General features: G+C 37.1%; 1 protein-coding gene across 1 annotated transcript; it reads left to right on the plus strand.

Annotated features, from left to right (window-relative positions):
• Positions 1-1,091: 1,091 nt before the first annotated feature.
• Proc (Proctolin) lies at positions 1,092-105,925 on the plus strand. The gene is made up of 3 exons (XM_071583486.1): positions 1,092-1,292; positions 74,621-74,765; positions 104,441-105,925. Exons 1-3 carry the CDS (start codon positions 1,099-1,101, stop codon positions 104,600-104,602), a joined length of 501 nt encoding a protein of 166 aa, XP_071439587.1. The 5' UTR covers positions 1,092-1,098; the 3' UTR covers positions 104,603-105,925.
• Positions 105,926-144,179: the final 38,254 nt, after the last annotated feature.

The following is a 144,179-nucleotide window of genomic DNA, read 5'->3' on the forward strand; positions in this document are numbered from 1 at the left end:
CAATCCGTCTTCATCTGAAGATATCATATTTTCAGATGAAGACGGATTGATATCAAGAAATAACGTGTGAGTGTTCTTCTTTTTTTGTGTTTCTATATTGTGTGTTACTGTGTATTATATATATATATATATATATATATATATATATATATATATATATATATATATATATATATATATATATATATATATACACACATATACATGCATATATGTTTCTCATAATATTTAACTTAAAACAAATTAATCTCTTCCGAATAGTTGTGGTTATTAGGTGAGGCGACCGACAGTTAAGGTTAATTGCGTACCTCTTTTAACTAGAAATAATTATTTGGTTCTAGAATTCCACAAAAACTGAGGACAAATTAATGGCAGACGTAAGAGAGGATGGGAGGACAAAGAGATAGCATTTCCAACTCGCATGGACGAAAAGCAGATTGACAAATTAAGAGGGAAAAGAAAAAATAAGTATAACAGGCCGCGAAGTGGTTTCAGGCATTATTTAATTAAACGAATTGGCGTGCGGAGAAGGAGGAGTGAGGGGTTTGAAGGTAAACATGTGAGATCGATAGAGTATCGTGTACAATGAAAAGCGCGAGAAAACTCACAAAGGAAAGGGAAAGAGAGAGAACGAGAGAAAGGGAAGACGATCAGCAAAGGGGGTTGTTGGCGTGGGCGAGGGGTGGAAAAAATATAGGGTGGCGGTGATGTGATGAAGGCATCTGGTTGGGGAGTAGGAGTGGAGAGATAAGAGTGGGGAGGGTGGGGCGACGTAGTGACTGTATATCGGCGCTCGCGGTGGTGGGGAGGAAAGAGGAATCAGGGCGTTAGGGGAGGAGAGGAACTGCAGGGGACTGCCGTGGGAATGGGAAGGGAAGGAGCGGAGGGATGAGGGCGCGAAAAGGAGTGGTGTGAGTGGGGGAAGGGGATGCAGCGGAGGGGAGGATGAGGGCGGGGAGGGTGGAGGGGAGGGGTCCAGGGGTGCGCGCCTGAGCGTTGGCCGCGGAGGAGAGGAGGGGCGGGAGGAAAGGGGGGAGGGAGTAGGGATAGGCGGGAAACGGGCGCAACTTTTCGGCGTGCTATATAAGCGGGTCTGGTATGCGAGGTGCGGTGTCCTACAGCGAACTCGTCAGCAACGTCTGCCCTCTTACTCCTTCTGCACTCCACGACCGAGCTCACACCATCCAGACCTCGTCGTCAGCCCTGACCACCTCCCAGCGAAGCCCTAAGACGACCGCGAGAGCCCTCGCCAGTTCCAACACCAGAGCCCTTACACTCCAAAAGGTGAAAAGGTAAGCGGCGTGACCCCTTGAGGACCTCGGTTGGCCTCCACGCGTCAACACGGGGAGGGAGGAAGGGAAAATTTCGTCGTCGAGGTTTGAGGAGTGATTTTCATTGTGCTTACGTCCCCTCACCCTTTCGCTCCGTCGAGTTCTCTCTTTCTTATTACTTTCGATATTCTTTAAAATTTCATCTGCGAATTGTAATTTCCGACACACTTCAGTTATTCCCGAACGAGTTTTTTAAGAGGTTCTCATTAACTTATATTGGATTGATTCAAAATGTAAATGTATCTGGAAAACGGAGAAACCGCCCCGCCTGGAATAGATAGGGTGTTACTTAGCAGCTCCAAGGTTGATTGGTTTTTTTTCACCTCCATTATTGTATAAATTAAGTCAATGTTTCATTCATTTCTTTCGTTATTCCTTAAGTTTTGGTCACTTTTTTCCACTTTCTCCTAATCGCGAAGAAAGAATAAACCGCTCGAGTGTATGATTTGACTATTTTATTTTCCAAAGCTCTGATTCGTTTCGGAAATTCTTGAGTAAAATACTTTGCGAACGCGAAGAATAACCTTCCCGAGGTCACATGAATATATTTTATCTCATTAACTTTATGATTGAATTCCCGGTTGGTTCCATGTTCTCGATATGATTAGTTCCATTCAAGTGCTCAATGTCATTTTTACCAATTACAAAGTTAATCGCAATTGTTTTAGCAAAATGTGACTGTCATAAATCTAATAATTTTTCCATTTTCGGTCACATTAACTGCGGTAATAAATAATGGCACAAAGGCCGGAATTTCATCACGAAAGAAGCGCCTTCACAGCAATGATGGGAAATGCATTCTTAAAACTTTATTAATAGCCTTTTGACAAAGAAATTCAGGTGTCCATGGTTCGAGAGAACGTTGAGTGTGCAAACTAAAATTAGGTTAAAAATCTCTTGTCATTTTGAGTTTTTTTTATACTTTGCGCCTTTATATTAATATTTTCCTACTATTAACAATTTATAACTTTAAGGAGGTTATACTCACTTTTAATGCTCACATGCTACGTAATTGGCATTAAATTTGGTTTCCTTATTGAGAAAAATTCAATTTAATACCGTCCATATCGTTAAATAGCGTAAAAATCGAAAAATACTAGGTAGGTAGGATGGAGGAACGGAAAAACAGTTTTTACGACGGAATGACGATATGTAGAAGGCATGACGAAATGAAGAAAGAAATATGTAGGCCAACAAAGATTATGTCCAAGAGTTACCTAGTAACGTTAGACGTTGCTTAGTCACGTATAATATTAATAACTGCTCTAAACATCCAACCCTCACCTTTGATAGGCTTTTTACCAGTGATGATGACAGCATTAAATACTGATTTCCGCATTATGTGAAATAATGAAACGCACTAGTGAAATAATTTTTCGAATCAAAAGGGGCCCATTATATTTTTCATTTTTTCTCCCCTTCAGGGAAAATGTGCCTCAAAAGTATGTTACTACCCGAGTAATTAGCACGTGAAATGTCATTCTTAAATGAGACTATTAGTGCCACGTTTAAGCTTCTCGGGGGACACTTGTCCCAACAGCTAGTTATCCTTTATGTGACTTCGGTATCTCATCTCCGAGTCGAAAGCCTCATGGCAAGGACACCTAATTGGGAGCCACTCAATAGGTGATCATGGAAGCGAACTTCATTTGCACGCTCCGAATGTTATTCCTGTTGGTAATTAGAACATTAACCACGAATGAGAGTTTTTTAAAGAGAAACTCGCCATGACAAATTTGTACGGTAGAACACGAAAGGATTCAAACTGAAGTGACTTTTCTTTTCGACAAAAATTCGTGAAAATTTAGTTAATTTTATTGAGACGATATTTCATGAAACTAAGATTTCCATTTCAAAAGATAAAATTAAAAAAAACAGCAATTAATTCGTGCTAAAAGACTATGCCTTGCTGAAAGCAAAATACGCACCGAAGCAGGTTTTAAAACGAGTGGCCTGTCTGCTGGCAGGGCTTGGAACCTCATACGAGCTCGAGGAGAAAATTTCAGCTTGCGACAAAGGTTTACATCAGGCAAGACCCTCTCTCAGCTAATAAAATTTATTTATGGATCAATAAGCGACTACAACTGCCTCCAAAAGATTAATCTTATAAGCAATTTAATTCGTAATAATCGACCAAACCCCGTGAGAACATGCATTTTCGGAGACCAAATTATAGGCAGTGTTTCTTTTGTTTCACGAAACCTGAAGCAGTTTGAAATAATTGAGTACCATGATAAAAATTCATTGAGACCATGACCGAAGGAAAGAGGACGCATAAAAAGATGAAAAGACAGAAAATATAAAAGGATGCCGGAGGCTTTTATAGAGGGAAGTAACAAAAACTGTCGTTGTAACGAAAAATCATTTTAGAAAAATAAATAATAATACTTTAACATGCGTATTTATTTGACAAATTTATTTCAGAAAAATTTTCGCTTATTTAAGATTAATTTTTCTTTCAATTGTTTACAAATATTTTCATGAGGCACAATTTGAAATAATTCACTATGCATCAAAAGGAAAACTGCATGAGAAATGCCTCCGATACCGGAACCTTCGTATTTATTCTCCATACATATAACTTAATTATATACTACTTTGTTGGAAAAAATTACCAAAACTCAATCATTAATTATTTTTCCACAGCGTCACATCCGCTGCTCTTTCATTCATTTGACTCAAACAACGTCAAGTTTAACTTACGAAGGTGTCCCATAGATAAATTACATCGAGTGTTATTGAGTAAATTCAGTGCACTACCCACTCTGGAAAATACTTATACAATTACAGTTAGCCGAAGTTGAAATAAAGAATTATCAACGTCGAAAATGGGACAGATGTACCAATACATCAACATGAAGAAATGCCAATCACCAATTTTCACAATCCAGTTCCTCGGAGCCCCTGCCAGTAAGAACGCGAAGGGGTCTTGTTGCAGTTCAAGGCCTCGATTTCCACATTTGCGGATAGAATATGGGATGGGAAAAACGCTAGCTGTCTCGAGGATATGATGTCCGCCTCGCTTCTCTTTGCCCCGCAGCAGCCACGGTGACTATCCGTGGTGCTCAAGAGAGCGAACGGCAATCATCTCCACGGAGAGAGCCGATGTAATCAATCGTCTAGTCACTGGCTTGACAATAGACCGACTGTAAATCATTGCGCGGCATCGACAGTAACCATTTCTTCATAATTTATTGATCGCGCATAGGGAAGTAATTCGTCACCTGATGCTTACAGTTTCGTCTTGTACAACAACTACTATAACATGACATCCAGTCTCTCACGCTGAAAAAATGAGAAAACGTATTTACACGGCATCAGTTGTGAATTGAAAATAACTCTAATTTAACACTTTTCATCAATACGGCAGAGAATGGAAATCATGGAAAATAAAATGCCGCGCAAACATATGTTGCGACGAGATCACTAGAATTGTACATACCATTAAGGGCAGGTAATTGGTCTTGCAACATGAACCTTACTATGAAACTCTCTCACAATGAACTATCAAAAGGTGTCCCATTAGGAACACACGTATATCAATGATTTTTCGTCCGCTGCGACAGTTTTAATAATTGAGCGAAATTTGATAAAACATTATCTCCTCTTTTAATTAAAATAAAAACCACTCAATGCAATACGATTTAATGTGGAAAAAAATAAATCGTGAAAATTCATTTCGAATAAACTTTCACCCGTGTTGGAATCAGGAAAATTTAATGTGCTATTAACGTTAGATGCGGGAATAATTTGCTCTGAAGATAAAAGGGTAAAGAAGAGTAAAGATTCACGAGTGAAAAAAGTCCGTCGACTAAAACTGGATTTAAATTTCTAATTTCCAATAAAAGGGGAATGCGGATTTAGTTCATGTCCATTCACCTTCACTCGATGCTTTGCAGTTAATTGTAGGAAAATTCATCCTATTATTATTAATCACGTAAGAAGACAAAAACTACATGCATAGCCCATTTGCATTGAATTGGTATACACCTCTCTCTCATCTAATAGATCGCCGAAGCTAATAAAAATTGGGAAATGGTCAATTTTTTATGAATGTTAAAAAGTTGTTATTTATGCATTGCATCATCATCATATTTCAAAAAAAGGATCTGAAAAATAATTATAATTGACCACAAAACGTGATTACCGATGAACCACAATGAAATCTGATTCCATGAGGAATTTAGGAACTGAGCTCAGCACAATTTGCATTTTTACGACCTTAGAGAGGAATTCAATGTTAACCAATGGTGAAACATTCTCAGGCAGTTTTATTTCATCGGACCAGTTCGGATAAACTTTTTCCCTCTTTGCGGGATAAAGTGGGGAATTACGAGAGCGAATCATGTGAAAGTTTTGGTCATTTAATAGACACGCCCGGAGGGAGCAATCATCCCTTCTGCTAACCCCTCGAACAACGCCTTGTTTCAGGTAAACCTTAAACTGGTCCTGCGAGGTGAACTCAAGAATGAGCTCCTTTTGTCGCATAACTGAGTTCGAGTTATAAGAGACAATCTACCCGTATTTTTGAATGTTTTGATTCATTTATTTTTGCTCACATTCATGCTCAAATTAAATTAATTATTTAAAGTGATTACACGGAAAACCACACACAAAAAAGATAACTTTTACACGGGTGTTTCAGTGTTAATGGGTGCGGGTTATTTTATTGAGGAGTCATTCGACAATATTTTTAATCAAATGAAAATATGCATTTAAAACGATTAAAATTTAAAGCGTTCAGCTTTCATAGTTTGGTTGTATGTGCCAAGAGGTTACTGACAAATTCTGCCTCTAATTAAGTATTAGCTCATCGGAAATTATTCTGTGTCAGGCCACCTATCGTTTCAGCCGATTTCAGCAATTATCTCATCGTTGTACTTATTGATTTATTTCAATGAAGCTCCCAATATTTTAACATGTCAGTCACAGATGTTACAAAATTCTTTCCCTGGAGGTGTACCTAACAAACATCATTACGTGAAGTACTTTTTTCAAAACAAAGCACCACTATTCTCTTACAGAAATTAAGTCACCTGTGCTAAACGCACTCACTGACTAGTACTACTAATCCCATCATAACCAACCTATGAACGTATAGGGCTTATGAAATTCACGGACTTTGTTTTTTTTCATAATATCCCAAGAAATGTAGTTCACTCCCCAGTAATCTAGGTTTTTATTAGCAAATGCCGAAAACCAGAAGTTTAAACGGGGCGATTCCCTTAGGGAAACCGATGATTACATTTACTGCTTGCATGATCCCATATGATAATCTTTCGTTAATAATAATATAATACCTTGGGCGCCGGAAGGTTGAAATCCCCAATCTGGATCCGGACAAATGAAGTATTCTTATTTATTATTAGGTTTATTTTCTCTAGAAACCTTTAACAGGGTTTTTAGCTTCAAGCTGATATTATTGTTAGGTTTAAATGGTTTAAATAATAATATCAAACCATATGCAAAATTTCTGAAAGCATAAAAAATACAAGGGGGGTTGGGAATTATGTACATTAAACTACTGTCACCCACGAATAAATATTACGTATATATAGGCTTATAATATATATATATATATAAGATGATTAAATGACAAATTTTTTCATTGCGTGAATCAAGATTTTCATTAATGATCTTATTTAGTTTAACATAATGAGAGATGACACTTGAATAAGGCAAAGATCTTACATCTATGATATAAGGAATAGGATCTCACGCATCCAAAATTCGGGCAGGAGAATGGCAGTGCAAAGGCTGTCAAATAGCGAAAATACGGCAAATTTGTTTGGACAGGCCATGTGGGAGGTGAGCATTGACGCTCGAACGAGCGTTATTCAGGAGCAAAACAACAATCTACTTCAACTCAAAGGAAATGAATATTTGAGCTAGGAAAGATGAATATGCGGATCGGCGCCTCTTTTGGGGAGATTTTACAGAGAAGATGATGAATACAGTCCTTCGGGAGAATGCCCTCTAAAGATATCACGGAAAGCATTTCATTTTAAGTTGATATTTTAAAAGTCAAAAATGAGTAAGAAGGAAAAGAAATCTCTATAAACACTGTGAAAAATAATTCCATTTCTAAAGACAGTTATGAGATACAGAACCATTCGCCTCAACAAAAGCTATGCATTAAAATAATTAAAATCGAAGGCACCAATTTTAGATTACTATTGTCTTCTTACTTCCATTTTCCGGATTTATTTTTTCTTCGAAATTGAAATAATCAGCTCGCACACAGAGCACGAACTCGCTAATTGAAGCATCGCGTCGATCAACGAGGTTTTACGAGCGCGGTCAAGGCGGTCGGAGTCCGAGGTTAATGGCGGGATTATCTCCGCGTAGCACCAGAATCGGTAGCCGGGATGTCGGGGATGACTCGCTGCTCTTCGCTCACACAAGCGCATGAAGTATGAATGCAGCGCAGTCAATTGGGTTGCCATTTCATGTCAGGGTAAGAGGAAAAAAGTGAGATACAATAGGAAATAGGGAATTGAGTTTTTTTTCCTCGCATGACTTAAAACTCAATGTAGAGGTGCCAATCGTGTTGGTATGCGAGAACAGTTTTTCGGTATGTATGCCATTGTAATTAATTTAATATATTCAGCGTAACAATTGTGTAACATCTTCAAGAAAATATCGGGAATAACAAGTACTCAAAATCTTTTATGTGTCTCTATGGAAACGTTACCTATAAACAATTTTAAACGTACCACGAAGGATCACTTGATAAAATATCATGATTAAAAGAAAGCTAATATTGTTTTAATGATGTCTCATATCACTTATATATATATATATATATATATATATATATATATGTGTGTGTATATATATATATATATATATATGTATATATATATATATATATATATATATATATATATATATATATATATGTGTGTGTGTGTGTGTGTGTATTCCTTTATTATCTTCCTTGAGAAAGATGGCTTGTGCCACCGATAGTTCCTAAACGCGTGAGTTTCTTATCATTTAACTATATTTTTGTTTCTGTTCGCTAGTGTTAACTTCACATGCATTATGATTCACATCCGTAAGACTGTCAAACAATTATGTGTATGTGGATATATATATATATATATATATATATATATATATATATATATATATATAATCACAGAGGGGACATCAAAGAGGATTAAAATGTTGGTATTTTAGTCAAACATGTACGAGATATAATAAAATATATTGTCTCATCATTAAATAGCCAAGGAAAATCTCAATATTATAAAATATGATGATAATTTTTAGAAAAATATTAAGAAAAATTGTAGAAAAAAGAGACATAAAGTAGCAGCTAGGAAAATGAAGTCTATGAAATAGTGACTCTAATGAGTAAATGTACTCAGAAATATCAACTCTAATCTACATAGCGTCCGCTGCTTGTCCATCGCGGCGGATTATCTTCCTCGGCGAATGCCAAGCTACAGTCCCGAGAGAGTCGTTTTGGAAGCGCCTCAAAAACCTCGAGTAGGCGAAGTGTTCCGTCTCTGATGACCATTGGTGAGGAAACTGCAACATTTCACCAAATTCGCAACTGGGTCATTTTTCTTTGCACGTTTCTTAGTTTTACGTAAGTATTGCCACCCGCAGAGAAACTTGGCATCCCAAACAAAATAAGTGACCGTATTTGAAACACAAAAAGATTATACATTATTTCCTCCAATTCCACTTATGGCAGGCCAACATGTGCAAGACGCAGTGTCGGACGGCGACCAGATTACAGAAGCTAATGGACACGTTGAACACACTTCTACAAATCTTCAGCGAATGGAACAAGGCAACGCTCTTGTCCCTAATGTCCACACCGTATAGAACCTCAATTGACGTCAGTCTTAGGTCAGCATAGCCTACTATCACTAACATGATGGAATCTAAACTAAGATTCACCTAGCTCCAGCATGTAACGTGGGTTGTTGCAGTGATGCAACCTGAATAGCATTAGCGCAATGCCAGGCTGCGTACAACGCAGGAGCTATATAATTGAACTACAAGTGAGGCGAGCTAAAATCGTCTTTGGTAAGATTAATGCAGTATTGGAATGAGTACGTTAATGGTATTATTTCATGTTTATAAGCGATTCGTTGTCAATACAGCATAAGAAATTTCCAAGGGAGTTTAAAAATTGTCACTCAAAACGGGTGATATGGCTGTGTATCGAGATTCCGTCGGAACAAATTCTTATTTCCACTACGAACAAAACCCCATGGGTAAAACACACATAGAGTGTGCAGAATAAAATTTGCTTTTAAAAATTATTGATTTTACTGTGATTTCAATCCCGAGGCATTTAAAACTTTCCTTGTTAAAGATACAAACGCTCGCTCACGTACAAACAATGTGTTAACTTCTCTAAATGGTACTCATTCGATCCTCGAAATTTCCATATTTTCTGTTCACCATTATGAAGGCATACATAATATTAAGTGTATGTTTCTGCTTCTAATTTGATTCTCCCTATACCCATGTTATAAAAATCTCTCCATCGCACAACAAAGGGCAAGCAATATCTGCATAATATAATGGATATGAGGGAAATAAAGTTCTATTTAAAAGCTTCTACAAGTGTCCTTTTCCAGCCATCTCCGCTAATTCTCTCAAAATGCTGGATTTCAGAGATCTCGTAGTATGTCCACTGGAATCCATTTAGCATTTTTACCACCATGTAAGACGATAAAATACATTGAATTTTTTATGTGAAAATATTTCCGACTAGCTGATCGACGTTGCAGCAAAAATATGATAATTTCATATCAAACAATATAGATAAGCTGAGATAAATCTTTACAGTGACTTTTTGACACGCTACAATAACGCAGAGTTATTTAAAACAAGTGATTACTTTTTCATTCGGAAATTTTAACGTAAATTTCCAAAAGTTTATCGCGATAAAAAACTCGATCCTAGAAAAAACTACCAATTTAACCTGGTGGAAGATACTCACTCACTCTGCCCGTTTTCACCGTTTTATTTTGTTTCATTTATCTGAGGATTTAATAGATTGTAGTGAATGGTCATTTAAATTGCATAAAAACTATAAAATTGATCAAACCCTGCTGTAACAAACCTGAAAATCCATTATGCACCGGAAATTTCTCCGAAACATTTTTACGCCAAAATGAAAACTCGATCAGGGAATGTACTTATTTTCGCCGGAGAGCAACCGGGAAAAACAAATTGGGAAGACTAGAGAGCATTTAGAGGAAATTCATTTGGAGGCGATTACAATGATGTAATGAAAACCAATCTAGGAAAAGAAAGGATTATTTAAACGAATCAATAACGAAACAACGCATAAACCTTTGAATCCTCTTTTTCACGGATCCAGAATAGGCAAGGTTCGGAATTAACTGTCGCCGGTTTTTATTAACACTATTTTATTAATAAAAACAAAACGGAAATTGGGCCTCATTTCAGCCCATCGCTCCATGATGGTGGTGATGTGGCAGATTGCACAACAGCATACACCTAAACCCAGGATGGATTTGCAGGGTATGACGGAGGGGAAAATAATGTACTACGTTACCCACAGCACTGACTGAATGCGGACAAAGGAACAGTACACGTCACGCTCTGCTCCCGCAACCTGCAGCCCGACGACACATAATGACCCCTGGGTCCATTCTCCAACATATGTACATCCCCCAGTAGGCCTCCCAGCATAGGAGAAGTGAAAGGGATGACGAGGTTCTAACGCACGGCCGAGCCTTGAGTTGACCCGAGTCAGAACTCCCTTCAGGATATGTATATTTGTCGATGATTTTACGGCCATCTGAGTCAGCCATGGTCTCAGTCATGCAATATAGAATAGCAGGATTGCCTTTGACTAACTGGCATATCAGTAAAATAGGTTTGCCAAGGTTCTGCCACCGCAGTCAGAATTCAGCGGGAAAGTATTCTGTCAAAATATGGGTCAATTTTTCATATTTCCACCAAACTGGAGGTGAAACATTATTTATATGCTGAATAAATACGTTCAAAATAACAACAGATAAAATGTGAAAATTAAAACTAATTCTTTTTTCACGTACACCTGATTTCTGACTTTTCTGAGGAAATCTCAGGGAATTTTTTAGCACCACACCATGGAGTCTACATTTACTTAAGGATTTAGAGAGCTATTGATTTTAACTGACCGTTGAGGAAACGCAATTTTCTTTGCTCAGCCAAAGCCACCAGCCAGATGACTTTCAACGAATCCTCCCACGTCCGGCTATGGAGCACGAATTCCAATTTTGTTAAGAAAAAAACATAACTAAAGCAAAATTAATTTTCCATGTTTTCGAGAATTGGCTGCTGAAGAGAGAGGATAAGGGTAGACTAGAAGCTTTTGAGGAGTGGGTGTGAGTTAGAACAGAGAAAATTAAATGGCAAAAAGGAAAACCAACGAGGAAATGCTAGGCACTTTACGGGAAGTGATACCGTTATTCAGAGATATTCAATATAAGGTATTACAAGTGGATACAAAAGACATTGGGAGACTATCGAAGATTGAAGATGTCAAAATAGGAGAGGATGTTGGTTTTGGTAAGGAATACACTGAAATATAATAATATCGTAATTTTGGATGGAACGGAAATTAGAATTATATAAATTTGAAAAACATTAATAGTAATGAAATATATTGAGATTTTGTTGGTTTAGCCATGGCTTAGGACTTTAATAGACTTCATTTTTTGAGATGCTCAAAATTATGTAACAGTTATCCAGTGTTCATCAAAATACACTTTTGAATCGCAGAATAACAATAATAATAAGCAGATGCAAGCGATATATAGCATGCAAATTAGAGACCCATTTACGAATTGGGCTTAAATGTCACTTCAATGGAAATACTCGGTCGGAAGAGATGTTAAAGGAAAAAAACGAGTATTTGGAGCTGGACGGGGTTTTTATAACATCAATAATCGACCAATAATAGAGCTACTCAGTTGGAAAACATGATATTTCGTAATATTACACCCAGAAATTCTCGATCTAAGGGAAAACAAAAGAATCCGGGGGCGGTTGAATCGTTTTGCACCCTGAATATTCTTTGAATGCTTTACAGTGGTGCACTCATCGATGCGGAGGAATGAGTTATACTTGGCGCTTTGATGGCAATCGTGGCGCCTTTATTCGCAGACGGACCTCGAATTTATCGTTTTCGCAGCACTTCTACCGTGGTCCCACCCCCTTTAAAAGTTCAATTTTTTAGATGGCAAAAAGACTACGATGTGAATGAAAATAAAGTAAATTTGGCCTTCTTTAAAAAAATAATGTGATGACATAATTTAACCATTCATTATTCTGCCATGTTAGGGTGGCCTTATGGTATTTGGTTTTTGATAAGAGGTTTGATTCCCGTTAACTGATTCCTCCCCCATTAAATCAAACGGACATTAATAAGCTTACGTGCGCAAATAGTTAAGCGTTTTCCCTAAGGCATAGTATAATATTGAAGATATCGATAGACACCGTGTTAGCTGAAATTTTGATTTCTATCACGGAGTGCTTATCTACCGTGAAATTCACAACAGAAGTAGTAAGTTACTAACAAGTACTACCCAATCGTAGTGCATCGGTGAATGGGATATTCGTATCGCTGTACTCAGCACAAATACTCCTGCGACGCACACAGCTTTGACGCATAATTCTTTATCTTCTTGCCCATTGTATATCACATCTCAAGCCACTTGTTAAAAAATTGATAGAATTCACATTAATGCATCAATAAATAAAAAACATAAGTCATTTTCCCTTCTTGTTTGTCTACTCTATGTATATTTTTCTTTAAAATAAGATAAATTCTGCAACATTAAAGGTTTTACTGATCATTTTCAGGTTGATCCATAATTTTTTTCAAGGTTTTTCCCTTGCCAGTTTTCACCGATTGAAGGGCGGCTGGCTACCCTGAATATCAACGGTTTTCGTGAAACTATTGAAAGATGCAGACTACGTCCAGCCAATATTTCTCAGTATCTCGACCGAAATTCACTCCATCATTCTTTCTACCGTAGATTCCCGTCACAAGGACGGTTGGATGCATAAAGGTCGAGTTAAGGCCCTCGACATGAGAAATTCACCCATTAATGGTCATTCCCCTTCTCTTTGCTACTTATGGTTTTCAGAATGTTCTCGTATCCAGAAAACCACACAACTTGGATACAGCTACCTCCATACAGGAGTCCTTCTATGTTTCAACATTCAATCATACACATCTAACACGAAATGTTAATTCAGGTTTACAGTGAAAATGGAATTTTGCCTTCTCATAAATAAAATAAATGACCTTACATAGAACGAGAAAATTTTTTCTAAGAATAAATTTCCAAATTTAAAATGCTATTAATGAAATAATAAGACTTTTATTGAAGCTGGAAGAAAACGAAGTATCAGAAAATAGAAAAACTTTGGAAGAAATTTGCCGGGTGTGTAAGTTCTCTCACATTACCAGGATATATGTACATTTTCCTGTTGACAACTCAAACTACGAAACAATCTTAAGTTAATAATTATGAGTTATATCAAATACATTAATTAAAATGAACGAGGAACCAAGCGTGCAGAAATAAAAATACATAAATATCCCTACTAACTAAATAAGTTGGATACACATCGCGAATCTGAAATAGTTGCGAGACGTAATTTCAATGAAACCATTGTTGTTTGAATAACACGATTAAATTTATCCGAAAATGCCAAAATTTTCTATACGACATTATCAATATGAAAATTTTATATCATCTAAACAACTAAGACAAAGTAAATATGTAGCAAACGAATGAAAATGGAGCGACTTTGGAAAACCATAATATACGATTATAGAGAATTGGAATAGCCCAGAACAAAGATACATCAAGGCAACTTTACTGCTACTGCGTTATGGCTTCTTCGGCGAGAATTGAATAAAGCAATGGGACACTAAAGAGGCGGTTTTCATAGAAATGATTCAAAATAATGACTTTCAGGTGACTACCCCACGCCATTGGGCAGGCTCCCTCCTGGGTAAAAGACGAAACCGAAACAGGGGTCAATAATAGACAGAGGAGAAGAAATACGATACAACGAGCTGGAGTACCGTGATCGCAGGGTCAGTAAAGCCTTGAGGGGCCACCGCACGGAAAATACGCAGCTATTACACATCGAACGAATGGGAGGCAAAATTGGAGTAGAAAGCTCCTCGAGTCGTAATAAGAGTTGAGGATAAATCGCTCACAGGGATAAGTATACTAGAATTCCCTGGATCAATGATAATGACGCATTGGACAGCATACGAAGCTCCCGGGGAATCTCGGCTGATGGAAAGGGGATTCCCAACCGTGAAAAGCAAGCGCTTACGGCCGCGGAGTGATGCACAATGGTAATGCAGAGATGAAAATGTGCTCCTCTACTCTCTCATCCTCTTCATGCCCTTTCACTCCCAAGCGCATCCATTTACAGACAAAAGGATGCAAGGAATCCGAGCAAAAGAATAGGGGAGGTAAAGAATGAGTGGTTGTCACCAAGGGTGCATCAAGGGTGCACTGGACGATTTTCATATTCCTTTCTCAACCCCCCCACGCCCGCCAAGACATTTATTTGCCCCGACTTTCCTCAAATATTAATATTTACATAAAAAGGAAAAAATGTCCATGCGTGCATGAACATCAAACGAAATTTTGACGGATATTTACTTATCTTGCCAATAATTTATATTTCAGAGGTTCTGTTTGCCTAGTCGTCCGCTATCACGTCCATGAATCGCGTAATGTATTTTTATCATTTCTCGGGGTAGCCAACCGTGCTCTGCTAAGCGTAACTAGTCTGCCATCTTATGAATGTTCATTTGGCCCACTCAATGGGGAGAAATTCCTACAATATTAAATAATAAATTAGAAAAAATATATTCTCAGTAAACTTTTTTTAAAAGTTGTTGGCTTTCTTGCGGGAAGAAAAGTCGTCTTTGATGCAACAATATTTAACTCTAATGTATCATGAAAATAATTATTATGGAAAAAAGAACTTGAATATTATTGATGCTTCTATTTACTAGCCACATACCTTGTAAAAAGTGCATACTGATATTAAAATAATGCAAAAACCTACATATGAACAAGAGAAGAAGATTAAATTGAATTGCCTTAATTTTCCATAAAAATTCTCTCTGTGAAATAGAAAAATGATCATTAATTCTAGGGTTAACTTCAAGATATGATCATATCTTCAAATTAAATTGACGCATACTTTTTTATCTCTTGCAATAGAAATGAAAAAATAAAAATCCGGTGAATATAATTCAATCAAGTACACTATGCTTCGATTATGAAGTCCTTAAATCACTTAATACAACTTACCATGTTTCAAGAGAACTTTCAAAGGGTCAGTTTCGAATTCTGTTAAAATATTAATGTAAAATTAGATCCGTAATATTATTTCTTGAAAGAATTAGAGAAAATAGTATCCACATTTTTGGCATATTTTAATGAAAGTAAATGCTATGTTTTTACTCAGAGTTTTCATGTATTTCCCGCTGAAATGTCCGTGGTCTTTTATTTATTTCATTTAAATCATGACACTTCCCTGATGCAATCCTTCTTTGCTCTCGGCGTGTTCCCTTTTAATCACACTCCCCATTGGAGTTCCTGCTTGTCGTGAAATTAACCAGATTTTTGAAGCTCGTCAAGAGAATTTCTTACAGAAAATTTTTTCTGTGAGGGGTAAAACTTCCATCGCCGACAGTTAGTTTGTTTTTAAAATAACAATATACTCCAGTTATTTTTCTCTGGATAAATTTTTCTTGTTAGTTATGACTTAGTCCTTGAGGATATTATCTTTACCGTATTATTACAAGCGTACTTTTCCTCATCATTAAAACTGAAATCACTTCAATATAATTAAAAGTTAAAATAAAAACAAAACTGATTCAACCTGTGAGAATGCAGATAGTTATATAGAAAGTTTGAAATTAGTTCATCTTGCCAAATAATAGAGTAGCTAATTACAATTATAAATATAGACTTATATTTCTGGTTACTGAAGGGTTTTGAGACTTTTAGCTAGGGTACTGTGTAAAATTCTGGCTTCTGGCCCGGAGAAATCCGATGACGGACAAAATTCAGCGTTATTGGTGCTTCCTGAAGGCAAAAATAATGATCAAATGTCATATCATACGCTTGGAGAGAACCAATAAAAAAGAAATTCGAGAATCGGAAGAATTAGCTTATGGCCTGCTTATATCACAGTATAAAATTTCATTCGAGTTTGTTTTACTATCAACCACAAATAAGGGGGAAGCCGGATGGATCAAATATGAAAAGTTCGAAATGTATTCATAGAAACACGGAATTTAAAACGCCATTACAAGTATCGCGTTCATCTGACGGAAGAAAAGGAAATTTTTGACTTCCATCGCTATACCTCGTTTACCCCGTTATTAAATATCATCCCACGCTGTTTTCTACTCCAAGAGCTCTCCATTCTCCTCCACCTCTCATACAAGTGATGGCCATTCACCCCTCTTCCCTGTGCTTCCTTCACCTAACCTTGTCCTGTGTTACCCACAACTCCAATCTTTTCATTTCTTTCACTTATTTTTCATCTCGAGCATCCCTTCGACCCTATTATACCATTCATTACAGCCTTCCCTCGCCTCTCCGTACTTTTCTTAGATATGCTCCCTTACCCTACCCTAACCTCATATGCTTTTAAAAGCTTCCCATTAACTTTGGGTATTTTACTCAGCTTTCTTTCCGTGAAAACTGAACTAATTCGTCTCGACAAACAAAAAGAGCATTATAATAGCAATGGTGAATATTTAGAAATTACCGACATCTCAATACCTCGACGAAGAAAGTGGGGCTTTGAAGAGGCAATATTTCGTAGCAGCAGTGACTAGGGTCTCCTAATGTAAGTGATTAACATCGCCCATTATTAGATTATTAAGTAAGGAGGAGTGAATTCCTTATTGACTGAAGTTTGGTTATCAATTATTAAAATTATCATTGAACGACATCCTAATCAACAGCACAGGCGTCATAGTTTCTCACAGCAAATTGAAAATTCTGATATATTTTCGAAGAATACCGATCAGTACATACGTTTGCGTTTGCCATTTCCAAATTACACACAATTTTCTCCCGGATAAGACATGGGTCGTTAATTACTCATCCAATTATACCAACACGCGCCCACATTTTGGTGCAAAATTCATTAAGCTATTGAATTTATTTCGATAACGAAGATGTTCCCCTTCCAACAACTACTAAAACGGTTGTCCCACGCTGCAAAGAGTCAAATATTTCACGATTTCCGAAGAGAACTAATTTTTGGCTGATTAAACAAGATATAACTCGAAAGATTCTCTAAAAAAAAGGACCGTTGCAACATACATACCAGTCCATCTCAGTTTATGTCCAGCGGAAAATATCACACCATCACAAAGTCAGCAAGGTAAAACATACGCCATGCAACGGAACATCTTCGAAAGTATTTTTAAACACTTAATTACATAATTATAGAGCATCAAAATTATTTAGATATCCTTATTTTAGAGGTTTGCTAAACACCGATGGACGAGAAAAATATATTTTGCATGTAACATGCTAAAATTAAATCTCGACCGCTTATGAAATAACCTCAAATAAAATTAATTCTCAATCTTGTCCAAGTTGGATAATTTATAAATTGCATTAAGGGGTTTACTGAGATTACCATCGTAGGAATATTGCTATTCAGTATTCTAGAGAAAGCAAAAGGTTTTTAACAGAATCACTTCAATGAACGAGTAAAAAAGTCGTTAAAATTAGCCTGATTTTCAATTACGGTAATAAGATAGAAGGATCGTTGTCATAATGTTAACAATAATGCAATATTAACGCATCTGGTGAACTAGTAATCACATCTAATGATATCTCTTAACGTCCAAGTTCAATTAAAATGGATAGTAAAATATTTTAAATATAATCAGTAACAAGCATTTCTTTGAACCATATTTTGAAGAGAAGGAAGTTTCACTTTTGATTTTCTTATACTAGAGAATTTTCGGAACTGAGAAGAGTCAAACGAAATAACACCTCATTGATGAACAACTTTAACGACAAATTAAAAGCATAGGAATTTTTTTACAAGAACGGGAATAATTGAAATCCATTAGAAAACGTCTGTCGTATATGTCCATCACAATGTAATTGTAAGTTTTTGAAGGAAATTTAGAATGTAATTTCACGCAATTCAATTTAGCAAAGGCATTTTGTTAATCTGTATTGTTTGAAAAATTTGAGATTAATCTTAAATAATTCAATTCACATCTTAAATTGGAAACTTAAGAAAGGCTTTGGAAATATTTTAAAATGTATTTATGCAAAAATACGTCTACACACTGGCATTTATATCCTAAATTATAAAATAGTCTTTACTAAATTACTCTTTGGTTCAATACCTTGCTTTTGGTATTGAACTTTTATTTTTACAGCAAAATATTAAATTTTATTGCAAAATAAGGTTTTGGTGCTAAACATTAATTTAAAGAGTAAGCAAATATTTATACTATTTTATACTTTTTTTATAATAGCCAAAACATTTGTTGTTCACACCTCCCGATTTTATGTTGTCTTAAATGCCATCAGCCTTTCCTATTCCTTTCTATTTAAACAAAATGCTGTGAATTTGCTTCGTTAAACTTTCTGAATGAGCGAAGCGAGTTACAATTTTTTACTCGTTTTAGGACCAAAAATCTGATATTTTTATGCCATCACTAATAATCCATTTAAATATTAATTAAATAACTATTAATCCATTATAAAACGTTCTCGTATGGAGGCCCAAGAAAAACTATCAATAATTTCTGATAATTCTTATGCAAATATTATATATAAACACTAGGGATCCTTTGTCTTATATTTTTATGGACTCTATTTTGGTATAAAATATTTTAAAATCAGCATTTAACTAAAAACCCTAAAAAGACTTTAGATTTAGCATTAGAATTAGCACTATTTCAAGTATTAACTCATAGATAGTAGTCACCTCTAATGTGAAACCCTTCGTCCTAACAAGTAGTTGTCTGTTATAAGGGAAGTTATATTTGCTCTTTCTTTAATTAAATAATATTGATTTCAATCTATTACATTAATTGCGCACAAATACCAGTTTACTTGATCATTTTCCTGCCTTCATGTATCAGGATTGAAGCTCGTCTTACATAAACTCCCACTACAATTGGTAAGGGTGTACGCGAAGCTCACCCCGTTCCATAAGAGTCTCCTAAGCATTGACTTCAAGCCTTTCTCAATTTATTACCTTTTCCTAATTGCGAAACGCTGTAAAATCAAACAACCCGTGCGGCATCTATAAAGAGGCATTTGACTTTAGAGGAACCCGCCATATTCTTTATCTCTGGTCAATGAAAACTCTGTTTAATTAACTTCAAGGAGGCGGAGAAAATTGTGCCGTGCGTAAATAATTTGGGGTGGGACTTAAGAAATTTTAACAGGAAACAGCGTTTTCATTTAAACTCTAGACTTTCCTGCAAAACTCATTATGACTACAATTTATCACTTCAGATTGGCCCGCGAAACATTTTATTTTGAAACTATCTCTGCCTATTATACTTCGGAGGCGATGAACTCCGGGAATGATATGAGGGCACAATAAATGAGAGGGATGGTTCATTTGGAAGGAGAATACCCCAGAATCAAATAGACCCTCAGTTATGTTTTGCATAGATTGACATCCACTCCCGAGAGAATTTAATAGCAAGTGAAAAAAACAATTGACAATGCACAACTGATGATTCACTGTGCTCGCGGTTAAAGACTTCGCAAGTCAACTGTTCAGTTTGGTTTTATATTTTATTTTTTTCAATCGCTGAATGATAGTACTAAAATGTAAAAAGGGAAATTTCCTCATTTCTATTCTCCTTCTACGAAGGTTTTTGCTTTCAAAGAAACTACTTTTTCTAACGTCATTAGATAAAAAAATAGTTTCAATTCAGAGCGACGAGAAGGGATTGGAGTAGGGATAAAATATACACGTCTCTTTAATCAAAAGTGACTACTTGTAAGAGACGTTATATAGACCTAAGGTGTCCAAATAGAAAGCAACCGAATTTGTAAGAAGTCAGCCTAAACTAATATAATACACCGTACATCCCCATTTAGAGGGGCTGCTAGAATACCGCGGCCTCAAGATCAAAAGAAATGGGAGTTAGTACCCTACCGCCTTACTCCAACTATCAATCTATTCTCTTTTCAAATAACATCGTTTTAATGGTGAATTTCCTTAAGTTCTTAATACACTTTAAATGTAATCTCGATTATCAATAAAAAATAACTTGCTGAAGCATATGACATAGCTTCCTAAAATTAGGAACGCTTGTTGTTTTTAGAAATATGGATGGCCACTTATAAAAGTTACCTATTCCAATATAAAGAGAAGTTTCCCGAAAGATTAATTTAGCTTACTTCGCAATATATTCTCAATTGAACCACAGGAAAGAAAGCTGAGCACGTAATAATACAAAGAACTGCCCGATCAGGGTTAACTTGGTGTCAACTTCTCTTAGCTCAAAGAATATCAGCATCACCCGTCTACAAATTACGGGAGGTAAAAATTACTGTTATACACCACCTTCCAAGGCATTTACTAGGAAGGGATATTGATGGGCCTTTTATATAGACATAAATACAGGATGGACGACCGTTTCACAGGGCAGAAAACTTGGATAAACAGTTTCCTCGGGTACTCTCCCGAATTCACCTTGCCAACTTTTCACACCAATCACGACATCTTCTCAAACTTCTAATCTGCACAAGTTCAATTCAAGAATTGGTTTCCCATCTCCCAATATAAGACCGCCTCATATTTTCTCCCTTCCTAACACCCACTGACACTACTATGACTGGTCCAACATCTTCTTGAAAGTAAGGTGGAGGATCGACTTCTTCCCTAGACATTTCACTTTGACCATTCGTTTCAGCTCTCTTTCATGACTAGATCCGTGAAAACGAACCCGTTTTCGGTAGAATAAACAAAAGCGTCTTTCAAAGTTCATCCCATACTACTAAGGTCCATGGACCGGAAAGAAGATAGTCAATAGAATTCTGTTCATTTCCTCCTCCTTTGAAAATGACACAATATAAATGCCTGGCATGCTTGTTACATAACGTTTTAGGCCCCATCCTAGATAAAACTTAGAACTAAAAAAGCCCTATCAGAATTACTTCAACATTTCATATGATGTCGATAATGGCCTCCCCCTCTGTTGGTGAGCTACAAGAGTGAATTGAAAGTAGTATGATTAGGGTTTAAGAGTTCTGTGCCCAACCTGATTTTTTGTTATTGGTAATGTAAGTGTGTGGTCATACAAAAGATAAAATGTGTTTCAATGTGCTGGAATATAATTGCAGAGTGAATAGAAAATGAATGTAAAACTGCATAGGTAATGTCATGTGGAATCCCGCCAAGAACTAAACCTCATTATTGACCTTGACTTTTCTAGAACAGGTTAGAAAATGACTACTCAATTTTATAACGACTGTAATCAGAATTGATTGTAGAATATGATGCCAGGGTTAGAATATTTTACGAAATTAGAATACTAAGTACACAATTGACGCATTCCGGAAAGACCGAACGATAATTTTCAGCCCGCCAGAGATCATAATATCATATTTAATCTTAATTAGATTCGTAGTGTAAGAAAACAGTTGCTCACTGCACCCCGGCGTTCAAGCCGAGTTGCCTACCAGAAGCATACGAGTAATGCACATAGTCCTCGAAAGAATGTAATTAACGCTTTCGGGAAAATTAATTGACCCCCTGAACAGTGAAAGTTACGACGGTAATTTGATAATTTGCCTACTGACTTGCGTCAAAGGCTGTCACCCGTGAAGGACCATCCAGCAACTTGATTTCGGGCCCGCTTGCTAACATACAGGGAGAGGTTAAATATTAAAATTGTTTCAGACAAAAAGTATGGCTCCATTCCAAAAACGCGCCATTATTTAAGGAATTGATTTGTACCTATTTTTATTGAAACGAGAGCCATGATAACTCCATGATTTGGTTTAACTAATTTAACACTATGTCCAATTTTTAGGTTGAACCACACTCGAGACATAAGGATAATTATACGGGTCACGCTTAGACGGCCCAGCGGAGTTTTAACATTTAAAATTTTGAAGGAGACATGGGATAAAACTAGATCATGTTAGAGCAATAAAGATATTAATAGTAATCTCTGGCTAAAGCACAATGAAACAGTATTACTTCCGTGAGTATTCCTCCGTAATCAGCCACGTTAATTAATGGTCTCAATTAATCTTAATTCCAGGACAAAAATAAAAACAAGTGAGAGAATGCAAAATGGTGCATTGCCAAAACTATATTCGACGATTTATCCTCTCCATGAGTTTCAGTCACAATTCCGTTGGCAGAAAAAATCAATTAAGCGTGCCTCTAATAGCATTCTTGTGCGTAAAAGAGGCTAAAGGTTCTTTTTAAAACTTACTTCCGTGAAATATAGATACAAAATTGAGTATGCAAGTACATTTTTCTAAGTACTTCGCGTTTTAATATAGTTTTATTAATCATCGTTCAATAACTATGACAGTTTGTGATAATACTCTTAGTCATCACGCGGTTTCTCCTTTCGTCCTCTGAAAACCATCGAAGCAAAGTCATCAACTTCTTCATCACTTCTTGCATTAAACAGAATGCTGTAAAAAGAATTTTTATATTCGATTCTTGGGACGAAGGGAGGCAAAGCTCTAGTTTTATCGTTGCGACAAGGATGCTCTTCTCCTTCGAATAAATAGCCTTTCAAGCAGAGGCTCTTCCCTTCTTGACACCTTGCTGCACAGAGTTTTACCGTCGCAATATTCCACGCAAGTCACTTAGATCTCTTGCATAATTTACTGCAGGTGGATCAACTCCCGGGGCAGAAAACTAGAAGGTAGAACCTTCCGGTGTGGCTTGCGAGCGGAAAACAGAGCAGCCAGAAACCTTGGGACCAGAAATGGTTAGAGTGTAGACAGCGATACTGCGGTGACTGCGGCGACCGGAGACTGAAACGTTGACCGCCTGCGGGGGGAGTGAGGTAGGGGAGTAAAAATCCCCTTCCGCTTCTCTATCTCATTCATTCTTCTCGGCGTCACGAGCCTTTTTTTTCTTCCACGCGTGGATCAGCAACACTCTCGAGCGATGTAAAAATAGATGCATCGCTCCCGGCTTCAAAGGGGTTTAAATTCTTAATAATACGGGTCGCGTGGTGGAAAATAAGTAGAGTATTGAGGAAGAGGGAGAAGTTATATGGAAAAAGCCGTAAAAAGGGATGGTAAGTGCGCACGGAGACAAAGAGTGATAAAGAATCGGAGTCAAGGAAAATAAGGACTTAGGGGGAGTGAAAGTTCGGTCATTTGGACAAAGAGCGCACCATGCGTCAAGTTTCTTCAAAGGTTTCTAAGCCTGGGGACGCTCCTTTCAGCCGGTGAGCAAAAGCGCAAAATTCTGTCGACTCCTTATCAAACTGAGCCCTTATATTCATTCCAATTTGGCATTAATTATGCTATACATTTTTCGAGGATTTCAACTTCTTAGGACAGTGAAATAATTAGATTTCTATGCCATGAGAATACTTGCTTGAGATACTTATCGAAGTATTTACGACACATTTCTACTCCCTGAAATTCCATTGTACATTCAAACGAAATCCTGAAGGAAGAGATAACTATCAGCTATGTAAATGTCGTGAAACTCTAAAAAACAGTTAGTTTTTTTGCAATAATTTACAATAAAATAAGATACGCTTGGAGTTCGCCACATTACGATACATTAAAATAGCTTAGCGATAAATAGTTAAAACTCTGATCAAGTAAGTAAGCAAATTAATCATCAAATACGCGCACGCTCATTCTTAAGTCACCAGTGTATCACGATCTCTCAAAGAGATCTGGTGACACACCTCCACTCACCATTGAGATTCTCAATCGACTGTCCAACTCGTCTTCGTCCCATCTATATATCTTTACAGCCATCGGCAAATCAGTGGCCAATATGGCGTAGGGAGGTAGGGCGGTCCGGGAAGGACGATCGGCCGGATTCTCGTAGTACCGCCAGGTCACACTTTGTTACAATTCTTATTTTAGCATAATGTACAATTTATAAATGTTTTGTAAATACATTAGTAATCCTTTGCCTTTTGAAAGAGCGTGCACAACGGATTGATTATCACAATTTCCATTTATATTGTTGGATTCTGGCAGAGAAGACATTGATAGCATGGTGTGCGGCCATGAGAGCTGCTGTGGCCTCGTTCATCGGGAGCGTTTCCCGAACTGCCACATTTCTGTAGCGTCCAACGCGGGGATGACCCATGCAGCTTGGAAAGGAGTCGCATCTGAGAACACGTCTACTGTTAAGATATGTGGCGAAAACCAACGCTCTTCATGCCATACTCCGGCTGCCCAAAGATTCTCCACCCACCTTGTGTCACGTCTAGCGAGACGTGTGACGTCTAGCGTCATAAGGAAATAGGGCAGGCGGAGTATATACACGCACCATGAGATATATCCAATCGCTTTGGGGATATCTATTTCTCTAATCTGCCGGATTACATCAATTACATAACGAATTCTTTGCAAAGCCCCCACTGTTAGTCTTAATGTCATATTGTCACCGTCGATATTCACACCAAGATACTTGATTCTTCGCACAGGCATCAGAACACTCTTCTTCTCGTTGATTGTTATACCCCGGTCAGTTCTCAAAGATGACACTATTTCACCGAAACAAATGTCTTCCTCTCTCGGGAATAAAAACACCCAGTCGTCGAGGTAGGCGATCATCTGAACATGAAATCGTCAATAGATGTCATGTGCTACCACCCTTGCCCACCGCTGCACAATTGCAGGCGCTAAAGCATGTCCCATTGGTAGTCGGTTCCATTGGTAATGCTCGCTGTTAACGAATAAACCGTAGAATGGCCGTTGGGAATGGATAATTGGTATTTGCCAAAACGCGTCCGTGAGATCTAACTTTGCTAGGAAGGAGCCCAGTGGGATTGTTTCAAGTGCCTTACCGGCGTCCTTGAGAGTGAATTCGGGCTTGTTATTAAAATTGGTTCAATCGGGCAGATCCTGAATAATTCTAACTTCTCCTGAAGCCTTTGGTATCGCCACCAGGGTAAAAGGGAAGGCCTGGCCATCTCCAACTTGCTTTTGTGCTAATGTATTAACCCATTGCAATATCTCGGGTGTTGCCCGAAGCGGTTTAAACAAAGGGTGCCTTTGTTGGCTTAGCAAGATTGGCTCCTTCTATGAAAGTTAACACGACGGATTCGGTTTGGCATGGGATGGCGGTCGGGAAAACGGACACTGCTACGGTCTTATACGGCTACGGGCTCCTGACTAGGTGCACAAGGCGAAGGTACCCCAGGCGCTAGCTGTACGGGTGTCCCCGGACCAGGCTTAAACCGTGTTAGCAATTCCGACAAATCTAGTTCACTATTAGTGTCACTTTCACTTATCACTGACACTGAAGACAAGACTGAATCCATTTCACTCCTTACCTCACGTTATACATCTCGATTCTTAAATATGCTAACTTCTAACTTAATCTTATATAAAAAATTCAATGGATTACGTTAAATGTGATTTTTTCACAAACGGCAAACATATTAAAAATTAAACTAATTTTGGTACCTTAACTATGCTGAAAAAAGGCGATGTGCAGAAGGTAACCACTGCTATGGTTTTAATTATAAATAGGCTACTAAATACAACAGAACTCGTTTCATAATTAAAAGGGGAGGAATGGGAGAATATGAGAATTGCATTGAAAACTATATAATATATTTAGTTTTTCATTAACAATTAGGTTTGTTGACCACTGATGCCATTTAACATTTCTAGAAGGAAATTTATATTCACCGATAGCTTATTCTCGCTGTTTATTTGCATAAAGTTCTACATAATCAATTCAAGGACGATAAATGCTTAAGAATACATGTCCTTGAGGGCAAACAGGTACAAATATTATCCGATTACGTAGTTTCCCATTTAAATTTCACTCACTTCAAATCCCAGATGACTAGAACTACATTGAGAGATACACAAGTTTTCAAATACCTCACAATAAAAGGTCTCTAATTTTTTTTAAAGCAATCCTTTCCTTTTTATTTCTCACGTTACATCCAATCTTCGCTTAAACGTCCCAAAAAACCACTTCATTTCCCTCCCACTCCTCTTTCACCTTTTTGTCCCCCGACGAATCTCACTAATGGACTACCTCTCGTAAGTATCCCGTATCTCTCCCTCCCACCTCTCCCAAGGTTCGCCCACACATCCCGTCATTCTCTCCTTGTCCCTCCCCTGCGCACAAACCACCTTCCGTCCCACACCCTTCCCCCATCACCCTCTCCCGCGGCTCTCAGCCCGCAAATATCTTTCCTGTTGAGCAAGTAAGTAACCTGCTGCCTCCGTAAACGCCCCTCTCCATTCCGGATAAAACGCACTCCTTCACCGAATCCTACTCCACTCCTTCCTCAACCGGATGGATGCATCCTCGGCGAATCCTAGCCTCTCTACCCGTTAGCCTCCTCCGCCCGTCCCCCCCTAAAACCTACCACGCGTTCCCGCCATCCCACCCCGACGTATCCCATTCCCCTTTAACACACCTCCGCCCTAATCACCTTCCGCCATCTTCCTTCTTTTCCTTCTATCTCCGAGAGTATCCCCCCGATCCCTCCTTCCCCTCCCTGTTCCTTCTCTCATGTCCTTCCTTCCACCTATCGCGTCCCTAGACTTCCGATCTCTACTTCGCGTTTACCCTCAACGCCTCCTTTTCGCCTTCCTTCGTCGCTATACGCATACACACGCGTTTTCTCTCTCTCCCTTCTATTTTATTTTCCTTTCCCGAGGGAATGGAACCGAGGCTGCTTTAATTGACTTTCCACATGCGACACTCGGAGGCCCGAGTTCGATTTCCAGGAAAGCTTGGATTTATCCTAAAAACCCGGAGAACGATGTGCGTGTGGTGAGTGGTGATGAGAGAGGACTCTCATTCCGGCACTTGAAGCGCCCAGGATCAGCCATCGTGCGGAGGTTGGAGGGGAGTGGTGGTGGGGGAGCTAAAACTGTGTGGCCCATCGGCGCTTTTCATTAAGAACAGTCCAACGCCGACGACGATTTTCCCTTCGCCCAACTTCTCCATCATCCTCACTGCCCGCCTACTCTTGAACGTGCGAATGAATTCAGTCGTCGAGCGCACTAAACCCATTCATATCCAATTTTATCCTCTTCTGCGTATCCCCTCCCTTCATTACGCCCCGAGCAGACTTCCTCATACCCTACTCTCCTTGAATGATTTTAATGCCTTATCAGTACACTGTCTCTCACTCTAACTCTTTCATTTAGTCGCGATTTCATTTCTTGTGCGTGCAATCTTGGCACCGCCGCTGTTCCTTTTTTTACCACCACCTCCTATCAAAGAAAATACGTCTCCATCAGCGCCTTCAAAGGGAACACCATTTAATTTTCAAGCGGGATCTTTTTATCCTTATCCGAGATTGTATGATAGACTTAAATAAAATGTAAAGTTATTCTCATAAGTCGCAAAATATTTATTTCGTCAGGTGCAATAACCAAACTTTTTATCTCAATTCGCATCATTATCACGTCTGATCGTACACTTTGCAATTTCATTATTTGGGCGATACGGCCAACTGGAAAAAAAGACGTCTAAAGGACGCAGCAGTACATTTGAAACCTCTTGCGGAAATGAAGATATTTATCCATCTTTCATCCCCTTCTCTTTCTCACATTCTACCGAATCTTCCTCGCCCCTTTTAGCTCTCTACCCCTTTTTACATCCCTAAGGGTTCGTTTGGGAGAGGTGACTTAATAGTCTCAATCTCCCCACGAATTAATGAAGGCATTTATCTTTCTATCTCTCTCTCTCTCATTCTCACCCGCCGTCCAGATTATACTATTGGTTTCTCTACTCCAGGGCTCTCAGAGCACTCGGAAGTCAAGAGGTAAAAGCCAATTTAGGTCGCGGCGTAACGTGTAAATGTGACGCGGCACCTCATATTAATCTCGAAAACATACGTGCAAACAAACGCTACTTATTAATGAGCACGAAATGGTTTTTTTTCATTCACGATACCCTTATGCAATCAAACCTGCGCAATTAGGGGTTTGGTTATAAAACACATCATGTTACTCAAATAAATCACATTGGTAGAAACATTAGCGAATTTCAATCATCTGGAGTCTTATTTCAGCAAATGGACAGTGACTCATAAACTCAACCATCATGGGTGCTACTTGGTGGAAGTAACTTCGAAGAAATGGATGTGTGTATCCCTTTAAAACAGATATTAGTGAACAATAAATTAAATGTTATTTGCAAAACCTTTTTTATTCACAATTTCCAACCTCGTTTTTTGCAACCTATTTCCCCAAGCGAGTTGTATTTTTCAAGTAATGGAGGAGTAAAATTTGAAAATAGTTCAACTTGAACTAATCTAGGGGAATTTTATCATATTTAAGCCCAGTAATGAGGATATGCAATTGTATGATGAAAACAGTATTAGTGGGGGGAATTCGATATGGAGGAAGGAAAAGAATAGACATTTTGGTAATAATTAAGGGAGGAAGAACGTATTTACAGGTGAAGAATAGGTTATTGTAAAATAAAGTATATCATTTAAAAATTTACGTCATGCTCTTCAGGGTTTACCAATTATGTAGTATGTAATGCCAGAGTCCATCAAAAACCTACCATAAGCTAGGAAATTACTGCCAATTATAATAATTATCAAACTTTAGAAAAAATATTAAATAAATTAATTTAAACATGTTTATGGAGTTTCATAATCAAATGTACAAATAAAACATGAAGATTTAATATCGATATAACTAGAAATAGAGAAAGATGGGAATTGGAACTATAGTTTGCACGAATAATTCGGTAAAATGTGCATTATTACATGCAGTGATAAAGAGAGAACATAGTAGATGACAAGAAACTAGGGAAAACTAATAAAATTCCATTAGAACTAATGATAAAATTCAAGTAGATGCATCAAAAACCACCCAAATGAGAGCGCTTGGAAATATGATGAAAACGCTGCCTTGGTACATACTAATATATACTATGCAATACATCACTAAAGACTTTTTGCAGTATTCAAATTTTAGCAAAGTAATCATGCTACTTCCGTTTAAGAGCCTATCCCTGTTCCCTGCAAATGAGATGTGAAGCTTATGTTGCGTCGAGAGTAATGGATATTGCAAGATACAATACTCAAAATCTCTTGTAGCATGTAAACTCTAAGAAGCAGAAAAATCATGCCGCTTCCTCTTAAAAGCTTATCATGATTCCTTGCGAATTCGTCGCCCACACTCTTAGATCTGGAGAGTACGAGCAGAGAATATCTTGCACCTAAAACTACGTCATCCTCCAAAAAGCGGAAGGGAACCTAAGTTTTGTTACACCATGGAGGATAACAGAAACAAAATCCGATGAAACTTTCAGCCGCGAGGCACGAGAGGGTAACTCCAGCACTTGGAGTGCTTCCACTTCCCTCACTCCGGTCGGTTCTTCTCCCTAATTACCATCACGGCCTTAAGTTGGAGCAAGAACTGGTCGCGGAACTCTTTATAAGGGGGTCGTTACCTGAAACCTGCATAACATCCCTCCGCGCCATCTGGGATCGCTCGTCCCCGCACACCCCCAGTGCCAGTACGGGTGGCACGAAGTTCAAGGAAAACCGGGAGACTTGAAAAACTCTTTGAATCCCACCCGTTTTATGAAACTTCTGAGACTTAAAATCTCCGCTTTGGAGGTGATGGGGAGTGATACAGAGATAGAGAGGAGGAAATGGGGAGGATTGGCGTCCCAGACGCCTCGCATTAATGCCCCCCCCCAATCTCAACGTGAGGATGCCATGTAACTTTTGACTATATATGATACATCACGTCAAGAAACGTTTTTCGGATTAGCTCCTGACGTGTCTGGGGAGAAAACATATATTTCAGCCAATGCCTACCCGAAGTCGGTGGAATACGTTTTTCTCCGATTCCTCGTCGACGGTATATCGTGTCGAGCATATTTTCAGTGTCGGGATATCTCCGAGATGAAATGAAAAAATTACAAAGCCACCGGACCGGGAGTTAATCTAGGCAATTTAGAATTTTTCTCTGTTCGAGCGCGTGAGAGGATGTGGGCAAAAAATATACCACAGCGTACGTAATTGGGATTTATCCCATGGGTGATAGCGTAGAAGTCATTATCGGCAATTAAATGGTAATGGTTCCCGCGAGTCGCCCTCTGGTGCCGTCACCGATTCGTCCGCCCCGAGGGCATCTCTCATTCTGTACTTCAATCCCCTCCCACGCCACCCGGGACCGCGTCATCACCCCCGGACAGGTGTATTTCATTCCAAACAGGCATGTGTCTTAATCCCGAGATGATCACCACTGTCGCTTCCCATATAAAACAAGAGGGATAAGCTCGTGGAAAAGCTCAATCGTAATACGAGGCCGAGGGATGCTACTAGCTTTCAGGACATTAGCATATTGCTGGTGGCGAGTGTGTTGAAGACAGCCATGTGTTCGGGCATTTCAAATTAAACCCGACTTTGTTGTGATTAAATAGGGTATGAGTTGAAAAGCAGTTTATTTCATAGAAGGGTATAATTTTACTTTTACTCAAGGAGTTATTTCATTCACTCAACGATATTTTTATATTTTAGCTGTAATAATAGAATTAATTCTTAGGATTGGTTGAAGAAATGGCTATTCAGTCAATTCACAGAACTAAGGCGTTTTTCCTTCATGTAAAACTGAAGTTGATCTATGTGCAGATGTGTGTAAAAATAAAATGATTTTCTGAATACAATGAGAACTATATTTTCATAAATGAGCACTGTGAAGCAATTGCAATTCTCCCCTGTTCAATTCCAAGTGATGCCTGTTCTCGCAAACAGATAATCATTATGTTGTCCGATTTCATGATTAAGTTCATTTTGAAGGAAGGTTTTCGCCGCCTATCTTCGAATACATGAATTTCACTCACCGTTGGGCTTAGTATGTGATGAGCTCTAACCCCAACTATCACGAAAAATCTGAGGGTGAGTAATTATGGTGGTGTAGATCGAATAGTACTACGCAATAAAAGCTAAATCTTCGAAAAAGTATCTGTAAATATAAAGGCATTATCGCAAAGAGTAGGTAAGCTTATCTCAAGGACAATTAAGGATTAGGTTAGATATTAGTTCGCATACAACTTACATGCATTTGTATTTACAGAAGCCTTGTTTTTTTTACAATTAAATCTAAGAGTTTAAAGGTAGGTTGCTTAGCTCTGGACGGGAAAATATAAAACCCAATAAGGCAATACATATACATGAATTTAAATAAATATATGTATATATATACATAGTACATATAGACCAGTATATATCGATTTTAGAGTATAGAATTTTCATTTTCCCCTGAAACGATTCAAATCTTCACTTAATGCAATATGTATTTCAAAATACGGAAATATTTAAAAAAATGCTGTTATTTAAATCTAGATGAGGACAAAAAAATGACCAAAGCGGTGTGTATTAAGCCATCTTACTCGATGAACAGTAGAACGTGTTATAAGATTTGTTATTTCAACAACGAAAAATGCATCGACGTTCACAATTAAACCAGTTGATGCAGTCCTATCAACGTATCGCTCCTTTTTCTTAATGCACATGCCTCTAAAATTGATGGCACAGTCTAGATGTTAATTTGCTTCAACAATTTTTTTTTTAACTGCGGGAGATGCCGCAACAGTAACTTTTAACGGAGTCATCCGCTAATGTGCATTTCAATGCAACAATTTCAGAGTGTAAAAATCATTCGCCTTAACTGGGATTCGAACCCAGATCCCTCAATCTCCGGTCGAGTGCTTTAGCCACCTAAGCTACCGAGGCGTCCTCTTGAACTCCGTACATTGTATGTACGGTATTTCGTCACAACATCTTGTTCCTTTAAAAGCCCCAAAATTTCAGAGTTTAAGAGGACGCCTCGGTAGCTTAAGTGACTAAAGCACCCGACCGGATATTGAGGGATCTGGGTTCGAATCCCAGTCAAGGCGAATGATTTTTACACTCTGAAATTGTTGCATTAATTTGCTTCTTTGTACGCCTGAAGTGCCATAAATTCTTTCACTCAGACTTGTTGCTAACTAACAAGCACGACCAACCTAGCTAATCAAATCTACCTAGCCAAAACGTTTGAACCCTTAACTTTAAACTTAACTGTGTTTCTTTCTCTGCGCCAATCTTTTATACTGTGCCAGCCATAGTAATCTTTCGAAATTCTGCGAGACAGGTAACTAATTTCAGTCCTTGCTTCTGTGACACAGCCAAGTCGAAGTATATATAAATTGCTGGTTGGTTCTATATTTCTTTGTATGTTTAAGGACTTCTTTCCCTTTCTAAGTGATCATAAACAAACTCAAATCAAGAAAAAACGGAATACATGAAGCACTGTATTCCTAATTTGGGTAGGAGAGGAATAAACTGCTTAGCAAGAAATAATTGGATTACATAACTTGAGAGCCAGTGCTCTTGTTGAATTTATTTCTCGCTTTGTAAAATAATAAGTGGGCTTTTTGCTCACATAAATTCTCTCTAAATCATTCTTTATTCTCTTTGGTGCACTCCTTGCCTTGGCTTTTTACCATCCATCCTCCGTACGAATTTCCGGCAACTATAGGATAGAGGGGCAGATGCTAGGTGGTGAATCGTAAAGGTTTCATGATACTTCATTGTTTAAAATTTCACAATTACTTTATTAAATATATTAATAAAATTCCGTTTATAGTTAAAATTTTGAAATAAACTTTTCCACGCTCTGGTTTGTATTTTGAGATTTCTAGACTTACCTTTTTCTTGAGTGAATATTTCTATAAAAGAAACATTTTAAGATTGCCAGATATTTTTATCGGAATTACTTTAAAATCACTATTTAGGTAACAGAAATACAGCTTTCACACTTAACAACAAATTATAATGCTTAAAACAACGCTGATACGCTTCGAAAACCACGAGAAACAAGAGTTAAAATGGTACGGTATTTCCGAAAACCTGTTACATGACATAAAACCTTTTTTAGCCGTAGAGGGATAAAAGTAAATGGGTAAAGAGGTTCGGATATCTATATACAAGGACCTGAAATGGAACCGAAATCTCATCAAATATAAATATTCAGTCCCCTTCCCGGGGGTGAACATCTTTCCGTCGTCCCTACCCACCCCTCTCGCGCTCTGCTATCCCATGAACTTCCTTCTAACCTCCTCTTTCCCACCCTCATCAGCGTCCGTCCTTTCATCGCTTCCTTTCCCCACAGAGCTCATAGGCTCCCTCCTTTTCCCTCCTTTCCACCCCGGCACTCGCTTCCGCTCTCCCCTGGACTCTGACGCTTCCTCTTCTCCCCCGTCCCCACTTCCCCCCCTCTCTGCTCACTCCCGCGAAAATATCAACCCGCCCGCCCAGTGGCTCTGTTTCCCTTCCCTTTCGGAAGGCCACATAAATCTTCCGAAACTCCTCCCTCCCCGCCCGAGTCCTTTACTTTCCTCACACCCTCCTTTCCGTTGTCTTTCAGCCTCCTCGCTTCCTCTCCCTCACCCTCTTTCGCGTCCATCCGCGGAAGCATCTCTTCGCCTTAAATTCGCCCCTGCCGGCGCTCGCCCGGCGCAGTTCATCTCCTTCTTGTAGGAAAAAAAGCACCTCTCTCTCTCTCTCACGGTCCCATTTCCGAGCGGTCTTACTCCTCCTCATGGTTACGTGTCACCTGAGAACCCTGAAGCACTCATTTTGGTCGTGCAATACACGCTCTAATTGCCAGGGACGGCCAACCTCGTCATCTCCCAACCTCCACGCCTTATTTTGAACCCTCCCGTTCCCCACCCACTCCCACCCGACAATGGATGCTCCGGCTTCTAAGAGGATCTCATCGCCCACCTCAAATTATTCCGCAATTAGTGAGGTCTCAGCGCGAGAATTGCGTTCACACTCAAAGGACTTGGCTTCGTAAACCACGCTACGCGGAAACTTGTGCCGTCTTTTCGACGCCTGACAATTAATGAAAATATTACCAACCTGCTCGAATATGAAATGTATACCGCTAAGCTGCGGGAATTCAAATAATTCCTTATACGTATTTTTATTCAAATAATTTCATGACTTACAACGTTCGTATTTTGTTAAACTCAGTCGAGCGTGCTCAATTTTAAAATTAAATTGAAGTCGTAATTCATAAAATAAGATCAAATTGAGTAGCTTCAGGCGTGATGTGGTGGACGTCGAAAACCATGAATAACTGATCGTATCACTTTTCCACCTGATGAAAAAGTGCTACGAACAGTTATTCATAAAATAAGATCTTGAAAAATCGCTGATAATAGTACATACACTCAATTTTTTTATAATCTACAGAATTAACGGAAACTATATTTACAAAAGAGCAATGACTAATATGAATTCCAAATAAGGAATGCTCGCATCCCGTTTATCGTTTGTCAGGACAGCGAAGTCAGCATTTAATCCATGGATTTGCATAATGAAGTGATTCACAGAACAAATGAAAGGTTGATTCCAGCATAAAATGAGAATTCCTCGTTTAAAATTATTTTACAGCATGCACATGTCATGGAAAAAGTTGTTTCGAATTTTAAATTAGCATCTACGAAAAGTTTCACATCATAGCACACAGTTGAGGCATTTGGAGACCAGGAACCAAGCGAGAACATCAATTATCATAAATATGGTAATACCAATAATAACCATCAAGCCTGTGAAAGAGTTCACCACTTTTAAAATGTACCACTAATGATCACTGGTTCCATTAATCGTTGGTAAATTTATTCAACTCTATGATTTTATTTATGAATTTATGAAATTAAATGATGTTGGTGCGCAGTGGCTGTATCAAATGGACTAAGGATGCATTCCTTAGATGGTACCATTTTACATACTTTGGAAGTGGAGTAGACATTGTTATTGAATACTATCAGAGACTATTCAAAATGAGATGGTACAACCCTTTTAATAACAATATAAGAACACAAAAAAGCAATCACGCGTAATTCCTCTTTATTTCACTCACACGATTGTTCCTATATTGTTTGTTGCTGTCCAAGTATTTTATTCTACACTTCCGTGTCACTTCGACGATACATATATTTATTTATTGATTCATATACTACCTTGATCAAAAATTTCCCCGAATTTATTCAGAAAATTAAAAATACAAGTTTATTCATCTAAATCTATATTGTCCCCTTCAAAGTAATCCCCATCGACTGCAACACACTTATGCCAGCGCTTGATCCAATCCTCGAAACATTTTTTATATTCGGTTTTCGGTATGTCCATCAGTGCTTCCTGCGATTTTTCCATTACTTCCTCTCGGCTGCTAAAACGCGTTCCCCGTAATGGTTTTTTAACTCGATTGAACAGAAAGAAGTCACAGGGAGCCAAATCAGGTGAATTCGGTGGCTGTTGGATGGTATTTGTTGCATTTTTCGTCAAAAAATTACGAATAATGATAGCACTGTGCGACGGTGCGTTATCATGGTGCAAAATCCACGGGTTTTCTGCCCACATTTCTGGTCTCTTTCGGCGAATTGCTTCACGCAAACGTCTCATAACGCCCAAATAATACTCTTTGTTTACTGTCTGGCCTTCTGGCAAAAATTCATGATGCACTACACCGTTGTAATCCATGAAAACCGTCAGCATTGCCTTCTTTTTTGACTGAAAACGACGTGGTTTTTTTGGTCTCGGCTCATTTGGTGAACGCCATTCACTTGCCTGATGTCTGGATTGCGTGTCGTACTCATAAACCCACGTCTCGTCTCCAGTAATGATCCTTTTGATGAATGTGGGATCGGATTCAGCCTCGCAAATCATGTCTTTTGCGACGTCAACACGGTCTCTTTTTTGCATGAAATTGAGGTCTTTTGGCACCAACTTTGAGGCTACACGACGGAAACCCAAATCATTAACCACAATGTCTTGGGCGGATCCATAGGCAATGTTCAAGTCCTCCGCTATTTCTCTGATGGTTAATTTGCGGTTATTGACCAACATTTCTTTTACTTTATCAATTTTTTCACCGACTTTCGATGTCGATGGTCTGCCACTGCGTTCATCATCTTCGATTGACTCACGACCACTTCTGAACCGCTCGTGCCACTGGTAAACGACCGTTTTTTTTAGAGAATCGTTGCCGAAACACTTTTCCAACATTTCCAACGTCCGTGCGCCACTAAATCCGTTTTTTACGCAAAATTTAATACAAGTTCGTTGTTGCAAATTTAAATCCATTTCTGAAATTGTAAAAAATCGCCAACACACACAGAGATAGATGTACTCTTGGCTACGTAACTTTTGCAAATGTCAAGTTATGACACTAAGATTTAAAGGGAATATCAACAACAGATGTACCAATTTAACAAAAAAAACAGAACTCAAATCGGAACGATGGGAGCGGCACACGGTGGTTATTCCGGGAACTTTTTGATCAAGGTAGTATAATGTGCTCGTATGTGGCGTGTGATCATTTGTCTTAGTCACCGCTCTATCCCAATTAGCTTCAATTAATGACTTACGAAGTTGGTATATTGACATTTATTTTGGTGTAATCCATTGATAAAACATAAAAAATAAGTATTTTTTTAAAGGTTTCGAAGGCATGATCGTCCCCACCTTATTCCAATCCGTGGAGGTTATTTTTGGAAATAAATACATAATTCACAATTCAAGGTTACGGTTTGACTGGAGAGACAAATTTACCGACGCCTTTAAATCGGTTTGAACTCATTTGGCATACCCAACTAAATTTTCTTTATCACGTTTAAAATATTCCGAAAATAATCGACTCTGGAAACGGAAATGTCGCATTATTGCGAATTGGAACAGCGAAACACGCGAAGGCTTGAAGGACAGCCACCCACGCGATGACATGAGGCACAATGCTCTCCCTTTACGCACTGACATTCTAAGGCAACGCGCAGAAGAAAAGACGCAGGGAGGAATTAAAAACTGATAGCGAGCGAGAATTCAAGACGAAAATCCGCTGGTGATAGGACGTCATGTATTAACGAAAAAGAAAGAAAGTCCTTAAGGATATCGATGATTCTTTGAACCGACAAGGAGTTTATTTTTTATTTCGCGACCATATTTTAAACAAAAAATGTTCTTGAATATTTCTCCGATGTTCTTCACGCAAACATACATGAAATGACCAGATTTTTCTTCCTCTCTTCCCCTTCCAAACGGCTCGAGTGTACAAACCAGCATAGGGCTGGCCGTTAAACTCTTGCCTTACTCCGCTGGTATAATTTTATTACCTCCTCTGAAACACTTTCCCTAATCGCTTACCACCTTTCTTCCCCATTCTGGTGTCCCAACAAACACATTACGTACCTTCTCGTAATGTTTTCTTGCTCCCGAGTCTTTTCCCTTACCGCCACGTAAAAGCACCAGCGGTGGGAAGAAATTCCCCCATTCCCGTGTCTCACGAGGCTGACTCCCTGTATGCCCCGCCGAAAGTTGCCCAGGAAATCAGACATTCACTTCTGTATTCCCACTATCTTAATCTCTACGAAATTTTAATAACTTTGCCTCCTTCATCCTGGCTATAGTTAACTTTTCAAGTTTCCTGAATCGGTAATGATTAAGCAACTGAACAGGACTGGGCATTAGACTCTGAAAACAAACGATCCCTATCGCGTTTTGGTAATTTTTTTAACGAAAGACGAAAAGACTGGACGTGCAAAGGCATTGTATAGTCCATAGAACCTACTTGGTCGGTTTGGACCGTCCGTGGAATGGAATGCAACGGTATCAGCCGCGGAGAAGAGAATGCGAGGGTGCAGAAGTAGAGACAAGTGAAGAGTGGCGACAACCTGAATGCGATGCATCATGAATGAGAGAAAGACTAAGTAAAGGAGGAAAAAGAAAGTTCCTATGAAATCCCGATGCATAGAATTTATTTTTTTACGGATGAAATCGCGTGAGATAATGCATAAAAATGGCTGCGAAACTACGCAAAAAACACGATTTATCGGTTAAATGTAGGAAACCCGGTTGAATGATTTTAACAGACTTTTTAACAGGTAGTTCTTGTGAAGATAAGCAGTCAAAATCATTCTTTTGACACTTCCAGTTTGAGCTTGAGTTTCCTGTTCTTTCAGATAATTTAATGATATTTTTATATACGAATTATCTGCTTTAGAGCCGAACAGTCACCAACTGGAATTTATTAACACGGCAAGGATTCTATAATCGACAGAAGGATATGACCGTATTCTTGATTACATTCTTTTTGGAATCTAACTTTGTTTTGCCAGGAGTAGCTCCATAAATTGATACACACAACAGAAATTGAAGCATCCTACTTTACAATAACAAAATATAAGGACTCTTCATTATGACTCCGATAAACACAGTCATAGTACATATGTTCTCGTATACCGTATAGTATATACCTTATTTCCGGTATTCAATGAAAATATTAACACGCCTCTCTTATTCAACATTCATTCAGCTCTTCCTCAAGTATATCTACCAAACGACAAATTTTCACCTGCCAAGAGAGAAAATGCCACAGCTTGGGAGACACGAAATTATTTCTGGTATGCTGGTCTCATGAGAGTGTTATTATAATACCATACTACTCGAGGGTCCCATAATAGAAAGCGAATCGAATTAGTAGGAAGAAAATTTGTTTTCAAAAGCAGGCTTAGGAGGGTGACAAACAGGTATTTTTCCTGAAGCAGTTTTAATAAATTCGAGTTTCATTAAATATGGTGTATAAAAAATCTTACGCAAGAATTCAGTATGCGCTGGAGCTCGCGTATTTTCATTTGTAGTATCATTGTAGGCTAGGTAATAACGAAAAATTCAAGAGAGATTAATAGAGCATTAAGTGACACCTTTCCATTATACACATACTTTTTCTCGCTAAACTATTTCGTTATGATACATACACTATTATATGAATATCCAAAATATGGATCTATTTTTTTATCTTCCGAATGTATAACAAAGACTGAACGGTAATCCAAGCCTAGGAAAAGAATTTTCCCCACAACATTAAAATAGCATGCAATGAAATCACCACTGTTAATTCGGAGAATTTTAGAAACGTAGTTGACAATATATCTGATGAAAGCAGACTTCATTTCTGATCAACAGTCGCCCATCTCTTCCCGTTCTCCGGAAACTCACATTATAAATATCATATTTATTTGGGACCATTTACGAGTACAGCAACAACTATTTACAAAAAAATATTTAAAATCAGCATTTTATTACAATAGGCGGCATAATATGACCTCTTTGGATGAATTGGCTAGATGAACGTCAACTTTGAAATCTTTTCTGACCTTTACTATTGGAATTCTTTTTGGATTCATATTGCGTTGCCCAAATAAAGGATGTTTATCTGCTCACAAATTCCCACGATAAATAATTATTATTAAAATGTGAAGGAATAACAACGTAGAGGCGTTGAAAAATTTTCCTGCTGGTGTAATTCAGATTTTGATCTCATTTCGCATGACCAAGGATCATTAAGCTCGGTTCTTTTTTTGTAACACGCAAACTTTAGAATGGCTAAAAAACCTCGTTTCTTGACTCTCCAATCATGGAAATCGACACCGCTAACGCGTCTTTGTAATAAAAATATTCCTCTTTTAGGTTACGCTCGGCTTTACAAATTCTTACTTAAATCAGCACCGAATTTTTGACAGCGGAATCGTTTAACTCTTAATATTTTGTTTTAAAAAACTCAGATTGCTGAGTCTATTTCCACTTCCGAGTCAAAAAGAATAATTTTAGGACGATAAAAGAAAAATATCCAGTGGTACATGAAACTATGGCATGCGAAATATTGTGTAAATAAAGGAAGAGAGTAAACCAAACTTCTTCCACGCCGAAGAGGGAATGTGCCCTCAGAGGATTATTGTAAGGGAATGAATATGTTATTACAAAAACAGCAAGCGAAGCAGAAACGTAAAAAGCACTTAAAATACGAGGAAAAGTGGGAATTGGAGACTCATGAGAGAGATAAGAATTTAAGAGTTTATGGAGAAAAATATAATATAAAACAATAATATTATTATCTATTTCGACTGCTTCCATCGTAAACACGAGGAGTCCTTAAATTTATAAAAATAATGACATTTATTATACCTTCACAGTAAATTAGGTGGCCTTCGAAGAACTGAGTTATTGATTTGAATAAGGGGTACCATAAACAGGAGGAACGCTGGAGAATGTTTTAGTTAGTATAAATTACGGCTCCCTAATATAAACTTACAGCCAAATATGCATCGATTTTCTGTACAACATCATAACATGCGAAGGTTAATGAAACAATATTTGCTCTAAATCATAACTTCCATCATTAAAAAATTACCTGGAAAAAACTAATATTTTCACCAGCAAATATAGAGAAATATATATTTTTTGCAGTTCCACCAAAACGAAGTGGCTGCATTTAGAAAAAGTCAATCCGTTCAACTGTCAAAGAGGTTTCATAATGGTGTATTATTTCCAAAATAATAAAATGTTGGCGCATTTTGCCTGAATTCATTGAATCCCTTTAAATTTTTCGGCAATTAGATAATATTTAATAAGAGAAGCATTAAAATTTTAATGAGCGATCCAGCAACTGTGCAGAGTTGAAGTCAAAACAGTTTTACACCGCGAGAAATTGAACCGTTTTGGTCGGAGCGAAGACAAAAGAATTTAGTGGCAAACACATCTCTGCGTTGAAATCCTGTTACAATGAGAATACGTGTGCGCTCGTTCCCTTCTTCAGTTCGACCTTCCCTTCCTATTCAGAGGGAATGAAAGGAAAAGAGAGGGAGAGGGGAAGGCTTTCGTTTTCCCTTTGCCCTTTTGACCTCTTGCACTTTCATATCGTCTTCCCTTCCGTCTCATTTGGCCCAAGCTGCCCCGCTCCACTCCAAGTGAGAAAGAAGTAGATTCCCCAGAGAGGGTCCTCTCGCTATGTCCTCATTGTACCATCACCATCCAATACTCGCTCATTTCCTCACCCTCGCTCTTTCCTCTAATTTTCACTCTCTCTTCGCCTCTTCAGAAATTCCAGCTTCTGCTCTTCCTACTCTCATATTAACGCTCTCTCCCAACCCCCTCCTTTTTAAACGCCAGCCTGTTTTTACCAATTCTAAAAATAACAAAATTTGCCTTCTTCCTTCCCGTCTTCCACTTACTTTATTTCCTTATCGCGCACTTGCTTCTAATATAGTGATTCGACGCGGGCTTATAAACGGGGTGGGCATGCATAGGCTTATAAACGAGGTGCGCACGAAAATATTTTACTGCTCCTATATACTCTTTTGTGAATTCACTGAATGGTTGTAGTTATTAATGTATTTCTAAACCAAAATTATTCGTTTCAGTTGAATACTAAGTTGGGATTTTTATTTATCACCTGGTGCATAGTTATATTTTGTATTTACCATGAATAATAACGGCAGCAAAAAAGGGAAAAATACGCAATGAGATTTTTATGTTACAGAATAAGATAAATACAGATTGAAGCATTAAATCAAATGCACCAAGTGATTTTCCAATGAATCCCTCAAGAGAATTGGAGAAGAAAAATGCTTTTCGAAGACCAGAGGCCAGCTAATTATTCAATACCTAAAGTAAATTTTCCTCTCGTCTGACATAGAGGTGGGATGAATGGCTGTGTGGAGCTTAAGAGAATGTCAAAGATAAGATATTCACCGAGAAATATATTTACAATACCAGCAAAGAAGTTAAGAGCATAACTTAGAATGGTTTGGAAAGATATATGAAGCGTTCTGGAAAGACTTTATTACCGACAGTAAGTTGTACACTTGTAACTCTCCTCTGTACCGACTATATAAAAAAGGTAGGTATCATGCAACTAATTGTAATATTATGATTATACAAAAATTAAACTATATATTATCCTGAAGTTTTACACTCGACAATTTCTATCATGTCTTAAGTTTCAAAATGCGAACAAGTTATAAATGTACTAGGTAAAATAACTGAAAAAATCACCCTCTGTCACAAAAATTGATCAAATACGAGGGTCATCCGGAAGGTAGTACCCGTTCGTGCCGCATGAGGTGCTGACGACGCGAGTAGCCGCTGGACGAGGTCAGATAGCTTCAGTGGCTTGTCTGCCTTCTCTGAGCCAAGTTGCGTGACGCTAGCATTGCCTGTGTTGTTTCTGTGATTGTTTACAATGTTTAAAAAAATTTAGAACGCCGCCAGTTGTGAAGTGAGGGCAGTGATTAAATTCCTCAATGCAAGAAACGTTCGCCCATGTGATATTCATCGCCAATTAAAGGAGGTGTATGGAGACAATGTAATGGACGAGTCGTCTGTTCGGCGGTGGTGTCGCAACTTCAACATGGAGAGGGGGAACACACACGACGATGAGCGTTCGGGGGGACCGTCTGTCATTACAGACCAACTGGTGAGCTCAGTTGACGAATTCGTGAGGAACGATCGGCGCGTCACAATTGATGACATCTGTGAGCATTTTCCCAATGTTTCTCGAACAATTGTTCATGAAATTGTTAAACACCATCTGCATTATGCAAAAATTTGTGCAAGATGGGTCCCTCGCGTATCTCAATGAGCTGGCGGCGAAGGACTATGCAGCAGGAATACAGAAACTTGTCACACGTTATGACAAATGCCTTAATTTGCTTGGAGATTATGTTGAGAAGTAGTTTAAAGTATCCTCTTTCAAATAAAATTTTTTATGTTTGTTAATATTTACTTTTGTGTCTTTATTTCACGAACGGGTACTACTTTCCGGATGACCCTCGTATATTCCCAGAAAACCCTCGCTCATTATTTAATGCGTTAATATGTCTTAGGAGTGTCTCCTATTTGTTTCAAAATTGACTAAATGCTCCTCTGTATCGTACGAAAATTTGTTTCCCTTGTTAAGAATAATAACCTTGAGCGCACGTTTAAATGCATATCTCTGAACTATGAGCACTTCTCGGTAATGCTAATTTTTAATTCCTCAACTGACAAGTAAATGATGTGATGTCTCTATGTTTAAGTAATGGCTAAATCACAAAAAAATCATAGAAAAATATATCATTTCGGAGCTTATACATTAGCTTCAGGAGAATTTCCCCTTAATGTCTATAAAACATACGGATCACGTAGAAGACCCACCCTACAAGTCGAATACCATTCATTTATTAAAATTATTACTTCTGTGTTCATTCTACTCGGGTATATTTTCAATCACTGGCACTAAAGACGGAGAGAATATAAATTAAATCGATATTTTCCCGTCCTTAACGCTACTCAAATAAAAATACCCATTCCAAAAGAAACTTCCACTCTTCAGTTAACGGGAACTTTTCCTTTTAAAATTCGTTCTCTGTAAATACCGGCAGAAGGAACGCTTCCTCGTGTTCTATCCGTAATTATAAGCAAAAACTTTTAAACTACGCAATTCATTTTCTCCTTCGCCAGTCAAAGGAATTTAAAAATAAAACCATCAAATCTCCATGAAAATCTCAAAATCAGATTTTTTACAAATATGATTCATTTATATATTTCCAAGAAACTTGGCAGCATAATGATTCTGTACATGGATTATTACAATCTAATAGTCGTTTTTTCACCACATTAGTCCACCAAGATATTACTTAAATTTTAGATAACTTTTTCCCATATGAATAATGTCTTAAAACTGTTGTAAGCTGTTTTGAGAGGACAAATTTTAAAATGAAAAACGTAGGCATTATTTTTTTATCAATATAATGTTTTCCATTTCATTAAGACCACCGAAAAAGAAAAATACAGGAAAATGTTAAGAAATTGTTATGCCGTCAGTTTTATCTCAAGGGAAGGAAAATGGTGAAGCTCTGAAAGATATTATTTCTGATTTTTTATGCAGAGGTTTTATGTAAACGGCAGGAAATAGATACGAAACCACCACTATCTAGCATTCATGAAGGTTAATAAGTAATAGTTTTCACTGTAACTTTCATCAATTAGTAGAATACATGTATGCCACTAACTACGTCAGTTCTTTTGGTTGAATTAATAACTCGATTCCACTCCTATAAAATTATTTTCCATAAAAGGTGGATCAATTAAGTTTCTGAACATGCATTCCCATGGTATTATATGTCTTCCATTTTGACAAATAGTTCTTAGTTGAACCAGCAAGTTTTAACTGGGAGCACAAGACAAACATAAATTTCCCTTCTTCTTTTCTTCGTGGGTTTCTAAACCAACTTCACACACGGTTTAATTATTCAATTCCATGTAGGATTCAAAAGCAATGTTAATATCATCGGGTTGAATTTTATAGATACTACGACATATTCTTTTTCTGCCAATTATTGCAATTCCAGGTGTGAAACATAAAAGCGACGATAACATAGTTTTGCAGAAAACAACGATAATTGCCAGTTGGTAAATAAGATATAATACTAAAGAGTTCATGGTTAAATATGGTGTAATAATACGTGCAAACATGCTTCGATTTGGAGGGTTACATCCACCATCTTCTATCAGGAATAAAAATATTCATACATTCATCTTCTCTTACTCGAATTAAGAAACTGCAAAAAATTTGCTTCCTTAAACAACAAACGAATCAGCACTCGATTTTTACGTGATGATAAATGCTTACATGAAAACTTTCAATAAAATGTATTTAATTATTTTCATTTTATTTTTATTGAATTTCAATGTTGACTGACCATCAGTCTATTAAATTCAATTATCAATATTGGGTACGTAGACGCTCATAAATACTGAGTGACATAAAAATAAATATACAATGACAGTGACTCAGGAATGGCCAATACATTCAAATTAGTGGGTTAAGTTCTAAAAATTTTTAAGCGGATTAATAATGATGACGGTATTGCTAAACGCTTTTTCCAAAACGTTCAAGTAAGAATTTAGCAAGAGGAAAAGTGAACAAATAGAAATTCATATATTGGAGGGGGAAAAATAAGAATAGATGGAAGGGTATTCAATTTGGTGAAAGTAATCACATGAAAGAGGGGCGCTCTCCCGATTGCCAAATGAAAATAATGAAATTTCCCTTAATAGAGAGAATAGAACATTTTTAAAAAATCTCATAAATCATGATAGAACGAGGCCCTTGTGATTTCAGAGAAATTTATTGTTAGTTTCATAATGTTAAGAGAGATAGGAAAGTGCATCAAAAGGGTTCAGCAAATTTGAGGAGTTTTGTTCGACAAAGAATTCTCGGTAGAAACTACACATTTCTTAGAATGGCAGCAGTACTAGAGGATTGTCGTAAAACGTTTAACAACCGTTGCCAATTCTCGCGGAACTCTCCCTTCATACGCCTAACGACGCAACCCCTCCCCTACGACTGACAACTCACTCTGCGTGGGAGGAGTATGACTTCTTGATGTCACTTCATGCGGAGATTCCCAGGAACACCGACCCGCCGCACGGCCTCACACCCCCCGCCCCCAGGACCCGAACTCAACCTCCCGCTAAAACTCACCCCTATCTCTCCCACAGCACTCGCATTCCCTCTCTTGCTGCAACAGAGACTTAGTCAATATCCCTCGGCGCCGTTGTGGCTACCGGAGTCCGCCAGCAATATCCCCGTCACCTCCTCTACCGCCTGCTTACCCTCCCCTCGCCGACTCCAGAGCAAGCAAATCTCCGCGTTTCATTCTTTTTTTTTAAAAAGATATAAATTCCACTCCCTCCACCCACTCTCCCCAGTCCACAATTTCTCGAAATCCTTTAATTCTTCTTGCCTTTGACGCAATGTCTCGTCTCAGAGGGGCGGTATCATTACAAGTCATGAAAAGCTACCGAAATACTGAGATTCTATGACTGTTGGGCGAACTTATCATAGAAATGATATACGCACTCGAGCAGTGCCGCGAAAGTTTTGCCCTTTTAGAGTTTAAAATTGCCATTATTGCATAAGAATACGAGGACTATCGAGGGCACATGATTATAGGATTCAAGGATTCAGCAATTTGTTATGAGAGTGTATTGATAAAATTTTCTTTGGCAATATCCGGCAGACATTTATCCCATTAGGTGTCGTGATCCTTGTATCAGATCTTTGGGTTCAAGAGCTGAGGCATAATTGAACAAAGCGAGTAGTCTCAAAAACAGCAGTAGTAAAAAACAGTATCCGAATGAGCATTCTTGAAGAGGTTTACCTTTGTCTGTAACTGCCGTGTAACTAATTAAATCAAGATGAAAACCCCTTCTATATCTAAAATATATGATACCTAGTGTACATATTTATCTCATCTAAGGTTTCCAGAAGTCGAGTTTGGAAAATCTAACTGGGGGTATATAATTTTACTTTGGTATCGAGAAAACTTGATTAGAACACGTTGGAAGATATCAAACAAATTGAACTCAATACGGTGAGCCTAAAAATTTGGATGCCATCACAAAATATGCATTACACGTTCATGATTAGACGATATCATTGAATACACCTTCCTACTGAACAGAGTACAAATTTTTGATAACCACTAAAACTCGTGATATCTAATCATTTGTGCACCGAATGGCACCATACTTGCGTAGTTAGTTTATACCACTAAAATTAAACCCAGTGACATGCACGTATCTCATAAAATTACTCATTCTTTCCGGTTAGCATGTTGCTTTTGTGAATTAACTACAAATTTAATATGTCCAATAACACCAAATACTACATTTAAACTTTCAATACATTGTCTTGTTATCTCCACAAATGCCTCTAAAAGGTGCAAATAACTAATTAAATGGAAATGAAAGTCCCTAATTAAATAGTTTCTGTGATTTATTTGGTTTCATCAATTGTTGATAAATATGGACTATCACAAAATTTTTCATACTTATTCATTGTTTCTAAGAAAAAAACTACCGTGCGTGGAGTTACATCCATGTCACCTTCACTTTTTCATTATTCCAGCATAGTTACGCACACAACGGTTACTTCAGTTGAAAATAATTTCATCTTGTTTTTTACAAAAAATCTCCCTTAACCTTCTGATGCCCGGCGAACAATTTTTATTCGCTATCTCGGTGAAGTAGCTCTGGGGTTTATGGTATAGTACATGATTGATACCTTTAATTATTTTGCTCCCAGCTCCCTCTCTTTTTTCTCCCTACTATTCCCGGATCCACATGAAATAATTTCGATTTTTAGCCAACCAGGTTTATTTTTATTTTTTACAATGGATCATTTGCACACACATCAATGACTAGATTTTTCTGGAAATTTATAAATTTCTATAATGGACATTGGAAATGAAATTTTGAGTTATGACAGCATTAACGATATTTAATGATGCGCCCTGCAAGGTTTAGAGAAGTAAGCGGTTTACATAAATCTAAGCACATGAATTTACAAATCAAAAGAAAGAGAACCCGGTAGCTAGGGTAGGCACCTGCATACTGACATGCTTTCGAGTTTGGGAGGGTGGAGCAGCACATTGTGGTTCGACGCCTCCCTACCTCCCATCCGCCGCAGTAGCAAGCATTTTCGGAAGTAAAATCCAGAAGACACGTAGCGAGAGAGTAGCCGATAACCACAAAATGCTTTATTGAAAACTGGGCATTCATCCCAGTACCATCTAATCGCTAAGAAAACCTACTCTCAGCGATAGGTGCAATCCTGTACGACGTCTATACAGGTTTCCGCAGTAGCATATCGCTGATTAAAACACTCGAGCCAATTGGGTCACTTCTCACAAGAAAATCCAATGCAGCTTAAAGTTAAAACTTCGGGACTCAGAAAAAGAAATACCAGATACAACCATAAATATTTGCCAATGTTATAGATGAAGTCAAAGAGGACGCAGAACGTGTAGCTAAAATTAATTCGTATTTAAAATGTATGAGAGCGTCATGGATTCTAAGATTAGTGTCATGCATATATTTTAATTTAAATACCGTCAATCAAAAATATTTGTTTACTTCGACATCTACGAATACTGAATCACTTATTCTAAGCGAAGAAACATGTCGTCATTTAATTATATATAATTCATAATACAATAATTGTTTCAATGTCCATTAAATATTATTGATGAAAGATTGTTGATGCGCTGAACAAAATCTCTAGTCGACAAAATTGCAGTCGTCAGGTATTTTGAAATTACTCTTATTTGCATTAATATTTGCTCTTTGTGACGATATTGGATGTTTTAAACGGTCTAACGGTCCACGCTAGAACAAATCTTTACTATTCCTTACGAAAAATCTCTCAGGATAGTAACTTTTTTAACGGCAGTTTTGCATAACACAGAGTTATGTACATGGGAAGTTCAGAAGTACCCGGCCTAAAGTAGAGATGGCGGTAGTTGTTTGAAAAATATTACGGTATTATAAAGTACGCATTCTATAGAGCATATATATTTAAAGTTTGAATACGCTACGTTGTTTAGTGCTTGTTTGGCGGCCATCAATAGTGAACGTTTTCAGGAAATTTGTGAAAATGGAGAAAATTGGTCATCGTTATATGATACAATACTTTTATTTCAAAGGCCTCAGTTGAACCAATATAAAAGCTGAACTGGATTATACTCTGAGTGAGTCTGCTCCTTCGTTTACAGCAGTAAAATATTGGGTAGCAGAGTTTAAACGAGGCCGTACGAGCTGGCAAGACGAGCATCGCATTAGTCGACCAAATAAGGTAACGACACCAGAAGCGGTGAAGTAAATCTACAGAACTGTACTGGATGATCGTCCACTGATAGTGCGCGAGCTAGCAGATATAATAGGCATTTCAAAAAGTTCGGGTCATCGCATATTCCCTGACAATTTGGACATGAGAAAGCTGTGTGTAAGATGGCAGCCGCATTTTCTCAGACTCGAGCAAAACTAGTGTCATGGAGATGCTTCAATTGAGAATTTTTGCACCGTCTCATAACCATGGATGAAACATGGATCCATTACTTCGCACCCGAAACAAAAGAACAATCAAAACAATGGATTCAAAAGGGAGAACCGCCTCCAAAGTTGGCGAAAAACCGTGTCATCTGCATGCAACGTCATGGCGTCGGTTTTTGGGATGCATATGCGATAATTTTCATTGACTATCTTGAAAAAGGAAAAATTATTAACGGGGAGTATTATGCGAACTTAGGTATTGCGACGTTTGAGCGAAGGAATCAAGCAAAAGCGGTCGCATTTGGCTAAGAAGAAAGTGTTGTTTCATCACGGCAATGCACCAGCTCACAAATCCGTTATTTCAATTGCCAAAATGTATGAATTAAAGTTTGAATTACTACTTCATGCACCCTATTCGCCAGATTTAGCCCCCTCAGATTGTTTTCTGTCTGCAAACTTGAAAAAATGGCTCGGTAGTCCACCATTTTTCAGCTGTGATAAAGATGTCGGCAGTTAATGGCTATTTTTAGGAGGAAGACAGTTCTTATTATAAAAAGGGTATCGAACTTATTGAATATCGCTGGCAAAAGTGTATAGAGCTGAAAGGAGATTATGTTGAAAAATACATTTTTTTCCAAAATTTTTGTGTTTTCTTTTTTGGGTTTGGTACTTCCGGGATAACCCTCGCATTTTCCTAGGGACGTTCCCACAAGTTTCTCGCATATTTCTAATTGAGTCAAAACTATTTCTTTTGAAGTATCTTTCAACATGCACTTAATTTTATCAATGAATTGGTTGAAATGATAGCCTTTTCCAAAAGGTATCGTCCATATTATTCAAAATGAAAAGGAATCGAAAGTAGGCCGACTTCCCGCAAGATTTATTCCGTACATAATTTCAGTTGGTTGATGGTACGCAAAAGCTTTCTTTTAGGATTCGGAATGTCACTAAATTGAAATTGCCATTTTTATTGCGTTATCCAAGTAAAAAGCAAAGCAGGCTTATATGTATTATATATATTATATATATGTATATATATATATATATATAATACACAGTAACACATAATATAGAAACACAAAAAAAGAGAACACTCACACGTATTTTCTTGATATTTCGACGAAAACAATCCGTCTTCCTCTGAAGATATAGAAGTAATGGACATTACTTCTATATCTTCAGAGGAAGACGGATTGTTTCCGTCGAAATATCAAGAAAATACGTGTGAGTGTTCTCTTTTTTTGTGTTTCTATATTATGTGTTACTGTGTATTGTACTATTCGGCACTTCCGTGTTACGTCTATGAAAGCATATATATATATATATATATATATATATATATATATATATATATATATATATATATATATATATATATATATATATATATATATATATATATATATATATATATATATATATAATTGAAAATTTTGGGTCTTTAAATTTCATTCACTTAATGTACAAGCAGCGAATAGAATGTAAATGCTACAGAGGACAAATGGCAAATGTTCTCATTCAACGAAGGAGTTTTAACTATAATAGTGGATTCAGAATACATGAATTTAGATTTAAGTCTGGTGAACAAAACTTAATTTAAGAAGGATTCTAATGGAAAAATAATTCGTAACGTAGTATAAAAAATGCTGAAAATCATTGGCAAGAAGAAATTGAAAATCACTTTGTGAATAAGGTATGCCCATTAATGAAAATGTTTTGTTATATGGCGTCTTGAAGCATCATTTGGCCTTAAATTAAGCTTATTAACGAAGTAAGGGCCTCCGATGTCAATAACACATACCTAAATACTTAATGGACACCGCATTGCAATGGTGAAAAAAGACGTTGCTTATCATCCGCAAAAATTAACTACAAACTCTTTTTCATTACAAACGATGCAGGTAAGCTGCTCAAAATTACAAAGCTGCAAATGTGGAATCAAATAAAAACCTTTCAATTTTTCTCCAATTTAACATTTTGAAATGATAATTTATTTAAACAAATAAAAAATATGAATCACACCAGATTAATGGGTTACTTTAAAGACAAAATATGAGACAAAATCACTTGTACCCTCTCAAGTTATTTTTATTGAATCTCCTTAAATCTCTTCGTGAAATAAATGAATAAAGCCCTTCATAAAAAAATAGACTCGTGAATATTAAAGAAAACAACCCATCTTGTTTTTTTCTTCAAGAAAAGTTTTAAGACAAAATATCCAACCGGTAACAGGACGTTCACTCAAAGATTAAAAATATTTCTATCTTGCAGGGATTCAATTATCTATGGACCCAAAAATATACCTCATCAACATAAGGCAGAGTAATTCTGCAAGAAGAGATTGAAAAACAACTCTTGCATACATTATAAATATAGGAGAATTATAAGGATGGACTATAGGCGATGGGGCCATTTAACAAAATCTCATATTTCATAATTTAAATGTGAAAAAGAAAGCTTTGACAGGAAAATTTCAGCAAATTATCAGACTATAAATTTTATATGATTCCTTGAATAAAAGGCAAACACACATCCACATGAGTTAATTACTCCGGGTCCCTGCAAATAAGATTGCGCGAAGAAAAATAGGATTAATCATTCCTAAAAAACATGCGCAATTTATGTAATGGTCTTACGTTAGAGTCGATCGAACCTGTAAAGTTATCCGTATTTTAGGCAAAAATTGGAAGGCCAGTCTACGACAAGACAGCAGGCATTGGTAATTACACGAATAGTAGAAAGTGTAAGTACTGGCACTATATCAACATCTAATTATAAAGTAATCATAAGCATGGAGAAGTTCTAAAGAAGGGACATGTTTGTTTAATATAATATAAGGAGAATATTCATCTTATTTCCCACATTTTATTGAAAACTTTGACTGTTTCATTAGGGTATCGCACACAACTTTTATTTTTTTACAATAAGTCCAAGTGAGCTGCTCAAAATATTACGAAAATGTATCAAAACTTAATATTAAATTAATATTTCCACCACAATAAAAAAGAGATGCGTCAAGGCACTGCACTGCAGGTAAGGAATAACCGGAGGTTCTGAGAGCTTTCTAAGCTTACACTACGGGTTTCGCACAGAGCGACACTAGCTACACGAAATACCCTCCTAGGAAAATCTTTATTACTTCGATGATACCAATATCGAGAGGAACACTCCTACAAAACGTTGTTCTCAAATCATGACACTCTTGAGAGACGACCCCAAAAAAAAGGGAAAAAACGCGTACCCACTATCTGATATCGCTTGTGCAGTTAACGCAAGAAAGGAGAGAGAAATTTTTGGATAACTCCACGATAGAAAATAAAAAATAATAACTTTGCGAGATAAAAAATTGTGAGGGAAAGGAGGGAAAAAATCCCTGCGGGAGGAGGGGAAGTTCTTAATTGAGAAATCCTGCATAATGAAGGAGAGAGGACGTGCGAAAAAAGCAGGGACTTGTAAGACAAAGAAAAATAAGAAGTGAGTATGTAGTTTAATATACATACATAAACATATACATTTACGTATATAGGTATATAAAAGAGAGAAGAGGAGAGGCGTCGAAAGAGAAAAGAGAGGATCGAGCTCCCGCTGTGGGTAAGAGACAAAAGTAGCGTGATCCTTCAAGAACGTCTGGAGGGAGACGGAAGGGGAGGGTCCGGGGAAAGGAAGAGAGGAGCGAGATCTTGAGTCTTTCTCGAGGAGCCGAGGGAGCGTGAAGGGACGGAAGGAGCCGATTGAAGGGGGTACGGGGAGAGGAAAGGGGTTTCACCGCCACTCCTGGGGAATAGGAATTACGAAAAAAGGGAATACATTAGGCGCAACAGAAAAGGAATGCGGGAGCCTCTAGAAAGAGAAAGAGAGAGAGAGACAAGCGAGAATAGATTTATTTGAGGAGAGAGAGATAAAGAATGGGAAGGTGGGTTCGGGTTGCTGATTTTATTGGAGAATAGTAAAGAGATATAGAGGCGAGAAATTCTCAGACGGAGAGGGAAGAGAAAAATATGATAGAATAGGACTGTAAAAGAAAATTGCTTTCCCTCTGTGGTCCGACGGCGTGGATATTATCCCATGTGATGGTCCTCGACGACAGAAAACGATCTCCATCTATGAGACCCTCTTTCATTATTTTTCAAGGTGTTCGACAAAGGATGCCCCTTTATTTCTCCATTCAGGTGCAACAAACAAATAATTCTCAAGGGGCATTCGCTTAAACCCATTGCCACCTTTTATATAACATAAAATGCCTTCTTCTTCTTATCGACCAGTAAGCATCCTTTTGTATGAAACACTACCTTTAAGTTCTTTCTCCAATCAACAAGGGCAGAAGTTAAATTTATAGTTAGCCAAAATTGTTATTTGATCCGGTATATGAAAATAAAATTCATTATTTTATTCCTCTTGAACTCCTAGAGTAGCCAATATATTTTAATAAATATGCTCACGTGGAATTTCATATGTATGCAGATAAACATGTGTAAAATAATTATTTACTGAACTGCTTATTTAAAGCCAAATCACTTTATGTTTATATCAAATAGCTGAAAAGGTATTCATGTTTCGTTTCTTTTCATGCACTGAAGGATTTTGAAAGATAAAACTCGAGATATATCAAGAGAAAAAAAGTGTCACCCTTGTGATTTTTAAAATGGCCCACATTTCAAAGCCATTCCCAGCGAGGCATATAAAAGTGTTCTCTACGAATGAAACATTCCTTGCAAGCAGCAAGCACCCTCTCGAACTGCTGGAACCACCACATTTTCATGAGTTAACTCAGTTTAAAATTACAGCTTCAAATCGGAGAGATAAAGTCTGTAAGCCGTAAACCAAATCAATTGTTTTTTAATGGTTCCCCAATAAAGGTTTTTTTTGTAGAAAATCGGGTTAACTCAATAACTTATTATCCATTCTAATATTCACGCAACGCTGATACAAACATGACATATCTACGGCAAATAAAATCCTTGGAATAAGATTTCTATTACATTTAGATATATTTCCATTTTCTTTGCTTAGTTCCAAAAAAAATCAACCGCTACTTTTCACAAATACGAGTATATCACAAGATACCGCATGATAATGCGATAAATTCTTCCCTCGCAAATCCTACCGCATCTACTAGCATGTAGAATTATATTACAAAGAAGGACGGCCATTGTGTTCCTAAAGGTTATATATATATATATATATATATATATATATATATATATATATATATATATATATATATATATATATATATTTCCCCTGTACATTTCCTTGCATATTTTATATTTTAGCACCTACTCAAGTTTTTTTTTCATAAAAACGGGGACACGCAGGACAATGCTGATAATGGTAAAAATTAAGATATTATGTTGTGCACAGTAAAATTAGTCATTTGGTGTCCTGTTTTTGATTATGCACTTAATTTTTACTGAAAAAATTGAAGTATTTGAACCACGGATTCACGTAAAAATTGTTTAAAAGTTAAGTTACGGAGAACCACTTTATTTCGGTAAATGCGGTATTTTAGCAAATTTCAAATTACGCTTAGTCCAAAATGTATAGGTCTCTCATTACTGTAAAAAAAGATATTTGCCAATTCATATTTAAATGTTTTTCACCAAAATATTAACAAATATTCCATCACATTATCATTACAATTTCGCAATGAATTCTCTGTTTCTTCGTTTTTCAAACATTCTGTGGGTTTTGAATGGACAGGTGACCTCTGAAATTCCCTCTAATATTTTCATAACCATGATACGACAGCTTTCCTACCAATTTCCTCCGATGGAACTGTTTTCCCCATTGCTTTAAAATAAAAGTGCTAGGAAAGAAATGGATGATTTTTTTCTGCTGGGGAAATGGGTACAACGCGGAAAGATATCGGGAGAAAAGATAAAACATCTTGCTCGTCAAGAAATATAAAAAACAATCTTGGTTTACCGTAATTTTTCGCTCATAAGATGATTGCTCTTCATAAATACGACATTTTAGGGGCTTTGCCCATTGAGCGCAAAGGCATCCAAATTGGTTGATTTATGAATTTAGGAAGAGAAAGTTTTCCGCATCTAACCATCTCGAGGGTATTCGTGTTTTACCATGAAAAAAATGGTTACGAGCAAAATATTCATTCCTCGTTTCACCGAGCGTTAAAAACTCGTAAGGGAACAGTTTCGTACATTTTTGACGCGTAAAATGTCTAACCCAAGAGGAAACTAATGTTTAAAACCTCTGGAATCCATCCCTCTTGTCTAAAAGATTGTTCATGATGTCGTAGACGCCGAATCACGCATCCATCGTCTTAAACGATTCATAAAAAATTATTGCCTCTCCAACTGTGTTAGTGGCAAATGTTTTCCTTTAAAAAGAATTACCTAGATACTTTACTTCATGCTTCAAAATAACATCCATCCACTATAAATACATATATTCTCTCTTCTTGCCCATTAATAATCCGTCTTCAACTAATGATTCCTTAACGTTTTATGCCTTCCTAAAATAGTTAAAAAAACATTGACAATCCATCGTTATTTTACATGACAAGTCAAAAGTGGGTACTTTGTAATAAAAAAAGCATAAATATAGGAAACGCAATAAACAATCACTGAGAATACAATCAATATCACAGAGAATATGATTGGACGTGAGCTATGCCTTCATTGCATCTGATCTCTATTAAAAGCTGAAAATATTTTTATGCATTAGAGTATAAGATACCATGGCTATTTTTTCTCAATATCGACTGGGACACATCATAATGGTCGCTTAAGGCTTTCTATGACTTTAAATGAGTCTTATATTTGCGTGGGATTTAACCATAAGCGAGAACGCAGGATGAAAATATTGCCTGATGATCAAAGAGAGTATGACGAAATTGTCTTTATACCGCAATTTTGACGTCGTTTCGGCTGGCAACTTCTCATGTACTGAGAACTTAGTTTGCAGAATTTATATTACACACCCTCCCATGTGCCCCAAAGGTGATACATGCTGAATTATTTTCAAAGTTGGTAGCTTCATATATTATTTCCAAAACATCAAGCAATTAATGAGAAAAATATACGCACAATAAATATTACAACTATTGATTATTCATTAATTTAATATTATTAATTAATAACGGCATTAGTGAGTAATAATTACACTGATAAATAATGTCTGGTCCGAATTTGTCAGCTATTCACAAACGGGTTCAGCGACCGTGACCATAAATGAGTATGAAATAATTTGTAAACGATTGAGAGGAGAGACAAAATTGACCCAACACTTTCTCCGATTTTAAATGAGCATCACTGAGAACTAAATTAATTGGCATTTAAATGTTTTATGTAAGTACAAAACTACTGTTATTTGAGATGCAATCACTTGAATAATTGACAAACGCTGACGAAAATTTTCATTTCAACTGAAGCATAAACTTCCCGAAGTGTTATTCATTTCGATGTTTATTGATTAATTAACCTTAACGTGGTTAAATCAATGTTACGTAAGTTATTTACAATTGATAGAAAGAGAGAGAGTTATAATATAACAAAAACACCAAGATTAACAAAATGAAAAAACTTGTCATATGATGGTAGGTAAAGATATTTATGGCAACATAAATAAAAATTTTCAAGAATAATATTACCGAAATATCCATATGTTTCACGTAATAACATGATTTATTAATATGGAAAATTATATTTCTCGCATTAATATATCACGTCAAAAGATAGGGGCAAAACGTTTTACATCAATTTTTCCCAAATTGTAACAGACGACCGCTGCAGAGGCATGATTTAATGCCAAAAAGCAATTATCAGTAGAAAAAATTATCCATCTAATTTTTGAAACAATTAATATACCATTTTAACACCCAATTTTAATTTTAAAATTTCAACATTTTTATTCCAAAATGATGGAATAGAATTTAATAATTATAAGGTATCGAAAGAAAATATAAACTGCAAATTAAATTGATGAATCTAAAATCAAAACATACTTGTACTGTAATATGGCCACTAAGAGTATTCACACGTATCATAAGCTTCTAAGAGAATCTTCTTCCTTTCCGAAGCGAAAGGATACTCTGTGAAACAAATTTTAGCCTAATCTTTGCACTTAAATTTTTACTAGAAACGTTTTTTTACGAATAGTTTTCGTCCAAAATAATATATGACCATACTTTATTATTACAGGAAAATGTTCCGTTTCGTCTTTGCAGTTGGAATTGGCCACCTGAAACTGGGTATCGAGAGTATTTATTCCTCTTTAGAAAGTCTTTTAAGTCATCGTTTATTGAAACAAAAGAAGTAAGAAAAAATTAAAATATTACCATGCATAAAATAACTGAAGCGATTATTGAATATCGGTTTAAAATTGTTAAAAAACGGGCAAACATCATTTTAATACAGAATAAGTCATCTGTGGCATTTATAGGTATAGTTGAGAGGACGCAGGTTATAGAGGTAACAGTATCATTTCATTTAGATAGTAATTGGTTACTGGCAAGTATTGAGGATAAATATGCTCATTTGAGCAATTTTTTCATTAATAAATCCTGTAAAGAACCGATATTTAGTTTATTTTATCAAACAACATGAACATTTATAAAGTTTAACATCTGTAAGTTATTTTCAAGCCCTCTAATTCATGCTTCGCCTATTTTCTCAAATAATAATAATCATCCATTTCCTCGAGTATGTAAATAAATAGACGCTCGAAGGAATGCGAAAAATGCCTCTTCAGAGGGTTTCTTGGGCCAATATTTTATTTTTAAAAAGTTAAAGCAAAGAAAATACGTAGAGCAAACGAAGAGACTTTTCGGCTGCATCGAGAAATTCTGTTACGTAAGGATCGAAAGTGAATTATGTCTTGAACCAGGAGAGACGGTCTAACCTCATCGAAGAATCGGCGCAGCCGAGAGTTGATACGTAGGGAGGGTACGAAATGCGGTTCGGATCTAGTGGAGCGTAATAGGATCACCGACGAGGAAAATTTGAGGGCAGCTATCTTACTCTTAAAAGATATTGACTTGTCGCAATCGCAGGTTCAAAGCATTCACGATAACGCACATCTGATTGGTTGAAACCATCGATTAGCAATATCTAGCAAATTCTCATCCTGGTCATGGGACCTCAACATCACATAGATTCTTGAGACTACGCTTCTCGAAGCTTAAACGAATCTTTATCAAATCAATCTGAGAATATTCAAATAATTTTTTCATGCAATTCAATTTTTCCAGCTTAGCTATTGAATGCTTACATTTTTCTCCCCCTTCCAGATTTATAAATTGTTTATTATAATCTGAACCCATGCTATTACAGTTTTTGCGAATTCGTAGAATTTGTCATGTCAGTTCTCAAACCAGAGGGTAATCGAAAATACTTTTAATGCTTGACTCTTTTTAATTGCTCATGTATTTTATGGCATACACTATCTATCTTCCCCACTAATTGGAAAATATTTACTCCGAGCTTAGATTTAAAATGCGAGTGCCGATGTTCCCTCTTAAATTCGGGTCGACCATTCAAATAAAATCTGCTTCCCTTTCCGGAATTGATTTCTCCCATTTTTTTTACCAATGCGCGTAAAATTATTGCTCGCAAAGCTTTCCGTCCCTAAGGAAAAGGTTATAGAGGCGGAACATATTTCATATTTACCGAGGCAAGCTACATTAGTGTACGCATAGGCCTAGTTATGCTTAGGACAAAATTTATGAAATAAAAACATGAAATGAATTCATCGACGAGGGCCGATGTTATTACGGATTCGGAGCGCGGACATCAGAACAGTACAGAAATAAGTAGTTGCACGGAAAAAGATAACTTTTGGGAAACCTTCATTTCCAGTACGTCATCCTTACGCGCGAAGAATATAGTAATGTGCCATCCACAGTTATTGGTGTTGGACAGCCCCCACACCATTTGTGAAACCTGCAATTAGGGGGTTTTCCAGTACACCGCCGAGTTTGAGGGTCAGTTTGATTTCGAAAGGATTCTGGATCAAGTTTTGAAGCATTTAATTCGGTCTTTGCTACGTGACCTCACGAGTCAAAAACTGCCATTTTCATGTTTAAAAAAACATTGACCTGAAATCCGTAATAAATTCCTGTAATCGTATTAAATGCTAATTCATGTTAAATTCTCGCCTGATTAAACGAACTCTCTTAACCAACGATCACTTTTTTTCAAATTCAAATGACTGACGAGAAAACGACAATGTTCAACGTTAAATTAATGCCATCACTACGCATGTGGATGCCATTAAGCATTTTAATGTGACATCATATTCTTTTTTTAAATTCTAACGATTAATGGCGTATAAGAGGAGGGAATCATCATGAAATCCTTGCTTTCGAATTTACATGCCGTAATAAACGGCCAACTCGCGAGTATTTTAGTGAAATATGAGTCAATGCAAATAAATACCCCTAAAATCATTTCCATATCCGCGCATTAAATTTCCTCGAGCTTTAAAGCGAACCCAATCACATGATATCTAAAATCGAATACGCTCTTCCCTTTCGCAGTGGAATAATTTACTAAATTTCTCCCATCGAACGGACGCTTCGGAGGCTGACGACAACCAAAATTAGTCTACGCACAAACATCCACACGTGACCACACTACTCAAAGGGCGGGATTCTTGGTGCATGGAGAGAGGGAGGTTGGCATTCTTGTGCCTGCGGCGAGGCAGCATTCCTGGCGCACGAGCTCCCTTATACCTCGAAAAACCAGGACGTGGTGGCTAACACAGGGTTTAGGAGGGTCTCAAGAGCCTTAGAGACAACTTGTACCTACGGCGTTTCAAAAAGAGGAACTCTTTTTTTTTATTCTTCGCGGTGAAGTTTACCCGAAGGCAAGTGTGGTGAACTATACGCATGATAGAAAGGCACACACAACTAGTACCGCTTCTCTAAAAGGGTAACCTAAAGTTATCCGTATTTTATCCTTTGTAATCAATTATTCTACTCGACATTTAAGCGATCATTTGAACATTCCTGCACTTTTATCGGGTATGGATCCTTTAATTTCAGATCTTTCTCGGGATGTATTATCTATTGAAAGTCGTATTTTGGTAGATCTTTCCCATAATATCTGTCTCAATTCTTCATCTTATTACAACTTTACCTTACAACCAACGGAGTCTGAACTCGGAGGAGGGACGAAGCGGATTAAAGCTAGAGGAATTTTTCCTCGAGTTATCTGATAACATCGATGCTCAGAGTTTTTTCTACCACGGAGAAGAAATAAATTTGGGAACATGAACTAATGCGTCTAACAGCATGATTTTCAAATATATTAGGAAGAGCTTGAGCAAGGATGTAAGGCCAACCTGAGCAAGCTTCCAGCATTCACCTGAGGTAAACATCAAAATACGGTTTCATGAGAATCACCGAGTTTAAATGGAACAGATTTTCTTCCTGTCAGTTTGAATACTCAGGGTATTCAGATACTAAAGCATAAAATTTCAAGAACTGAGCACCCTGAAAAGTACGTATTATACAGATAATAATTTGATCAAAACATATTTTTAAATCCTCTCTATGCTGTTAAAATAAGCGTGAGATGAACACTCCAATGGCCGCACACAAAATTTTACAATCTTTAGACTTGCAATTAGTACTCTTCTCAGTTGTAAATTACAAAAATCAGATTCAAATCCCTGGCTAGATTTCCAATCTAAAGAATTTTGAGGCTGAATATTAATCAAGAGACTTGAATAGACGGCTAGAAGACACTTTGTTTATTTCTGCAATGATATTTATATTTGGACAGAATAAAATGGTTAATAAAACCTGGATATCATTTCAATTTTAAAAATTTCTGCTCATAGAAAAAATAATTTAGGTAAATATATTATGTATAAAATATTCATCCCCTGATGCATTACAACAATAATTTCACCGATGCATTGTAAATTTGCGGTGAATATTTATATTCTGTGGAACACAATGAATGCAAACAGACCGCCAGAAATAAAATTGGTATTATACATTTAAAAATGAGGAAAAGGCAAAGAAAAATACACGTAGGTTCCATTACGGCATCTCGGGAATTCAGTCCGGCGCAAGGAAACCAAAATTGATAGGGACTAGTTAAACGAGAAAGATCGTCTTCGTTGGAGGATAAAACGAACATAATAGTTACCGGTAATGATGGAGAAAATTTATTTACAAGAATAATTCATTTCAATTATGTAATATGAATTAGGTTTCTCAGCTTAATAATATTTATTGATTCCCTATTGAGCAAAAAATAATTAATAATTCTCTTGGAATAGCTTGCTTTGTATTGATAAAATATGTCACCTGACACCTGTTAATTCCTTTAAATGGCCTCAATGTGTCCCACAGGTAATTATTTTGGGTCGTTCTAACGATTGGCAATTAATTTCAGCGTTATGGAATGAAATGACAGCGTGTCACTTTTATAGCTATCGAGTGAATGATATCTTGATCGTTTCCATATCGGCTACACGCTAAAATTAACAAGCGAGTTAATTAATTTTTAAATTAATAAATTTAATTTAATCAATCGGAGATATCAAATTTAATCATAAATTGAGTCTGAATTACCTAAAGTGCTTTATAATTATGCTTAATAAATATTATCGAGCTGCATCACTTTGAATGGGTTTTAAAAAAGGTTATTTCCATTAACTGGCGATAAAATATATAAAACAATTGTATGGTATCATATACCTTATTTAAAACTCTCGCGGTAGCTCAGATCTTATCTTTGTCCTTTCACAAAACGTGCAGAAAAACACTTAGCCAAAAAAATTAACGATAAATTTGTAGTTATGAAATGGTCCAAAAATAGGAAGCATCATTCTTTAATCACGTAATAAATCAACAGAAATCTATTCAAGCCTTAGCTTTTTCAATATATGAACACTACAATTCAATTATTCGTAAGTCATCAGCATTAAACAATAATTTTCATTTGGGAAGGATGGAATAATTTACAGTGAGCAAATAAGCGCGAATCATTTTGAATCGATTGATTTCTATTTATACCTATAGTTAACATTTAAGTGTCTGACATTCAATGATGGTAAAATTGTTTCCCAGTTGTTCCTCACGAAAAGATGATTAATGACCCTCCGACGAAGACTGCAACTACGATGCTTTCTAAGCACGCATATTGGAACACATTTAGGACAAGCTCCATACTATATTTGACTTATATTAAACATTTACATTCGCTTATATACCTAATAGTTGTCTCTCGTTGGAGATGGTGATATGCCTTCGAATTTATGATTACTTTCATCGTGCATCGGAACGATGAAAATGATGATAATTCATGAAACTTATATGGATATGCGTTTAATGAGCTGCTAAAATTTACGAACTAGGAAACCCGCAAGTTGAATTGATGATTCTCCTTCAAGAGGGTCCAACAACATAGTCAAATTTTCCATACATATTTGGAATCCGTATCCGGAGCCATTAGAAGGAATCTACTATTCATTTGCCACACTTTTTACACTCTTTTATGTAGGGGCAGAGGTTAATCAATGGGAAATATTTCGTAAGCAAGAGCAAAAGAAAACCCATGGAATCCCGGAGTAATTACCACATGGACAAGAACGGATTTTACCGTTCCAATGGCCATGGATATTATTTTACATATTATTCTGTTCGACCCCTTGTTATATGGAGTGACGTTTTGAACCCGTCGAAATGATTTAGATCTAGCGTTGTTATTGCAAGTATCTTCCGATTAGAGAAAGGTTTTCGATGGTACCCTGACAGTATGGAATATTGTCGTCTTCATCATTTTCTGCCAATGGCATGTATGATCATCGGTGCGACATTTTCTGCGTTAGAAAATAAGCTCATACATCAACAGCCCTCTAGTATTTCTTATTTCCTTCTAATTCGGGATTGGCATTTATATCGCTCCACGGAAGTCTTATAGACCAAGACCTCATAAATGCTATAGAGAAAGGCAGTCCCAATTTCCTGTGGAAAAACAAATAGAATATTTGCAGAGAGCATAGAAATATACTTTCAAATTGGCCGAATAGGTAGAGACAAGCAGGCTACGTGGCCAGGCCGGAAGGTATTGCGTGCAAGTCAGGATGATACATCCGGACGCACCCATGTAAACCCGTGAACTGTGTGTATTTTACGGACACCGCGTTACACCTGGGACGTCATTGACGGCATCAGGGAAATAACTGATACACACCTCCCCCTACTCCTGAATGCATGATTTCACGCGCTGTGGAGCACGGGGCGCAGGGAATTTTGCCGTCACCTTTCGAGCCGAATTCCAAATTGATGACCATGGTTAGCAAGGCGATAAACTGTATTTTGGTAACAAGCAGCGCGGCTGCTCAGCCATTTTTTTCTGTTGAGGTACAACGTGGTGAGGTCCCTTTCACGTAGTCTACCATGCATCACCATCGCACAGGCATAGGCATATAGCTAACAATGATGGATCGTGAAAGGAATTAAATCAGCGAGGTAGTTGGTGCGGTAATCCACTGAGCACTTTTCGTTAAATTTCAGGACTACTTTTGCATTGTCGACCATTAACGGGCAATTAACATGCTATACCTGCAAGATATCAACTAGTTAGGGTCAATCATTCATATTTTAATAAACAAAAGAATGAACCTTCTACTCTGTGCGTGGGTTTAGTATTTATGCGATTCATTTTGCAGTTATACGATTTGTACATACTCCTACGGCTACTTGCGAGACTGCGAGTAAGTGGATGTGCTAGTGATATCCAGTTTTCGTATTTTACAGCTCCACAATGTGGGCGGTCATTAGGATTAACTATATCAATAATCACCATGAAATTGGATAGCATGGGTATTTCGATCTTATATCTAGATGATTGGAACTTCCCTATTTCATCCTATCCCGTAATATTTCTCTCATGCCTTGCAAGCTTGTCAACATTTGGGTTATTCGATTTAAAAACAGTTTGATTTTTAGATTCGTTTTCTCGGGTGGTCTGGCATTGTATTCAGTCAGTATCCAGTTGCGTGGAGCAAATTATGCCCTTAGAGACTGCATTAAACATTCCCAAAAAGAGATTTTCACGATGATAGAGGCATTTTTCACGCAATCACTCAGTTAAAATTTCCAAACTACATATCCAGTATACATTTTTTCCAAAATCTGGATTATTAAAAAAATATTTCTGGAAGATATTTTGCACTGAATTCTAGAAATGATCTTTGAGGAATCCATAAAACATAATCAAATGAAAATGCTTATCTTCCGTGAAAATGCATTTTTAAAGTCCGCATTTTATCCAATGCTCCGCGAAAAACCTTCGTCTACGACCGATTTCATCTCATGTTCTCAGAGAGCGTGCTATTTATTAGATTAGAACGCTCATATCCTCTGGCGATTAAGGAAGACATTTGTTTCAACTTTGGAGGAAAAGATGAAGAAAATATAATGAAGAAAATGAGGCATTTTCAGACGAACGAGAAAGGATGCAAGGATACACTCGTAGACCGCACTTTTACGTGGAAGGTAAAGGATATACCGTTGAGGGTTGATACACAGGAAGAGACCACTTCAGGGACTAGTTATCACGGCATAGCCTCACACAGCCAGGATTCACGGTTCCAGTGTCAGCTTAATCTCGATTCCTCCTCAGTGAATTCCTGCACCAAGGCTGAGAACGCTTTACAGTAAGATCCAAGTTGTAAGCAGGAAGGCAGAACTTCCCATGTATTCATATCACCCTGAAATGTGGATGTAACTATAGCCCATGGATATTTATAGCGTATGGAATTAAAAACCCATTTCATAATTTTAACTGGAATCATCGCTAGAATCACCATGGGTATTATCATCAATATGTAAAGAGCTACAATATTTTATAGTTCGATCTTCTAGCCCAAAGTACTTGCGTGACAGTATGAACCACTTATTCAGTACACAATTTTATGATCAACAAAAACATACTGAAATATGTTATAATAGATAAGATGGCTTCATAAATATCCTACACAAATACCTTCAATGTATCTTACTTTTCCTACAATTTAAAATTGAATTTACAATAAATTGTAACATCCATATATTTAGTTAGAGTTCAAGAGGGACAAGAGTTCGAATATTCCAAACTAACCCATCTATCGTGCTTACACGCTAAGTAATTTAATAGCTGCGGTTTTTTTCGCAAATGCTCATTTTTTTCTCTATGGTCAAAACAACGGTAATCAAGTCTACGGTTGATTTTGGTACATCAGTGTGTGTCTCACATTGATCCCAGCCCTATGGTGCGTGAAACTAAGTCATTCTTGGTGAAGGAGGGAGGAAGAGGCATCTCCTATCTCTGTACCACATCTTCCATTTCCCACAGTTTCGATACATGGAAAATTGTGCCGCTTGATATTGGGTGAAGTTGTCCAAAGACGTCACTCAGGATCCTCAAATATTGAATGCGGAATTGGATTTAGGGAGTCTCCTCAGATTCTGTTTCTCCAAATATCCTATTGATTTTATCCTGGTCCTCAATTGGAGCCAATATTTGTGGTCTCATCAAAACTCCCATAATTTTCAATCAAACAAGCACAGAAGTAGTTAGATACACTAAAACAAATGCCACTGGTCTGCTAATGAAACTTCTCGTAATTGTAGAATGCTCATTAAAATTTCTATTAATCCACGGTGGGAAGAGAAATTTTCACACAAATACATAAAATATTATAAAGATTTATGATTCCTAAGCTTAACAGCTGAAATTAAACTGTAATGATAATGCGACCCTCCGAATAATTTCCAGCGTTTCACTAATTCAGTGAATGGTGTAGAAATATTCTCAGTAGTTTGTCGCCTTTTCCTAAAAAGAATATTATAAAATAAATAGTTTGACCACAGAAGCGACTTTCATTGATGGTAAACGGTAGGTAAACAAAAATAGAAGAAAGATTTATCACCCACAAAAATTAAGGACCTTACATAATATGCTATTATTATTCTTTTATATTTGCAGTAAATTATGTGAAGTATAATAAGTGAAAGAGTGTATTGAAGATAACTTTTAGTGCATTCTTATATCTCTAAAGATATTTTTATTATTATCTATAAATCCTAAACTAGTATTGCAACGAATATTAACAACTGCTGCACTGATTCCGTTCAAAATGGTCTTTAAGGCTCATCTCAAAACATAATGCGTCAACAGAAAATAACCAATTATTTAAATAGCGAACAATAAAATCAACCCTTGGAGTAGAGCATGGGCACAATCTAATTAAGCTGCCATGCAACGGTGATGGCAGAGAATTTTTATTCGTTTTATATTTATTCTAGGTAACCGTAAAAGAACGCTGTTATTTTTTCATTTCTCAAGCTTTTCGGTTAATGATTGAAAAAGATAATTAAAGGACTCAAATTAATTTACCTTCAGTATAGCACAGAGGTGCATGCACGACGTTGCTTTCACGGTGTGTTTCTTAGGGAAAGTATGTCACGTGGAATAACATTTAAGGGCCCTGAAAAGGTGAAAGGAGACACGCCGAGTAAAAAAACACGCGTAGTCAATTTTGATTTTTCACAAACATTCATCATCCGCTACGGGGAAGTTTGAGGAAAAGTGGTCTTCTGATGGATTTTATTTAGCGAGTAGCGAAGTAAAAGGAATAATGAAACACTTCTTTCGTGAGGAGCATTTGAAAATCTGATACCTATGTGGAGCGTGGGGTAAGGAGAGACAAATATTCATGCGGGAAGACGAAAGAGATGGTTAAGTGGCCTGCCTTTTTTCCGCCCTCTCCGAGACGCTCCCCATTCAATAAAAGCGAGTCCCTCCAAAGGAACTCCAATCTGAACATATTCACCACCTTAGCAGAAAATAATATACAGCGGCCTTAAGGAAGACGAATCGCTTGTCGTCTCGTTGTTTTTCTCCTTGAAAGGTAGTGTTTTATGTAATGAGCCATAAACTTTATCCCCATGTCTCATCAATGCAGGTTTTGAAAATGAAACCTTGAATTCTAAGCCATTAATTACCTGGAGGAGAATTTAAAAGCGATTCAATCTGAATGGATCCAAGTCTGCGGGCTCATTCCGAAAGGAAAACCCCATTTGCATATAAGACTGCGTGAATTTAAAACAATTTGCATAAAGTGGAACACTAGTGGCGGATTCGACTCGGTCACAGAAGGAGATGCCCTAGACGCAACCAAATATTTATTATATTCGATATAAATCTGGGGAAAATGAAAAGAGAAAGAAATGAAGAAAATAGAGGAATGAAGGAAGAAAAATAGAAAAATGCAAGCTCAAACGCACGCACTTTCTCAGGCTTTAATAAATTAACCCTAAATAACTCTTAGGTAATTCACTGTGGTGAATACACGATATGTAAGTCATCGCATGAAGACCAAAGAAGAGTTCATTTTGAGATCATCAAATTTCAAATGTTATTGGAAAACATATTTCTGTGCATTCAAATATTCTATATCCAAGAGACTAATATGCAATACAATTGAAATAAATTTCGGACAATAATGCCTCAGAAGAGAGGGCTCAATCATGATTTTTGGGCCTTAAATTCTGGGGACACATAAATTACTTTGAGGACCCGCAATTTGGAAACAAGAAATGCTGATAATAATCCATCAAAGTGCACCTGCTACCGTTTCATTTTGCGAATTTTAAAAAATCTGAAAGAGCGGATGGGGAAGGAAAATTAAGGGTTCGAAATGGAGTTGGATTCAAAGGGAAAAGAGTAATGGGAAGTGGTAAAGTGTGTGAAAGGGATCAGAGTTTCCTTATCAAATGGTATCTTTAAAAAAAATATGTGCACAGGCACTAAGTAATCACACCGCTTCGTAGATGGATGCATGAGAAAGTTCAACGGACTCCCCTCAAATCTCGGAAAGCTTGGCATTTCCACGCTTCGGTATATTAAAAAAATGTACCTCTCTTTTGTAATACGCAATAAACGCTAACAGGCTGAGCAACTGATGATAATAACGATTAAACCTACTAATATCAATGCTGCAACTCTTTTAGCGAAAATAGTATGTGAATTTTTTCATCCAACATCGAAAAATCTTGCAGTAATATTGGGAGAAGATCAATCAATGGAACGGCAAGTCAAATATATTTCCTGCAAGGATAATATCTTTATTAATTTTGTTTCATATTTTGCCACGCTTAATATAATTTCCATGAAAATTTCTATCAATTAAATTTGACGTTTTTAATTTTTGACAAATTTTAGACGAGAGTTAGTTAGGAACACAAAATTTATTTTTTCTTATCTCAACCTTTCCTGCCTTACGTTACCTGAGTACAGCTGGGGATCGAGATGGTGCGGTTGCTATCGAACTGGCTTCCCACCCAGAGGCGGTGTCGAATATTTTGCAGAGGTATCTCGATCCCTACTTGGGGTGCTTTGTGGAGGGCTCTTTGCATGAGTCCGTCGGATAGGACGTTAAGCTGTGGACCCATTGGTTAGGAGAAGGCTCTCTTGTTAGGAGAAGGCTAATGCCAACGCCGAGTTTCTCTCCACCATTTATCTTTTCCTGCCCATCCCTAATGGCGCAAATGACCTTAGATGTCGGCCGCCTCGTCTGAATACTACTACTACTTAAAGTAAAGACTTTCATAAAAACGCGCTCGGAATAAAAAAGCCTCAGTTAGGAGGGCAGAAATTGTTTTTGTCACATTCCTTTATCATGCAACCCAGGAATATTTTGTAATTAATGATTTTTTTCACAAAAGCGAAAATTGCAGTCCTCTTACATTCATGCTTCGGAGTTAATTGTGTGTAGAAATAAAAAAAATATACCACTAATGTCTGCAAACCTAAAAAAATCGGAATAGGGGCAATTAATTTTAAGGGTAAACTCGCTTTTACGTCGACCAATGACAAGAAAAAAGCTCTAAAGGCTTTCTCTGTAGTTAAATAACTCGGATCCACGTCGTCTCCTCGGACAAGCCCATCAAAAAGGAATATTTATGAAACTGATCATTTCCCTGGGCCCCTAGAACTTTAGCTCAGCAGCGTGTTACGGCGTGAACGAAAAACGGTTGCAAAGAAAAGAGGCGGCTCACAACCGAAAGAGGGTGGGTACGGGGAGAAAAATATGTAGGAAAAAAGGACGAAATGACCCCGACACATAATAACGTGATTCTGGGGCAATGCGCTGAAATTTAAGTCAGTAAAAACATGTTCCTTCTTTTGGAGTTGTATTATTAATAGGATCCCCTCCATGCAATGCAAGAAGGGCAGAAGGAAGTATAAACTCGGGCGTAAAATCGAGAGAGTCACGGCGCACATTTCTGTAGAGCGATGAAACAAAAGGCGGAGTGGGGGATCTCTTTGTAGACCCCGGGGCAGAAAACTGGCCACGGATTAAGGGAGGATGAGAAGGGAAGAAGGGGAATGGGGTCGAGGAAGGAAATGGGGCTGAAGGCGGTGGATCAAAAACATTTACTCCGGCCAACGGGGAGCAAAGACGAAGATCCAATTTCCCCGCCGTCCAAAATCGAATCCTTGGTCGGACAGTAAATTGCCAATGGGCAACGAGGGCATCTCTGCGAGGGCTTTGGTATCGAAAAGTGGTTATGAGGAGAGGATTACGAGTGGGAGCGGGAGGCAAGTAATGAGGAGATTGAAGGCCTCTCGCGCTTGAGGAGCTTTGCACAAAGGATCATATTTGGAGCTGTTTAGCGCCTACTTGTGGCCGCTTCACAGGCGGACATTGATTAGGTATCCTCGCTTGGTATAGCAAAAATCATCAAAAGGGTAGACACTGAAATTATCACGCACGATCACTCCAAGACTCTCGGCATTTCCTAAAATGTCGGCCAGATTTCAAAGTGATGCTGGAACTATGTCATCGAGAAAAATAACAGGCAAAGAGACAAAGCAGAGTTATGCCAAGTTGGGCGAGCGGCGCTAAATATTTGCGGGTGAAGTCATAAAACGAAGCTTCTCGTTGTGCGGTTAACAATGATGGAAAATAAAAGAATCACCGATGACATCGAAAGGAGAGAAATTGTGATTTGCTAACGCAGGGTCGTAACTATACAGCATTCTTTTTTTCTGTACACCTCTCATAGTGATGAAAATTCAGCGATCTTCGTTAAGGTACACACACACTTTTGTCAGTAAGGGTGTGTGATAGGCTTTGAGTTATTTCTTCCGGAGAGATTCTGGGCATAATTACGCTGCAAATTTATGTGGCAGTTAATTCACACTGGAATTAGGAGAACGAAATATAAATACCACGAGGAGCATATTCAGTTCACGCCGTTAAGCTTACATAAACGGGAGTATCGAAATGCTGCTCATGGCCAACAGAGTTTAAAGTTGAACAAAAGTTATTAAACAAGTATATATCTTTGGCGTTAAAGAAAAAAACTAGATAAAAAAGCACGCAAGCACATTGATACGGTAACAGCATTAACGTTTACATAGAAAATTAGGGCAACGCATTCCGAGACAATGCGATCAAATTTATAAGTCGTCTAAATTATTGATACACGTGTAAATTTGACCGAGGATGTTTGGAAGTTGGACTGTTAAAATCTATGTTAATTTTGGTAAGACTGACAAGCATCTAAATTAGCAAATCCTACAACATTAATGATAGCGAAAGAAATAGAAAAGGAATATGTTAATGGGAGAATTTTATCATAAATATGAATAAAATATTTAAAAACAATTTAATCCTGACAAAACATTTATCATTGCAAAATACAAAAATTTATGGTAGCTATTCTCTTTCTCGTTTATTTCCCCATAGGATTTGATGCTATGATAGGCATCGTCAGTCACCATGTACTTCAATTAAAATTTTTCATGTTGTGTGGGCGATAAAGAGTATCTATGTGATAGTTTACTCTCCGCTCCTCACTGGCATCACCACGATATCATCTAATTGTTTGGAAGAGAAATTCAATGAAAAATGGGTCAAAACGCAAGAGATGAGTTTAAACAAAAATAAAAAAACCTAGAGAATTAGAATATATGATCCGAATACCATGCAACTTCTCTTCTTTTGAATTCACAATTAAAATAAAACTAAAAAAGTAAATTTTTTAACCGAAACTATTGTGAGAGATTCGTGGCTACATTTAGAAATGTTCCAAAAGATGTATATGCCTTATCTATCTCTTCCAGAAGCATTGACATTTTTTTCAAGACGAGGCCTATCCTTTTGCTTTCCCCAATTTCTAACAGTACGAAATTCTCACACAACCCCTCACTCTCCTCTCTGACTATCTCCCACCCTTGACACCGATCCCGAGTCCATTTTAACCCGCGCTTCCCACCCTCCCTCACACCAACATCAATCCCGCCCTATGCCCTTGGCCCTGCTCCAAAGAATCTTAGTCGGGGTAAATCGTCCCACCGCATCGGCAGCCCACGACCCTCCCTAAAGAGATTTCCAATGCGACACCAGCCACCAATACTCTCCACCCACCGGCTCTTTGCGATAGCAGAGATTTTGTATGCACAAACGTAACACCAATGTAAATACTCTCACACGTGTGTGTGTGTGTGTCTATACATATATATATTATGTATATATATATATATATATATATATATATATATATATATATATAAACACATGTATGTAAATACTTATGCATATATTCACACTTACAAAGACACCCTAGATGATTTTAAAATATTTTGGTAAGGATAAAAACAGGGTTATGCAAAATATAAGTATGAACGAGCACCTAAGAGAGGTTTATCTCCACGGAAAAAATGACATCCGGAATTCGAACCCGGGACTTTTAACTACCCGGGCGAATGTCCTGTCAATATTTTTGTACGCGTGTATCTACACATATACATGTGCTCACACACATATAAATGTATCAACGAATCACAACATCCAAAACTTGTACCCCTTCCTTCCATTCGATACCACAAACCCCCTTATCTTCCCTTACCCGTCCCAATGTCAAATCTTTTTCCTATCCTCCGCTTCCAACCATTTCCCCATCCATTTACTCGAAAAATGGAGCTGCGGGTGGCGCAAACACACAGGCGCTCGCTCCTTCCCCGTCTCTTTTTGCATACGTACGTTTTTGCGAGGGAGAGATAAGTGCTGCGGAGGATAGACGGCCTACGGGCATGGACTTGCAGTACTCTCGTTTCGTCCGGCCTCTTAAGTGAAATGACAATCTGAGAAGGAGGAGGAAACCAGATAGCGAGGTGGAGCTAGGAGACTTCGAATCTCGGCTTATTCCTTGATGCGCCGGATGGTGTTTCCTCCGTTTTACATCTTAAGCAGATCGACAGAGCTGTAGATCACGTATCTACAGTGTCCCCAAGAGACGCGGAGTGATTTCCACACCTCGCATTACCCTAATGACCAATTTTACAGCCGCAAAAATAAATCCAACGCTGAAATGTGGAATATATTTAACGGCTCAAATGTTGGATACACTTAACAGCAAGGAAAACCATTAACTTTAACTTCTCAGCTTCTTAAACTACTCAATATAGGACAAAAATTATATGTGAAACTCAGCATCTTCTATAAAAATTACCGAAAATTCTAAAGCAACTATTTTTACATTCCCCAATATAGAACGTTTATCTGAATAAATCAATACAATAATGCTCTGGAGAGTAATGATGTTTTAATCCCGTAATGTATTACGGGGAATTACATGGGGGAAAATATTTATCATGATTGGATATGTTCCACTATAATATTAATACTTCCAGTCCGCTATTTTTTTGTCTTATTACATCAGATAACTGTAAATTATCTATTCCAGCATCCAACAATTACAATTACGCAGTTAATACTGCGTTTCCTCTGGATATTCCGCAGAATATTCTGAGTTTTTTTTGTAGAATTAATCACGGGACTTCCGGCAATACATTTGTGTTAAAGCAAATATTATTTCAATAATTAAAAACATATTGCGATCAAATCCGGACGAGAAAAATGAAAATATAAGAAAAATTATATTTATATTGGTCATTCTTTTGATCATTCAACATTTACCATCCCATTTGGATACCTTGTTACTAGATTCTTAAGATCCCAACCAGTTAATGAAATCAGGTATGCAATATCAATCGATGAAACTGATACGAGCATTCATTTAATGTCACAAATTATTAAATGGGAAGATATCCTGCCCCCTCATCGAAGACAAAAATTCCTAAGGTCCTAGTTCTCATTGCATGTGAAAAAGGATAGTGTTTCTTTAGCAATTTTTTAATCATATTAAACAATTTAGTCGTCATGATTATCGTCAATATATTTCAGACAATGTTATCTACCGATTTTATCGAGCCCTTAATTAGCTTGGACATCATTTAATTTACCAACTTGAATGATTCTCATAAGCATATCAAGCAGGCAATTTTTTTTCGTCCATCAGTACTCTGACACTATCTCAAAAAATTTAATATCATAATTTGGTTGTAATTACAAGTACAAACCATGAATCTCTAAACACACTGGAGTAAACATTACTTTTTCCAAGTAGCATTCCTATTTTAAAAACTACCGAAAAATAACAAATAATAATAAACTTCCAAATGGCATGATCATACCCTCGACGAACATGGAACATTAATTACGCTCAAGTTCAGTTTTTCCGGCCAAGCGATTTACTATCTCTGAACAAAGATTCTCTCAACAGTGATCAGTTTTTTTTATTTGGAAATTTTTGATACCAGTGCCATACTGAATGTTTTTAATGCAAATGCTTGATCAGCATTAGCTGAACAAAGAAAAAACTTCTTATCTGAAATTACTAAGCCACAAAAATTATTTGTGATATTAGAATAAACTGATTACGTGGTACTGTTAGCATAATGTGAAACCGGCACTTAAAATACTTTGCGCCAATGTCAACATCAACTGCTAAGATTTTTTTACAGAAGAAAAACTTAATTGTCATTTGAATAACATGATGGACGCGATGCTTCGAGGTTGTTTCTATATTTCAAAGGGTAAAATGCAGATGTAATTGGAAAATCCATGAAATTCTACGACTTCTTACTACCAGACCAAAAGCTTTTCCAAGACTGATGAATTCAATAATCCAACCTAACTTCAAATGTTCTTCATAGATATTAAATTTCCTTTTTTGATTTTTCAAATGTTTCCTTGGGCTGACGTTCAAGAGGCCCCAGAATTTAGCTGTAAAATTACAAAAAACTAACCTTAAAGCCTAAAGAAAGGTCTTCCTTTGTCTAAGTTTTTCATAATGTTATTATAGTAATTGGACTACCACCAAATAAATTTGCTCTAGCAAATCATTGGATAAATAACGCATTCGGGCATATTTTTTTCTAAATGAAATAAAAATTTGGGATGTGTTCAATTAAGTTCATATTTTGACTCGCCTTATCCCAAGTGGCTTGACTGGATTGCTCATCATTGTCCAAACTTTCCTCTTCTTCCGTAGGATGTCTCCCCTGTCTCTCATGAAGCACGCTCTGCTTGCCGCCCTCGTCGTCATCGCCCTGTCCAACTGGGGCGTAGAGGCTCGCTACCTGCCCACCAGGAGTCAGGACGATCGTCTCGAACGACTCCGTGAGCTCATCAAGGATGTGAGTATTCGACAACTGATCACAACAAGGGAAAAAGGGGCAATATAAATTTTTTCGCTCTTATTTTACATTCGAAATTGAACGACTGATGCGTTTGCATCAGCCTCACCAACCTAACGAGAACATTTTGGTGGAAAGTTTATTTTCATTCACTAATGCTAGTTCGTCTTCCATGACACCGATTCGATTCAACAGTTTTAAAAAAAGGGGTGAGAATTAATATGGCATTTTCCGGTAAATGATAAGAACTTGAAATTTTAATGGCATATTTTTTCATTATAGCAATAATTCAGTCATTAAAAATACTGGCAAAATAAGAAAATAATAACATTACAGAGTACAATTAAATTCACACGAATATTTACAACGGAGTATCTTACAGGTAAAGAACATATTTTTCTATAATACAACAGTGTACAAGTATGCTCTAACCGCTTTTCCGTGTTATTTTGTTGTTTTCATTGTTTTCATGTAGCTATGGACAAACGGTAGAGCTATTAAATAACTACTGCATCTTTTAAACGCACCCCTTGATTTCAATCGCCAAAGTCATATAGATGAGTTAATGGCGCATTCTGGCCATTTACTTATTTTTCAAATTGCGTGAACTTTATAATAATAATAATCTCACAAAAACGTATCAATAATTAGCACAGATATTACTGTAACAGCAGTAATAACAATAACAATGGCAATATCATCACGATGATATACACCCACGCTGGAACTTTACATTGAGCAATTCCGCGGAAATATGGATATTTTATCCTCATATTCCCTGAAATTTATCGCATAGGGCCTTTATTCACGTTTGAGGTATGGATTCCATCAGTCATGGACGGAAGGAAGGAGAAAAGAAATTCTCATAAGTAATAAAAAAAACCATGGGAATATCATCAATTTACTGCCATTGGGAAAACGAAATAAAATACTAATAATTCAACCTCTCACCGAGAGAATGATAAAAGGTGATATCCAACAAACTTAGTAATCCACTGTACCGCAAAAAAGAATACTGAGTGTGCAAGAACGAACCGTGAGTGAAACGCTCATTCTTCCACCTAGGATGAAGTCCATTGAAGGTGAAGGGAGAGGAATTCTGAATTTCATCCTTCAGGAAAATGGAGTGAGGCGTCTGACAGGATAAAACCCGTCTGAACTGGGCCCGAATGTATTATTCATTCTTGTTTAAACTCCTTAAGATATATCGGTCTCTGCCCACTTTTATTCATGCTCAGTCTTAAAAAACGTTGGATTTTTTTGACTGCATATCTTGCTGGTTCACTCACGAATTTCGTTGACCGCAACCGATCGTTTTTGAGGCACGTCAAAGCTCGAACTTACGTCACAAAGAATTTACGAAAGAATAGAATAGAGAATTATACGAAAGTAATTAAATTCTCAGAAATTGAAGTCCAAGAAGGAGAGGCAAATACTAGTTAAAATATTTTGAGCGAAAAGAGAGAGCGTAGTTAGGAAACGAGCGAACGATTACGCTAACAGAAACTGAAATATTTACATAGTGTGAGAGACTCTAGGAAAAGATGGAAAGAAAAGATTGGGAAAGACTGTGATATGGCTTGTAGCTTTTCATGGTTCATGAAACTCGATTATTTAAGAAAGAGGATAGCTTAGAAGGGTATTCTTGATACAGGAGGAGGGGAGAAGATAGAGAAACGGAGCAGAATAGAGAGGGTGATGGACGAAGAAATTGTATACTTCGGAGGAAAAGAGGAAGTAGTCGGGGATATTCAAAAAAGGGAGATTAAGTGGATGAAAGAGCCACTTTGAGGTAGTGAAAAAGTTGTGATGGCAGAATGTTGTACGAGTGGGGAAGACAGAAAGGAATAGGCACTTTTGATGACACGAAGGGAGGTAGAAATTGAAGAATTGAAGTAGGAATGAGCAAGTGGTAAATATGCTTTACAATTCCTCGATGATAGGCAATAATTCATGAGGACCCATTTATGGCATGCACAATATTTTATACCAGCACAATTTTTCATAAGTCGATCGTTTTAATAATTAAACAAATATAGCAAATCTCCTTTCAAAGGGACAAACTGTAGTAGTTTATCAAAACATTTTATGGTACTTCTAGTGTAGGAATTTATTTAATCCGATTAAATTCCCAAATAAATAAATTATATTGATATTTACCCTGATTCTACGGAATAAATAAAATGTAACGCATCTTTGATAGACCTCCCTTCCTACCATGACATCTAACTCACAGCAACATTTGCATTTAGATGTACGTTGTAAAACATACCCTAATTTGAGACATTCCCTATTAAACTCGTTACGTATTTACACACCTCTTCATCCACAGCTGGTTCACTATGCACAGCTTTTTCTTTCCTCTTCCTACTGCAGAATATACAAGTGTTACTGCAAGTGCCCATTGTGGTGGACTGAGACAGAGACTTGTAAAAAAATGGAAATAATCTTGCCTGTAGAATCCCCGCAATGCGCAGAACTATGGTTGATATGTAAATTGCGAGCCCCATTTAATTATTTCAAGAAAGAGGGTTCTAAAAGCCCTGAGTACTACGGAAAAATTAAGCAAATATAAATGCATTACCCTGCTCAGTTGCATGCAACGGGAAGCTCAACTTAGGAAGGAAGAAGAGAGATCCCCAGAGAAAAAATTTACTCTTGCGTGGATAAAAATAAGCGGAAGATATATTAGCATAAGATTAGATATGAGTTAACATAAGAAACGGCTAGCATAGCACACTTCCCTCATCTCCTCTTGAAGCTTTTGTCAGGTGATACGAAAACTATCATGATAGTACTGGAAATTTAGTGGAAAAATTGAAATTATTCGCTCTCCTGAGATACTTATTTCAATTTCTTTCCGCTAATATTAGTTATACTTTGCTATATGCCATCAGACTGGTAACAGAATCTATTTAAAGAAACCAGGAAATGGCGTTAGATAGTGTTCATTTCAATTTGATGCTTGAAAAAATCTCCTGCAGCATCACGGAATAGCAGATAAACCCGTTTCAAATATAAATAATAATCTTTCGCTTTGAACTTGGCAGGTACTAAAAAGAAGGAATGGAATACTTTTAGCGATTGAAAGACCAACTGTATTTTTCAATGCGAAAATGCTGAATTAAAGAAGGTGCTGAATACGGGAGACCATTTCGCAAAGTATGCGTGCACAAAGCTCTTCGAAATATTGGCTTTTCCGGCATTTTAAATTCAAAATTATATTGAGGAGTAAAATTTCAATTCAAAACATATATCAAAAATGTCGAGGAGAACAAAATGCACGAACAATATATGAAATGTATGTTTCAAGCGTGCTTAAGACGCATCTGGAATATTATGCCGACATTTTTCAAAGGATGCTAGAAAAATTGTTCCGGATGTATTGAATAATATTCGTGTCATTATTATTTTACGTCATTTATAGCATGCCTTGTCAAATTTCAACTTCCTATTTAAAGCACTGGAGGAATGAAAGTCCTATTCAAATTTCATTTCACAGATGTGCATCTCGTTTTTATGCACCTGCTTACACTAATAATCAAGGATCGATAATCATGAATCAATTGAAAACGATTGCAGGAGAAGTGCTTTCAGGACCTCCGCAGGCATTAACGACAGTACCGAAAATGGAAAACCATATTCCGCGAAGCGCTCGTAAAATCGGAAGGAAGCCAAGTGATTCACTAACAGCTATTACATTATCAAGATTTCAGGGGAAGTCTTCGACGGGGTTTGAGTCATCTCAGCGTAGAATTAAGAGCAACATTATCAGCTTTCACTTTCCTACCAAGCTCTCCATGTAGAGGAAACTAGGCCGATGGAAATCGACAATTAGGCTGACTGAAATCTACACAAAAGCGATAGCTGTACATATATATATGAAAGAAATATTCTTAGAAGAAAAGAGGAAATTGTGCGTTCGTAGCCTTTTACATACCATAATGTCTTAAAATAAAGCTTCAGTGATATATGAATATATGACGCTATATTTTAACTATTTCATACTTTCAGCTGAATTCCCAGCGGACCAATATTATTGTGGGAAGAAAAACGAGAAGGATGCATATTACATTTTATAAATTGCGTTTAACTTATTTTGAGAGTATGGCATTCATTACAAAACATGGCAGCTTAATCGAAGAGGTGTCTAATCTTCTTCGCAATCGGGTTACGGTTCTGAGCGATATGTGTTCCGAAGAACTCTGGTATTTATATGGATTCAGTAAAAAAATATTTACTAAATATAACGTCTAAAACGTAAAATTAATTCGAACTTTGAACTTCATTTGTTGGATTAAGTTCAATGTTCAATTCGGTTTTCAGACTACAGCAAAATTTAAATTGACTCATCCAATCATCGTTTAAGGAAAATTTACTTTCGAATATTACTTCAATTTTCATTTTCAACTTCATTTTCCAGCAAGACCTCATCAGCTGTGGGCAATCAACGTACACAAGGCAACGACTAAATTTCGTCAATTTACTGTCAAATGAGAGTGCACATAGCAAGTTGATTCGGGTACCGGTTACCGCTGAGAGATATCAATCAATCGTGAAGTTGTTAATGTTGTCAAGACTAACTTTAAAAAACATGTTTTTTCCCGAAATACGTCATCCTTCAGTTTTCTGAAAACATTAACAAAGAAAGTAGCCGACCAAATTTGCTCTCCATCTCTAGTGAGTAATATCAACCACGAATTCCAATTGAGTGAAGGAAATTCGGACCCTTGTCGCATGAATTTGGATTCAATATATATTCAATATATTCAATATTCTTTGACTGCATTGAACGAGAGCGAGAAGACTTCTGAGGGAACCGGGATGGAATGTCCTCGAAAGGCAATGTGCGCAAGTTCATCCTGGTAGATGGGAGAAATCTGCGAAGGAAAAAACCAGCGGACCTCGCACTAACTCCTAATTCGAAGGAATGCAAAATTTTCCCCTGCTAAAAATTCTTCAATTTTAATTCCGGCGCTCAAAACAGGTATACACAAAGCTATTCCGCTGATGGAAATCCTCGCCCGTAATTTCTCGTGGATATCTTACTGAAGTCCATTATGATTGCACAAAGTCTTTCTCCCATTTGTTATTGGATACAATCCAAGAAATAATTCCAATGTTAATCCACTCCACTCAAAGTCAAAATTTTTCCAAGCACCTGCCCATTCCCACACCTTGCCATCTCTCTATGTAATCGAAACATGGAGGTTTAAATAAAAAGTGTGAAACTCGTTAGAATGATTAATATAAAATATTTGTTCGAAGGAGGGGTTCACTTAAATCCTGTAATCATAAAGTTTTCTATTCGCGAATCAAGATCCCTCAAAGAACTCGGAATTGATAGCCAGCAATAGTAACTTAAATATTTAAAAAACTGCAATTGCAGGGGTTAGGGTAATTCAATTCCATTGGTCGTGTTTTGTTGAGCAATCCACTTTGAAGGGTACTCCCTGATAAACATGAAAGCGGTTGATACATAATGCTTTCCTTCCTGTTATTGCTGGGATTAAACGATCGCCCAGGAGTAAATAACCGCAGCTTAATCGCAATCATTTGGCACCGTTACCATCCAACACCGCTAGAGAATCTCTGGAGAGCAGAGAAAGTGTTGACTTCTGGATACATGTTTTAGAGAGTAAAATTATCTCATTTTTACGGATAAGGAAATCAAGGAAACTGTAGAATGTTTTCACGTCGTGCAAAAACATAACGCAAGCAAATGTTTCGGGTCCCTTTTGCCATGAGGTAATGTGCGTCAACGGTGGATGTCTCTTCAGGCATCAGACCTGAAACTTTATAACTCTACATTCTTGATCTCTCAATCCATACCAAAAGTACTGTTTCACTCTACTCCAGAAACAGAGTAACAGTAAAGATGGTACAATTATGACGCGATATACTTTCTAAGCGTGATTCAATATGAGAAGTCATAAAAATTTAAGACGAGAGCATTATCAGGCATTTATAAGTATTTAGAATGTTTCGGCTGTGACTTGAACGGTCAGTTACGATTATGGGCCCCAGTACACTAGGCAAATAATGAAAAAAACACCTTAGTTACATTTTCATTTTACTAAATCATTACTTCAAGTTCGAAAAACTTTCTGAGTTTCACGCGACTCAATTCATTTTATAGCTAAAAATAATCACTGTTTTACAATGCGTGGAAGGAGAAAAAATTAAAAGAACATTTACTTAGCTGGAGCAACAACTAGCCGAAAAGATAGGCCTAAATATTAGACTCCACAAGGAAAGCCTCGATAAGTAGGTAGTCAACATAACCAGTTTAACATAAAGACATGGAAAAATGCACATAGCACTTCAAATCCGGGCCTCCACTAGCCCTAATTCCTAAAATAAAGTAGCTCTGGATCAAGATACGAGTTCTTTTTTTATTAAAAAACTATTGCATTAATATCGTAATATTTTAATAAAATAAAGAAACAGGAAAAGACGTAGGTCTAATCTCATAAATCTAAGCAATCAAAAGACACGTATCGCAAAGTAATCCACACTATCGTTACACCGATAGTTTCCTTCCTATTTTCCTCCGCTGATTGCCAGAGCACTAAAAGCCAAGGTTTAAGTAAAATATAATTACTAAGCTCTCCTGTAGGTTAAAAGTCATTATTTCACTCTCAAAAAATACACCATTAGATTTTTAGCCTTCTTAAGTAACATAAGCGCGTTGATAACCATCTATGAAATCGAGATATACACTTCTTTGTTTCATTTTCACAATTTTCCCCCAAAAGGAGCGTATCAAACCGCTTTCATCGTGTGCCTAATGCCCAAAAAAACTTTCCCAGGTTCTTCATGATTATATTCCCGAAAAATTCCACTTTTAGCAATTTAGATTAGCTATTGCAACACTTCCAGTAGCGCAATCAACTTTATTTTTAATTTCTTCTTCATTCAGGTTTTTTCAACTTATATTTCAACGCATTGTGATACCTTTTTCATCAAAAATCATATTAATTACGCCCAAATTTGTATTTTTCCCTATTTGATAAACTTTTCACTCCAGTTGCTATGGCGAAAATTATTGCTGGTTAAATAGCGATGTTTTATTTCCGAATAATCAAATCGCAATCCTTCGCTCAGTTCTTCATCGCAACCCGAAAAACGAAGTGGTAGCCAACAGGATCGACTGGCTACATTTGTAATAATTCCATTAACCGCATACACACGTTCATTTGCACAAGTCTATAGCTTCACTTTCGAGCCTTAACATTAAATTGTGATCAAAAGCGTACCTTGTTATAGCATTTTTAAAATTACTATATATGTATACTAGTTACTGCACACAGTGAGTGCATTTCTTTCCATCTCTCTAAATAATTGACAATTTTACGAATACCCTCGGCTAGATATAATTTCAGCCGAGTAAAATACATCTCTTACGGCATTTTTTCACAAATTTCATGTTCCTCAACAAATATGCATCGCTACTTATTTTTTTAGCTTTAAGTACGGAAAAGGCCGGAATTCAAATTTTGCACAAATCTTCGAAGGGATGCCAAATTAGTCAGGCAATTCTTCATTCCTCAAACTCCATATTGTATGCTGGTATTTCATTTCACACACATGGGAGTAATTCCATTGTTAATTGACATGTTCAATCGGACAGGATATCATCTGGACTTTTGCAAAAACGTCAAACATATCTATGGCTTAATATCTTTTCCCTTGCCATCATAACATGATGAAAAGCCTTATTTAGGAAAGTATGACCACGAAGTAATTTGATCACCAGTGACATCCTGAGTATGCGTCTCAACTCGTAACGAATGACGTCGGACAGGACCGTTGAGGGAAAATTGGCAGATGGTCGAACTTCATATTTAAATATTTTTGCACGCGATCGATACGTCACTCCTTTCGCTGTAGTCTCCTAATAGGATAATTTTTTTGAGGGGCAAGGAGAAAAATATTCACTCTTCTGTGAATCATGTGAAAGACGATAGCTAGCCTAAAATACTAATCAATTGACTTGCAATGCAATATGCTTCCTAACCAATTTTGAATGTGATTTCTTCCATTACCTTTAATTGAGACAGTTTCCATCCTCGATACTTTAACAGTTGATAATTAATTTTAAAACTAAAAATATTTATCTTCCACTGAAAGGAAGCACAAATAAACCGTAGACTTATTGATAGACAACATATCATAATTTAAGTCGCCGTAAGCCTCTTTCACCTTTAACACCCAGTTAGTATTAAGCATTCTTCAATGTCAACAACATCCTATTCTCAACGCCATGATTATAAAATTTTATAGAAAAAATTAAATGTAATTGGAAATAAAAAACGACGGTGAATTTCATTCGTCCATTTCCATAATTGAAACAAATTAACTCAATGGATTTGCAAGTAAACTACATTTCACAATACACAATATTAATACTAGCCGAATAAAACTAGAATTAATACTAGGGAAATATGTTCATAGTTTTCAAACTTCTGGAAGCATTTCACAGAAGTCCAGACATCCTTCCAGTGCTACTTCATTTGGAGTGACACTGGAAGAATGTTTCCAAAATTCATTTCTAAACTTATGTAAAACTCTGGGTACTGAAAAACAGTTTAAAAAATCCCATAAAGAGGCCCCCTTCCTTGTTACTGCTTCATATAAAATAATAATGAGAAGGATTGATATTCACGAGGCTTAAATAGCAATTAATTATTAGCATCAGTTGAGCAAAAGTACGCCCAATCGATTTTTTATCCGAATGACGTTATTTGCCGGTTTAAAATTAAATAACATGCCATCATTTTGCTGTGAAATTCGGTCATAAACTAATGATGATCCACTTTAAAGCCAGCATATTGATGTTACTCGTTAAACATACTTTTAGCGGTTAATATATAAATATGACTCAAAGTGTATTAAATATTGGTAAGCACATGTTTAAATTCTGGATACCTTATACCCCAGTCTCCAATACAAGGTTTTAATATATAATATGTTTTTCAGACAAGAACAGTAGACTTTTTTGGCTAACCTAAAGATTCTGAACAAAGAGTAGCATACGGAATAATTTTCTAATTTTTCCTTTGTATTTCTTGTTTCAAAATTATTTATTATTCACGATTAAAACCGGGCTCAGTTTGTGCGTTACTCATTGCAATACCTAAAACGAATTCAAAATCCACTAAAAATGGGAAAGCGACTATGCCAACCTATTCTCAATTATAATTCTTTCGGACACATTTAAAGCTTGATTTCGTTTTTAAATTCTGAATCTACATCTACATCTACTTAATACCCCGCAAGCCGCCGCAAGGGCGTGTGGCGGGGGGTGTTAGGGCACCACCCGTAATTTAGAGAAGAAAAAAAACCGCATGCAAGAACCACAAATTCATACATCCACAAAGAAAACATGGCATACATTCATGCAAATTCTTCCATACTTGTTCCTGAATTGAAATTTGTTCACATAAATGAAACATACATATTCATAAATTTTAGACCCCAAATCTATCGAACGCGGTATTGATGAAAGTGTTAACACAAAATGAAATTATACAATTTTGGAAAATATCCCCAATTGATAGATTAATTTAGACTTAGGAAATTTGTGAATACCAATTTTTGCTTCTAGGTCAAGGTAATTTTATCGGCGAATAAGTTATGTACATTGGAGGGTTATATGCTTTTAGGAGAATTTTTTTCGTATCTCAATTTATTTATTTATATTATTAATATTCATAACATATTCAAATCAAAGCTGATGGCTACAACTATCCTCAAACTTGATAAAGAAACCTTTCTTGAGAATAGCGACTGTTAGTGAAGCAATTTTTATAACCACCATCATAGTAGAAGTGTTAGGGTTCCAGAAATCTTTTACGCATCCAGTCAGAGATGGGAAGGTATTTCATTCCTCAAATTAAAACCCATTCCACCAAATGGATGAATGAAATACCGAATTGCATTGGAGAGAGACGGATGAGCACCCTAGTTTAAGCAGTGTAAAAGAGGATATGGGAAGAGAGGAGTAGACTGACTGGCGACATAACGCTTCATGAAATCTCACTCCGTTCAAGCACATGCAATTTTTTTCCTCCCAACTTAGGTTGTGGAACACTTCTCATCTACATCTACATCTACATAATACCCCGCAAGCCGCCGCAAGGGCGTGTGGCGGGGGGTGTTAGGTCACCAACCGTAAAAACGAAAAATACCACATGCAAAAAACAACACAGAAAATTACACCCCAGCAGCGCACACACTCATGCAAAACTCCCTCCATCCAATACTCATGCAAACACATACACCGCAAAACAACAAAAAACTGCACCCCAGGATACAGCACGAAAGCCATCCTAAAACACGCAAGCCAGGACACAACAAGCAAGAATGTGAAACATCACTACCACATGAAAATGCACCACAAAACACTCAACCCCCCAAAGAGACAGTAAAAGGAAGGGAATTCGACCCAACGTTGCAGGTAGCAGGAATTTCCCCCCGCCGGGAGGGAAGAGGGACTGAAAGGGAAACTTAAAAACAGATGAACAGAACACGAATGATATCATGCGGAAAGAATGGGTTATTATAACAAAACACATAAGGTTAGTGGAGGAGCATGCATTTAAGTAGAACTAATTATTTTTTAGACACTGAGGGTGGCAAGTGGAATTTTTACTATCTATAATCCTACAGTTGCTATCCCGTATTGTCCGTGGGAAGAAGGAGTCCTTGAGTCGGCTAGTCCTGGCATCTATTTCCCGAATTTTATATGCATGATCCAAGCGACCAATGTATGTAGGAGTACGAATAATCTGCGAGACCTCGGTGCTGAAACATGCGGATCTGAATTTATTTAATAATTTCAGTCTTGCATTGAATCGTCTCTCTTCTAATGATTCCCACCCCAAATCCATGAGCATTTCGGTAACGCTTTGCGTTTTATCGTAGGAATTTTTTACAAAACGGGCTGCCCGGCGTTGAACCTTCTCAATTTCCCGAATGAGACCTTTTTCACTCGGGTCCCACACGCTGCATGCGTATTCTAAATGAGGCCTTACAAGAGCGTGGTAACAACGTTCCTTGACCTTTGAGTCACTTTTGCCGACAATGCGTCTAATGAATCCCAATTTTTTATTTGCTTGACCGCAGACTTTACGTATGTGAGTCCCCCAAGTTAAGTCTTTAGTGAATGTGACACCTAGGTATTTTACCGTATCAACTACTGCTAGGTCACCTCCAGCTAATTTGTAAGCAAATCCCGTTGATCTTTTAAAGAAATTTACCACTGAACATTTATTATAATTTAGAGTCAATCCCCAGTTAGAACACCATTTAGTAATGCAATCTAAATCCTGCGCTAGAATAAAACGATCCTTATCCCCAGATATCTCCCGATAGATCACCGTGTCATCCGCAAACATCCTAATGTTACTTTTCACTTCGCGGTTCAAATCGTTAACAAAAATCAAGAAAAGTAACGGCCCGATCACACTTCCCTGAGGTACCCCCGACGTGACTCGAACGCTGTCGGAACTAGCGCCATCAAGGACTACCCTCTGTTCCCGCTCTGAAAGAAAATCTTTAACCCAACTTATAGCGCCCTTGTTTATACCCGCGACCTTTAATTTATGAATGAGTTTACCATGTGGGACCTTATCAAATGCCTTTTGAAAATCTAAGAAGATGGCATCCACTTGCCTACCTCTCTCACCAGATACAAGTAAATCATGTGTAAATAATCCTAATTGGGTTTCGCAGGAGCGGGTTTTCCTGAATCCGTGTTGATTGTCACTTAAAAAGTTAATGTTGTCAAGGTGTCTCATTATTGAACTGACAATTATGTGCTCTAATATTTTACAACAGATAGAAGTGAGAGATATAGGTCTGTAATTACTGGGATCCTCCCTGTCACCACTTTTAAAAATAGGCGTTATTTGCGCGGTTTTCCAAATCTTAGGTACTTTGCACTCTGTGAGGGATTTGTTAAATATAAATTCAAGGTACGGGGCAATGTTTGGAGCTAAATGTTTTATCACCCTAGCTGGTATATTTTCGGGACCCGGGGATTTGTTGGGTTTAATCTCATGAAGTAATTTTAGAATTCCTTGTTGGTCCACTGTTATTTTTTCCATGGGTGGAGTATGTATTGTTTCTTGGAGATATGCGGTGGCAACATCATTCGAGAAAACGCTTTGGAAGAATGAATTTAAGATGTTAGCTTTAACCTCGCTGTCTGTATGAATTACATTGCTACAATCCCTTAAGCAAGCCACGGTTTGTTTACTCCCATTTACTTCCCTAACATATGACCAGAAAGCTTTGGGGTCAGTGTCCAAGTGCTCGCAAAGTACTTTGCGTTTAAATTCCAGTAAGGCGCTACGTAATTGTTTTTTGGTTTCAATTTTAGAGGATCTATATGTGTCCCATAATTGTGTATTCTCAGGAGATGATGTGTTCACGCCTGCCCTCTTTACCCTAGAGTGTAGCATTCTCTGCTTTCGAAGGGCTTTTCTAACGTCTTTATTGTACCACCTGGGGTCGCGATTTGCTTTAACGTATTTTATAGGTATGAAATCTACGATTCCTTTTTGCATGATATTGACAAATTCTGTCCAAGTTTCTTCCACGTTGGCATGACTTAAGCGGGTTTTGAACTCGGGTAGTGAAGAGTTTAATTGATTGGCAAAAGATTCAAAGTCTGCTTTATGGTAATTATAAATTTTTCTTTTTGGTTTAACAATCTTTTTTATTGCTATGTCCAAATGGACATTAATTGCTTTATGGTCACTCAAGCCCTCATCAGTTGATACACTAATAATACGTTCCGGCGTGTTTGTAAGAAATAGATCCAATATGTTTTTTCCACGGGTGGGCATGCGTACTGCTTGATGGAGGGAGTTTCTTTGAACCAATTTTATCATGGAATTGCAAGATTCGCGATCGCGGGTCCCAGATTTAACGATATTGCTGTCCCAATCTATACCAGGGAGGTTAAAGTCGCCACCAATTATGTTTATGCTGTTATTATATTTACGTGTAAACTTGTGAATTTGATCGTTGAGGGTGTGAAGTGTTTTCAAATCTGAGTCTGGAGGTCTGTAGAAAGAGCATAAATTTATGTTGGGTTGATTGGTCCGTAGTAAGGTGCACCCTAAGAATGCGATGTTTACTTCTTACGCTTCAAGAAGTAACCGATGTGTGAAACATGCGTCACATAAATCACATCACCGGTAATTCAAAGTTCTGTTCCCTTCGCGGATAAGAACACGAGATACCCGAGCATGAAATCGATTTATCTTCGGTCATATACATGTACAACGACGGGAGAATCGCGTTAAGGAGATAAATCTAGCTGTTGTGAAATGTTCATTCATCAAAGATACTAAAGATAAATAAAAAGAATCTGATGCATTTAAAAAAGGTAAGCAAATCGAATTGATCAATCGGGTGCTCCATTACCACCAGCAGATTTTTCACAACTGCATAGTACGCATATTATCCCATGCAGAAGAGCAAAGTTTTTAATTGACGGCCACGTTAGCCCTAAAATTTCCTATATAGCGAAGCAATATATTCTCTTCACTGAACAAAATATAGTTCAATATTTAAAAAAAACGCCTGCTTGGACATGTAAATAGTCTTCGCATTTTCGATTTGAAATGTCAATAATAGTAAGTAGAAAAAAGCAGTAAATGGATAAAATTATAATAGCAGGTAATGACTTCCTGAAATATTTCCATACGTTTACCATTATTCTTAGAAACACGATAGGAGAGAAAAATGAAGGGAAGGCCAAAAGACAAGTATATAGTCGAAAAAATTGACCGAGAAGGAAGAAGGGTGGGGGATTTTGCGCTACAGAAAATAATGAGGGCGCAGTAAACCAATCTTAGGATTTAAATGCTGGCAATGATCATAATTCAAAGGGTAAATTGATATGACTCATTCCATTAAATTGCTACGAGTATAATTCATGAACTGCAAAACCCGCCAAAATGATAATTATATAATCTAAATTTAACGGAAACGCAATGCGATCTTCTGCTAAACTACGCCTCTTTTATTCAAATCAGGAGTTACGCTGTTTGGATAAATGTATTTTTAACGGCAGTTTGTATATTCAACGATAAGCTTCATTCAAAAAACGCTTTGCAAAATTAGCGTCCAAAATTGTAATTTCCGATTTATATGGAAATAATTAGTTACCCCCGGGATAAGTCATTCCTATGAGGATGGGATATTTTTCAAAATAGTATTATCCTTTGTTTGTACTGAGCACGAATTAAAAATTATATTTTAACTAGCTGCACCTGGGAGAAACCAAATTTACGGCTAGCAAATCCGCAATAAAACCGCCATTCGTCTCCCTCAATTAATGCTAATCAATTGACCATGAACCTCATGGAAATTCAAAACCTATACTAACCATCCAAATACTGCTTCATTTTGCACTCATTTAGCAAAATTTACTATACGCACCTAATGAACAAAATTACGGGAGTTTTTCAAACCGTAATGTAATTCAATCACATGGTTATAACTTATAAATAAAAATAATGGCAGGCAATCAATTTGACTTGCATCGCTTTGTATGCTAGTATCGATTGGTTCCCGATATAATGATTCTCCTCCTCTCCATAACGAACAGAAAATAAATGAGGCAACGTTTGAAAACTCTTGGGCTGTCTTTGATGCTCTACAACTACAAGAAAAGCAGTCGCAGGGAACTACGTTTCTTTATTCTCACGGATGACTGTAGACATATTTTTGGCTGTGGTAGAGCGAGCGGTTTGGGATTTCACATTTCAACGGAACACAGTCGTAGCATGCTAGACTTGTTCGCATGGCTTTATTGAGACTGTATTATAACGGACATTGTGGCTTTGAATGGTTCAGGGGGGAACGTAAAGAGGTAGTTCATGCTTTTGTTCGGGAGATAAAGAGGCGACGAGGAAAATGTGTGCGCAGGGAACGCAGTAAAAACTTGAGTCACGAGGGCAGCGAAGGCCTCCGAGATGGGAGACCAGAACGCCCTCCTAGGTGACAACTTATGGGCTTCTTTTACGAGGGAAGAGCAGGAAATGGGGAAACCAAGAGAGACGGCCATGGCGAATACAAAACGCTAATAAAGTACTCCAGAATATGAGGGCGAGGTGTTAGCAAGATAAGCGAGGAGGCATCGAAGGAGGGAGGGGAAGGGAGAAGAGAAAGGTTGGTTAACAAAGACAAGCGAGCGGCTGGTGAATAAATGAAGAAGGTATGCCGAAAAAAACACATTAAGGAGAGAACAAGATAGCATGTAAGGAAAGCATGGAGAAAGGATCACGTCATACGAGGAACGTAAAAGTAAGGCGGGTGAATCTTATAACATAGAGAGAGTGAAAAGAGGGTGCTTTTTAAACCACAACACGAACGATGCCACTACCAGGATCGTCACGAAACACTCTCTCGTCCATCACGGCGAGAACGGTAAGAAAAAAAGACATTATCCTCACATGGTGGAGAGTTGCCCAGAATGCCCACGGAAGTGGCGCAAACATGGAAGGCTCAAGCAAATGAACATCTATTTCAAGCCCGTAGTTATTAATGGCAGAGGCATAAGATATTTTATTTTAAAAAAGTTAATGTATGCCCATTGAAACGGGTGTTGTCTAAACAGGTTACTTGTGTGTGACAACATCTTCAAACTTTTATAGATGATATTCTGTTTTGTAGAAAGTGGCAGAATGGTACTCGTAGACACTTCCGAAGTTTCCTACGAGTTGGCAAGTAGAAGTTTTTTTGCACATATGTACAGGTAGGTGAAATCATCAGCATTTGAACTAAGGATGATTAATAATAATTCCCTTCTCACTAACGATGGAAAAAGCAAGCTGGATATAGTAGGCAGAATAGAAAATACGGCAAAATCGGGATTGATTGGAGAAGATATTCCATCAGATGAAATAACTAATGGCTAATGATTTCAGTCAAGGCATAAATAAGGGAATCATTAATACTTATTCATGGAGTATACCTTCCAACGGTTGTGAAATGTGGGAGAAAGGAGCAACAAAGATAAGAAGAGATGTAAATGGGATTCTACAGAAGAATGATACAGATAAAATGTAATGGTCTTATGAAAAATGAAAGAGTACTTCAAACTGTATTGGAGACTTTAAAAAGGAAGAGGAAAACTGATACGAGTACTCCATACGCATACAGATATTCCATATGTATACTCTAACGTAATGCTTCTTTATTTGTAAGTTTATTCTTCATGTAATATTATTATCATTCATAAAATACAAAATAAATCACTATTATTTATCAAAGGTTCTCGTTAATTTTGAGACATGCGGCGATACAATACGACGCCATTTGATAAATGTAAGTTTCCCCTTCTGTTCTGCCATGATTTAAGTTTTCATTTCCTATGATTAACGCAAGAATAATTTGACAAACAAAAGGATTAGACAATTAGAGCAAAAGAAAGAAAAGCGAATTAAATGATTTCAGAATTGTTACAACACGGACCTAGGTTGATATTGCATCAGTTCTATCGTTATAGAAAATCGTTCCGACGCAATTATTTCTGCATCACTCAATTCCTTTTTTTATTTAGTCGTTTCGTGAACGTAGCTATTGCAATTTTAGATCCCTTTTTCACGATAAGCCTAATTATTAGTTGTAGAAACAAATACTAATTCACCTACATAAACCGCCGCCCTTCAGACTATCATAAGACGGAGAGAGAGGCATAAGCGACAGATCGGCTCCAGGGGCAAGGGCGAGTGGCGGAAGAGAAGAGCGGACACCTAACGGGAATGGTAGGGGGAGAGGGAAGCCAGAAATGTGTGTCAGAAAGGTAAAGCATTCAGGCAATGGGTCAGAGGTGTGGGTAATGGTTACTGGTTAGTATTTTTAGAGGGGCCAATGAGCAGATTTTGGTCGCAGTGGCAGTAGCAAGATATAAATGACATTGCAAAGAAGGTAAAGGGTGAAGACACTGCGATTATACGAGTACGACTATTTCTTCCTTTCCTCTCTCAACAGATGAAAATTCCTTTCACCATTTACAGCAGCGTAACGTCAACTATCCCGGTCAATTCATTGGCCTAGTTTAATTTGTGGAATTTTCCCATTCAATATTTTTATTGGTTTTACGGAATGAAAGCTGAGTTAGCAATACGAAATTAATGAAAGAAAATTTGGCTATACGTATTTCAAATGAGCACTTTTTGAATTAAAAAAAAACCTATGAGGAGGAAATACTTCAGGTCCAACGATTTTTAATTCTACTAGTCACTCTGTGCAATCAATAAACTTGCACATCCCATTCACTAAAAGAACAAATATTCAATCGATTGATTTGGATTTATGTAATAAGTTATATTTCATTATAAAGTTTATTGATTACTGCTCGATAAAAGTGAAATAAATTATTCTTAAGTATTAAAATGATTTAATTAAGTGAAAACTACCATACACCACTATATTTTCTAAGAAAAGCTACGACGGACTCATTCTTGCAACTAAGGCCCAATGGGTATTTTTGCTTGAGCCCAATTTAAGTTCACGAAGTTTTAAGGACTATATGCTCTCTAGGAAAAAACTTGACAGAGAGAATATCATTACCATTTTTTAGAATCCCTGAGAGAAATGGTTAACTCCTTCAGTCAATAACATAGGATAGCAAGCGCCATCCCAATTTATCAACCGGATCGTAACCAAGCAGATCTCTAACTACTCGAAAAGAGCGATAGTGCACTCCAGTGTCGAGAGACTATACCAACCAAGTCATACAGCCATACGTAACGCTAGAATATAAGAATGATACGTGTATTTTCATCCAGCACGTTTGACCTAACATAGTTTCCCTGTCGAAACCTTGAGGCGGTCAACTAAACCCAGAAATCCCTCTCGATAGTTTGAAGAGGATGGCGAACCTTTTCCCCTAGAGCCCCGTCGCCAACACGATGGGGAAAGTAAAAGTAGGCGATAGTCATGCGATTGTAACCAAGAGGGTTTGACAAATAAAGTCATATCACATCACATGCGCTGGCCACGAGCATGGTGAACCTGACGGGAATAACCGATAAAGTAAAAAGAACGGAATAAACACGCCGCACTTTGGCAGGGGCTGATGGTATTTCCGCGCCCAGAGAGAGGGAATGGAAAGAGGGCGGAGCTTACCCTGCCTCCTCCCACTATTTTTTTCCCGGTGAGGCGACATAATCCATCTCTTTTACATCCAAACTGACGCGCAGCAGCTATTGCATATGACCGTACGCCACCAATCATGCATGACGAATTGGGTCCTTCGAGATGAATGAAGATACTCTTTCCCTCCCATTTAATTCTCGCATTTCTCTCCAAATCCCCCCACTAGCTGCCTCTCCCTCGATTAGGCAGGTCCGCAACCTACAAACGCACTCTCTCTCCCTCCGTTCAGGGACAGCGATGAAGTTTATTACTGGTTTATGGCATTATTTGGCTCATGAATCTTCTTTTTGTCCGATCGCTGAATCATCAGCGCCACTACTTCGTACTGCGCTAAAAGGGAAAGGGGGGGGGCGAAAGAATATCCGCCCCTCAGCAAGAAACTAGATTGAAATCACAACGAAGGAATATCCATAAGAATGGTTATCACTGGATGTAAGCATTTGAATGGCTTTAAGTAAAATACAGCGGCTCTAATGGTGTTTGTGCCTCTGCGGAAAAATAAATCGCTTGTAATAATGGGGACAGTGAGCAATTTACGAGATAGAACGGTTGCCTAGTGATTTAGAGCGTTCGACTACTGACTCCGTGAACCTTCAGCTCTTCACGAGCTCTGTTATGCATTTAAAACCAGATCTTAGCAAACTAGGCGGCGCAGTGAAAGGAATTGGCTTTCCTGCAGAGATATTTGGATTTCAAGCACCGTAGATTTATCACGCAGGGAGATTCACCCTCACCTATCGAATCAACCTTCGGGTCGGTCACTGGTCGACGTCATGTACTATGCACAGCTAGGGTGCGTGTTGTAGTTTCCGTAAAATTTTAAACAAAAATTTTGCAAATATATACATAGAATCAGAGCCATTTGACCTTAAATAACAAATATCTACCAATGGATTTCATAAGTAATATTTAATAATAATCCATCGTGGAAAACTTCACATGGTACTAAGTGCACGTAGAAATAATAAACTTACAGCAACTCCATGTTTTCCTAGCGTGTTTTTAATGCAAGACCCAATCATTTTATCTAGAAAAATACTTTCCACAGAATTTGATTGCTTTTTAAATATCAACAGCGACATTACTTAAAGAGTGTTCATCGTTTGAACTTGTTTACAAAAGTGTCCAGCTCAAATATTAAATGTTTAAATCTCAAAAAGTAACTATTTTTCAATCGGGAAAATCAACTAAATTAAAAATAATGATCATTTTTTTAGCATCACGTGATTTGTAAGCTGATTACTCGACCAATTTCAAAATATAAACCTTTTGTATTAACAAAAAATGATATATATTTTTATGGGATTCAAAATCAATTCAGCTCTGGATACAACAATAATCCCTAATTAAGAGGCCTTTTCGTCCAGGCAAAACGTTTCCTCTCCATGAGGCTGCTAACTTTTGACCCTTGCCTCTTACTCTTCCCTCGGTGTCACACCTAATGCTTCATCTATATCCTACAGCTTACTCTCCAATCTCTGTTAACGCGTAATTACAAAGTCCATTAAAAAGATTAGTTAGTAGCAAATAGCATCAGAATCCTGGGAATAACAAACATTATGAGCACTTATAAGCTGTTATATAAGAGAGTAAAATTTTCTATACGTAAAACCTTCAGAGTAACAAAACATTGTCCTAATCATTGATGCATGGTACGTGAGCGTACCATACACGAAAATATGAACTGGTGGAAATATTTTGTGCCGCATGAAGTATTGTGAATTCACGAAAAATTTTTAATTACAAAAACATATTGTAACTCAGATATCATCAAACATACAAATTAGGTACATAAAACGGTGACATAGGAATGAATAATATTTGATGAGCTCTTCTTCATTATTAACTCAATGTAAGAGAACTCATGCATTTATAATATTTCTTCATAATTATACAGACATTTTATAAATATTCAAATCCAGGGGATCTCACTTAATGCACTAAATATTTAAGCAGGTCGGCAAAAATCCATACCTAAGGAAAGGAACACGGAAATGTCAAGATATGAAATCAAAGTTCTATAATTGGATAAGCAACAACCCTGAATAGAAAGGCTTTTAAAGTGAAATCATGCTAACGCAGCTTGGATGGACCTATATGTCCCTATTTTTTCGAAGAAAGGGGAAATATGTGGCCACCAAAGTAACATAAAAAAATCATTCCATTTAGGCCATCAAGAGCTTTACTTATTCAGAGCATTGTTAGAAATCCAGCTCATAAAAACGAAATGTAATAACTTATGGATGCTGTATCTGATTACTGCATCAGGCTTATTTATTTAAAGGGAATGCAAATTACTGCATCAGGCTTATTTATTTAAAGGGAATGCAAATTAAATGAAACCCCAAACTGCCTGAAAATAATTAATATTAAACCTAGGCGGCCATAAAGACGACATAACGGGAAAATTTACAAACTTTATGAAATGGCCGGCGAATAGTGGCAGTAGAATAATGGTATCACCTACAGAATTCGCTCCTCGTCAATAATATTATTTTACTACGCAAAGAAACGGCATATTGTTTTTTAAATACTTGAGAAAATATGCCTCAAAAATGACTATATCACTTAGCCAACGGTTAGTGAGCTTCCCCTATTTTTTTATTGCCCTACCTATTGCGTAACATTTTAGTTGACGGCGCACAGGAATGATTTTGCCAAGTTTCTTTTTTTCGGCTCCTTAAATTCACACCAATGCAGCCCGTAATCACCATTGGAAGTGCTTACCAGCAAATTTCATTAAATGAGCGGAAATAACATTCAGGGAGAGTGGTATATATAACACAAGGGTGGGGCCACTTAGAGGTGGTGTTGCCTGGGGAGAGAATATAGTGACAGAGCGGATGTGAGGGTAAATAACAAATTGAATGAAAATAAAAAAGGAAATAACTCAATGTGTTCAACTCTCTGGCGAGAAAAATGGTCTCTTCGTGAATAATTCCGAAACTGACAAAAGATACATGACAAACTACGTAAGACGATCTGAGAGAATAAGAAGTCTTTGCATCCTGGGCCATATCAGTTGTACTTTCTGCTGCTTATATTCTCCTAAAATGGATGTTGTTTCCAAATATAACAATAAATTCCTATCACCCTGCAATCTATACCGCAACGTCTTCGGCGTCTATTCATTTTCTTGTTTATCGCAAGTAAAATTGCGCCCTATTCTCTCCAGTTTCTCATCATTAAAGAGCAAGTCCTCATCTAATTATTTCGTTGAAATTGCGATGATGGCATGCCAACGTTTTGACAGGGTGTAGCACGAAACATTCTAATTATACAGCACTGGGAAGATAGTAATTACGCATTCCTCGAGTGGTCGGAAAACATTGCTGTCGAATAAGGATGGTCTAAGAGATGATGATCGAATGGGGATATTCTAAATATAAAGAGAGAAAGGTGAAAAAATAAGAAAGGGCACACCAACAGCAACTAAGATATTAAAAAAGAAGTGAACGAAAGGAGCTAAACGGTTGGCCTCCGAGATGGGACACATTGAGTTTCAATCAACAAAATGGAGATAAACATTGCAAAAACTATCCACATCTCATTCTCCAAAAGGAAGGCAGGTGAGGGAAGGGTATATAAAATAATGGGAGAAACGATTGTAACAAAAGATAATTGTAAATATCTAGGGGTACACCTAAGTAAAGACTTAGGGTGGGGACTTCACACAGATTATGTGGTAGGCAAGGCCTTTAAATCGCTCCACTGGGTCATGCGGAGCCTCAAAGGAAGCACTAAATCAACTAAAGAATTGGCCTTCAAAACAATTGTAAGGCCTATTGTCGAATATGCGACCACAGTATGGGATCCCTTTGAAATAGGGCATGTGAAAAAATTAGAAGCAGTGCAAAGGAAGGCTGCCAGGTACGTTTTAGGGCGACATAGGCAGACTGACAGTGTAAGCGACATGCTTGGCTCACTAGGATGGGGGTCACTAAAGAACAGACGGAAGCTGAATAGACTGTGTGCCATTTTTAAAATATTGAAAGCTGACGGAGGCTGGAAAGAACTGAACGAGAGTGTAAATAAGCCATGTTATCTCGGCAGGAATGATCACCCGCTTAAAATCAAATACATGCCCCAAAGGACAAACACCGCCAAGTTTTCGTTCCTAAATATGGGAATCAAAGAGTGGAACCAGCTGCCTGATGAACTCTTTAAGCCCTTACCCAAAAGCATTAAATCATTTAGGCGTGAATGCAAAAGGTATACATGATGGGATTGTTAAATGCAATACGGCAGAAGGTGTATGGCTGTATCAAAATATATTGTTTTTTCTCATTTTTTTATTTTGTAAGTCTACTATACGACTATTTAATGACACTGTGATATGTTTTAAGAATGACTACTGTTTGTTATATCATGTCATTGCCACCCGGCTTATCGCCTAACAGCAATGTATCCCAAATAATAATAATAATAACCCCCGAAGAGTGCGAGGGCGCGACGGCTCGACGAGCAAGCACGATCTTCTTCTGCCGGGCACTTCGAGTGATTGTTCGAGGTTACCTAGACGTGGATTGGATGTGACCACTTCACCTCGCTCGCTTCTCCCGCAGCTTTCTCCTGACGTAACTCTCAGGAGAGTCTTGACGCCCGCGATGAAGAATGGAGAAAGGTAAAAAAATCAAGAGCGAGACAAATGGCTCCGAATAGATTATGCCCGGCCATCTACATGGATGAGAGAGCATTGTGTGACGGGTCTGTCTTTACGACGGTCGCTCACTTTCCGGCCGTAATCGCTGGGAAGCGGTGAAGCAAGAGTGCATCTTTCCGCGAAGGAAAGGATCCCAGCTTCATTGTCGAATAAAAGGGGGTACGAGTAGAGTGCTAGACTAAGGATTGAGAAACCAATCCCCATTCCCATTAAAATACTAAGATACTAAAAGTACATTTCAAATTAAGTTCTTCACGAAGTATTGAATTTTAAGAGAACACATTTGGTTTTCATTTAATAATAAGGGCAAGGATTCAACAAAAATGTTAAGCATTTGGATTCAAATATTTTCTTTCCAGTCTCAGTTCTTCCCCAGGCCTACCTTCATAGAGCTTTTTTTTAAAACTTCGGTTTTCTGTAAATTCACTTAAATGAGAGCTAAGGTCTCCTTTATAATAAAGGACGAGTTGAAAAACCATATATTCACTATCAGTGAAATTAAATTGTATGAGGATTTGTAAAATGTAAAACAATGGAGAAATTAACATATAGGGGCCTCCTGCAATGAAAGAATAGGGTAGGGAATAACCAGACTAAACTACTACATGACTCTTGTGTATAAGATAATTTCTTTCGCTTATCTTCATCATACCGGCAACGTCCGTTTATCACGATGAAATACTTTCTTTCACTAATGAAAATATTCATTGGACGTGAAGAGTCGAATATTCTTCTTTTAGCACAAAATTTACCGCTGAACTAAAATGAGCCTCAATCAGGCTTCCGTTACAATTAGATTTGATCTCGACTTGATCCGCTGTCTCCGAATCAACCCAGTGTTTGAAAACATGTTAGCAATTGATAAAGACGTACGTGCTATGTACTTGACATACGAACTAATTCGCTAATTTTCATACGGGGAAGAAGTTTATTATTTATTTTCCCGCGGTCCGAATAATAATCCATCGGACAACAATTTCAATTGTTACGTAACTTTCTTTTTTAATATAGCAGTTATGAAAACGATGGTACATCTCTTTGGGGAAGTTTATTCCTTCGGGCAAATATAGGGAACTGCATCCCAACCATCAACTCACCACAAACGCCTCATTCCACCAAAATTCACTCCAATAGGACATGCTTGAAATCAAAATAAAAGATAACTATCTGAAAAAGAGCTGATTCATGGCATGTGAATAATATTCTTTAAGATGACATAAGAGCTAACGGAGTCCGATGAAAAATAACATTGTCAAAACTATTCGTCTGGATTCATTGAGGCAAAATCATTTTATTTATACGTTCAATCTACTAATTTGTGTGAACCGCAAGTCACGCCATTAAACTAACGCAATAAGGAAGACTCATATAAATAGAATTGCGAATTCTGATCTGAAGAAAAATGATATAGTCAAAGTTTGTAAACAAATGACCAAACATTGAATAATTTGGCCCGTATCAAGTTCTCTTTTTCGACCGGTTTCGAAGATGAAGCGTCATTATTATGTCGCTAAAAAAATATTTTACATTTCCGTTTGCCTTGATAATAATTGCCAGTAACTGAAAACGGCTGATGAAATATATTATCATACTTGCCGAAGTGGTAATTGCCAATGAATGTATGTACATAGGGATTTGGTGATATGCGCGAAGCATTAGACAGAGGCCATTGTAAAAATAGAGAAAACCTTTCTGGCTCAGTATTTGGGCACGTACATAGTTATTTAGTGAGCTGAATTCAGTGTAGCTCTTGAGTGCAGGATGCAACTCCAAAAGACTACCGGAGTAAAGTGTTTAAACCTCATTAAATCCCAGATTTATGCTAAAAAAAAGTACGAAAGCATTAAACCAGAACCGGGATAACGAAGCACTGAAATGCTTTGAGAAGACAGATGGCTCGATGAGACGATGGATGGGATCGTGAAATCCCCGCTCTATGCGACGCAATTGGTGACCATGCGTCGCGTATACGACGTCAAATGCGTCGCTCAAAATTCGGCGTCGCCCATCTCCTCTCTGTACCCCCTCTGAACTCCCCACGTTCCACGGAATCGTGGTGCACTTAACGCGTGTCTGGGAGGTTCACATACGCTCTGACGTTAATAAGGACAGACGCCAACACGCGAACGACTATTACAAACCTCTCGCAAAAAATCTAGTTTGCCTCAAGTCAATGGAATCGGTCCTTCTTTCCGTTTTTTTCCTCGGCCTCTTTTTTTTATTGCAACCCGGTGCATTTCCTAGCACATGCCCACCATCCCCATAGGAGCGCTTGGTCCAGCTCCACTCTTCTCCTTTCTTTTTTATCACCATTTCCACTTAACTAGGCAAGTAATGGACGATTCCTGCCGACGTTTCGAGTGGTTGTACACGAGATCTGTACACATTTTTTCGACCCAGCATTGAAAGCATTCGGGAGACATCTGGAGACTGAATTGTTAAAAGTCGAGCTTCAGAAACATTCCCATCTTGGTACTTAAAGAGTTGGCAAAGTTTTAATCCTCCTACAACCGCCACTTGATTTAATGCCTATGAGAGTGAGTGATATAGATCACATTGAAATGATTCATCCTCAATCTTGCTTTGATGTTATCATTGGTTTAATATAATCCCTGTTATGATAATAACAAATCAATATAATTTTTTTTAAATTGATCCATGCATTTATAGTATAGGGTCAATTTTCAAAATTTTATTTCTGTTAACTTTCCATTATCGTAGTCAAGAAAGCTGCCTAAGAATTGAAATGCAACTGACAAACAAATAATAATAAACCTGAGAATAAATATGAACTACAAATCAACTCGCGCTAGAAATTAAGAATAACGAATAATACTAACGGCACATAATTATACTGGCGTGTACTAAACATGTTGCATTTCATAGTTTCTTTATGAATCATGCACAATTTTAAAATTGTGATCGCTTTACAACACTAGCCACACTACACGTACATCTTCCTATCAATCAAAGAAACCGGTAGGGCAGAGTTCACTTTTCTCTGTCGCATACACGACGATTTTATTCCCAGGTAAAATACTATACCGGGCAGCTACAATTATATTTATAATGACTTTTATGAGCAAATTTCCAAGGGAAAGCATGCAATGATACTGATGACATATGCCTCTTGGTTTGCGGTGGTCAAAATAACTACCTCGAACAAAATTAATGGCATCAGGGAAAGTTTATTGGATGAAAAACGCTTATAATATTTAGAAATGGAAATTCATCGTTCATGTTTCCCAATGATTAAACAGACAAACCCAACCCAAAAAATACTGAAAAATCATTCATACGTAAGTTTAAAGCCAAAACTATACTAAATCTATGGAGGGGGAATAACTGTGCCGTTTTAGTATTCGAGTTAGCGCGATTCTTCAGCTAAGTTACACGTAACCGTGATCTATTCATTTCATGAACCGAATTCAGTCGAAAAGGTAGCGAGTGCGAACCTTATTGTTTGAATCAGCTTATAAACTGTGCAAACCAATATTTATAATTCAATTTTAAAGAAGCGGAACATTTAAGTGTGATAGTTTCAGATGTCCAAAAAGGTTTCCTTTTGTTCCAGCAGAATCCAAAATGATGGGTGGAAAATAATACATGAGTTTTGATGAGCTAAAAATTATTTAAAAAGTTTCAAAAAAGAGACCAAAATATCACATCTTCAATCGCTTTCCGACGTGTAATTTTGATACTTTTTCCTTTAATTTGGACAAATGAATCAATTGTTTTTATATCCCCCACCCATGGGCTCATCATTATTAAAAGAGAACTTTTGTTTCAAAATCTCCAAATTTTCAATTAATCCCTCAAGGCCATGAGACCCTCTCTCTCGACTTTATTTCTTGTAATATATATCTAACGAATAACGGCTCCATTTTCCTTATTTGCCGTCCCCTTTCCTCGCGGTCTTTCTCCTTTCGTCGTCCAGATATTTTATCACGCAATAGGATCCTTAAGGGTGCATCTCGGCGTTTATTTCATAGCATTTCCCTTTTATGGTGCTTTTCATCTCATTTTCAACTCAGGCCCACTTTAAAATCCTGAGTAGCTCATATAAAAAAGAGCTTTCGAGTTATTTCACTCTAAAGGGCCCTCGGCTAAAAAGGGTTCTCTCCAAAATGCCTTAATGGCGAGATTTTTTCCGCGTTTGATGGAGACCCGTCCCTAAACACGCACAGCACTACTGAGGCCAACGGATAAATTAAATAGCTTACTTATCTTTCAGAAATTTGAAATTAAACCAATGCATAGGCAGCAGAGAAATATTTCAGGGATGAATTTAAAATAAGGACATGACTTTTTGAGCGTAGAAACGGCGACGGAACTTTCCAGATAGTCACACTATGAACTTGCGCGACGACTCAAATGGTATCGAACTACTATGAAATCAAAAAGATTTCATAGTAATTCATCATCATACCTACTACGTCCACACGTTAAGGCCCGTTAACTTGGTAAATTAGCAGTGTTATATACGGTGCAAAGAAAAACTATGTGCATACGCTAAAACACAAGGCGTACTTCACCCGCTACTCTTGGAACTATTTAAACGATTTCTCATTCCCCATTGTTACGTGTACTTCCTTCCATATGTCTTGCAGGGAATATATATGTTTTTTCAAATAAAAAACCGTTTAAAACGTCCGATTTTATAGTTATTTTCTCCCCCGAAAAATTGGCCTGGAGTATTTTCCTCGTTTCACAGAAATTAAGATATTAGTCGCACCCATCGTTTCATTTTTGGAAAGTTCCTTAGTGATTAAGCAATTCAACCAGCGAAATGGTCATAAAAGGTGGCCATTTGACACCTTTTAAGTTGAATCATCCGCGACATTTATCATTAGCAATTGGCCGTCCAATTTCTCACTTTGATAGAACAGGTGAGATTTAGCATTCATTAAAAAATAGTCATCTCCGAACGCCTTGCTTTCCTTAGGACATGAATAGGTACAGGTTGCTGTAATGTGAAAAAGCGCAAAGCGTAATAAAAACGCAAATCCCAATATGTACCCTATTATGCACCCCATTCATGGCGAATGATTTTTACACTGTGAAATACCTACATTTTCAATTAACATCAGCGGATGGCACCATTAAAAAAACTGTCGCGACACCTCCCGCAGTTATTTGAATTTAAATAGCTACAGTTTACATACGGGACAATTTTTGCATGCACCAATGAATACAACAAAAAAATAAGGTTGCATTACACAAATTCTTTAAGTAACGTAATGCATACGCAAAATTAATATTCTGTCCTTATCTACTTCTTCCCTTGTTGTGCATTGCATTTTGATGAAATATTGAAATAAATAAAGATCACAAGTAGTGCCGTACACGAATTAATTCTAAAACAATCTATTTCATTTTGATGTTCAAACGAACGACGGCGTCTAGGCGTTTTATCTTAACTGAATGAGTAAAAAAGATAGTAATATTTTCTCGATGAGTTCCATAATACGCTGTTAAATCACATCATATCATAAATTTTACGACAACCAACAGGCATGAAGCAACGAGATGAAATTCAGGAGACACTGTTTGAAGCGTGTTTCCTCCACTATAGAGAGACTTCTGCTCTTCCTCCTCCTCCCTAATCCCAGCATTACCCAAAAACCCGCAAAGGTCTCCAAAAAACCATTCCGTGTCACTACGGCGACGACTCGAGGTGGGAAAAAAACGTCGGCGGATTGGAGGTCGCAAGAGAAGCAATGGAAAGGTCGCAGTTAGCAATTCCTGCTTGTCGTATATCACTGGAGTGTATCGCGCTAGGGCTTTTCCGGGTGGAAATCGCTGTTGCGAACTATGCGGACTCGGAAGAATGATATGGAATGCAGGAAGTCATTTTCTTCTGCCTCCCTTCGCCCGATTCAATCCACGGACTGAGAAAACTTCACTGCGAGGAATACCAACAGCATCGCTGTGATTTACTTTTCCACGATGTACCAGGAAAATCAATCACCCGTGAGGAAATACTCGCCCGTTCAGTTTTTAATCTAACAGAACTTGAGTTTTTGCGCAAGTGGGCTTTTTTCGAGCTGCTTTCGATTGAATGGAGAGGGAATGAAGCGCAAACCCTTCAGAATGCGTGCTGTGGAAGGGAGAAGAGCGGTTTCTTCGAAGCATAACATTTTATGGGGTCAGAAAAAAAGAATTTCCTTCAACATTAAAAGAGTTCAGTAATCGGCGAGATTTAAACTGAAGAATTCAGTGCCATACTTTGATATGGCTTTTGTTCGTCTCTCGCTCCACTTAAAAATGCAGCTATCATTACTCATTCCATAATTTTGTCATTACATCACGCTCGATCCTAATAAAGAGATTGTAAATTTAAGAATGCTAAGTGAAGATAAAATATTCTGTCGCCACAATGAACTGTTACTTCTGACTTTATCACCAAATATTTCGTTCAGACGTTTATCATCTCTTAGTTATATGAGATATCCAAATGTGCGTTTTCATTGACTGATAATCTTTATTATTTATAATTTAAACCCGTATATCAAGTTAAGAGAACACTTTGATTATAATGATCAGGAATAAGTACCCTATCCCGGAATCACATAAAAAGTGTAGTATCGGTATAGTACACGCATGATGCAACGAGAATACGTAATTCACCCACGTTTGCTGTAAGAATCACACCTACAATCGAGTAAGACGCTAGCCCTAGATTCTCTTCAGGATTAAGTGGTAGATCTCAGGGGATAGTGCATAGGATCTGGAGAAAATTGCGAGTTACCAATTATTCCCAATGATAATCTAGTGCAATTCTTTGATAAGACGTCAGTTCAAAAGTGCCTCTTTTACTCTGCAGCTCCTCGACACCGAGCTGGAGAAGCCAGGCAACCAGAACGAACTCTTCGAGAGGAAATTGGTCTACAAGAGGGAAGCTGGAGCTGTTGATGGACCTGCATCTGCTGTCGCCGTCGCCGCGGGTGAACACCATGTGGCACCATCACACCCACGCTCACAATAAGAAGCCAGAGGCTCATCTCAGCATAAAATGAAACAATCAATCCTCAAAAAAATAATGTAAAAAAACATTCCTAAAAATTCAGAAAAAAATTTAAAAGATGTGTTAATACATTGTATGAACGAAGTTTTAACGTTTTAAAATATCAGAACCTGGGGCGATATGCTCAAATTTCATTATTTAAGCTGTCCCGCATATCAAAAATTATTTCTCTTGTTTGTTTTGGTCATGTCAAATGATTCTGTTCTCATAATTGTGTAATACAATTGAGGAAAAATACTGGGACAGTCATTCTTCATTCCAAACCTATCCAACCGATCTGACAGCGAAGCTCGATAATGAGGACAATGTATTGACAATCACCTCAGTAAATGTGACTGGGTGTTTTCTCTCGATATCATTAAAATATATATAGCCAGGATATTCAAGATTCTTTCTCCCTTTTCTATCATTTCTCTTTCCTCTTTGCACTCGAGTGGCACTTATGGTGGTAGAAATAGAATGAACTCGTAAATCGATGTCTAATGCCCAAAGACCTTTTAAAAGATGACAAAAATTGCCTAGCATCTTAATCATGGTACTAAAAACAGATGAAACATTCGAAACGTCGACTACATACAATTAAAACTAAATCATAATTGAATTGAGCATGTAACTGGCAAAAGTAGAAAACAGATTTCACCTGAACTATACAACTTTGTAAATAGCCAAACCTCAATAAAAGAGCACGTAATGCATTAGAATTTCAATCACGACTGTATATATTTAGATAACTCAAAAGGTCTATGCAAAAATAAATTAAAATAAAATGTTGTCTAATAATTGAATCGCTAATAAGGATTTGATGAAAAGTATTATTCCCATTTCATTATAGAAGAGAATCCCCATTCCACGAATGTACTTTATCTAATCAAAGAATTTATTTACTTTTCGTTAATTCCATCCTTTCAGTGAGCCCTGAACCCCTCTACATGAAAACACTCACTATACTTTAGGCAATGAATTTTGCGAGACTATCGACTCTTAACGTTATTGATTCAATAATTCATGAATGTCTCGTCGTAAAAAAGTCATCTTTGGTGTTAACTTCCATGACCTACTAAACTTATCAGATCCTTTATGAAATTTAGATTAGATAAAAGTCTTACACCTTAAAATCCATTCAGGTGTATTTTTGTGTTCAGCCAATCCATAATATCGAGTGCAGAGAAACTTGTTTTACCACCTCTTCAAGTGTAGATTCAGAGAAGTTATTTCGTGTGTTAAATTTGTGTCATTTACTGTAATGTTAAAGTTGTGATTAAATTAGATATTTCTCCAGATGGATTTCGTTTGTTTTATTTGAAATCACCTTGTATATTCTGGAAGGCAGCACTACGTGAATTTCATCTCTTTTCTAAGAACCCATAGCTCTATCTCTTACGAGCACTAATATAATTTCATCAACCATAATTTGCAATTAATTAAAAGGAAATTGGAGAAACAATTAGCTATCTAAAATGAACTCCAGATAGCCATGTTGCCAAATTCATAGTTCTAGAAGGATGAATGAATCTGTTATTTTTCATTACGGAAGAAGCTTGTACTGAGGAACTGATTGCAAAAATATAAAATTTGAAATTGCGAGGAATGGAATTAAACTTCAAAACAAACATCAAGTTCAATATATGATAACAAGCGTTTCACAAGAGTTAATATTCACATTCTGGAGAGGAAAGAATGGCTTTGATGTTTCCTCAATTTGTGGACAACGCTCAACTCGATTGAATTCAAATGTTCTCTAATATTTCCCTTGGGCTTTCTTAACCAATTACGCTGAATTCATTGGATATCATTCACAATTTACGATCAAGTTAAGACATGCTCAATTTTACCAAAATTTTATGACATGTATTGCCCTTGACACAATAATAAAGCGTTGTGAACTGAGAACGACTGCGTAATTACGTTCTCTCATCAAGCAAATTTACAACGCATGTATCAAGAAAACTCAAGTACACAGAGCCAGTTTAATCATTTTGGCAATACTTTTCTCATACACAAATGAAATAAAGCCAAATATTAAGATTTCCAACATTAGAAAAAATAAAAAACCTTAGACTCCCTTGCTGGGATTCCTAAGTTTACTTGGTATTCGAAATGTATTATAGTGATGGTTTCCCGTAATCTGGCTTGTCAAAGAGGGTGTCTCGGAATCTTTGCAGAGTAATTTTCAATGAACCCTGGGTCTATAATAATGCGCAACAAAAATGAAAGATATACGGCCATTTCCAGATTTTGATGAGTATGACCAGATAGCAACATTATTCATAAACAGGAGCCCTAACCCCTGCTTACGTCGTATGCAGCCATCGACCATCAAAAGCGTAAGCAAGGAAAGTTTCAATACGGTATTGCCTTACCTTATCCGTGACCTGATAAGAGTACCATTGCCCTTTTTTTAAATGTTAACCTAACGAATCAAAATTAGAACTATCAGGTCAGCCATGATCAGTATTGAACAGATCAAATAGTTGATTTTAGTGGGTATAACTCACTTAAAAGTAGACCCTGTGGAAGATGAAACGAGCCTTAATGGTCAAGGTGTGACAAGTTGTCAATTCTCCTGTTTTCACTGGTTACCGGAAAAAATCTGATGCCGGGAAAAACGCAGGGCATTTATTGCCACAGACAATCGGATTGGAAACTGGAGCCCGCTGCTCCGCATACAACAGCTCTGCAAACATCTCAAATCTGAATCATCTCCGAAACCACCTGACAAAGTAAAACAAACATCGGATTATTCATGCAACATCGTAGGAGTTATTTGACGGTCGTGGCTTAATACAATTATTCTCTCTGCCCGAAGCACCAAAAAAGAATTAAATTCGCACAATATCAATTGTTACTTGAGCATAGAGCTTGACCTGCGAAGGATCTTGTCGATATCTCTTTTCTCGTGAATTCCATTGCTCATTCTGCTCTGTCCCGGAACGCTGATGATCATTTCACGTTATTAGAATATTTTAGCATCGCTGAAATCATTCAAAGAATGATGAAATATGGCTCAACTTTTAATATTGGTGTAGGTAAATGTACAGAGAAGAAAGGGTTAAAATCCACGATCTTTTTCCTCATCATGCAATAGTCATGCAGTCAAAATATGGAGCCCATATAAGAATCGGTCATGAAAAGAGCTGATGAATGAGTTACGAGTATTTTCTTCAAATTCATCCGCGCATAATTTATTTAGCAACAAAATAGGGCGAATCACTAAATACGCCAATATTAACAGCAATAAAATTGGATAGAAATAATTTAACAACAATAACTACTCCATTGCATAATCCACATGCTCTGATCAACCGTAATAATCCGTAGCCTAGCATTAACCATAACATAATTAGCATCAGTCAAACTTTGCTTGCTAACAAGTCTATTAGCTCCAGATCAACCAGCAATGGAATGAAAACTGTATCCAAATAGATTCTCCATATTGCGCGTTCGAGGATTGGAAGAAACTAAAGCACCTGCCATGCATAAAAATTTAATAAAAATATTAATTTCCATGGAAATAAAAAGTACCACGGACTACTTTATGTATGTGCTATGCCAACTTATTAATAGCCAATCAATACCATTTGCTTCGAAGAGAAAATGTCCAGACCATAGAAAACGTAAGAAGCATTTCCCTCTCTGAAGTAAAAAAATATTGGCTGGTAGTTAAAAATATGGTTGCGAGGAATTTCTAGAAATTAATGAGTCTGGCTAAGCTAAAGCCATCGGTTTATAATATTTCATGGGCTCGATGCTGGCTGCAGGTTTTTTGTCCACCATTATTACGGTAACAAAAATTAAAATCATTATTCAAATACTAAAATTTTAAAATGAAATGGTAAATAAATTCTTTCTAGTGATTCGGGGGTTTATTTAAATAGTCAAATATCGTCAAATGAATTCCTCGAAAGAGAAATTGGTGGTCAAACGCCACTCATTCTAATGTTGTTAAGCAAGAGGAAAGGTACTAGGAAGATTGTCTCCATAGAATTTATGCATATTCTACCGGAATTCATCCACACCCCTCGCGCGAAAAAAATAATGGCCTGATCTAACCTCTCAGTGATGCACATTTTTTAAATTAGTTGCTGATTCCCTTCTGGCGAATCATGCAGCGGAATTCCATCACTGAGTTTTGAGTCCTTTACTCACGACATCTGTGTAACGTAGATGATTTAGCGGGTCTTAGCGAGATGGATAGTCCACGAATATAACGACGCATAAGTTGGTGGCGAATGTTGACTAATATCGCCAAAGACTTTAATTTAATTATCTGCCGACCTTCAGAAACAAAACACCGTGCTAATGAATGTAAATGAGTTCCTCTGTCAGGAAATTTATGAGGGATTTTAGCCGCATGCATAACAAATCAGCGCAAAGAAGTGAGGCTCTCTTCTTTATTTTCTTTTTAGCAAGGAAAAGTCCAGAATTTGAGGATAATTTTGCCTTAAAAATTAATTAATGTTCATCGATATAGCTGATTCGCCACACTCAGAAGGTGTATTTATTAATAAAATGGAATTTTCACCGCAAAATACTTCTGAGGATGAAGATCACTCTTGGTTGTACGAATTGTATATTACCAACCGCAATGTTGTAGAATGCGAAGTTCAATAAACTTCAATTAGCATTTGTTTGAACGCTCATCAAAATTAGCCAATAATTTCAATTGAATATTTTTCATCTGACATTATTTATTTAATCTTTTCTCCAATTAGAATTTATTTTACTTTAGCCCAGGTCCTCAAATCCAGTTAGTTCACTTCTTGTTAGAGCATGAAATGATATCACCATTTGGAATGGTTAACGTTTCTAAAATTTCAGGCTTGGATGTCAGTGGAGGCATTTAACTGTGCCGACGCAGAGATATTGGTAAAGGAACGGAAATACTAAAGGATGGGGTTACATGATGTCGTATTTATTGGGTAACATGATGTATAAAAATATAACCCGTGAAGTATTTAACAAACTTCGCTTCACAGCAACCGTTTTTCCTTTGAGAAAAAAACATTTGGAACCCCTATGTTGATGTCATAGAGATACATAGACGCAACGAACGAAAATACACATTTCCTGGAATCTAAATGCTACCATTGCTTTTGATGTAAAGCAACACACGCCGAAACAATATAACACCGCAGTTTTATTCGGGGAAATAAACACACTCTTTTTGATAAGCAACTGCTACATGGCGCGAGAAAGGGGGAGATTTGAATATTGAGGATAACTCATCAAAGAATATCCTCTGATATACAAATACCTATATCAGAGGAAGGGGAAAACAAGGCAGGAATAAAGGTGAGAGAAGAAAATACGAGGATAAAACCCCGTGCATCATTTTCCACTTGGGCAGACGACCTAGAAGTATAGGGCATACGTAGCTTACCTCCACCGTTCAAAGGAATAAAAGGTAGGAGGTGCGTAGGGGAGGGGTTAGCGGCTGTCTATTGACCTACCCTTTTTCACGACAACCCTTATCGCAGAGATGGCTTTGGGACAGGCACTTGTGCTGTAAAGATTCAACCTCCCCTGGGGACCACAGGGAGTATGGATTTGTAGTCGCTCCCCATTCATTGGAAGATGGTGGTAACCTTTCCGACACTCCATCGCTCGTCGCCCCCGCAAGTGCCCAAACGGAAAGATTAATGCTTCCAACCACAAACGAAAAATGCTTACCCCTCTATGATACTTGAGGGTCACCTTGAAACCGAATTAAAATAATTTTTGGCCAAGCATTGATTTTTCAATGTGATGGAGCTTGAACGAATTGCGCTGCTTTACATGACACTCACCTGACATTTTTCCCTAAAAATTTATGGAGAGATATCATAGCGACACTGAATTTACTTTTCCATCCCTAAGAGTCAGATTCAAATTATTCCGAGAAAAGTATGCGGGGCATGCTAACTTTCGATGGGTAAAATGTCTTTTCAACTGAGTAAAAATCTTTATCAAGCGACAACTCCAATATTTGACCTTGAAAAACGTTTTATGATTTTGTAAATATTCTTTGCGATAAAAGCTACCTAAACCTGCTCGCAGTTGTTTTTATTTTTCACCTAGGTCAAAGGAAAAGGAATACGAGAGAAAATTTTGTTTTCTTTATGAGGATTAGACACAAAATGTCGAAACTATTTGGTACATAAATGACCGTCAGGCAACTTTCTAACTCGCATTCAACTTTGTGGAAAGAATGTGTTGACATGGACGCATATAGTGCTAAGGTTAGGACAGTCTTCATCATGATCTCTTATTTGAATGAATTAAAATGGCAGTCACCAAATTTTATTGAGCAACTTTGTTTCATTTATCCATTTCAACACGAAACGTATGTTAGTGGATGTAGTACGCACGCTCCGGCTGGGTTGTAAACATTCACGTAAACGAGTAAAACGCAGGTTTCATTCAAACCAGAGATTTTTAGACGAATGCCTAAGATAAAAACGCTTAGTTTCTAAATGTACACATTTAAAGCAAAAAAAATGCATTGAGGTTAAGAAGAGGTAGTGACTTTGAGGTGCTAACTCATTTATAAACGGATTCTTGTACTTTTCTGGAAAATTATGTCACAAAAGAACATCTAATTTCAACGGCTCAGCAGAAACGTTTTTAGCACATTTATAATTGGTATTTAGTATTTTTTTAAATTAAATTTTGCATTACTACAGGCACGGCGACACAATATTACTGTATTCATACAACGACTCAGGCTTATGGACTACCATTTCCATCGCCTTCTGAGATAGGAAAATAACTTCATACAAATCTACCAAAATTTCACGTTGAAAACCCTAAAAATCCAGAGGCCTTTTGATGATACCAAACCGGACGTATTCTTTCGGTTATTCTCAATCAGAAAGCTAGGAATAGTGAATTACGTGGAACATTTTCTGTTTCACTTATTGGAAATGCCATAGGTCTTATTAGGGAGCGAATTTAGTCATCCCAACTGAAGATCCCACTGACTTTGGGTTGCCAACCATTAATGGCCATGCATAAAACATTGAGGAATGCAATTCTCATAGATATATGCCAACTGTTTTATCAAATAATTTCCTTCTCAAACCCGCGGATAGCAAGACAACACAAATTTCGCATTTGTTCATCTGAATTGCTAATTTATTGTATCAATAATGCTACGACAAGAGTAATTATCATAAAATGCCTTTCCTGTTGTTTTGACTCGAGAATAAACGTATTCTGACGACACGATATTGTGAATGAATAAACGGAGACACATTCACTCATTCTATTCTTTATCCCAAAAGCTTTTATCAAAAGTTCTCTAGATAGTAATATTATTTTCCTCTAAGTGCCTATGTTGAAGTGTTATTTTGAGAAAAACCTGCGTCCCAACGAACGATAGCATTTGATTTTTTTTGTATTAACGCAAACATAAGCCTCCCATCAATGCCTGAAAACCAACCAAATGAATAAATAAATTACTTTAAAATTACACAAGGATTTTCATTATGAAACTATGCACATATATATACTGATGTAATACATCTATAGTGAAGGCTCTCCTCCAGAATCATTCCAGCATGACCCATTAGTCCTGAATATTGCCCCTGATACGTCTGAAGGATTAATAAATGCTCCTTTATACATTTAGGTAACCTTAGCCGTAGTCCTTTAGCATGCAGGAATACATGCAAATAATGCAGAAAAGAGTCAGCATCTATTAAAATATTAAAACATTTTCTCCCCTATAATCCCAAACAAATCTATGCCTCCTCCGTCTATTTTCTGATATCCGTATTATTTTTCCTAAAATATGTTTTGTTCTCGTATTTTTCATCTCCCACTTAATCGAGGATGACGGAGAAACTTGAGCTTTGATTTTCTCTCCCATTGAGCTTTCACCTTATGATACTCAGCGGAAGACGTCTCCAGACACTAGATCTGAGGGATCCAGACTGTCACGTGTTAACTTGAAAAATTACGCACGTCCCGGGAACAATTTTTCTTCTCTGTTGACACGCATCCATTACTCCACCGCGCGTCATGAGCAGGTGGCACTGGTTCATGCCTGGAGGGGGAAAGTTGGCATAAAGACCGCCCTAACGTTAGCATTATATGCGTCCATGCCAACACGTAGTTTCCACAAAGCTGGAAGCGGGTTGGAAATTTACCTAACGGTAATTTATGTGCCAAATAGTTTCGACATTTTGTGCCATATCCTTATCTAGAAAACACAACTTACTCTCGTATTCCTTTTCCATTGACTTGGGCGAAAAATACAAACAAATGCGAGAAGGTTTAGGTAGTGTGGATTGTATCATAAAGAATATTTAAAAAACCATGAAGCTTTTTACAGGGTCAAATATTGGAGTCTCCACCTGCTGAAGATTTTTACTGCGATTAAATAACGACAACTTATTCAATACTTTTGTGTTTAATTTTCTTATATTTTGAGCAGTCTCTAAAAAGTACCATTCTGCATGTCTACTCGATACGATATTTATTTCCTACTAATTTACCGATGTTTTATACCTCTAGTTCATTTATTTATTTAAAAAACTATACTGATAAGATTACTTCCACTAAGGAACTTCAAATTAGTACCTCAACATTATAAACAGAATCGGAGCTATTTCAAACAACTTAACTGGGTAACTTTTACTTTGACGCTTCAAGCCGATTCACTTTTTTTAAAATAACTCCACACTGAATGCTGATAACTAACTTATCGCAGAATATCAAAGAGTTTTAACTTCGGCGGCACATATTTGACTCATCCGAGATGAAGGAAATCCAGGATAAACCTTCAAATTGGATGCTCTAGACACTCATTTCATAATACTTAGAAGACTGACGAGGGCAAAAATAATATGCACAGCAGTTAAGAACTCCGTCAAAAAATGATTAAAGCTGTGCATGTGCACGGTTGACGTCCAAATCCGCGCAATAATTATTTCATGTACTCATTACGCACAGAATTTTCAAAATAAACTATGCAAAATTACTGCAAGAGCATGCGGTTACGAGCCAAATTCAATCTGCCAATGTGGGGTGGAAAATTTTGTGTTTTGCCCGACATGGCTGTACACAAATGAATGAGACGCCTTAGATTTCATCCAACGCCATCAAGTTATGACAACTGAAGTGGGTACAGTCAGTGGAAGCGTTAATTTGACTGCACCTGGCATATTGAACTATTTCTTGGGTTCCTCGCAGGTAGAATGAGTCCCCTATCCCTCCAGAGCGCAGCACACCTCAGACAGTGATAATAAATTAAACAAAAGTCAACCCAATAGGCGCTTACATACTATATCTTACCATCACGTTGGTCTGAACAGAGACTCAATCGATGGACGTACAAGATCCATCTCTGGACAAATTAAGTCTCAGTTGATTTCACTATATACTAGAAGTTTACTGATTGCATTGTGAATTGTTCAAAATTAAATCTTCCACGGGATTTTCACCCACAAAATAAAATTAATCGTGCACAAAGTAACTCATGACCAGGTGAGTCAGTCTTAAAAGCCTCCCTCACTCCCCAACCACCACCTTTCCACTCCCCTACATCCTTCCTCGAAAAACAGCATAAAAAGGACTTTTCAGGCAATCATTTTTAATATGCCTTGACAATGACGCTATAACAACGAAGACCATAGGCATGAATGAAAAAGATGCGGAGAATTTTCACGGTCCTATCAAAAATGGATATCTATTCTAGCTATACAAATATTCCACAAAGCTAAGCGTATGGGAATATTAAAAACATACATCAACAAATGATTTCTTGCTTCATATTTTTTTAACTACGACCTATACTAGTCATGTCCTAACGTTTTATGTTTAGCGACATGTAGGCAAGCTATTTCAGAATGATTTGCAATTCTCGTGAAACTTCAGCACGAATTGCACAATGGCCTCTAAAAACACTCGACTTTGCAACAATGAGCAAACGGAAACAACTAATCGAACTACTCGATACAAAATTTCCAACAAAAGAAAATTACTAATTGCTTTAAAGGCTGGTAACTTAAAGCCCCCGTCATACCAACTTATGTCGGCCTGTTACGGGATTATTGCGGTCTTACAGGGTGTAGAGAAGCTGTTTTTACTGAAATATATTTAATTAGATTAAACTGAAATAGTAAATCCTTAAATGCCCACGTATTTTAATTTTATTTCAATAAAAGTCTGAGGAAATAAAATTTTATCTTTATGTTTCAACGACTGACTTTCTGAGACCGGGATGAATAAATCACCGGGCACAAATAACCCCGCTCAAATTATTGAAACCGGGATTTCCCAAATTGGTTTTACAAGAAACAAGTCACTTCAGCAGATTTGGCGGCAATGCATGTAAACTTATAAGTTTATGGGATATAAGACTTATAAATCTATATTTAGGTAATTAAATTAAATTTAATTTATTACAACGGATATGGAGTAATCTCCTGTGATGAAAGATATTCGCATTGTGCGGATTCCACTGCTCTCAAGTTTGAGAAACCCTGACACACGCAATCATTACTCAAGTACGTACATGCACAAATTTATCCAAAGACCCGTGTCCACGTAAAGTCGCGATAGAACTAAAAGAAGAAAAGGAATAAATCCCTCTGGGTCCAAGGCAACGAGGAGGGTTGATTCAAGTTGAAACTATCTTAAACTTTCTAGGCCTAAGTGCCTAGTTGTCGAACTTCTTTTCAAATAAGGATGAACCTAATGAATAATATAGAAGGTCAACATTTTTCTTTTTTAGAATGAGTGCGTCAGTTACTAACCACACGTACGACTGCTTTTCAGATCCCTAATGGATAAAGCATCCCTCTCCTCTGAATTTAATGGCCTCAGACTCAGCTTTTTGAAAATTCAGGGCTACTATGTATAATTATTAACAAATTTTCGTAAAAGATACGACTAACGATATGTCACATATCCTGAGACTCTGGAATTCCGTTAATAAATAATTACGAAAAATAGACATAAATAGTCCTCTTACTCAGTGCCCTCCATTCTCTTTTAAAATATTCTGCGTTTGTCCTTCGTGTGATTGTTTTAAAACGAAAAGCAAAATCTTTTCAAAATTTCCATTTTATTCACCACCTGTAAAGTTTAACATTGAAAACTAAGCACTCTTCTAGTTGTCATACATTTTTCTTATTGGTTTGAGGAAAATAGAAGCTCTTTCAATGTCGGTTGACTGGTCTGTCGGAATGATAAAATGGAATAAATAGTATACGTTCTGAGAGATTCAAATTCCTTTTTCCTAACTGTTACAATCCACAACAAATTAAAGATTGGTGTAGAGCATTTTTATTGGCGACGGGCAGTTGAAGACTATGATGGAGGAGAGAAGGTTAGGCAACCGAGGGAGGGACAAGAATAGGTTTGGGAAGTTGGACGGAATGAAGGAAGAAAGTATGCAGAATTAAAGATATAATCATTGTCGGAATGGATGTAAGGTTGTGTTTTGTTAGGAGAGGCAAGGAAATGTACCCTTATACCGTTTTATATGCTGCGTCCATCCAAAACTTACTTTAATCGGTAGAATATCAATAACAATTATAATAATAAAGATTTGACAGTGGCTGGACGTTATGCAAACTCTCAATAGAAATTAGATAAAAATTTTCATCATTCAAACAACATACCCGACTAGGAAGAATTTGAGACTCTGAATCGAGCGATAAGTACTGAGACACTAAAAACAATCTCCAGCGAGTTATTTACGCCCCGGCTACTAAATTGCTTGCAGGTGTGGTACTCATAGCTTTTATTTTGTTGGTATTTTTTTATTTATGGAAGCACCTAAACTTCAACGCTCCGTTTATCGGCTACTTCAGTAGAAGTAACATTGGCGTCACTCATTTAAATCAGTGATTGCCTCATATTTGGCAGAAAAATGAAACAGAAAGGTCAATGATTCCTCCTTCAAATGAGACGTTGAGACTTAATAGCATCATAAACGGCATATTTGACTGGTTAACTTTACCCTGGCGATTCCGATAAAAGTAATTTTCAACCAATTCCATTGAATTCCAAAGTTTTCAGAGCATCTTTTATCTTGGAATTGATTCAGAATTAGTGAACAGGTACTATATTAATCATCATCATTTGGATATACATAGCTTTTTCATCCACTCTTTTTGTCTTAAATGTCCTTAAAGATTTAATAACATACAATTTAAAAGAAACACATCTTCGGTAAGCTCTCATCATATATTTCCGAAATCCTAAGTTTCAGATAACTGACATCAGTTTTTACTTCAATCAACAGTTCTTCCTGATAGCAATGTTTATAGAGTACATGCCCTGTATATGTCTGTATATACCCTACCTATCAAAACACCTCCATCAATTCTACCTACCTTAACATGAGTGTCATTTCTTAAGTCCATATTAATAGGCACAAATATGGGAACAGAAAAGGGCAAAATCTCGCAGGATAGATCGAAAAAAATGTATTTCGAAATGAATAATATCATCTCCTACTAAGGACATATTTAAATGCCTGAAAAACGGCCGAAAAAAGAAAATATTTATCAAAATATCATACGCTTCCGCAACTCGCCTTTTTTAACAACTCGTTAAATTTCAGCTTTATAACAAACATTGACGAAATACGTTATAGCACTAATATTGCTCACAAATGTCAGTTTTTCAGCGTAGGCAGGTCAATTCATATTACAACCTTAGCCGTAAGAGTTATGCACAATTTCGACGTCCTTTCGATGCCCGTGGAAAAGGGCAAAAAACATCAAAATGCCTATAATAATGCCGGGAGGAAGCCCGTTTGACGTGGCTGTTTGCAGTTATTCAGACTGATGCAAGAGCAAATGTGGTACCGAACGCATAGCCCCTAAAGCAAAGAATGATTTCCTTTGGATCAAAGAAAGGAAAGAGACGTTAAACTACGTTAAAATGTGGAAAAAGAGCAGTCAAAAAGGTGGAGAAAGAGGAAAAGTTGAAGAAAAAATGTGTCGAAGGGATACCGAATCAGATTTTATAAGGTATTTCAAATTCAAAAGATATGGAAGTGTGGCTTTGCCAAAAATAAAAAAAAAGACTCTCCAACTTTGAAATGATAGTACGTAGATGGTTACTTCAGGAAAATTTTTCTACGCCAAGCATATTTAAGCATTGAATTCTACTTTCTACATTTTCCATAAAATGTGCTGCGTGTCTTATCAGCCCATCGTAATCAGTTGAGTGTCATCAAATAAGCTGCAATTATTGCTTAAGTATTGCTCCAAGATATTGAAAAAAAGGGTTGGATTGAAACCAGAAATAATACCGATCATTGAGAGGTACATAGTGCGCCATCTGCGATATATAATCCTCTATGCAATTTAGTCATAGGCATATCTGAAGAATCGTAAAAAAAGAATCGTAAATCGTAAAAACCTTTTGATGGAATAAAAAATGGAAATTTAACTAATAAATACGCTGAGAATGTCAAGTGACATCGTTAGCAAGTCCGGAAAGAACGCCAAAAAGCCAACGGAATTTTCGATTCTCCTGATGATTCTTTTCTAATGAAGCATCTGAACTAATCTGTAACAATTTCTAATGACATATCTGAACTTGGATGATTTTGGCAGTGATGATGAAGTCACTGAATGTAATGCAATACTGGTGCTCGAAAAGGTGTAATTCGCGTAACGAGGAACTACTGAGTCGATCTATGGGACGGATCATTTGTCTGGTGCGTCTTTGAGTTTTTATTAACTCATACAATGCAGCGCCAAGACGGAGGATCCTCAGGTCCCAATGTATTTTCTGCTTCAATAAGACCAATAAGCCCAATGCGTCTCCATTATTGAAAGAAGCACCATACTCCTCTATTTCAAGCAATCGATAGCCATTTCCTCATTTGCCCATTTCGAATTAGAGAGGATTTTATGTTCAACAGAAGATCCATCGTCACAATCACTCCTGACAGTCGTTACCGACGTCATGAAAGTTTACGCTCAATCAAGGTTCACTATTTAATAGAAAGTGCAATGCAAAGAAGATCCACAGATTACAATTAATTATACCATTGCCTGGGTACCAAGGTGGTGATGTGAAAAATTATTTAATGTAACGCTTACTTTCTTCACCCTGAGAATGTTCTCGCAGCAATGCCTTGCGACGGCAGAGACCATGTGTGTCAGCTTGCCGCACGAATGATTATGGAGGACAGGACAATGGAAAGGAAAGCAAGCATCTTAAGAAAATTTCAGGTTCCAAAGCTGAACTTTAGGAACAATGAGTACATAAATCTCAGAAACTAGCAGAGAATTATAACAATTGAGCCTCCCCTGACCTTACGCTGGACAAATGACCCGTCGGAGAGAAATTTGAACGACAATGATATTTCTCAGCTACCAATTTACAAGCCACGTCTTGCAAGCAGTTGTAAAACTGATGAAATATTTTACTAAATCATTCATGCAAGTTTATTAAGTTGCAGATTTATCAGAGTGCAGTTTCTAGACCAAGAAAATAATTCTGTTTGAATCGAAGAATGAAAATTTAGCAATTTCGAAGATGTCCCCAAATTAGGGTTGGGGTCGTCGGGCGGGCATGGGTGAAACTCGATGCTCTTGGTGAGTCCTGAATAGTTTAATGCTACCTGAGAAATGGACGAATACTGACGCCATTGCGATGATTCCTACCACTCCCCACCATCTTAAGTTATGCACACCTGTTTCATACGCAATGCTTCGAACAACAAATTGTCTCACGGGTCTTCATGTTCAAGCGTAAAATGACGATGATTAATAGTAACAATTACGCGTGCATTGGTCAATTTTGAAACTTTTCCACCACGCCCAAACCCTTGGGTCAATATAAAGCGTTTTCACAAGTGTCCAATGATTTCAAGGACTCATTCATTGTGCATGCCAAAAGAGTAGATATTGACGGGAGTGAAATTTTGATTTTGAAAACACTTTTTTTCCAACGCATACTTTCTGCTCAAGACAGGGACCATACGGGTCTTTGGAGGCCTGGGAAAATCTGATAATGTAAGGAAAAAAGTGTATTACAAACGTTCTGCATGCATTTGCCTTCAAGAAAGATGGGACTACCCTCCACACTGCATAATTTAATTCAGTTCTTGAAAACTGGTTTATTGAACAATTTTCATAAAACAATTTTTACCAGTCATAATTTTATCTACCCTCCTCTTGAAGCACTTTCCTTGATTCCAAACACCTATCTTCCTCAAACAACACCAAGAAAAAACCAGAATAGTAGGAGCTGCAGGACTCATCTGCTTTGATGTGAGTACCCTAGATAAAGGTGGCTCAGAGCTAAAAAAATAATTATAGGTGGTGCTTGGAGCTAAAACATTAAAACAAGCCTAGTTTTATGATGCTCTATTAAACTAAAGGTTAACTTTGACCTCCAGTTGGAACCTAAACTCAGTTTTATGATTACTAGTCAAATTCACTATTGGGTACTAAATTGTTAATAACTGAAATACGATTTTACTCGTGCCTAGGCAAAAATGTTAACATTCGATGATGAGCTGTATTAAATGTTTAGAAAATCAAACTAGTGAGCCATTGCCATTTTGAAGTCAACTATCACTGGAACTAATGATTGATTAACTGAAGGGCATAATGTTTTAAATTTAACTTTCAAACTCATGATGGCTTTTTTAATGTCTCCCACTTCCAAAACTATGTCTGATATACAAACACACACACACCTGTATATATTTTTAACCTGAATAAAAAATATCTAATTCCCATTGAACATACACGAATTAGGAAGATGTTATTTTATCATTGAATAATTAAACTTAGTATTTTTCACAAACAGTTGTGCATGTGAAAATAATAAATATACTAATTATACTGAATATATATATGTGTTGAGTAATTATGAAAACCAGAAGATTGCACATCAGTAATTAATATATGTAATACTTATTTAATCCAAAATGCATGGGTAAGTACTTTGTCTATTACAGCTGCATTCCTTCCACCAAATTACATTCCCATATATCTTCAAAAATGCATTAGCATAAGGGAATAATAAATTTTCTGGCTTAAATTCAACTAATTCCATCACTCTAGCTATATATCTTGTGATAGTATTTTGTTTTATAGCTCTTTTGGCATTTTTGCTTTTGAGAGATATATCACTTGCTAATAAATGTGGAACAATAGCACATTATTCTGAGAGACATTCACAGAAACAACTTCAATGTCTATTAAAATTATCAAATAAAATGTATACCCATTGTGGGTCAGACAACCCAGAGAATAACTCGATCATCGAAATGTAATCAGCATCTGTTAAAAATACAAAAATATTATGGTTTACTGTGCACCATGACATTATCCATATTTAACATTTTAATTTTACCTACAAAAATATTCCTTCAAGTAACATATGAGACCATAATAATTAGGAATTTTAACAAGATGCCACGTTATGATGTAAACTATTCCTTACAATCTGAGTGCTGCCTCATGCTAATTCCATTTTTTTTTATTTTTCTAATTATCTGTATAATAACCTGCCAGAATACTTCCTCCTGACTAACATGCCTAGCTGCCAAGAATGAAAAGTACCAACAATATTTTGTCGCAGGCATAAAAGGCTAATGTAATGGGAAGATATGAAAAAATAAAATGATTAACGTTATTATACTCAACTGATGAGTGCCACAATTTTTTAACCAACATGTCCTGGTTATTATTAAGGAACATTTAGTTAACTCAATATGCTGGAGAAAATAGAGCCTTTATCTAATCTTGTTCCTAACTTTAAAAAGTATCTTTATAATTTTTGAAGCTAATATACAATATGTGTATAAGGCATTTTTACCCTGAAATTTGCTACTAAATACTTATTCTTCTTTATAGTTTATGAAGTAAATAAAATTTTAAAATGAAAGCAATAAAATAAATTGTTAATGTAGGCAATAGGAACTCATTTACGTAGCCTGTTCACATGGATAAAATGTAATTTTGGACTGCTATCTAAAATATTTCATTCACAGGTGAAATATGGTACACTTAACTTTTTTATAAAAACCTACAAACTATGTATTTAATTTGCTCACAGCAACATTTTTGTTGCATTATGTTTGCATACTATATGCATGTATTGTGTGGAAAAATGTAATGGGCGATATCCCAAGCATTAACATGTTCCTATAATTATTTTTTAGTATGTATCAAGGATGACTCCAAGTGACTGCCTGAGGACTCTGGATGATGATGGACTCTGGACTTTTATCAAGTGTTTGAGTCATTGATGACTGCTCAACATTTCTTTCAGGATTGATGGAATTTTTACCTTCCATGCAATTTGGCAGTGGTCATTACATTAATGAACGCTAACCCTTAAGGATTCTCACTGCTTTCTTCTAACATTGGCATTCCAATTTCATACTTATGCATTCCATGCTAAAATAAATTTACTTATGCTACCAGAAAGACATGTTATTTTCAGTATTAAAAGAAAGAATATGGTTACTTAGAAGAGAAAATTTTAGTGCTGCCAAAGATGCACTAAATAATCTGAACATAATTTTAATGCTCAATTCCAATAAAGCATAGCTAATGCCATTCATTGACTGGGGCTAAAAACCTCTATAGCAGAGGAAAATACACAAAAGTGGAGTAGCATATTTCAGTTTGCATAATTCTCTTGATTATCAAATATAAACTAGAGACTTTTGCTCCATCACTTTCTGCAATATAGCAACATATTCCAAAGTCATTGCATTTATATGGTAACTCATGATACCACTGACTTGTTCTTCATTTTTGGAACAATTAACTAATATGCATGTATTTTGATATAACTAATACTTTACTGTATAATTTGAGTATGTATGCTAGTAAAATATGCTGTGTGCCTTCCAAGAGTGCCTTCATATGCCCACATTTTTTATTTTAGGATTTTTATAAATTCTTTTATAATTATTCGAAGTGCTAAAAATAATAGCATGTTACTCTGCTTCCTGCAACCAGAATATTCAAAATCTATGACTTGCCAGACTACAAATGTTATTGAAATAGTTACAATGAAGATAGGAATTAGACATCAATTATGATAAATGTAACAGGCATTCAAAGGAAGGAACTATAATGCCATGTCATCAGCTTAAAACACAAGTGGAAATGAGCATGGGAAACAATTGATAGCATAAAAAAATTATAATGAGTTTGATTTAATATATATTTTCATTTTCTAATTTTTTAGCATTGGCTTTGACATAAATACTAAGAAAAATGGGCTGGTTGCAAAATTGATACAAGCTATGGTTTTACTTGGATACCTCATTAATTTCCAAGTAAAGCAAAATAAGGATGAAACAAGTCTCTTCTCATAACCCTTAACATAATACAGGATGGAAAAATCAGCAAGGGCATTACGCAGAGAAAAGTACAACCTGAGAATGCATGTGTGGAATTTTTCAAAGCTCTATTATCTCTCTACAATATAAAATACATTGGAAATAGAGTGGAACTAATAAGATTTGAGTCATAAGACAAGAAACTGCTAAATAAAAGCCTTTCTGTGGCATTGTCTATTTCATAAATAAGGACATGATGTTAGGTTGGCCAAAAAAGACTGGGCAACTTAAAAACATAGAATTGAAGATGTTGAAAATCAGTAAAAGGAAAAGGTATGAAATAAGAAAGTATGGATGCCAACGAATGAAGCAAGAGACTATGGAGTAAGGCACTATGAGATAGCTCAGAGAAAAAATACTTGGGATTTTATATATATATTTGGCATAATAGACTTATACTGTTGAATGGATTGAAAACTCAACGTGAAATCCTGAAGAGAGGTGCAATGAACAAATGCCTACTTATGCTGAACAATTAGAATTGCCAAAATATGGAGAATTAATATTGAATCAGGGATACTTTATTAGAGGGGGAAGAATGACTGGCTATGTTCCAGAATTTATAGCATGAGAACCTTCCAAATAATTAAGTTCCATGTTGAATCTTCCTTGAATAAAAATGTCGTGTTATATTCATTTCCATCACATTCAAATTTCATAATGCCCTTTCCAAAATCGCTTGACATTCCTGTTTGGCTGAAAACCTGTATCCGGGATGCTCCATTGGTTTACATAAGGGAAGTAGCTTAATTAAGTAAATATTTCATTGATGCAGAATAAGAATGAACTGTTTCAATATTTATTCTACCCAGAGACTTTAGTGCACAACTTCTATCACTTTTTATTCCATTTTGCAATCAAATGAAAACCAAACGAGTTAAATGAAAAAACTGAAATTTCAAAATTGTAACAAATAATAGAATTCAAATGAACCACCATGGAAAATGTTTTGTTGTGCGATGTTAGTTTATTTATTCAGACTATTGTAGCGTCAATAAGTTGGGAAAATACGACTAAACAAAAGAACTTTGGGATATTTCATAGCAAGATTTGATAATTCCTATCAAAAAACAATATTTCTCTGTGCGTTTCGACTGGATGGAGAAATTCATTCTAATTTTGTATTAATGCGTGTTTCCAAGTTTACTACTTGAGGATCTAAGAACAGAAATGTGAAGACTCGTAATGGCGAGCAGTGCTTTCAAGTTAACATCAATATTTTACTGCAGGAAAAATGTGAAAATAGAGAAATATGAACATCCAGCAACTGTTAATCATTTGTAGGAGAGGAGATTTTGATTATTTAACTATTATTAGGTCAGACCCATTGGTATTAAGAAAAAGCGGCTCCTTGTTTGTTGACATTGATAGTTACAATTAATTAAATTACGGGTATATAGCCCCTTTTAGTCAGCTCTAGGAATATGAATATTCGCAGTTAAACACCCTCCATTATATAATTTTACGAATGAAGGATATAGTTAAATTTCTGTATCCTTTGAAGCGCCAGGAGCATACATATATTTTTTACAAAGCGGCCGTTTAAGATGCATTAAAAGAACTGCTGTCGGAGCCTCAAGAGGTTCGTTGTAATTGATTCATACTTCCTCGCAAGTGTTGCGTTAAAAGAATCCTAATTTTTTAGTTAAGAGTTAATTGGCATATGAAATGGGTCTACGGTAACAGAACTTGTGTTTTTCGCCGTTCTTACGACTAAATAATATCATGCTTAAAAATTCCATAGCGCCATCACTGATTCGTGTATTCATGATTTCAAACATCGTCCTGTAGACGAGAACTTCTACCGAAATAATCCATGGAAATATTCCAAAGACCCCCAAGACCAATCAGCTGACGTTCCTTAAAAAATAGCCGATACAATGTGGTACAATAGAAAAGTAATGAGATGAAGAATGTACCCCGCCGTCCCTAAAAATCTACCGCTTTCGAATACTACTTTAATGAGAGAGGGAACGTATTATTACATTGGTACGTCGGTTTGGCTACATGCTTCATACCATAACTTGCGTAGCATATATCATTTGAGAAGAAAATGACTACCACACTTATCATGGAAACAATGGTTACCCAAGTAACCCACGTTTCCAAGGAGCACTTTAATTATTTGAAGGAGTTACATATTACAAACCCTTTGGATGGAAGAGGGATTTTCAGACGCAAACCTGCTCTCCCTTAGACTTAGTGTAATGCGTAATTTGCTTAACTGGTGGATTAAAACGGCTCACCGTACTTTCACCTTAATCCTAACTAGGCCTAGGTGCTCAAATAGTGTAATCACCAATGATGTTTTAGCGCTCAAGCGCATCGCAAATAAAACTGCTACATCCGCATGTTCCTGTATTTAAATATAAGTTTTTCTACACATAATATGAACCATATTGATAATTGATCCAAAAACAATTCATCAATATTTAACATGATTATTAGAGTCACTAATATGACAGATTCGTCATTAGTAAGTGTCACTGTTTCCTGTAATCTCCCATTTTTTGTAATAGCCAATATTGTAATAATCAATATCGAACCAAAAGAATTGAAATGCAAGCCTGTTCATCCAATAGAATCTGACGTGTCCACCCGCTTTCATATCCATGCAAGGTCATGGCGTCGGTTTTTGGGATGCGCGTGGGATAATTTTCATTGACTATCTTGAAAAAGGAAAAACGATCAACGGCGAGTATTATGAGAACTTGGGTATTGCGACGTTTGAGCGAAGACATTAGGCAAAAGCGGCCGCATTTGGCTAAGTAGAAAGTATTATTTCATCACGACAATGCACCAGCTCACAAATCCGTTATTGAAATGGCCAAAATTCATTAATTAAAGTTTGAATTTCTACCTCATGCACCATATTTGCCAGATTTAGCCCTCTCGGATTATTTTCTACTTGCAAACTTAAAAAAATGGCTCGGTGGTCAAAGAGTTTCCAATCGCGAAAAAAGATGTCGGCAGGTAATGGCTATTTTTAGGAGGAAGACAGTTCTTATTATAAAAAGGGTATCGAACTCATTGAATATCGCTAGGAAAAGTGTATAAAGCTGAAAGGAGATTATGTTGAAAATTACAAAACTTTTTTTCCAAAATTTTTGTGTTTTTTTTGTTGGGTCGGGTACTTCTGGGACCACGCTCGTAGAAGTATACAGATGTAAATGATTTCAGGACAATGGAGGCATGAAATTTCCATATTCTGTAGTTCTCTTCGTCGTGGTGGAGATGAAGGGATTAATCCAGGATCTTCTAGGTGAAATACAGTCAACTGCTATTTGGATATCCTAATATAAAACTTTGATCTAATCAACTACAGTAAAATATTCCTGAATTTCGATACTGTAAGCGCTTTAAATGGAAAATACCTGATAAAATACGATCCCAGGGAAGCGGGTAAGCCATAGCACAAATCTTGCTTTAGCCACCGAAACGTTCCGCTCCCCGAGACCGGAATTCAAACGAAAACGCGAGGAGGTGAACCTAAAGCCGTTTAATCGGGCATTGGAAATTTCTCGATAAGCAGTCCATGAACTTAAATTTAATACCTCTGCCTTTTGTTAGCGGAGTTCGCTTGAATTGTGCGACTCAATACGAATTGGAATAATCTTAAAACGCGCGCCCCGTTTTCTCTGACGGTTTTGCAAGATCTCCGTCAGATGGCGAGCGGGCTCCAAACTATGAGCTGAAAAACTTTGGAATGAGATTGCGATCCAACTCGTATGAGTTTAATGGAATATAGGAAGGTTATACGTTCGTCAATAGCTTTTCCTTTGACGATTCTTAATGCCCTTAGCCCGACTGCACGGAGAAGGTCAGAGGTTGATCTAAGAATTTCGATAAGGAGAAGCCACGTCCTTAATGTGGCTTAGGAATTTAATATTCGGTAGCGCTAACATTTTTCAAAACTTTAATATTTTTTAAACGTAGTTTAATCTTATCTACAGAACGAAGTCTTGCGCTCCTCTTTGTATTTTTTTATTATTGCTTTGATATCGTCCCCAATGTCCCTATGGTTGCACGGCAAAGGAAGGACGATAAGCCAGTTTCGGCAATGGTCCACGACTCCTGTAACTCCTATCAGGCAGAAGAGGAAGCCATGAAGGAGACAAAGAGTCCTGCTTCATTCCTGACATAGACGGCGGCTCTCTCCTTAAGGAGAAGCAAAGTTAAAACTCTTTTAATGATTATTCCCTCTTTCATTTTATAATATTTTCTCTAAGCAAAGCTAAAGGAGCGAATTATGGAGGCAATAATAATTAGTCAAACATGGTGATTTAATACTATCTACCACAAATTAGGGAATTGTTCCCTGTTTCCCCATGACATGAAAGTGATTTTAAACAGCAGTGATGTTAACGAAATTCAAAGCAACATACATAAATGTGTACCACGAATGAGGAGCTAGTTCAACGATAGCCAGTACTTACACATACTTATATATATATATATATATATATATATATATATATATATATATATATATATATATATATATATATATATATATAAGGTATGTTGCTTAAGGGTTTGTCCACAAAACCTTTTATTAAAGCTATAAAACCAATTATTCAATAATGAAGAAGCGTGATGTGCCACTGCTTCCCTCGATCTTGAAAAGATTAAATCAAGGCATTGGTTTTTATAAACCGTTCCCTGATGGTCAAACTAATGCCATTCGCAATTTTCATTATTTTCTTATGGTAGAATTTTTTCTCCGATTGTGTTAGTCTAGTTACCGTGGCAAAATTCTTCTACTGGTTCAACCATGTCCTTACTTTCTGTTGAGAAAATTGTCGTTTTCAATTCGGTTTCATTTCCTTAGTCTTACCAGTATATTTATACCTATTTATTTATTACCTTTTATATAAAATGTTTAAAAGACCGACACATTTTTTGAGGTTTTGTATTTTGGTAATATAGGTGATAGCGGTTTTTGAATAAGTAAAATTCCAACATTAATTACAAAACATCTCTGGTCTTGGGAATAGAATCAAAAGTTTTTAAAAGACACTTTTTAGATTGCGATGAAGGCCAAAATACGTTCCCAATTCGAAAGGTGAAGAAAGGTCTTATAATATGAACACAGAAAACAGCTATACTATGGCAAACAGTGATATTTGAATACGCTCAAAAAACTGTCACAATCCTAACAGACTTTACATACAAGTAAGTAGTCAGATTCTGGGGACCGTTTCACTAGGCTATAATCATATTTTGTACGCTGAACTCATCTTATACAGGACCTTATATTGCAGAAATGATGCAACAACACCAGTAACTTTTTTTACATTTTACACGGATAGTATTCCATAATTTTCATCAGTAATAATTTTAAGTGAATTTTGAATTAGTCTTTGAGGAATAGGCTCATTGTTACTCGGTATCATTAATCTGAGGATGCTGTTAGTGAAATGACTGAAACTGAAAAGTTTTCGCAACAAAAATAAAAATTTCAATCGCACGAAAATGTACAAAAGTAAGCGGCAAATTCCTTTTTCCATTCATAATGACTTATTTTTTAAACTTGAATGTATCGATAATCAGTGAATATTAGAGCAACAAGACAGAAGATGAACACCAGAATGGACAAGATTTTTCAAGAGACAAATTTTGTTAAAAAAGTATTACCATGGATACAAGGTCACAGATTTCATAGAAATTCCTTTATAATCACCAAAAGTAAAAGGTGGAAAAATCATGCTGTTTGAATATACGTAAACGTTTTACTTGATACCAATGGGGCTGCACATATACCAAAGGACTTCAAGATGAACTTGATTGTTCCAACGCGAAAAGAAATGAGAGGGGACGCGGTGAAAACCCGAATCGATGATGAAGCCATTGCTTCGGTTCTTCCACCGGATAGTATCTTGGTCAAATTAGAAGTGGGTAGCGACGGTAAATTCCTCCACAAACGGGAGTTCCACTTAATAGTACTTTGTTGAAAGCTAGGCCCATGAAATGAGTGAAATTCATTTCAATCAAAATACTTTCAGACATTCCTCGTGGGGATATAAATTCTCTGAGAAACATATTTCACATGTTTACAAAAGATTATTTATTCTCATATGCAATTTTCAACACGTTGCTTATAATCCATATCTATTAAAGCATCTCAATGGGCGACAGCACTCAATAAGCCAGGTAAGCAAGACAGGCAAAGGCTCATTCGAGATATTTAATTGACAACGCTATTTGGTATTCAGAGCATTCGAATGCATAATATTGTACGCTTAAAGTGACCCTCTATAACCTTCTCGCATGTCATTAATACGGATGCCAACTTCTTTTTTTCGCTACTTCAATTCCACAACATTTTAACTACTATTATATTATGTTGCTTACTAATGACTACGAATCAGTTATGGATATGACAAAGCATTAATAGTGACCAATTTTTTCATCACAATTTCTTTTAGAGATCACCAATGAGATAAGCATTCTTAATAAGCTTTTGACACCTCAACTTAGTGGGACACGACGACGAAAGCGTCGGCTAAACGAAATTTTCCAAAGCGCCCTGGTCGTGATCCAAGATGCAAATTCCCATTCACCAGACGACCCAAATCGAATTGGTGCCCACAGGCAAGGTGCCCCAATTTCTGGGTCAAGATTCCGAGAGACTTTTGTCATTCGTAGGGAGATAATCAAGAAGCACCTTTGGGTCACGACACAGAGCTTGTTTGACAAAGCGCACTTAAGGCAGAGAATGCACTGTCATCAAAGCAGCAGCCAGAGGTGAGAGAGATTCCGAAAGGATTTGGATAAAATATCTGATGCTGTTAGCTCCCCATAATTAGGATCATGTACCTGCTCCTCCGCCGAGAATAATATCAAGGTTTGAAAGGAAATATCAAAGGGAATACCTTTTCTGTCTCGATGCCACATTAGAATTGACCAGTATTCTTGCCCCGGCTGCCACTGCAATTTCACGGAAAGATAATAGTTACCTCCCTATAAGGCCTTTCACAGTCCCAATCATCGATTTAAGAAGATTCAAAGGGACTGCCAAATCTAATTGAGAATTTTCGAAAAGGTTGAATGGTAACATTTTAAAAGGTATGGAACGAACAAAAGAATAATCAATTGTCACCGTTGGAACTCTCAGGCTCAGTGAACCTCCACCAAGTGAGCTTCCTGAATAACTAAATAATGGAAATTCGGGTAATTATTCGACGGGGTAAGCACATATTTTCTCATCACATCACAAGGTACTGCTTTGAGTAATCGGGCGTCTTTTAACCTTAAGTATTCCGGATTAAATACATTAGGGTTGGAATAGAATACCGAGAAGAAAACTTTTGAGAAGTGGGGCAATTATCCACTTCTTATTTCCAGAAATGGTCACTAAAAATATATTGTGATGATTTAATGTACCATATGCAAGTGACAACCATAGTAAATAGCAGCGCGAGTGATGTTGGACAAAGAATTACTGCATGAGGCATTCTAATAATCGCATATTTATCATATATCCTATCGGTTTTCTTTAATAGCAAATTACGAAATAGGAAATAGTATAAAAAAAGATTTGATCTCGTAGCTATCTTCTTAAACAAGAGCTCAAAATGGTTATAATTTTGATAATTTTATGCGAAAATTTCAGGTTTCACGAGAAAAATAAATTTCTTCAATTCCTATAGGAACTCCAAAATGACAAGAAAAGGAAATTTTACTTTACTTACTTATACGCAGTGAATACATACAGGTGAATGTATATAACTGTGAATTCTAGATTAGTAGCCATGTTAGGTGCCATCAAGCACAACAATGCGGCGAAAAAAGAGGAAAAGTGCAGAAAGAGAAAACGTGATAAATGGCGATCAACATTCTTCAAGTTACATTGTTCAATATTGGAGTAAGGTTGAATCTAAGCTCTTCGTTAAAACTATCACAACTCTAACTTGTTGGCTAACTTACTATTCCTGAAATTGACTCTGATACATGCCTGTATTTTCAGTGTGTGTAGCATAAGAATGAGGGATTGACTGGATTACGCTGAATGTGTACGTAAGATTGATATTTACTGAAAATCAGAGACGTGTATATAGCCAAATTTATCATAATATGCTAGCGTGAATGTGCTTGAAGTGTTGACGGAGGCGAGTGTGCACATTTATGTTGTGATGACATCTAACATGAGAATAACTGTTCTGGGAAAGGTTATCGTAATGTTGTGCGATATTTGCTGAGCATCGGTTTTGAGGATGAGACGGTGCTTTAAGGGAAAAATAAAAGTGTTTTAAAATCAATTAATGTCGGAGAGATAGTGTATAAATTACACTAAAGGAGTAAGGAGCATTGAAGAATAATTGGAGGATTGAATCCATATAACAGGATGATTTTTTTCAGAAAAGTGGTGTCTGTGTGTCTGGCCACCTAATAAAAGGATTTACGAAAATCAAGCACAAAGACACTAGCTGAGGAACCCCCTTGAGGCCTCGCAGACTGTATCAGTTTACCCTATGTCCGCATAGGTGTAGCGGGCAGCGGTTTGGTGGGCTTTCCAAGGTTATGTTTCCTCGACGAAGAGCCTGCTCAACCAGCGGCTGCCTCCAAAGGCGGCTTTTTGTTCGAGCATAAGAGAAGGAGCTATCGCTTATAAATTGAATATAATAACTCGATCATAGAATAATTAAGATATAATGTACCGTCAAATCCATTTTCTAAACTTATGACGCTGTTTTCGCCGCTACTCGGTGGAATTGCTCATTTGTATAGTTTAGAGAAACACAGCAAAACCACCACTGAGTGACCCTGATAATGCCACAACGTGGCGAAACCTTGATCGACCATAAATATTAACTGTGGAATTGTTGGGTTTCTCTTTTTTATACAATAGTTTCAACGTTTTTTATATTTTTGTTAAATAATAAAATATTATTATTCTTTAAAAATAAAAGGATTCCATTTAAATAATGGTAGAATATCCTCACTTCACTTATTTCATTGCTTAAGACAATGATACTCCCTCGGCAGAGTCCGAAGTTCGTGCAAGCAAATGTGAATGTCCGCCACAAAACCTATAAATTGGCAACATAGCTTTGCATCAATGCCAAGACGAGATTCGAACTAACAGCCTTCAGGTGAGTAAACGTGATCACAATACCCACCAATTTGATCGGGCAGGCGTGAGTCCATTAAAACTGTCATTGAAGTTGCTAGAGGAATGACAAACACCGCACTAAGCACAAAAACAATGATCAAGTGACCGCCTCTGGGCCTCCAAATCGAAAAATATTTTCGTAAATAGCAAAAGAAATAAAAAAATGAGTTTCTTTCCCCGCAAGCTATTGGTTTGAAGAGATGCAATTATTTGCAATTCCAAATTACCATTTTTCTGTAACTACGTCAGTTTAATACTCCAATCAGAAGGTTCGCAGTTTCGTGCTATGATTGCGTTATTTCTTGTCTTTAAATGCAATAAACATCAACGGTGAATGAGAAAAAGGCAAGACATTGCGACTTTCGTGCTGCTCCGTTGAAAATACATTCCAGAGTGTCGATAATGCAAAGAAAATGCATTTAATGGGACGGTTCACTAAACGACACACGAAAGGCAAGGAGAGATATTAATTGCAATATGTATTCAAAGTATACTCTTTCGTATGAGGTCAACAAAGGTTCCTGAATCTTAATAAATATTCTCCAAATCAATTCTATTGCCACAATTATTTATCACGCGGTTTCCTGTCTCTTTAAAAGCTTCTAGCATCATATTAAAATTGAAAAACCGAGCATTTTAGGGAATTTTTTAACACAACAGAAGGAGAATAAGACTGGAGAGACTAGTGCATATGAATGTAGACCCAAATGTTACTATAATATTTATACATATATAAGTCAGAGGAAACAGTGGAACGGCAATTGAATGAGGAAACCCCAAGTGAGCATCAAATCACAGCTGAGCGGCTCAAGTATAGAGATAAAGAATTAATCAAGAACCTAAACGGGCTGATATGTAAAATCTGTCCCATTGTAAATGTATTATCTGTCCCATTTCAAAGATGGGGAATCACCTGTCGAGCAGCAATTATGAGCTCTCATATTATTAAATGTCATCGGTATTCTCTATTTTTAGCACAGGAGAGTAAAAACAACTTTGCTGAGGAAATCCTTAGTATGTATAGCTGTGGATATCAAATGGAAAGAGGTACAACGAAGCAATTGTTAATAGACAGCCTATAAAGATACATTACATATATGACAATATAACATTGACCTACACATGACGTTGATAGACTTACAGTATGCATTCAATAACATAAGGAGGAGAGAGTCGCTGAATGTCGTAAAGGGATTTAGAGTGCCGGAGAAACTAATTAGGCTGGTAGGTTTGACTACGACATGATCTTGGACACAAGTGATTGTTGCAGGAAAGGTTGATAGCTCTTTTATGGTAATAGCTGATGTGCGACGAGGTGACTCTTTTTCCACAGTACTATTAAATCTAGCTCTACGTGGCACCATGGAGGGCGTGAGATCAGAGGAGACAATTCTAATAAGCTTAATCAAGTTTATTCTGACGACATAGGACTGGTGGCAAGAAATATGGTTACTTTTAAGGAAATTTTTAAGACATTAGAAAAGATAAATCCAATTATGGGCTTTAGAATCTATGAAGGTAAACCAAAGTATTTGGAAATGAAAACATTAGAATACAGAGCGTTTCAAAATATAGCCCACTGGCGATACAACTTGGACTGTGTCAATTATTATCACTACCTTGGTTTCGTGTTAAAATGATAGAAGAACTTAGAGACAAATGAGATTTCTGGAAATAGAATTTACTTCGTAAAACATTATGCTCCTGAAATACATCCTCCTATCTAAAGATTTAACAGTTAAGTTTTCCAATACATTCATTAGGCCAGTCGTGACCTTCCAATCGGAAGCATGAAACACCAGTTACCAATGAGATTTCTTTACGTGCATTTGAACGGAAAGTTTTAAGGAGGATGTATGGCCCGGAGAGATAGGGTAAGAGATGGAGAATTAGAACTGGCAGAGAAATAGAAATTGACAGAAAAAAGATACTAAGATTTAGGTAGTCTCATCATCTGACTATTCTAGGACACGTGAAACGGATAAAAGAGGAGAGGATAACAACTGTGGAATATTCTCTCTTTGGTAGGCTGATTCCAATAACCTCGTATACTTTAACAATCATAACTAGTGGTGAAATATGTATACAGCAAAAAACTACCTTCTACGAAAAATTCTGGCCACCACTTCGTGGAAAACCCTAATAAAATTCATTCACTCATTCCTCAATTGGCCCCAATCAAACGAAGTGAAGTTGGTTCTTTTGTGAGACTCACTGCTTTGCAATCCGTCGCGTCTGAATATGAAAGTCGAGCGATATCGAGTGCGGCATTGGTTCCCACATGGGCGATGCATCAGGGAGTGAAACATGACGTCGCGCTCACACAGGTGGATGAGATAGAAATTGATTGGAATGGGCATGATTAATTTCCAACACGATATCCCTAAACGGTTTATTACGGCCACTTCCGGCGACGTTCCCTCCCCACAATCCAACGGTTATCTCGTCCGCCAGGAAAGAATGACAGCTCCGACGAGCTATAATTTACAACTGGGAAAACATCAAGATCGAATACCAGTATCAAAGAATGAAACATGACACCCCTTCCTGTGAGTTATGATCTTCTCTTAATTTGCCATTTCGCCAAAGCACACCTCATTACGATGGTACGTTTCCAAGCGAGTAAATGTGTCGAGTGATCCGCTGATTAGGGCTCCGCGAAAACGCATACAGATACCACGGGGACGAAGTAATCTACTTCAATAGCTTACCGTATTTTGAAGTCTTTATAGTAGTCTGGCCAATATAAAAATATGGAGCGAAACTAGATAACACCCCTTTAACATTTAAACATTATAATGGGACCTGTCTCCGCAATCATTTCATTTTATTGCATTCCGAATAATTAATTAGGCGTGGTAAAAATTATTTGTTGATTACCGTAACATTTACTTTTTTTACTCTTAATGTAACATTATCGCTTAAAATAGTTTCGTAGCATATGTCGACTATTTCTTATTTAATGACGATTCACCCCATTTTGGGTCAATAGAAAACAAGCCCTTGAATTGACCTAAGAGGATATTTGATCCATACTAAAAAGGATAAATTTATAGGAATGCATGTTTCAGATTAAAAATTAATCAGAATAAAAGTAATAAAATTTCATGTAAGCAGGGGAAACTATGCTTAGTGAATGTATCAAGATTTCAACTCAAACACGTAATCAACAAAGGGTACAAGGGAAATTATTTCCCTTCCTTGAACGAAGCAGATTATACAGCGGAGTTCTCTTCCTTGAGTATATAAACTAAGCAGATTATTCGGCATATCATTTTGACACAATGGACTAATCACACTTCCACAATCAATCCAAATACCTTACTGCGTTTTTCATATCGCTATAGCAGCCTGTATCGTATTCTCATATAAGTATTACACATTTAGACGCCGTACTGAATACATTGTAGTTTTAGTCAATATTTGAAATATTTCACACATTTATTGGTAACTCGAAATTGAAAAAAATTTAATTCAAACATTTTTGTAAAATTTCGACTCTTTCAAAAGTTTTACCAATTTAAAGATCTGCACTTACCAATTTTCAACCACACGAGATAACGAGGAAAAACACCGTCCCAGCAGACATTAATTAGGCGAGAGGAATCAGAATCACTACACAAAAACACAATGTTCCGCATGTGAAAACGCAATGTATCATGAGAAAACATGAGATTTCTAATTTCCAGTACCCTACTAGTGGAGCTCGTTACATTCGTGAGACAATACTCATTGAAGTGCCATTACCATTAGTAGGTAGACAGAAGATTTTTGCAAAATATCTAGGGCACACAGGTCCGGCCACAATGCATCAAACAAATCCAGGCATTGCTCTCAACTCCAAGGGAAAATCTTCACCAGGAATGGTACGCATTAAGTGTTGCATTTGATAAAATTCATAACTTTCGCTTGCCCAGGCGCAAGATAATGTTGCACAAGATAAAAACAACAGTAGAAGCATTTCTTATGGAGGGCATTGATAAGATTGCTGCATTGATAAAATCACCCTCGAAATTCATGGAATTTAATTTACAAAAAATTTCGAAACGGAACAGTGAAAGTGCACTGTTAATAATTGTATTTTTTCATGCTCACACTTTTAATTTTATAGAATTTGAAAAATCATGATCTTAATGCCTGTGTGCGTATTAAATGATATTTTAAAAAAATACGCGGAATTCTTTTCTCTCTTAGCACCCAATGAAGTAAACGCTATGTTTACGCACAGTATACATAATCTCGTCTCATCTCGTAATTCGAGATTTTTTGAGGATTTTGATTCGAGAATTCAAAACTAATACAAAGAATTCGAGGATAATCCTTTTGTTTGGGTTTAACGAGACATTTATTTTTATTACGGAATAGTGACTTTATGTCATAGAACTTTAAGAACAAGTTTTCATCTCGAGGGGGACCGCTTTATCTTAATTTGTTATTAAGATGTCCGCTATATCGGTATTCATTTCAGCAAACAACTTTGTGCATGTTTTTCGGGATAATGACGAGGAATCGTATCCCACCGTCACTCCTGGCATAACGCCCTGCGTTGGAGGGCATCTATCCTCGTGATCAATGGATAAACACCACAGGGAACCCAAATCCGTATATTCACGATATCTTGACTCACCTTGCCTACCGCATACACCGGTGGTTTGAATTACTCTTCATGCATAGTGAAAGATTCCCATCACGAAATCGGATTGCTCAAGGATGTTTCATTGATCTTATAAGACTGTAGATAGTCGGGAATAAGATTCTTTAAATTACATATTATTAAAGCAGCAAGATTTTTTGTAATGCGGCAGAGAACGCTTTGAATGCAACTTCTTGGAAACAGCCTTCCTTTAACAATGTTTAAATCAAGAAATACGCGGAAAGCCAGCGCTGTGTGACGGGGCTTGAGAAATTCAGTGGCAGCGACATCCGGGGGGTTTTTGGAGCAGTAAGATTTCCTATCTGGGTAAAATGTGTGAGTAAGTCAGCTCACTAGTAATTTTTTGTAAAAATATCTAGGTATATGTTACATTATAGTTAAATTATCAAATACCGTTGGTTTACAGTGCTTCATAACAAATGAAGTGAGTCAATACGAATTAAACAAACCACACGAAGCACAAAATGTTTAAAAACAATTATTTTGGAAGAATATAGAGTAATATGTGCCAATCTTCTCATCAAATCACGCCATATCGAGTTAGGGTATTGAGTTAATAGAACCTCAGGCATTATCAAATAGTCATCCCTTAAATGCCCGTACGCCTGACTAAGGCAGACGATTATGCCTTATTCGGTAGCTATGTATAAACATTGATATTAATGCATTTCGTAGTCAAATATAGGAATGTTAAATATATTTTTATTTTACACTTATTCTAATACAACAGTTCATTTTCATTTTTTAAGCATGCCAATTAAGGAAAATTTATATAACTATTGACAACGAACACAAAAAACTACTTTTTGGAAGTTTGTCAAGTTCCATCCCAGGTATTCGTGTTTTTGAAAGACCTATCTACAGAAAACATCCGCAATATCATTTCTAATATGGTGAAGTAGGAAATCCCATATTCAAAGCTTTTTTTTAGTATATGTTTAAAGAAGAAATACCTTACCTGGTGTGTTCTAAATGGAATTTAAATAAAATATAAAAATATAAAGAACACCCAAATTATTATTATCTAAACGTCCATTAGAACAATAATCCTGATTAAACGACTAATTTAGTTATAATAATTTTCAGAAGGCCTACATGTTGAAAATATTGTGTTAGTTAGTTCGACTTAAAAATCTGGAATTATAATTATTCGAATACCGCATATTGTAGTGGTGATTGCTTTTAATAGTAAATTTCAATCTTGCGAAAAAGCACTTTGTATTTCTTCGTCCAAAATTGATTTTACAAAAAATACAAATTGGCTTTCTCTTTCTTTATTGTTATGCACCGTTTCCATAAACAACGCCTGGAAGCTATCCAATAGTTCTGTTTTGTTGTGCAGGTGTCAGAAACATTAACTGCACAGTGAATTTAAGACAAAGTGTGCAATAGTCGCCATGTTCCTAGAAAAGTAATCACATTCCAAATATTAAAGATAATAATATTCTTATAAACTCCCCAGGAGCGTTTATGATTCCGTCATAAAAATAGAAATCGTATTGGTAATATTTTCTAAAAGATCGCACTGGGATATAAGCTAATTTATTTGGTGGGCGCAATGAAGAGTCTTTCTCCTCACCTCGCCATTGCAACGAGATGAACTGATCTCAGATTTTTCTATTCCTCCGCAAAAGTTTCGGCCATGCACAGGAAAGCATCGTGAACCATCGAAAGCTCTACGGCGTAATATTTCACTGAAGGAGACGGAGACAATCGTTTGACTTATCCTCGCTTTTACTCCACTCTCCCTTCCCGGGTTCATGTTACCTGAGGTTCCACCGTCGCTACATAAATATCAGAGATCTCTCCAACCTTCGTATCACTACCATCCCCACGGGTCCGAACCACATAAAGCGCACCGCGAGGCGGATCATCACATTTTTCCTACAGGCACGCCTCCGGGCGTGCTTCTCCATTCCACCTCTCTCTCTCCCACGACCCCCGCTGCGCTCTCTCTCCCTCCCCCCCAACCAAACCCCACCCACCGGAACCACATCCCTTCATCCCTCTACAACCCAAATCTGCCCCCCCCAACCCTCCTCCCGAGGAGGACGAAGACATAGAGTCCTCAGAGAGGGAGGAGCGTCCTTGTCCTAGTTCAAGGATGCACCAGAAGATTATAAGAGTTTCCATCGCACAACACACAACGCCCACACGGAAGTTTCCTTTATATACGGCTTCGCATCTGCCCCATTTTCGGGAATTTCTATACTTTAGGTTTCAATTTTCCCTATTACCCTTTAGATCTTTCAGTTCTCTGGAGCCAAACGTGGTGGAAACACGAAAAGAAACAAGAAGAAACAGAGCAGAACGGACTTAAGTTTTTTTTTAAGATACAGAGTCGGCGTCCGGCTTTTGAGGGAATACTCGTTGCCCCACACAAGGAAAGGGAGTGACGCATATTTGTAGGGCATATTTATTGTTATCTATTTTCCAACGATAGCCGTCAACCCTAAGGTTGGTGCGACGGGTTGAGGAGCGAAGAATATACCAGCATAAAGCCTCAGGGTGTGTGCCTCGCATCTTCCGGGTCATGGGGCTAGATACCCTTCCTACGCCAGTAAAATATTTCTGGTACAAAGGCACTTGGGTACAAAAACAGCAAAAAATATGGCAACATGAAACTATATAAATAAAATGAATGGGATCACGTAAAGTAGTTCGAAGCATGTCAAGTATTTGTGTCACACTTAACTTTAGTTTATCATGCAGCGCACACATTAGAAAGATATGCGGATCCACCTTATGAAAGCTTGTTTTAGATAGGCGAGTAGTGGTAAAAGGTAATGAGAAAGCGAATGAGAGATACTACGAGTAGGGCCTCGTATTTCGCATTGGTAAGGCCACATTTGGAAATTTCATTCACTCAAGGTATTCTACCTATTCAAAGGTAGGTTTCGTATGGTCTTTTGACGACTATTTATTTTTAAGTATTGTGAGAACTGCCTGTTTTTTTAATACATCATTTTTCTATTCATTTTTTCGAAGCTTCTGTTGGCCTTCTTGCTGACCATTAAGTCTCTTCTCCCCTTTCCTTTCTTTCCACCACGCCTATGCAGCGTGATCACTTCTATCATGGCCTTCAACATACTGCTACCTCTCAATATTCCCCCGCCCACTTTCTCTGCTTTCCTTGAACTACTCCTCTTCGCCCACCCTGTTTAAAACCTCGGCGTTTGTCTCCGAAAAACTAATTTTTTCCTCCCCGCCAGACCCATATTTAAAAGTATTTCGCACTGTTTATGCTCACCATATATCTATGCTCCGCATTTATATCTTTACTAATTTTTTTCTCACATCTTTATTCATAGTACCCGGTATATCGTTCTCTTGGAAATGCCTCTCCTGCTAACGAAATTCTACTCCTCATGTCCCCACTCCCTCCCATGGACTACAACCTTGACGTGGTGGAGGGGCTTGTGCGTTCCGATGACCCCTAGGGCTGTGCTGGCGGGAGTGATAATAATTGCTCCAGGTAGGGTCACCCATGCCAGATAGGTCGAAGGTTAGGAGCCAGACGAAAGGTAGTCCACGCAGCGTCTGTTCCTAAGTGAGGCGGCTGCAAAGGCGTCTGACCCCAGTGGGGCGGCAGTAAGTGATGGTGTCACGTTAAAAACACTATTGAGGAAGGCAACGGGAAACCACCTCAATTATCATTCCCAAGACTAAATGATGGACACTACAAAAGTTGTGTCCATGCTCCTATCTTCGACATATCTTGCATGGGTGATCCTAACAGGAGCAGTTATCATTATTATATTATATATAATTAAACGGCACAATAGAACACAAATAAAATACTAACACTTAAAAGGACCCTCACATTATAAGTTGTTTAAGCTTTCGGCCTTCTTCAAGTATATAATGTCCCCACTATCACGTCCTTTATTCTCTAAAATACTACCCGAAAAAACTTGGATTTGAATCCTAGATCTTCCGCTGGTTGACATACCTGACTAGGACGTTTACTACTTGTTAGAATATGCATTAATTATTATTCTTAAAAGCAGTCACTTGATAAGGGAGATTTTGGATGGATAATTTGGACTAATACATTTCAAATCCTCACTTAACCACAATATTTCCTTCTTCAATTCCTCGATCTCTATCCCTCTTCATTCCGTCCAGTATCCCTATCGTATTTCTCCCCCAACCTCGCCTGCTTTATATTCTCCCCTTTATCACACTCTTAAATATGCCATCGCCAATCAAAACTTTTTGTATCAATCTTTCCTGTTTCCTTTTAATTTCTCCCAAGACTCTTCGCTTCTCTACCCCGCCTAATCGTTGCTCTTTTATTTTCCTTTCCGTCCATTTTGTTTTGCCCGTTCTTCTCCACACCCACAGTTTAAAGGCCCCCAAACTACAAATACTATATTTCTTCAACGATCAAATTTCCGCACAGAACAGTAATGCACTTCATATCGAAGTTTTTACAAATCTTTTGGTTACATTTGTATTCATGATTCCGGTCATCAACTCTTTGTTAATGCATTTTTTACTTTTACCACCTTCAACCAAAACACTTTTAATGCAGGTGAACAGTTCTACCTAATCTTTTGGCCCCCAATTTAATAATTTAACTTAACCTTCATATTTCTCTAGGGTTGTTATCTCTACATTATTGGCATTGTTTCATATCCAAATGCTAATTCTCAGTCATTAATCAAGTTGAAAGGACGCTAAATGGTCAAAACTACTTGGCTATAAAATTTCATCTCGTAAGAATGAAAACTGCTCGGTTAATCGCCTGGTATCCTTCTTTATTTTAAGTGAAAAAAATAGTTTAATCTGGTAGCATTCTGGTTGCATCGATTGAAAATTATTATTTTATCAGCCAATTCTGTTGCAACTTTGATTCATGTTGAAATAGCTCAAAAATACTAAATAATTTCAAAATAACCAGCGTAAGTGATGCACGAGTTAAATTCATTTTATCCGACATCCGCGACAGCTATTTCTGAAATAATATCTTAATCAATGCTGCTTTACTGCTTTCACAAGGCAATGCCAAGTTTAGCTACTGTCTGGTGATAATTAAAGAACTGAAAAGCTTGCTGAAAAGTTTATTGTTGACTGTCTGATGTAATCAAAACAAAAAGTATAATGAGCAGAAGCGTGCAGAAATAAATACGACAATGATGATTGCAATAAGGTCTCCTAATTACTTACAATGTTTTACTTCAAAAATCTTAGGTCTCATACGAAAACATGAAATTGAACTTCGTCACGATATTCAACTCTATTTACTCTACTGGTTAAAACATTTACTGAATTAGCTCATAAAAATTACTGGTATATGGCGTTGTTTCCAGCGATTCATTTAAGCTGATCGAGGGGAAGTTTTGATCACTTTGTCCGCATCGCTTCAATCATATCATAACTTGAGAAAACTTATTACTTGAAATAATAGAGAAAGAACATAGTTCCTTTCAAAGGAAAGAGTGATTTCTTAATCATTAGATCACATCCCGGGTCATTTAGTATTTAATTCAAGGCACGATAATTTTATATTAAATTTGGAACATTAAAGTCATTGTAGAGGTCACCGATACTATTTAGAAATTGTATTGATTTCAATAATTAGCGCACAGTATTTAATTTATGGGCATGGAAAAATGCGCATGAAGATATTTTTTTATTTTAACATTATAGTGAAAGGAGCAATATTTTTTATGAAAACATGTAATGTCGGTATTCATTTCGGTCATATCGTATTAGGATTAATGACTAATATAATAATTCTCACTGAAGTGTTAACCTTCAGAGGTTTTTAAGAGCGAGGGTAGCGGAGTAGCATGAGAAATAAAATTAATAAAGATTTAAAGAATGGATTGACCAAATTATTAAAGAGTTATTCGAAGAGCGGATGAAGAGAAGGGAACAGCATAGGAGCACTAATTGGGTATACTATGTATATGTGGCACTATAGTTTGCCGATCATGGTTCTGCATGGAAAAATGGAAGGGAACAACTACGGATGAAGTATGAAGGTTAAACTAAAAAATTCATAGAAAAAATCGTGTCTATTGCAAGGAACTATGAAAGAAGCATGGCAGAGAATATGGAGTATTTAAAGCCCAATCCTCTGATTGATAGCATATAATGACAATGAAGGCAGTAACGGTCTTTGCAATATTTTAAACTATTCCTTTAACAAAGAATCGCATTCCGCATGACGGAAAGTAGCCATCTTGTATTCTCTTTGCTACAATTATTATTCGTCTCATGGACTTCTAAGCCCTAAAAAACCTCAGATCACGATGTGCCAGTTTTTGTTTTTCCACCAGAATTCCCCAAGGCCGGACACATTCTCGCGGCAGGACACGTACCCTTTGGGTAAGTACAGGCCGACCGGATCACACAGCCGGGTGGGCGAAAAATATTAATTTCTTCTTGTGAAATTGAATATAAACTCGCAAAAAAATTCCTTTTTAGTTTAATACCTTACCGTTTACTCTCAACATCTCACTCTCTCGGCTAGATACGTTTATAGAAGTAAAACATAATAAATTGTACTTCTCGCAATTGCTTTCGATGTTTTCACATATTCTATTTTGACGTTTCTAAATTAACATTTTCTGCTGGTACATTAGCTCAATTTAAGAGTTACGGTGTGTGGTCAATGTGGGGTTCTCGCTAAATAAATAACCGAAAAGCCGCGGGATCAGTTTCTGCCTCTGGCACGGGCTCTGAGCCACAGTGTAATATTATATCTTCGTGAGTGGAATTGCGGTGCGATATGACCTTAGCCTTCGGGACAGCTTACGACCACTTCTACTAATCTGCTGCCAGCGGGTGCCGTCTCCGGATAAAGCGAGATTGATGTCAGATATAGTTGTGTAGTCAGCGGCTTCTGGACTTTGTTATTTTCCTTAGACCCAGAAATATCTGTAAAATAACGTCTGAGGAGCATGGAGCGAAACAGGTTTGTTTCCCATTAACTACTAGCTCTCACTCTCTGTACGGCTCCGTGTTTTAGCCCTTCGCTATCGACTATTGCAAAAACACTCTGGCATAGAGGCTAAGGTATGTTGTATGCAGAGAAAGGTTTACTTGAGACCCCAAATTTTAAATTTTTGACATGTACATACCGGCAAGTCCCACTGAAAATGGTGATGAAGCGTAAAATATATTTTTTTATGCGTTACTCAGTTTATGTTTCCTTTCAATGGTACTTATTAGCACGACCAATTTTCAATATCGTAGTCGCATACATTATATTTTTTCCATGTGTAATATATAGAAATATATGGATAGAAATCCAGTTTTGGATTGCTGTATCACATATTATATTAGCTTTTTACCGTAATGACTCTTTTTTTATTTGTGATCGCATATATACATTATCTTTTCTAAAAATACTATTGTATATATATAAATAGTATTGGACAAAAAACTTCTAAACGCCATCACTAATACAAAAGCAGTCATTAAGACCGAT

Source organism: Hetaerina americana, unplaced genomic scaffold, assembly GCF_022747635.1.
Source record: "Hetaerina americana unplaced genomic scaffold, ioHetAmer1.1.p SCAF_14, whole genome shotgun sequence".
NCBI classification, from domain to species: Eukaryota; Metazoa; Arthropoda; class Insecta; order Odonata; family Calopterygidae; genus Hetaerina; species Hetaerina americana.

Excerpts from the sequence above, each read along its gene's own strand:
- Proc (XM_071583486.1), top strand. The coding sequence starts at position 1,099 with ATGCGAGGTGCGGTGTCCTACAGCGAACTCGTCAGCAACGTCTGCCCT. Across the intron at positions 1,293-74,620 it reads ACACTCCAAAAGGTGAAAAG|GATGTCTCCCCTGTCTCTCA; the intron begins GTAAGCGGCGTG and ends CTTCTTCCGTAG. Across the intron at positions 74,766-104,440 it reads TCCGTGAGCTCATCAAGGAT|CTCCTCGACACCGAGCTGGA; the intron begins GTGAGTATTCGA and ends TTTACTCTGCAG.